The 107,603-nt window shown below is 38.8% G+C and overlaps 11 protein-coding genes and 1 long non-coding RNA gene across 15 annotated transcripts; 7 read left to right on the plus strand and 5 right to left on the minus strand.

Moving 5' to 3' along the window:
- The first annotated feature begins 17,468 nt into the window (after positions 1–17,468).
- On the plus strand, positions 17,469–20,942 carry LOC148907386 (MAM domain-containing glycosylphosphatidylinositol anchor protein 2-like). Of its 2 annotated transcripts, XM_089037033.1 has the most exons (3): positions 17,469–17,675; positions 19,411–19,667; positions 20,486–20,942. In XM_089037033.1, the coding sequence occupies exons 2-3, from the start codon at positions 19,521–19,523 to the stop codon at positions 20,573–20,575; spliced, it is 237 nt and encodes a 78-aa protein (XP_088893159.1). In that variant the 5' UTR covers positions 17,469–17,675; positions 19,411–19,520; the 3' UTR covers positions 20,576–20,942. The 2 variants fall into 2 exon arrangements, with proteins under 2 accessions (XP_088893159.1, XP_088893160.1); XM_089037034.1 differs by lacking the exon at positions 17,469–17,675 and having other exon boundaries at positions 19,140–19,667.
- Positions 20,943–24,810: 3,868 nt separating this feature from the next.
- On the minus strand, positions 24,811–30,857 carry LOC116292261 (nucleotide-binding oligomerization domain-containing protein 2). The gene is made up of 2 exons (XM_089036853.1): positions 28,095–30,857; positions 24,811–25,647 (listed from the first exon to the last, which is right to left on the minus strand). Exons 1-2 carry the CDS (start codon positions 30,803–30,805, stop codon positions 25,551–25,553), a joined length of 2,808 nt encoding a protein of 935 aa, XP_088892979.1. The 5' UTR covers positions 30,806–30,857; the 3' UTR covers positions 24,811–25,550.
- Positions 30,858–37,911: 7,054 nt separating this feature from the next.
- Positions 37,912–43,250, minus strand: LOC148907387 (NACHT, LRR and PYD domains-containing protein 3-like). Its single transcript, XM_089036888.1, has one exon. It carries the CDS (start codon positions 43,153–43,155, stop codon positions 39,577–39,579), a length of 3,579 nt encoding a protein of 1,192 aa, XP_088893014.1. The 5' UTR covers positions 43,156–43,250; the 3' UTR covers positions 37,912–39,576.
- A 650-nt stretch (positions 43,251–43,900) lies between these two features.
- Positions 43,901–46,025, minus strand: LOC116292266 (uncharacterized). Its single transcript, XM_031699548.2, has 3 exons — positions 45,871–46,025; positions 45,546–45,632; positions 43,901–45,416 (listed from the first exon to the last, which is right to left on the minus strand). The coding sequence occupies exons 1-3, from the start codon at positions 45,953–45,955 to the stop codon at positions 44,806–44,808; spliced, it is 783 nt and encodes a 260-aa protein (XP_031555408.1). The 5' UTR covers positions 45,956–46,025; the 3' UTR covers positions 43,901–44,805.
- Positions 46,026–47,416: 1,391 nt separating this feature from the next.
- On the plus strand, positions 47,417–50,196 carry LOC148907388 (uncharacterized). Its single transcript, XM_089036854.1, has 5 exons — positions 47,417–47,459; positions 48,286–48,340; positions 48,744–48,935; positions 49,533–49,783; positions 49,943–50,196. The coding sequence occupies exons 1-5, from the start codon at positions 47,417–47,419 to the stop codon at positions 50,194–50,196; spliced, it is 795 nt and encodes a 264-aa protein (XP_088892980.1).
- Positions 50,197–50,568: 372 nt separating this feature from the next.
- LOC116292259 (uncharacterized) lies at positions 50,569–51,838 on the minus strand. Its single transcript, XM_089036889.1, has 3 exons — positions 51,607–51,838; positions 51,343–51,485; positions 50,569–50,682 (listed from the first exon to the last, which is right to left on the minus strand). The coding sequence occupies exons 1-2, from the start codon at positions 51,792–51,794 to the stop codon at positions 51,344–51,346; spliced, it is 330 nt and encodes a 109-aa protein (XP_088893015.1). The 5' UTR covers positions 51,795–51,838; the 3' UTR covers positions 50,569–50,682; position 51,343.
- A 2,066-nt stretch (positions 51,839–53,904) lies between these two features.
- LOC116292258 (uncharacterized) lies at positions 53,905–56,361 on the plus strand. The gene is made up of 3 exons (XM_031699537.1): positions 53,905–54,120; positions 54,733–54,898; positions 55,529–56,361. The coding sequence occupies exons 1-3, from the start codon at positions 54,010–54,012 to the stop codon at positions 56,269–56,271; spliced, it is 1,020 nt and encodes a 339-aa protein (XP_031555397.1). The 5' UTR covers positions 53,905–54,009; the 3' UTR covers positions 56,272–56,361.
- A 1,293-nt stretch (positions 56,362–57,654) lies between these two features.
- On the plus strand, positions 57,655–61,598 carry LOC116292257 (major facilitator superfamily domain-containing protein 6). The gene is made up of 3 exons (XM_031699536.2): positions 57,655–57,816; positions 59,205–60,626; positions 60,923–61,598. The coding sequence occupies exons 2-3, from the start codon at positions 59,207–59,209 to the stop codon at positions 61,150–61,152; spliced, it is 1,650 nt and encodes a 549-aa protein (XP_031555396.1). The 5' UTR covers positions 57,655–57,816; positions 59,205–59,206; the 3' UTR covers positions 61,153–61,598.
- A 791-nt stretch (positions 61,599–62,389) lies between these two features.
- LOC116292255 (uncharacterized) lies at positions 62,390–67,989 on the minus strand. Its single transcript, XM_031699533.2, is given in 7 exon segments — positions 62,390–62,649; positions 63,042–63,144; positions 63,147–63,392; positions 64,424–64,627; positions 65,314–65,426; positions 66,349–66,651; positions 67,252–67,989. Coding segments are annotated over 7 exon segments (1,722 nt in total). The 5' UTR covers positions 67,883–67,989; the 3' UTR covers positions 62,390–62,527.
- A 516-nt stretch (positions 67,990–68,505) lies between these two features.
- On the plus strand, positions 68,506–78,405 carry LOC116292268 (uncharacterized). 2 transcript variants are annotated; one of them, XM_031699549.2, is made up of 11 exons: positions 68,506–68,835; positions 69,185–70,827; positions 71,062–71,208; positions 71,914–72,044; positions 73,873–73,914; positions 74,721–74,777; positions 75,070–75,287; positions 75,624–75,998; positions 76,087–76,170; positions 77,175–77,377; positions 77,662–78,405. In XM_031699549.2, the coding sequence occupies exons 1-11, from the start codon at positions 68,688–68,690 to the stop codon at positions 77,728–77,730; spliced, it is 3,117 nt and encodes a 1,038-aa protein (XP_031555409.2). In that variant the 5' UTR covers positions 68,506–68,687; the 3' UTR covers positions 77,731–78,405. The 2 variants fall into 2 exon arrangements, with proteins under 2 accessions (XP_031555409.2, XP_031555410.2); XM_031699550.2 differs by having other exon boundaries at positions 68,507–68,835; positions 75,070–75,272.
- A 604-nt stretch (positions 78,406–79,009) lies between these two features.
- On the plus strand, positions 79,010–93,517 carry LOC116292256 (phenylalanine-4-hydroxylase). 2 transcript variants are annotated; one of them, XM_031699534.2, is made up of 15 exons: positions 79,010–79,102; positions 79,311–79,406; positions 82,263–82,437; positions 83,028–83,051; positions 84,963–85,051; positions 85,826–85,893; positions 87,312–87,362; positions 88,260–88,358; positions 88,710–88,756; positions 89,550–89,685; positions 90,070–90,139; positions 90,603–90,659; positions 90,759–90,854; positions 91,633–91,766; positions 92,471–93,517. In XM_031699534.2, the coding sequence occupies exons 1-15, from the start codon at positions 79,043–79,045 to the stop codon at positions 92,628–92,630; spliced, it is 1,362 nt and encodes a 453-aa protein (XP_031555394.1). In that variant the 5' UTR covers positions 79,010–79,042; the 3' UTR covers positions 92,631–93,517. The 2 variants fall into 2 exon arrangements, with proteins under 2 accessions (XP_031555394.1, XP_031555395.1); XM_031699535.2 differs by lacking the exon at positions 83,028–83,051.
- A 781-nt stretch (positions 93,518–94,298) lies between these two features.
- LOC116292267 (uncharacterized) lies at positions 94,299–100,857 on the plus strand. Its single transcript, XR_016121177.1, has 4 exons — positions 94,299–94,363; positions 96,595–96,641; positions 97,301–97,496; positions 100,746–100,857. It is a non-coding gene; the product is annotated as an uncharacterized LOC116292267 (long non-coding RNA).
- Positions 100,858–107,603: the final 6,746 nt, after the last annotated feature.

The following is a 107,603-nucleotide window of genomic DNA, read 5'->3' on the forward strand; positions in this document are numbered from 1 at the left end:
CACAGCTTGGACCTAACGCGGAACATCGGATGTCTACAAGCCATTCTTGTTCCGTTAAGGTGCGGTATCTTCAAAGACGTACCGTCCCATTCTTCAACGCACCGGGAATCTCATGATGGTTCGCGGTCCTAACATGCGTTATGGCCGTCCAGCACTAACTTTTGCATTTGGTGTGCCACTCGCGGCTGTGGTTGTAAGCGCAAGCTGATGGAATTCATATTTAATTTTCATTTCACTTCCGTTAGGAAGAAATACTGCATGAGATGGGCGTTTACTGCATTACCGGGGAGGATGGCCACGTTTTATCCACGAGATAAGAATAGCAGGCTTCTCCGCCTTATTACAGACTTGTACGGATTTGACGTTGTCTGGAAGGATTTTCTCGATGCACTGCTCTGCCGGCGCAAAACAATGGTCTGGGCATATTTGGGCTTATTGGGGGATGGGGGGGACACGAGCGAGAGTTAGAAGGCCGTTCATGCGTTTAATCTACGATGAACCTGGGTATCACAGAAACTCACGACGTAGCACCTTCTTGAACCAACGCTAATACCCTAAGGAATTAGAGACGTACCTTTTTCAAGACGATGGCGGTCAGTCTGCAGGTGCTCTCCCCTGTTTCAAAATTAACCAAGACGAGCACACAAAGCATCTCGTAATTCATACCCCCAGAAGGTGTGACTACCCAAAGCCGGCCTTGCCCGTTTAATTAAACCGCAGCATTGAAGCTTACGGTATTCTTCCTTGAGCTATGTCACCACCCGATCCAGCATAATTGAAATACTGGCGCCGCAAAGAAACGTCGAGCCGAAGCTTTGATCGATGAAACGTTCGACGATCATTGGAGGGCCGACATTAGCAGTGCGGTACAGCGTTACCAACACATACAAAATCTAATGCCTGGGTTGGACGATCATTATCCCCGGGTTGTTTCGGTTACTGCCGTAGTAATTTACTAAATCACTGTTCTGTATAGGATACAATAAACTGCATCGAGCTACTAAGGATATGAAGTTTGGGGTGAATGACGTGAACTCTGACACTCTTAGGAACATTCCTCACTTCGTAGAGAAGCCAAAAAAGTCACACGAAACGAAGCTACCCACAGTTAAGAAACCATCAAAGAAGGTCCTACCTGCGATACCTGAGGAATATGACCATAACTTACTAAAAGCCGGTCTAGCAGCTGCAAGCATTGGTCTGAGTTATTATATATGGCGATGAACAACCCCTACATGGCTGGAGTAGATTGTGTTTATACGACTTACACAGGCGAGAAAAAATACACCCAAGCGTCTTGGGTTGATGTCACGGGCATGTCCGTGAATTTGAATTACTCAGGAAAGAAATTGATATTATGCAGCATTTCTTTGGGGGCCGTTAGCAGTGCGAATGTAGGATTTCGTTTCTGTGACGACAATGGAGTATTACAGCCCATGCGCGCGAAGACAAACAACAGGGAGCCTACGCATTTCTCAGTAGAGCCGCCAACGAATAGCTCTGAGAATCTTTCCGTTTGGACTTTCCACATGGTTGCTGATTGCCACGGGAAGGTAAAGCTGCAGATAAGAGTAGATGACACCGGGAGTGTTTGCATAAATAGCATAGAAAATCAAAGGAATACTGTCTATAACCACATGACCATCAGCACTTTGACGGTAATGAGCCTTTAAATATATGAATCCATACGTGAGGGAAACGCGTTGTACCCACCGCTTAGATGAAGAGGGATATGACAACGGCGCCTGGCATGACGTTGGACTGTGGGTTGAGGTTGGGGGCACTGCATTGGTCATTTGCACTATTAGCATTAATGCAAATACGCATGCGAATGTGGGGTTTAGGCTTATCGATGAGAATAATAAGCCCCTGCTTCCTTATCGAACTTCAACGAACACCAGGAAAGTTACCCATTTTTCGATGGAGCCCTACACTAGGTCCTCTGAAGACCTAACGCCAGTAACTTTTCATATGCTAGCCAATTGTAAATATGCTAAGTTGCAAGTCACTTCTGATGACGGCAAGTTTGGGATAAATCGCATAGGTCGCAGGCCCGCTAATGCAGCCTGGAGTCATAAGCCCATTTCTACCATGAGTGTGTTGCCGTTGGTTCCAAATTACCAGGGCGGTGCTAATACCGTCTTTCATTATCCTCAAAGCAGGGCACCGCCCGATGAGAAGGATAAGATCAAGCCTTCATCTTCTTCAGGAGGACCACCCCAATAGCGACGACCAAGATCCAGATGTTATTCCCTACAAACTTCAACAGTTCGCCGCCGGCCCTAAGTGCCAAGGAAACAACTGAACCCAGCAGCCCAGGAAGACCGGCTGCCATCTTTTTTCCCAAGTCCGTTAGTCCATTGCCTAATTTCTTTACGCCCGCGCCTGTAGCCCTAAGCGCGGATAGGATAACTCCTACTACGCTTGAAATAGCGACCGCAAACGCCAGCGGAACGCCATACTTCAAAAGGGCTCTTTTTACCTTTTCCTTGGTGGTAAGCCCCAGCTCCTTTTCCAGGTTTTCCTTTTGAGCCCGCAATTCCGCAAGGCGTATTTCGAGGGCCTCCACTTCCCTTTGAGCTGCTTCCCTTTCTTCCTCGGTACGAGTTTGGTCCTCGATTACTTCTTGCTGCCGCTCTATTTGCCCCTCCAGGTCTTCGATGGCCTGATCTCTTTGCCGGATTTGCTCCTCTTTAGTGTTGATTTCGGCAACCAACTGCCGCCGTTCCTCCAAAGAGCCGGTTATGGTGATTCGTAAGTTCTTAGCTTCCTCATTACTAGTATCCAGGTCTTGCAGGGCAAGCCGGAAGGCCCTTTGAGCGCCGTCTTTTTCGCGAAGAGAAATGTTTCTTTGTTCTCTAAGTTCTAATATGCGTTGATCCTTGTCGTCGAGTTCTCTTTTTTGAGTATCGAGGAGTAGTTGATTTTGTCTCATGTATTCTGCCTCCCTTTCCTCCATTGTTTCCTTTAGTCTTTCGACTTCCCTTATCGCTTCAACGCCTTTTTGTTGCTGCTGCATTATGGTTGCAAACTTTTCGAAGGCTTTGCCGGCGTTTTCGCTGTTTTCTCTTAGTCTTTCCACTAGATTAGGTTTTCCTAATGCGTCTTTGATTTCTTTTGGGAGATTACTGGTGAGCCTGTCGGAGTCTCTCCTTTGGTAGAGATTATACCACTTATCCCTTCCTTGATACTGGATTTGAATTTGCCCCTTATCTCCGGTTTGGAAATTAAGGCGGGTCAAGTCCACATTTGGAAATTTCTCCCTTACGTCGTCTAAAAGCCCCCTTAGCATTTCAGTTCTTAGGTCCGTGGAATCCAAGTTTTGCAATTCTAAATATTCTGGAATAGATCTCCCTGGGTTCCTTGATTGCCACTTATCCTCTAAGGAACGCCAGGCCTCGCGGGCCCTACTTCCGAACCTATTTCGAAGCCTATCCCAAATATACTCGCGGGACACGTTGTCATTTGGGATTAACGTATCGTATTCTTCGTCGTTAATATCGACTTGGCCTTCTTCGGTGGTGGGGTCAAAATCCGTTCCTTCTACTTCCATTATATATGATAAGCTCAAAGTTAAACCCCAACATATTACCTAAGCAGGTTGGCGGACTGAAAGCAGAACGCACCTTTCACCGGGTCACCTTTACCCCCAGCAGCGCTAAGCCAGGGGAAACCCTGTACGTAGGCGTGCCCCGCCTAACGGATAACCTAGTGTTGGTTCCTGGCACCCTGGCGCTAAGGTTTGACCTAGCAATACAACCAAACACTGCGGACGTGCGTTACGTCGTCAATAACGTGGGTAGAAACCTCGTTTCCAAAATACGCGTAAAGTTCGCCGGGGAATCCTTGCTGGACTTGAACAGGTATGATTTGTATACCACGTACAAAGACTTATGGTTGACTGCATTTGACCGCGCGCAAAGGATAGAGCAGGGAATCGCCAGTGATGCCATACGCAAGGTAAGAAGCGCAACCTCTGGCGCCTCAGGAGAAGACGAAATAAAGACGGCTTATGGTACTAAATATGTCGTTCCATTAGATTTCGAAATTATCACGAACCACGGTGCATACTACCCAAGGCAGCTAAGCGAACTACAGTTCGAAGTAACCCTAGCAGACACTACGAACATCCTACAGGGAAAGGACGTAAGTTCCTCAGCCGTCCACCCATACTCCGTTACTAACTTAGAGCTGCAGTATGAAACGGTATACAGCGAAGACTTAGCACGTAGCGCCGGTATGGAATACAGCTCCGGGAAGGCTTTCCTTTACGATCACGTCGTGATGTACAAGACGTTCAGCTTTACAAATAACGTCGAAGAGGTCATCAACCAAAGCATTAACCTACCCAGACGCAGCCTTACAGGGATAATGTTGCTGTTCGCAAAGACATACACGGCAGGATTGCGTGACTCCGAGGCGTTCTTTAATCCTAACATTACCAACGTAGGTGTTAGCATCAACGGAGTGCCTAATAAGGTTTACTCACAAGGGATAAAGCCCGCGGATATGTACCGGGAAGTCGCACGTAAGTTTGGCGACCAAATTAGCCCCGAGGAATTCTTTAAGGATAAGTACGCGCTGTGGATCGACATGCGCACGACGAACGACGAAGACCTACATGGACAGGGATTGCGGCTGGTAAATACCCAGGACGGTATTACGTTGGAGATCAAGCGCACCAAAGACGCCAGCGACGCTACTAAGATCAACGCATATATCTTCGTAGTCTCAGACGCGCAACTGAGTGTAGAAATGAATCAGCTAAAAAGCGTTGCGTATTGATTCGCGTTCCTTGAGCCAAGCGAAAGGATAAAAAATATTCCTTAGGTATAATATGCTTCGCGTATTCGAAAACAACGAAACCAAACTGCAATGCATAGTGCAAGGCGATAAACTTTACTTCAAAGCGAAGGAGGTGGCGGCGGCGTTGGGTTACGTAAATTCCAGAAAAGCGGCGTCTGATCACGTATCAGAGGAAAACAGGGTAACTTTGAAGTCTTTAAAGGGTGTAACTCAGCGTGACACCCTTAACGCACAACCCAATGCCGTGTATTTGACGGAGGAAGGTCTTTACGAATTGATATTCGGATCTGAAAAGGCTGAAGCAAAAAAGTTCAGGAAATGGGTGTTGGGTGACGTTCTACCCACGCTAAGGAAGACAGGTAAATACGATATGGAGAAGCGATTCAATGGTTCAAATCCAATGGCATTTAAGATAGAAACGGAGGCAGACATACACGATAGAACCGTACACAGGGTGCGTAGGTTCTACTCGCACGTAATCATAGTTCCAGGTCTTGGAGAACTGCAGGACACCGCAAGTAAGCGCATTAAAAGCTGGCGGAAAGGCTACCAGGCAGGCCAACCCGATCTGCTGATCCTTAACAACCATAATAAATACAATGGATTATGCATAGAATTGAAGACACCCAAAGGCACCGGCGTATTGTCCGAGAAACAAAGGGTAATGTTGGAACGATATGAAGAAAATGGATATTTAACCATCGTAAGCAATGATTATGATCTACTTTGCAGGGAAATAGACGAATATGTTGCCGGTATTCGCATTCCTTGCCCTTGGTGCATTAAGGCATTCAAAGGTCAAGACACTTTAAGCACGCACCTTAAAATATTTCATAGGTATAATGATTCTTAAACAAACATACTGGCGAGATCTGCTGCAAGGCGTTTCATACCGAATAAAAAACTACGTCGCATTCGAAGACATCGACCGTTTGAGGTTGGTCTTAGAACGCGACGGTCAGGAATACAGCCTTTGGGCGCCTGACTGTGTGAGATACATACTGCAGGGTGAAGAATATACACACCTACGCAGTCATGGTAAGGTAAACGGCCGATGGAAGTTTGACATCGAACGTCGAGCGGAGGATAATCCGTTGTGCGACTAATCCTCTTCATGGGCGGATAAGTAGTCATCTGCTGTGTCTGCCCTCATTTTTTCCGCCATTTCATACGCTGATAAGGTAATAGTCACACCTCCTAGGAACGCTGCGATGTAAGGTAACATTATACCTTAAGTAGATTCCACTCTTTTCTTACCAACAGATAATGATCTAAGGGCTTAGGGCCATCGTAAAGGCAGCACCAAATATGTTGGCCGCTACGTATACAGCCACATCGGTCGCAGATGCCATCCCAGTGTTCCCTATTCTCCCACCTTACACCCTCATAGTCGTCGAAGCATACGAAGTCTTCGTCGATCTCCTTCTTACGTCGCGTGAGCACCCGGCCGGTTTCAAGGGGGCAACATCGCTCTGCTAAATCGCCGTGGGTCTCGCAGACCACATCTGTGAGGTCATAGCGACGGCAGCGGTACTTATGCCAGTTTTCTTCGAAGAGGGGTTCATCGCATCGGCGGCAATGACCTTTAAGGCAGACTCTATGCTCGCGGTGATATCGTAGGGTCTGTACAGTGGAGAGTTCCTTACCGCAGTCACCGCAAACAGTGCTGATGGTCTTCTGACAGACTTTCTTGGAAAGATGGTATTGCAGTCGCTGCTTGCTACTAAAAGCTCTATCACATTGCACGCACTTCATTATATATACCTTATTTTTTATTGTTAAATTGTTAAACCCTGTAAGAGGGTTTTAGGATAGGGTCTATTATTTCTTGTTATTTTGTTAAGCCCCCATTAAAAGATGAGGTATCATTCTTTCTCATCGTTGAAACCAGCAAAAAGATAATCATGTTAACCATTCTTCGATTACGATGATTTAACAAAATAACAATAAAAAATAGGTCCTTACTTGAGACCTCTTTGCAGCATTTAACAAAATAACAATAAAAAAGAAAGACCTATGCTAATTCCTCTTGCCGGGGCTTAGTAAGATCTTCTTTGCGACCTCTTACTCTTCTCGAGCGTCGTCTAAAGTCCTTTGTGCTTTAGTATCCGCGGGACACCAATGTCCAACGAAGTCTTCTTCAGAGAATACCTTATTACAGTGACGGCAGGTGTATTTTTTACACGGTTTGGGTATCGGTGTTTTGGGAGGGATTATGCAGTCAGCAGGTAGTTCGCACGTAATGCAGTCCATATATCTATGGGGGATATCGAATGAAGTCCTTAATGGACTCCTTAGCCCAGCCCGCCATTGTCAAAAGCGCGCCAAACCGTTCCGCGCGCTTCAGACCACACATTTCATCGTACAATTCCTGTACGCGCTCTTTTAACCGGTCTATCTCTTCCCTTTGCATTTCTATGGTGTCTCTTTTATCCTTTGCGTCGGCGGCAATCCTTCTTACTGCTTCCACTGGTTCCATCTATATATGAACCCAGATCACATGCCTTGTAACGCTCTGATAGTAGGACCCACCGGCTGCGGAAAGACCCAGTTCATCGTGGAGCAGCTATTAGGGCCCTTTAGATACCGCTTCGACTACATAGTGCTGCTTTGTCCCACCTACGTGAATAACCGCACCTGGGAAGGCATAGGAGTGAAAGATGACGACTTCTTCGTAGATATTTTAGACCCTAACGAGTTATCCAACCATTTGAAGTTTTGGCACAAACAATTCCCTAAAGATACACAGACTTTACTCATACTGGATGACATTGCCTGCGGGGACGACGTAAAAAAGCGTACCTCCGAATTAGTGAAGCTCGCTTTCAGCGGCAGACATGACAATATTAGCGTTTGGTTACTCTCGCAGCAGCTTACCAGTGTCTCTAAACCCTTCAGGGAAAACATAGGCTCCCTGGTTGTATTTTATACACCCAGTAAGTCTGACCTGGAAACCATCTTAAGCGACTACGGCGGTGAGATATCCAAGGAACAGTTGCATGAATACATGCGGCAATTAAAGACGCATCAACATTCCAAGATGATCTTCTCTTTGAGGTTTCCGTATTCGATAAAGACCTTTAACTCCTAATGTATATGGAGATTGAGCAGCTCTTAGATGAAGTCCCCACACAGTTAGACGAAAGTAACCTCAAGGAACAACTCAACATCCTTGTGTCTTCGGGGAAGTGTAAAGAAATGATAGGCAAGGAACTTACCCATGAGCAAGTTAATAAGTTGTCGGAAGAGGAGGTTAAGAAGTTCCATAAGAGGTACGAGGCCGCCCTTGCAAGTAAGACCACAGACGCCGTCGCAGACTCCGCTATCCGACTTGCAACTAAATTGCTTGGACTTGCACTGCCTATAGACGACGTGGAGCAACTGCGGAAGGACATAAGAGATGACTATGTCATATCCCAAGAACTTAAGATAACCTGCGGCTGGTTGTCTTTGAAGTGCGGTAAGTTAATGGCAGTTGCCTCTGCGGCACTTCACGTAGCTCAGCACGTCGACTTGAAGGAGGTACTAGGTTCCTTAGGAACATCTTGGAAGGACTTCAAGAAGAACAGAGACGTTGAAAAGGTCTTCCAGGCAGCACTTACTGAGGTACCTGATCAAGTCGCCTCAAGTACCTAGTCAAGTCGTTGTCAAGTCACCTCAAGTACTTAGTCAAGTCGTCCTTAAGTCATTCTCAAGTACTTAGTCAAGTCGTCCTTAAGTACTTAGTCAAGTCATCTTAAGTACTTAGTCAAGTCATCTTAAGTACTTAATTAAGTCATCCTTAAGTACTTAGTCAAGTCATCTTAAGTACTTAATTAAGTCATTGTCAAGTCATTGTCAAGTCGCCGTCAAGTTATTATCAAGTCCTTCAAGTCCTTAGATATAAGATGAGTGGCACCGAAGAACAACCTCAGGAGGAGCAGAAGATTACCAAGCCTAAATCTGCAGGCAGAGTTGCCGCGGGAAAGAAGCTCGCGGAGATGAACAGAAAGAATAAAGCCAAAAAAGAAGAAAAGGTGGAGGACGAAAGCGAATCCTTTTGGAATCCCGGCTACGTCATCGGCGCGTTAGGAATTGCTATAGCAGCAGGCAGCTTTTACTTACAATGGCGGAATATGAAGCCAGAAGTAAAGTGGGAGGCCCCAACATATCACGCACCTGTGGAGGTTAGAAAAAGCAAAATCCCTGAAATGGAATAATAACCTTCTCGCTTTGTAATATAATGTCGACCGCGTTGTTGAAAACTGTTGAAGAAGCAGCTATCATTACTTCTATTGTTGCGGGCATTGGTTGGGTAGGTAAGAAAGTGCTCAAAGAAGACTTTACTGAAGACCCAAGCAAGAGCTTCGCTAATTTTGCTAAGATGACCGCTGCCGTTGGCGGGGCTATCATGGTAAAGGATTACCTACGGAAGGAAAAGTACCTACCTAATGTATAATGGTTAGCTTAGTCGCAGGTGGAGTCATTGCAGCTTTAGCATTCACTGGAGCTAATTATGGTGGTCAATATTTGGATAGATTAGTTAGAGGTGATCGCAGCGGAAATTTGGCCGCCGAAAGAAAGAGACACGACTTAGCGCTGGAGAAATATCAGCGAGACGTTGCAGCTTGGAATGAAAAAAGACAAGCTTACAGGGATTGGTTGGATAAGAACTACCAAGACAAAATGCAGGCAGACAAGAACTTCGAAAACACAGACTACGCCTTCAAACTTTATGCGCAAGCACACCCCGACTTTAGAATGAAAAAGCCTCAGTTCAAGAATTACTACCAGCCTTCTAAGAAACAAAAAGACAATGAATTGGTCTTTGTAGGAGTCGCAGGGCTGGCGGGAGGCGTGGCCTTGGCGTATCTAATATAATGATCGTCTTTTTGGAAAGCGACAAGAATGACTTTACTACTTATCTGAATCCTCCCATCAAAGCCTGTAAGGTTCGGTTGGTTAGTTGCTCTTTGTACAATTCTTGGTATAATTTAATTAATGGCTTTGTCATCGGAACTTCCGGCACCAAACCAAAAATACCAGATTCCCATTACACCCCCATAACACTGGCTAAGGAGCTAGCAAAGCATGGATACACTCTTACCACAGGATTACCCCATGAAATGAAATTCAAGAAAAATAGTGGAAGCGCTAATTTAAAGGACAGTTCATTGGTAGAACTCCTGGGTCTTACTAGTACCACAATAAATAGCGGCAATACATATGATGTGAAATGGAAAGTCGCATCCTCTTACGAAGTCTATTGCGACTTGGTTCATAGTTACAACAATGGAGAAAAGTCTTCTCTTATGTCCAAGTTTCTGCCCCAAGGTAATCCATTTGACCCAGTAGAATACACCCCCATTTCTTTGAGCTATGACTTATCTAATTTGGTAGAAAGCATAAACATCACCATTAAAGTGGACGGAAAGACGGTGGATTTTAACGGACGTAAGATCAATCTTGTTTTGGAATTCATATAATGGGCCGCGTAGAGGACAAACTCAAAAGGATTTACTATGGGCCTGAAGGCTATTGGAAAGGAGCGTCAGCTATCAAGAAACTCGCGACCGCGGCCAGGGTATCAGAAGAAACGGCTAAGAACTGGTTGAAAAAACAAACCCTCTGGCAGGTTTATCTTCCCGTGCCCAAGTACATTCCCAGGCCCAGCTTTACCGTAAATACCCCTAATGAAGTTCATCAGGCGGATTTGCTCTTCTTACCACATGACAAGGTGAGAAGAAAGACCTATAGGTACGCTTTGACCGTAGTTGATATCGCAAGCAGATACAAGGACGCCGAACCCATAATCAGCAAGGATTCTGGGGAAGTCGCAGAAGCCCTAGGTAGGATTTATAAGCGCGTCTTGAAATGGCCTAAGCTGCTGCAAGTGGATGCGGGAACGGAGTTCATGGGCGTGGTTACTAAGACCCTGAAAGACCACGACACTAAAATTAGAAGAGCTAAAGCAGAGTACCACAGGGGTCAAAGCATTGTCGAAAGATTCAATAAGACCCTGGCCGAGCGTCTCTTTGGATACCAGTATTGGAAAGAGCTGGAAGATCCCTCCAAACGCAATAGGGAATGGACTCAGAGGCTCCCCCAGGTCGTCGCGGCTTTAAATAACGAGGCGGCCAGGGTTACGGGAATGAAACCCAAGGATGCCATAAAAAAGAAACACGTGGAACACAAGTCCTTCATCAGAAGTTCGAGGGCGGTCTTCCCCCATGAAAAGAAATTAGGTAATGTCACGGTTCGATATCTCTATGAGCCGGGTGAATTAGAAGGAGGATCCAAAAGAGCTACGGATCCTAATTGGTCTTTGGAAACTTACCAGATCCGAAGTGCGATAGCTAAGAAGGGTCAGCCCATCTTGTATTATCTTCATGATGGTCCCACGCGTGGGTTCGTCAAAGAAGAACTGCTTATCGTGTGATGTCCGAATGCTATCGTATGCACTCCGTCATCACACATCCATCGCTTACCGTCAAATGCAGACAGCGACACCTTCTCCTGCGTGACGTTATGTATCTGATGACCATAGCTGCGCAGGCTGTTCATCTTATGCCGCTGTTCCTTGCGTGTTCGTAATACGTTGAGGTAGGACTCGTGCGTAATGTCCTTCTTAACCACGTATTTTTTTACGCCTTTAGCTTTCTTTTCTACGCCGTCTAACTTTAGCACGCTGTACATCTTTGGTTTCAGACCCACGTATTCCACGATGGGTTTTCCTTTCATCTCATCCTTCATTTTCCCGATTACTTTCTTGTTTTTAGGGGAGTAAAGGAAGTGGTCGCGTGGGTAATCGCTGGTGTCGTATTCATCGATGTCGGGGAGGCAGTCTTTGTAAACGTCTTCCGTTTGCACTTCTAGAATTAGGGAGTCGGTGTCTGTGTACAGGAGGCGACAGCGGTCTCCGTACTTTGGCTTAAGCTTATCGTAGTAGAACTCGTACATAAGCAGCTTCGATAGATCCAGCACCGTAAAGCCTGTGTAAACGGGCTTGTTTAGTAAGAGGTTTGCCTTTTTCATGTGAATCACGTAGAAGTTCAGCATTTCTACGTATCTAACGAAGCCTGGCTGTGACACGTATGCTTCTGCTTCCTCTTTGGTGCTGACTATTTTTACGCTTACGCGCTTGCGGATGTTCTCCATTGTCTTTCCGAACACGCTGTTGTTCATCAGTTTGAAGAGATTTTTCTCGAAGTCATTTTTCGCTGCGGTACGCTTTTGCGTGTTAAAGTCAATGTAGGGGCGCATCCAGGGTTCCTGCGTGAATTTTAGGACTCTGTGGATCTTCTCTACGCGCATTCCGTGTCGCACGTAGAACTGCAGGTTGCGGTAATGTACCACATACTTCTTCTTATCCATCAGGTTCATAGTTAGTTTCCTGTACGGTTTGTAACCAGGGCACATTTGCTTTTGCAGCGGACTTAGCTGCTTAAATGGTATCTCTATCGCTTCTGGTGCTAAGGGGAACTCATTGTGTTCGTCGTGCAGGCGCTCTGGGTACTCCAGATCCACTTCTAAGACGTAACCCTTGTCTTCCTCCTTTCCTACCTGCATGTAGAAGTCTATCGGCTTCACTGGATCCCATTCGAAGTCTCTCACAGGTAGGTACTGTGACATTGCCCAACCATAAAGGTTATTCGCATCCAGGTAGTAAATGTATGTGGTTGGTTTCTCTGGGTCGTGCTCTACTAAGGGGTTGTTTGCGCGGGCGTAACGTCGGCTGGGTCCGCATACGCCGCCACGAATACCGTCTTCCATAAACCGATACATGTCGTACTCCGTTAGGAGATCCAACTGCGCATTTGTCTTCTTTAACAAAGCACTCCAGCTGAGCCCAGGAGCCGTGTAGAAATTAGCGGGATCCAATCCGTAATATTCCATAGCCATCTTTCTGAAGCTTTGGAAAACATCTGCGAGCAGCACTACGTCAGACCTTAGGTAGATGTCGTGGTAGTCCCCCATGTTCTCACAGGAGTACTTTTCCCACACGTCTAACGCATGCTGGTACTCCTCATCCTTTATGCCGGACTCGTTTAGGGTGCTGTAGAAGCGATCTTTGGGTGGTAGGGACTCTTTGAATCGATCCCAGGAATCCATGTATTCGTATGGGTAGACTCCTTTCCTTTCCGCGCCATATTGACTGGAAATGGGAAAGTTGGTGTTATACTTTACGAGGTTTGCTAAGGAGTCCGCCATAAACTGCTGCGAATCTAAGAACTTTAGCTTACCCACAGTTACGGACATGTAGCGCTCTTTGTTGTTGGGTATGCATTTGACGTCGGAGCCGTCTGTTCCTTGTAGTAGCAAATGGGAGTCGTAACCGCGGAGGTTGTGAAAGAACACCGGAATCTCCATGTCTGGATTTACTTTGAAGTTTATATTGCATTTCCAATGAGCCGCTCCTCTGTATTTACCAGTGATGTGGCAGTGATCCCTAACCTTATCCACATAGAAATCCTCAACAAATGCTTTGTGGCAGTGAATGCAGTGCGTGGAGGGCTTTCCCGGCTTCTCACCTTTCTTAGCATACTTCCCGCATTTAAAATGAGCTTCTCCTAGATACTTTCCATCTTCATCCCACGCTTTCTTGGCTCGTCTTCCAAACTGAAGAAGCGTATGTTGACAAATGTGGCATTTTTTTGCCTTGTTAAAAGCCTCCTGGTTCTCTTTGGTAAATTCCATCTTCTTTGGACATCTTAATTGTTCTCTAATCTCTCCCTCCTCTTCTCGCAATGCTTCTAGAAACTCATTAGCTGCGTTCTTACCTCGGTAAATCACAGGAGGGTTTGCTTTACCGTCTGATCTGACTACTATGTAACCAAAGGAGCAGATCTCGTGTAATCCTACCTTATTCGTGGCGCCACGTTTCTGCTCTTCCTTAGTTATCAACGCTTCGAAGTCTGCATATATCACGTAAGGCACTTGCATCTGCTTTTGATGGTCTGCGTATGAAAGCTCTTTGTTGGTGGGCATCTGGATCCGTTGCGCCACTTCTTCGACTCCGCGGCAGATCTCATCGTGTTTCTTTAGGGCATTTAAGGATGTAAATGACAGCAAGCAGCAGTCGCAGAAGTACTTTTTGCCTTTGTGCTTAGTATGTCTGTAGAATAGTCTGCTAATGTGTTTAACCCATGAGTAGTGTCCGCCGTGGTAGAATAAATGTACGCGCTCTCCTTTACTTTTTGACAGAACTAACGGTACTATCGTCTGCTCTCTGACTCCGTAAACGTTAATTGCTAGATCGTTTATTTCCTCAAATATGGGGATGTCTATCAACTGCATGGGAAATTCCACACCATCCCACTCTAAATCATCTGTGGGATACTTACTTGTCCTACAGGGATCCTTCTCTGCTGGATACAGTGCAGACCTGATTGCCCACATAAAGCATCGATTGTCTTCATTCTTCACGTTTACAATAGCCTTCTTCCTTTCTACCCACGTTGGTAGCGGTACGTAACTCCCCCCTCGTATGGGTACGTACCTGGCTATACTTATCTCTATTCCTTCAACCTCCTCTACTGTCCAACCCGATCCTTCTTTCGTGTAGTTAGACAGCGACTCCATTATTGCTTCTAAGGCTTCACTGAGTGACCTATCCAGATTCGTGGATTCTAATATCACTAACGACTTTGATCGCAACATTGCTGTCGTCATTACCTCGTCTTTTGACAAACTTACTTCTACCATTATGCTCGCTTTCAGGGCTCCTAATTCTTCTATACCTTTTCGGAGAGTCCTTTTAACCTTCCTTTCTGACTGACGCCAAAACTGTCTAACGTCAATCTCACCGTTACCGGGTATTGACACCGTGCTGAAGTTGCTTTGGGATTCCATCTATATAATAGGAAATATTTTATACCTAATACCAAGCACTTTTTAAGTCGTCGTAGTCGTACTCACAGTCCTGACAATGCCAAAACAATTTAACCTTAGTCTCAAACTTCTTACCACATCCACAATCATAACTGCTCATACACTTCGTCTTCATTTTCAAATGCTTTTTCAAATCCGCTTCTTTCTTAAAAGTTCTCTTACAATCTTCGCACTCCATATATAGACTAACATATTTGCGCTGTTGCCCCCAACCACACTTGGAGTGGGTTGTTTCCGTAGGTGGATTTTTGACGCGGGTCTTACCCCGTGTTGAGATTGCGCTGGAACCCCCATTCCCTATACTACTTCCTGGAAAAACTTTGCACAATATTCTTTCACTTTTTCAGTAGAAAACCCCAATATTTCTACTGTTCTGTCAAATTTCAGACCGCCAACACTATTTATTGCAAAAGGTCTTGCAGTTGTGAGCACTGTAGCTCCACGGAGGATTTTGCCTTTTACTAGTTTCACATAAAGAGCAGCAAAAGAAAGAATATCTGCGACATCATTCCTAGGATGTCTATTCTCCTCATCCATGCACTTCTTGTGGTCTTTGAATTCATCCAAGCCATCAAACACCAGAAGCATCTTGTCAGGGTGTTCAATTAGGAACTGAAATATTTCTGCATCTAGTTTTCCCTCTGAATAAATTCCATGACTTAGTAATGTTTGAAGGGATATGCTTTTCATTTCTTCAGAATTGAAATTTCTAAAATGAAATAAAAACAAATGACGAATTTTTTTAGGTTCTTCTTGTTTCTCCTCTCTCTTACTCAATTCTCTTAAGAGTTTCTTGCACAACAAAGTTTTTCCAATCCCAGGGCAGCCAACAATAAGAATCTTACGAGGATCATTGCTGTCTTCATTGGGAACGAACAACTCCTCCAGTTTGTTAATTCTAATGGAATTTTTTGGAGATTTGACATATTCTTCCATTATTCTAGGCTTGTCCATTCTTTCCATGTCAAAATCAGGTCTTGATCTTCCAGTGTGAATGATAAGGTTCACATACATGTCATCTAGGTTATTGCAGCCTTCATTTTCACCTGGTGATGGAGGAATTAATGTTTCTAATATACTTGTGTATCTTCAATAATTGGTCTGCGTTGGCTCATTGTGTATTCATTCATTCTGCTTGGAGTTGTTCTTCTATTAAACAAATGCCTTTGACAAAATTCACCGTCATTCATAAAGGTCTTCTTCAAAAGTGCCTTTTTTATTAGATATGCTATTTCTCCAGCAACAAGACATGCAAATATCATATTAACAATCCACACTATCATTGCCCAGACATCTTTGTCTGACCCCACGGAATTCGTACAGTCAATAAAAGATGAATTGTTAAACGTCATATTGATCTCGGTAACTTTTGATTGCTTTAACTTCATCTCACAAACGAAACTAGTAGGAAAACCAGAAGTATAAAACACAAAGTTCTGTAATACAATGAACAGAATGCCCAAAATGAGTCGTCCAAGTAGCTGAGTAAGATAACAGTTGAAGACTCTTCGAGTTGTGATTATTTGTCTTGGGTGAGGATTCTCCTCATCTGTCTTGCTGGCTTCTTCTACTTCATCTACTCGAGATTTAACACAGCACCAGCAATAAACGATGCTAATCGATGTCAGAATGAAGAAGGATAAGGGTACAAATCCATACAAAGGTAAAGGCATGTTGTACTGTTGGTCGTACTGATCGAAACAAGAAGCTTGCAGGAAGTTATTGTCGAAAGGACTACTTGACCCAACATTACAGTGAAAATTTCGTCTTTCACTCGATCTCAAGATTCCTATACTTGTAGAGAATATTGCTCCGCCAATAGCACACAATACAGCTACAATATAGCCGTAAAGACTGAATGTAGTAGGAGTTAAAAAGTCCTTCAAACTCTCCATTTGAACTGATGCAAGAGATCATACGCTGAGAGTGAAAGCTTGCTTACCTGTTTGTTACTGAGGGAACACCCTGTCTACAGGGGGCCCAATACACCAAAAAATAAAATATTCTATTCACATTTTGTTACCAGAAAGCTAACACATATCGAGCGATGAACGAGTGTATTAGAAAAACAAGTCGAATATGGGAGAACTTTACTGCTGATTTTAACAACTTTTTTGTGGTTTATTAAAGGGAATAGCTGATGGTTTCAAACTTGATTAGTTTTCTAACATCGGATGCAGTTTTAGATGAAAAAAATAGCTTTTTCGACGAGCGTTCGCTGTAGCGTTGCTACGTGTTATGGAAATTTTCTCTCTGCCGCCATGGTAACAAAACAATGATAATTCATGGAAAACTTGCTACCATTTAAAACCGGTGATTGTGTGCGCCCGCGAGCCCACCGTGGCATCTTGCAAAGCAGCTTTGTTTGTCATCGAGGGAACACCCTGTCTACAGGGGGCCCAATACACCCCAAAAAAATAAAATATTCTATTCACATTTTGTCATCAGAAAGTTAAAATCTAAACTACAGCATCACCCAAAACTGCTTGTTGGATATTTTGTTTGTATCACCAAGAAAAGTCTTCATGAAATATTTTGAGAATTTTCGCAGCTTAGATTTTTTTCAATCAAAAAAATTAGAATTAATCGTGAGTCGATTTTTCTCACGCAACAGGTTCACGTATTTTGTAAAGCCACATAATAATAATAATAATAATAATAATAGAAATAATAGAAAAGCTTGTAAAGCGCTTATACAAGTCTGTTCTAAGCGCGAAATTAAATTACAAAGAAAAAGCTATCTTGAATAAATGAGTTTTAAGATTAGATGATGTGGCAAGTACGTTTTCAACGTCGTAAAATAATTTTGATTTGATGGGTATTTCTATTGCGAAAACGAAGTTATATTAGTTAACCAAACTTTGCCAGGTGGTAGCATATATTCAGCCTTTGGACTACCGACCCACTAAACACCTACAGGTGGAGACGTATAAATGGATCCACACCAAGCGTCAATACTGGTCCTGCTGGTAATATAACAAAAGATTTGAGCAAAACAGGTTAGAACTGTTTGATTTTACTCACCAACTCGCTTCTTATTGGCCGAGAGCCGAGAGTCCTCAGCCAATTCAAGATATCGTGTTAACTGGACATGATAAATGTAATAGCTGTAGGTTTTGCTTCAGATATCAGTTACATTTATCATGTCAAGTTCATTCACATTCACATCGGAAGTACGTTAAAATTCGTTTGCTATTTCTTTAAAAGCAAAATTGCCCTGTAACACTATGACGTCACATCAAAACAATCTATTGTTTTAACGCTAAGGATCATGGTCGCCAGAGAGGGCAAAACAGCAGCAAAACGAATTAAATCACAATAAAAAATGGTTAATTAGACTGGGAAAGGTGATAACAGATAAATGTTGTACTAAATATCCAGAACGAAAGAAAATTTCTTCTTAATTCCTATCATTGTTGCCCATGTAAACAAGCTGTGCCGTCATGTTATAGGTCAAGTAAACATTTATTCTTAGTTTACGAAATGTATGGATAAAACCCTGATTTTTGAATATAGTTTTCGCATGACATGACGGCTTTGGAAGATAGCACGGCCTTATTGTCTTTACGATATCACACTCGACCTCACACCCAATAATTGTTAAATACTGAAGCTTCCATATCTCTTTAAAGAATCCTAGTTAACCAAAATGCACTACGCACCGGAAACAATTCAATGTTATGCAATGCGCCATTTTCTCATCTCGAACGATGTAAAAAACAATAAAGGAGTTTGGCTAACTACGAGAATTTAAATGTAACAGAGGGTAAAATGTTTTCCTCCAAAGTTCAAAGAGTTTAAATAACTATTTTGTACGTATTCCAGTAACGGCCCTCATTTAAGTTACTGAAGGCGAATTTGATGAACTACATTACAACGCACTGAAACGGCCGTTTCTGAAATAAGTAACGTGCAATGACCTTTTGACCATTGGAGGGAAAAAACATTTTAGCAGCAAAGGAACAATAACGCGGAACAAGCTTAACGACCGTTTCTTTGATTCACCGTCCTCAAACAATGTAAAACCAAGTTCAATTGTCTCGTTAATGAAATGCTCTTCATAAAAGAATTTAGAACTTCTTTAAATGTCCAATTAGACTCACTTAAAGCGAAGGTATTCATTTAGTTGAACATGTACGAGGACTCCCATGAGGATTTACAGAATTTTATGTATTCAACTTAATACTTTGCTTTACTCTCACTCTTGAAAATGACGCCGTAGGGCGTCGAAACGTCGAGTATACTAGTCTTCAATTTTATTTTAAAAACTTCAAATAATAATGGGGGGGGGGGGGGGGGGGATAGAATGATCTAGCCACTTTAGGTGTCCTGGTACCTAAGACCGTGAGACTGAGTGAAAGAGCAGAAATATTGATGACATCATCATTATGTATTTCAAACAATGTGGCCGCTAAACAAACCAACAAACCAGTACGTTTTCAACTTTTATTAGATCCAAGTTTTCCGGTTCTTGGCGATAGAAGACACGCTCCTTAGGGTGTAATGTTTTCCCATTTCAGACCATTGTAGAATAAGATTTCTTTGCTTGAGTATCCATATTCATGTCTCTTCTCATGTACAACCGATGAAAAAAATTAGAAATGCATAATACACTAAAGAATGTCCGGCGCTTGGTCTTAAATGAGAGCTTTAGTCCCAATCCGAAAAGGTCTATAAAGCTGCACAACACAGCCAACACAGTTCATGAAAGGCAAAAATTTATTATTGTTTAAGGTTTTTACGTCTACGCTGAGGCTTCAGGTCCAGCGCCAAGAAAGGCAACAGAGCTTCGAAGTCCGGTATTTACCGCTAATTCTGGACGATGTCTTCAGTTTGCATACCACATGTATGGATCAACCATGGGGTCATTGAAAGTCTATGTAATAGATATCCACACAGGAACAAAGAATATGATTTTTACGAAGAGCGGTAACCAGGGACAGCAGTGGTATAGGAAAAGTGTAACTGTTACAAGCCCTAATGATTATAAGGTATCATATATGTGAATTGTATATTTAACAAATGAAACAGCATTTTCCGTGCTCCGTTCAGTGATAAAGCACGCAGGAAGTAACGTAAGCACAAAAGAAGTATAAGGAGAGGCACGAGTCGAAGGGAAATGCTTCTCGAACTTCTTGAGTGCTTGCGGCGCTTCCTAAGCACTTTATTACTGAACGGAGCACGGAAAAAGCCGTTTTATTCGTTTTATTAAATACATACTGAATTTGTTTTGGTATTGAATTTTTTTGCGCAAAAAGAAAGACGATCGCAGGATCTAGCAGCACTTCGCGCGCGCGGATGGCGTCAGCACTGTGCTCCGTTCACTAATAAAGCACAGTATTCGACCAATCGGCGCGCACGTACTATCCTAACTATATAATAATACTTCAACAAGCAAATACTAGGGAAAAAATCCAGGCTGGATTCAAACCCGTGACATTTTCAGTGTTTGCTAGTTAGTCGCTCGAAGCAACTGTGCTAACGTATAATTATCGGAATAGATTCTTTAATCAAAAAAAATATAGATCGTTAGCAGAGTACGTAGTTTTCCATGTACCTTCTCACGGTCCACATGTACCTTTATGTATGCTAATGATTTATTTGATTGACGGCAGTGTATTACCGAATTTTCACGTCACGACAGTTGTCTCGATCAGGGCGTTTAATAAAGAGGATGTCTGCTTCAAGCATTGCGCTTCCCTTCATCTGTACTCATCTACTGCTGCGCCCCACCCGTATTTAATAGATCCTGCTTGTCAAAACCACTAACCAGATTCAACATCATGTATTCTTAACATCTTACAAACAGGTCGTGTTCGAAGTCATCAAGGGAAGCGACTATGCTAGTGACGTAGCATTGGATGATATATTCCTTGAAGATGGTGGGTGCACTGCTTAAGGCCCAACGAGTACTACCGCATGCACATTCTTGAACGGCTGGCCCTACAACTTTACTTCATAAACCGTATTACACGTGATCTTACTCACATCAGGGCCCGGTTGTACGAAGCCTGGATAGCGCTATCCGATAGATAAATCTTATTCAGTGGATAAATTTATTGCATAACAGCATCGACTTGTACACTGGATAAGGATTTATACGCCGGATAGCGCTACCAAGGCTTCGTACAACTGGGCCAAGGTGATTATCATCATTAAACCTACTAATGGTATATCAAGAATCCTGTGCTCTGATTGGCTGAGGAACTAGTAGTCTATTAGTGAAAATAAAATGAATATCTATATATTGATATATCGGGTGCATTATGGGTAATTTTCAAATCAAAAATTGTTTTAATAAAGGTTAAATACAAGGTTTTTGTTAAAATGTAATCATAGCGTACAGTGTGAGCACTAATATTATGTATTTGGCAGACTTTTGGTTGCGCGCAGTATGCGCGTGCAAAAAACAACAACGTCAACAAAACCGATGAAATGAAGGATTCTAAAAATAGAATGTTTTGTCTTAAACTTTATCATTAGCCTTTTCTTACTTTTTTATTCCTATTCTTAACGATTGTACCTACACCTAATTGCAAGAACCTTTGTACTTTAGTGGGAAAGGAATTAACTAAAAGACAAAAGGAAGAGTTCAGCTTTAGTGATTTTCTTTGCCTTTTGATTACTTCCTTTCCCACTAAAATACAAATGTTGGTATTTTCGTATAACAACGTTCTTGCTGTTAGGTGTATATAGATCAATGCTATTAATCAGTGTTGCTGACGACGAGAGTTGAATGGACCTATCCCAAATTCGCTTGACTGACCACGAAACAATGGTTTGAAGTATAGACTGAACTTGATTATTTTGTTCATCAAGTTCAACCTCGACTTGAAACCATTGTTTCGTGGCCAGTCAAGCGAATTCGGGATAGGTCTATTGCAGTCTTGGAACATGTTTAAATAAAGCGGTAGGAAGTATCGGTTGAATAGCGTTGTCTTGTCTATTAAACTTATAGCAAGTTTGCTATTAATGAGACCTTTTGGAAAAATAGAATCATTAATATTCAGATTCTAAAAATAGCATAAAAGAGTGCTCAGATCAATTCCTCTTTCCAACATTCAGTACTTCTGTTAAATGTCAAATTTCTGGATGCCTTAGTTTTGAACACCATCAATGAACCCTCAATTTCATCGGTACTTTGAAAGAGTCTCTTGGCTGATCAGAGGGGATGACAAAAGGACGATAACACGGAGTAATTTTCTCTGCAACTTGTCTGGCACAGAAACGCGTGAAGAGCGAAGCCAATGTCCAACTTACCGCTATTTTCCTTGATTACCGTCTACACGGGCGACTTTTGAGCTGCGAGTTTTAATGTGTGCGGCAATTTGCGGTGCGATGATTACGTTGATCTGAGGTGCTACTAATAATTTTGCGGCGATTTTTGGAAATACTATACATTTTTTCTACCGGTTGAAACCATTGTGAGGCACTAGTCAAAGTAACCCTCCCCCCCCCCCCCAACCGGGGACAGGGTGGGTGCAATGTGGGGGATTGGACACTAATATTCGTAACAGTAGCCCCACCAGGTGACTGGTTTTGTTCTGACTGCTTTGTTCGACTAGTATTAATAAAATGTTAAGGATATCAAAATTGTATAGATTTTTTTAAATTATAGAACTTGCACGCAGTAAGTATATTTCTGGTATAAAGCATAGCTTATAGAACATAGATTTAAAAATGTATACTTAATATACGAGAAATATTAGGCCTTATTGGGTGTAGAATTTGGTGTTAATCATGCTCCTCTAGGTGGGGCATGTTTCAACATTTGCTTAGCTCATTTTTCAAATGACCCACCAATCCCCACCCTGACCCCGGTATTAGTGCACAAAGAAAACATAAGCACGCAAAGGCCCTTGGGATAGCCGTGGATCCTTCTTTGCATGCTTTCCATGCTAATAGAAAGAATATTTTAGCAGAGTTCTACATGTAAAGGCACAATGAAAACCAGTCAGATTGCCGCAGTTACTAAAACGAGGAATGAGATATGAAAAATGACCTACAATGACCTGCAATGAGCTAAAATGACCTACAATGAGCTACAATGACCTACAATGACCTACAGTGACCCACAATGACCTACAATGAGCTGAAATGACCTACAATGACCTACAATGACCCACAATAATCTACAATGAGCTACAATGACCTACAATGACCTACAATGGCCTACAATGAACTATTACAAATAAGAATAAACGTCAATAAAAAGAATATATTCCATAATAAAAAGAGAAAATATATCTTGCTCACTTCTACACGTCTACGATTCGTCTTGTTGGGTTTCCTGTGTTAGAAATGAAAACCTCGTTCTCAGCTCATTCTCTTCCCGTTTCTAAGATGGCATCAGATAGAAGAGATTATGAAGTACTGTATCTTACTTAATATTCTCTTGTATGGATCCAGCATTTACTATAAGACACGAAAACATTCTGGAATATAATCTTTTAACTGATGAACGAATAATTTCTTGGCAAGAGAAAGATATTTACAGAAATGCAGCTGCATGCAGAGGTGAGTAAACTTTGTTATATATAGTGTGATAGTTTGACAAGCGTTTTGGATTTGTAAAAGTAAAAACAACTCATATTATGTGTTTATTGACGTTTATCCTTATTTATCATAGCTCATTGTGGGTCACTGTGGGTCATTGTGGGTCATTGTAGGTCATTATTGTAGCTCATTGTAGCTCATTGTAGGTCATTGTAGGTCATTGTGTGTTCATTGTAGGTCATTGTGGGTCATTGTGGGTCATTGTAGGTCATTGTAGGTCATTATTGTAGGTCATTGTAGCTCATTGTGGGTCATTGTAGGTCATTCTTAGTTTTAGTAACTACGGTCAGATAGCTGAGATAACAACCTTCAATGAATAAAGCTTTATTGTCATTATTATTACTATTATTGTTTTTATGCAAATCTTTTCTTTCTCTCTTAAAAACACCTGTAAATACATAGCAAGAAACACTTTGGGGACCCGTACTTACTAAAAGGTGCAATGAGCTACAATGAGCTACAATGACCTACAATCTTCTAATCCCCCAGTGTAGTGTTGGTGGATTTACCCACCCCACCCCTGTTAGGTTTGCAGCGTGCGAGTGCGCATGTGTGTAATAAAGAGACGAGCATCAAAGCACATGGTTTAGTGTAGTTGATTATTATTTAGAAAATACACCACATTTGGCGACGAGGATCACCACAAAGATAATCTTAGATATAGATTGATCGTTTTAAGACAACATGGCCAGATTTTTATCTGAATTAGGTGGCTTGGAGCCATTTGATTGCACGGACTCGGCTGGTCTTGATGCCTGATGGCAAAGATGGCTACGTGCATTTGAGCTGTTTGCTACGGGCAAGGGAGTCGCTGACCCGGAACAGAAGAAAGCACTACACCCAGGCTATAGTAATGATTGGTGAATGAATGAATGAAACCTTTATTTAAAAATAAATAAAGAAGGGAAGTCCTATCAGAACTAATAAAAGGTCTGCTATCTATGGAAGCCCTGAATGGTCTCTAGCTTATTTGCACAGAGTAAGGGACAGGAAGGTACATTTTTACTGAGGTGCTTCAGAGAGTTAAGGGTCATCAGTGAAAGTTTGACCTTCAGTAAAAAGATCAATATTTTTAATGTCCATTCATGAATATTAACTGCCCCACCCCCTCCCCCCCCATTCCCCATAAAGAACTATTTTTTAACCCTCCTTCATTATTAGGGGTTGCAATTATTTTTGTGTTATTACCACCATGTGACATCTCCCCTCCAGTTGCCTAAAAACATTGCCCCCTCCCCCGGCCCCTAAATCTTCTAATCACCCAGGCTATAATAATGATTGGTCCATAGCTTATTTGCATAGAGTAAGGGACAGGAAGGCACATTTTTGCTGAGGTGCTTTAGAGAGTAGGGTCATCAGTGAAACTTTGACCTTCAGTGGAGGATCAATCCTGTGTTTTTGAATGTCCATTCATGTTTTCAGCTATTTTCTGAAAAATGTTTAATTAAAATGTTTTCATCCCCCCCCCCCCCCCCCCCCCCCCCCCCCCACCCTCCCTCTTCACCTACATAAAACATACCTTGCTAATACCTACTTCGATTATATTACTTCAAATGACATGAAAATAGAGACTGCAAATTACATTTATCTTATATTTTATTGAACTTGACAAGTGCTACAATTACATGTACAAACTTAAAAGTTATGTTGGTTTTCTGATTCTATTGAAAATAAAACTATCTTTTTATTTTTATTTTAATTGAGGGTTTATCAGGTACATGTACTATACTTGAAAGTGATATTTCCTCCATTATTATTGAGTATGCAGCAAGCAAATTTAACAAAATCTAATCTTTAGTGCAGTTTATAGTTGTCATGCAGGATAACATTTTGCAAATTTTCAATACCTTGAATATCAATATCTTGATAAGGCTTTTAGGTTAAGGAATTACTACGCTTAATCTAGTAAGTTCAGGCCAGCCGCTAGGGGTAGTTCGGTGTTTCGAATGAACAAACCCCCACCCTCTCCCTCTCCACCTTTGTAGGAGTATGAAATAATGTTTAGTGCTATCTTAGTTATTCAAGAAATGGCATAACTAAGATAGGTAGAAAAACGAACCTCCCGTTTCAAGATCCTAGCGACGGGCCTGCAGTTTACAATCCTTGTTTTTCAGTACATCACAGAAGTATGATATACCTAGATCAGTAAGCTTAAAGTTTTCATCATTTTCATACAATTGAAGTATAAATATTGCATTTGTATTTTAAGTTTTATCTGATGACTTAAAGAATTTAATTGTTAAGACATGGGAATAACGAGTTATTCCGTTAATTTGCAGTTCACATGCTTCAATACCTTACAAACACATAATATTTCTTTATCTGCTATATCTTGTATGAACGTCGAGCTTCATAAGTTTGCAATTTTTATTTTTAAGTGCAATGTGGTAATATCGCATGGTAAGTGGTAATCGACTTTACAAGTGCTCAAATGAACCCAATGCACCTAGGCATAATATTTTTCCATTTCAGATCATATTCATGTGTCTTCTCATGCATAACCAGTAAACAAAGAGATGATACTCTAGGGAATGACATGTGCTTTGAAATGGGAAAACAGTGGATTAGGTCTATTATGTTTTACGTGACCTTAAGGCGAGAAAAATAGAAATTTCAAAATGGGCTGGCGGTTTTTATGTGACTTGAAAACTTTTCAATGTGAAATTGTTAAGTAAGAAAATCTTAACAACAACCTGTCCGGAATAGTTGAAAATCATTCTTAAGTTAAGGCAAAAAATAAGAATATTCAATATTTTGACTTGGTCATGTGACCTGTTTTGTCAATTATCCCTTTAGCCTAAAACGAAGGACACCTATATTCCAGACAGATTCTTGTTAAGGTCAATGTACTTAACAACTATAAATAAAAATATTTTTGATTCATATAAAAACCGCCAGCCCATTTTGAAATTTCTGTTTTGCTCTCCTTAAGGTCACGTGACCACCGGAAGTCGAAAAGACCATGTTTAAAATTTTAAGAAACCGAAATATATCACTTTAGGTACAAAACTCCATATCAGAAGCTTAAGCTTAAACTAAATGTGATTTTTCAACAAAGCGGTAAAATACCAAGCCTTAACATGCTTGAGTAGGAAGTAAAGAATCCTGGACAGGATCCTGCATAGGAAGTTAAGAATCCAGGACAGGAACCTGCATAGGAAGTTAAGAATACTAGACAGGATCCTGCATAGGAAGTTAAGAATCTTGGACAGGATCCTACATAGGAACTTAATAACCCTAGACAGGATCTTTCACAGGATCCTGGAATTTAATAGGATCCTACGTAGGAACAGAATCCTGGACAGAATCCTGTTTAGGAACTTAATCCTAGATAGGATCCTATAAAGGATCCTGACACATAGTAGGATCCTAATAGTATATAGGAATAAAATCCTGGATCCTATACACAGGATCCTGTAGGGTCCTGTAAGATCCTACAGGATCCTGTCCAGGATTTTCACCAGGGTTACTTCAAATTTGAAATGACATGTCATGAATAGACACTGAAAATTGCTTTTTATTTGTTTGTATTTTCAAAACTTGACAAGTACTACAATTACGAGCTTTTAAAACTTAGGTCGAATTTCTGATTCTTAGAAATATAACTCCTATAATCTATAATCTTTCTAGGGAGAATAAGAGAAAAATATCAATTGCCCTTGGCGGGAATCGAAACCAGGTCTTTGGTATTCTAGTCCGATGTGTTAACCACTATACTACATGGACCAACCACGCTGGTAACGCAGCCGGAATATGAAATGTAGGGTACTCGTGAGCATCCCGAGCGATATTTTTTCTCTATAGGTAAGTTGAACACCGTAAATATGTATGCAAAGGATAGACATAGTAGTATAGAAGTAATAAATTATGCATCCAAACGCATAATTTATTACTTCTATAATCTTTCTATTTTGATTTTGTAAGGTTTTCCATCAAACACCAAACTTGAAAGTGCTATTTCCTCATACTAACCCTTTAAAGCTAAGACTTGGTGGCCCTTAACACTAATTATACTGCATGTAACTTTGTGAAATGCATTGGAAAAATCAATACATTGCTATGTAATTATTGGAAGAGTGGTACATAGCTGCGTAATCGTAAGCTGGGGCCACCTCCACAGTACAGAGTCAGCTCTTTAATTTTACAGTTTTAAGTAAGGGCACTTTGCAACTCCTCAATACCCTGCTTTGTTAGGGAATTAGAGGCTGAACCAACCAGACTTAACCTTTTTTTTATTTAGATAATTTTGCCATAAGGCAGGTGCTACATGAAAGAACAATTGTCCCCTATGAGGCGCAACACCACAAACTTGGTAAGTTTACAGCCCTTGTGTCTAAGTGCATCACAGAGGTGTGATACACCTGCATCTGTGATCATCCGTGATGAGAAGACCATCACCCAAAACAGATATAAGTATCTGGCAATTCATATTTTTAGGCAATCAATATTATATTTCATAATTATTAACTATGCTTAAATAACAAATATCATAAATATTACCAATCATATGTGATTCTGCAAATTTGCAACTCACACTTTCCAATGTCTCACAAAGACATGATATGTCTCTATCTCTCAGAATAGAATGTATCAATGTTAAATTTAAGTTTACAATTTTTATGTTTAAGTGCTTTATATACATGTGATATATAGCTTAAGGTGGATGAAGTGAGCTAAATTTCAGGTCTGTCAGCTTACAGTTGTCATCCACAAGAGCATCAATAAAGTTTTGACATATGCTCTCATCTAGATTAATTTTCTATTGTGTTCATAACCAAAGTGGAGCTTAGTAAGATTGCAATTTTTGTGTTTCAATGCATTGCTAAGTTTAATTAAAAATAAACATATCATTAATTGATAACCCAGTAAGTTTACATTTTTCATCCAAAAGATCATCACATAGGTATAAGCACTCTTTTTTGGATATGTTAGGATTCCCATTGAGATGTAATTGAGATAGGTTACATGTCTCAGCTGTTTTCATCGCATCAACTATTTTAATCAGGCCTTGACCGCTAATACCACAATCTTTAAGAATTAATTTTTGCGGTCCCCCTGCCTCAATTAACTTTGAGAGTTCTGAGCACCCACCATCTCCCAATGGATTCCCACTAACATTAAGATATTCTAAATTATCAATGTGTTTGACAAAATACACTATTGCAGTGCAATCAACTGGAGAAAGACTGAGATTTTCAAATTCAATTTGGTTGGTGAACTTACTGTTTGACTTGAGCTCAGCAGCTGCTCTCTCTACAGAACTGATATCATTTGCTTCATAGAAACATTTCATCATGAGTAAAGCCATATTTCTATTGTCTCTGTCATGACTATTGAATAACAATGCATCTTGAAGATTCTTTACAAACACTTCATTTACAACGGCTTCATTACCTCTAAGTAGTCCTGCCACAAACTGGATTACCAGATGCCATTTTTCATCTTTAGCTTTTGAAGATATAAACTGCTGGATATCTTGAGGATCCATTTTTGCAATTCCTCTTGCAGCAACGAATTCTTGCATTGTCAAATGGATAAAGCAAAATTGAGGCTTGTAAGTAAATGGGGCATTTTCTACATCTTGCAAGCGGTTCAGTAATCCACAGTTTTCCATTCCCTGCACTTCTTCTAATTCAAATACCAGTCGTTTCTCATCAATTCCTTTCTTGGCCAATTTCTCAAGTTTTGACAGCATTTCTTCGACTGAACTAGGAAATGTCCCATTAGATGTAAGGTCATTCCGTTTCAAAGTTTTGCCCTGATATTCAGGGTGATGTTGGAAAATGAACAACCTTAATGCTCCTTCATAGATATCTGTAAGTGTGGTTGGCAAGACAACACCTTGTAAAGAGTTAGTTGTAAGTTCCATAATCTTTTTCAAAAACGAACAAACTATGAAACAGTTAACAGGAATGTAGCATAAATATAACAGGTTTAAATTGCTTTGAACATGCTTCCAGATTCTTTCCATTGAACTTCTGTCATCGTGGAAAAGCTTTGTACAATATGCTTTAACTTTTTCAGTAGAAAACCCCAATATTTCTACTTCTCTGTCAAATGCTAGGCCCCCAACACTGTCTGATGCATAAGGTCTTGTAGTCGTGAGCACTGTAGCTCCATTGAGGAAATTGCCTTTTACTAAATTCACATAAAGAGCGGCAAAAGGCATAACATCTGCAACACCATTCCCAGGATGGTTCTCCTCCTCATCCATGCACTTCTCGTGGTCTTTGAATTCATCCAAGCCATCAAACACCAGCAGTATCTTGTCAGGGTGTTCAAGTATGAACTGAAATGTTTTTGCATCTAGTTTTCCCTCTGAATAAATTCCATGACTTAGTAATGTTTGAAGGGATATGCTTTTCATTTCTTCAGAATTGAAATTTCTAAAATGAAATAAAAACAAATGGAGAAATTTTCTAGCATCTTCTTCTTCTAGTACCTCTCCCTTACTCAACTCTCTCAAGAGGTTCTTGCACAACAAAGTTTTTCCAATCCCAGGGCAGCCAACAATAAGAATCTTACGAGGATCATTGCAGTCATCATTGGGAACGAACAACTCCTTCAGTTTGTTAATTCTAATGGAATTTTCTGAAGATTTGACATATTCTTCCATTATTCTAAGCTTATCAATTCTTTCCATGTCTAAATCAGGTTTCCACCTTCCAGTGTGAATGATAAGGTTCACATACATGTCATCTAGGTTCTTGCAGCCTTCATTTTCACCTGGTGATGGAGGAATTAATGGTTCGAACACTTGTGTATCTTTAATAATTCGTCTGCGTTGGCTCATTGTGTATTCAATCATTCTGCTTGGAGTTTTTCTTCTATTAAACAAATGCCTGTGACAAAATTCACCGTCATTCTTAAAGTTCTCATTCAAACGTGCCTTTCTTATTAGATATATTATTTCTCCAGCAACAAGAGAAGCTAGTATCAGATTAAAAAAACCCACTATCATTGCCCAGGCACCTTTGTCTGACCCCACGGAATTTGTACAGTCAATAAAAGATGAATTGGTAAAAGTCATGTTGGTCTCGGTAACTTTTGATTCCGTTAACTTCATCTCACAAACGAAACTAGTAGGAAAACCAGAAGTATAAAACACAAAGTTCTGTAAAAAAATGAACAGAATGCCCAAAATGAGTCGTACAAGTAGCTGAGTAAAATAACAGTTGAAGACTCTTCGAGTTGTTATTCTTTGTCTTGGGCAAGGATTCTCCGTATCTATCTTGCTGGCTTGTTCTACTTCTTCTACTCGAGATTTAACACAGCACCAGCAATAAACGATGCTAATCGATGTCAGAATGATGAAGGATAAGGGTACAAATCCACACAAAGGTAAAGCCATGTTGTACTGTTGGTCGTACTGATCGAAACAAGAAGCTTGCAGGAAGTTCTTGTCGAAAGGACTACTTGACCCAACATTACAGTGAAAATTTCGTCTTTCTATGTCTCTTATTCTTCCTCCAATCGCAGATAATATTGTTCCTCCGATAGGACACAATACAGCTACAATATAGCCGTAAAGACTGAATGTAGTAGGAGTTAAAAAGTCCTTCAAACTCTCCATTTGAACTGATGCAAGAGATCATACGCTGAGAGTGAAAGCTTGCTTACCTGTTTGTTACTGAGGGAACACCCTGTCTACAGGGGGCCCAATACACCAAAAAATAAAATATTCTATTCACATTTTAATACCAGAAAGCTAACATATGTCGAGCGATGAACGAGTGTATTAGAAAAACAAGTCGAATATGGGAGAACTTTACTGCTGATTTTAACAACTTTTTTGTGGTTTATTAAAGGGAATAGCTGATGGTTTCAAACTTGATTAGTTTTCTAACATCGGATGCAGTTTTAGATGAAAAAAATAGCTTTTTCGACGAGCGTTCGCTGTAGCGTTGCTACGTGTTATGGAAATTTTCTCTCTGCCGCCATGGTAACAAAACAATGATAATTCATGGAAAACTTGCTACCATTTAAAACCGGTGATTGTGTGCGCCCGCGAGCCCACCGTGGCATCTTGCAAAGCAGCTTTGTTTGTCATCGAGGGAACACCCTGTCCACAGGGGGCCCAATACACCCCAAAAAAATAAAATATTCTATTCACATTTTGTCATCAGAAAGCTAAAATCTAAGCTACAGCATCACCCAAAACTGTTTGTTGGATATTTTGTTTGTATCACCAAGAAAAGTCTTCATGAAATATTTTGAGAATTTTCGCAGCTTAGATTTTTTTCAATCAAAAAAATTAGAATTAATCGTGAGTCGATTTTCCTCACGCAACAGGTTCACGTATTTTGTAAAGCCAGATAATAATAATAATAATAATAGAAATAATAGAAAAGTTTGTAAAGCGCTTATACAAGTCTGCCGCGAAATTAAATTACAAAGAAAAAGCTATCTTGAATAAATGAGTTTTAAGATTAGATGATGTGGCAAGTACGTTTTCAACGTCGTAAAATGATTTTGATTTGATGGGTATTTCTATTGCGAAAACGAAGTTATATTAGTTAACCAAACTTTGCCAGGTGGTAGCATATATTCAGCCTTTGGACTACCGACCCACTAAACACCTACAGGTGGAGACGTATAAATGGATCCACACCAAGCGTCAATACTGGTCCTGCTGGTAATATAACAAAAGATTTGAGCAAAACAGGTTAGAACTGTTTGATTTTACTCACCAACTCGCTTCTTATTGGCCGAGAGCCGAGAGTCCTCAGCCAATTCAAGATATCGTGTTAACTGGACATGATAAATGTAATATCTGTAGGTTTTGCTTCAGATATCAGTTACATTTATCATGTCAAGTTCATTCACATTCACATCGGAAGTACGTTAAAATTCGTTTGCTATTTCTTTAAAAGCAAAATTGCCCTGTAACACTATGACGTCACATCAAAACAATCTATTGTTTTAACGCTAAGGATCATGGTCGCCAGAGGGGGCAAAACAGCAGCAAAACGAATTAAATCACAATAAAAAATGGTTAATTAGACGGGGAAAGGTGATAACAGATAAATGTTGTACTAAATATCCCGAACGAAAGAAAATTTCTCCTTAATTCCTATCATTGTTGCCCATGTAAACAAGCTGTGCCGTCATGTTATAGGTCAAGTAAACATTTATTCTTAGTTTACGAAATGTATGGATAAAACCCTGATTTTTGAATATGGTTTTCGCATGACATGACGGCTTTGGAAGATAGCACGGCCTTATTGTCTTTACGATATCACACTCGACCTCACACCCAATAATTGTTAAATACTGAAGCTTCCATATCTCTTTAAAGAATCCTAGTTAACCAAAATGCACTACGCACCGGAAACAATTCAATGTTATGCAATGCGCCATTTTCTCATCTCGAACGATGTAAAAAATAATAAAGGATTTTGGCTAACTACGAGAATTTAAATGAAACAGAGGGTAAAATGTTTTCCTCCAAAGTTCAAAGAGTTTAAATAACTATTTTGTACGTATTCCAGTAACGGCCCTCATTTAAGTTACTGAAGGCGAATTTGATGAACTACATTACAACGCACCGAAACGGCCGTTTCTGAAATAAGTACGTGCAATGACCTTTTGACCACTGGAGGGAAAAAACATTTTAGCAGCAAAGGAACAATAACGCGGAACAAGCTTAACGACCGTTTCTTTGATTCACCGTCCTCAAACAATGTAAAACCAAGTTCAATTGTCTCGTTAATGAAATGCTCTTCATATAAGAAATAAGACCTTCTTTAAATGTCCAATTAGACTCACTTAAAGCGAAGGTATTCATTTAGTTGAACACGTACGAAGACTCCCATGAGGATTTACAGAATTTTATGTATTCAACTTAATACTTTGCTTTACTTTTACTCTTGAAAATGACGCCGGAGGGCGTCGAAACGTTGAGTATACTAGTCTTCAATTTTATTTTTAAAATTTCAAATAGTAAGAGGGGGGATAGAATGATCCAGCCACTTTAGGTGTCCTGGTACCTAAGACTGTGAGACTGAGTGAAAGAGCGGAAATATTGATGACATCATCATTATGTATTTCAAACAATGTGGCCGCTAAACAAACCAACAAACCAGTACGTTTTCAACTTTTATTAGATCCAAGTTTTCCGGTTCTTGGCGATAGAAGACACGCTCCTTAGGGCGTAATGTTTTCCCATTTCAGACCATTGTAGAATAAGATTTCTTTGCTTGAGTATCCATATTCATGTCTCTTCTCATGTACAACCGATGAAAAAAATTAGAAATGCATAATACACTAAAGAATGTCCGGCGCTTGGTCTTAAATGAGAGCTTTAGTCCCAATCCGAAAAGGTCTATAAAGCTGCACAACACAGCCAACACAGTTCATGAAAGGCAAAAATTTATTATTGTTTAAGGTTTTTACGTCTACGCTGAGGCTTCAGGTCCAGCGCCAAGAAAGGCAACAGAGCTTCGAAGTCCGGTATTTACCGCTAATTCTGGACGATGTCTTCAGTTTGCATACCACATGTATGGATCAACCATGGGGTCATTGAAAGTCTATGTAATAGATATCCACACAGGAACAAAGAATATGATTTTTACGAAGAGCGGTAACCAGGTACAGCAGTGGTATAGGAAAAGTGTAACTGTTACAAGCCCTAATGATTATAAGGTATCATATATGTGAATTGTATATTTAACAAATGAAACAGCATTTTCCGTGCTCCGTTCAGTGATAAAGCACGCAGGAAGTAACGTAAGCACAAAAGAAGTATAAGGAGAGGCACGAGTCGAAGGGAAATGCTTCTCGAACTTCTTGAGTGCTTGCGGCGCTTCCTAAGCACTTTATTACTGAACGGAGCACGGAAAAAGCCGTTTTATTCGTTTTATTAAATACATACTGAATTTGTTTTGGTATTGAATTTTTTTGCGCAAAAAGAAAGACGATCGCAGGATCTAGCAGCACTTCGCGCGCGCGGATGGCGTCAGCACTGTGCTCCGTTCACTAATAAAGCACAGTATTCGACCAATCGGCGCGCACGTACTATCCTAACTATATAATAATACTTCAACAAGCAAATACTAGGGAAAAAATCCAGGCTGGATTCAAACCCGTGACATTTTCAGTGTTTGCTAGTTAGTCGCTCGAAGCAACTGTGCTAACGTATAATTATCGGAATAGATTCTTTAATCAAAAAAATATAGATCGTTAGCAGAGTACGTAGTTTTCCATGTACCTTCTCACGGTCCACATGTACCTTTATGTATGCTAATGATTTATTTGATTGACGGCAGTGTATTACCGAATTTTCACGTCACGACAGTTGTCTCGATCAGGGCGTTTAATAAAGAGGATGTCTGCTTCAAGCATTGCGCTTCCCTTCATCTGTACTCATCTACTGCTGCGCCCCACCCGTATTTAATAGATCCTGCTTGTCAAAACCACTAACCAGATTCAACATCGTGTATTCTTAACATCTTACAAACAGGTCGTGTTCGAAGTCATCAAGGGAAGCGACTATGCTAGTGACGTAGCATTGGACGATATATTCCTTGAAGATGGTGGGTGCACTGCTTAAGGCCCAACGAGTACTACCGCATGCACATTCTTGAACGGCTGGCCCTACAACTTTACTTCATAAACCGTATTACACGTGATCTTACTCACATCAGGGCCCGGTTGTACGAAGCCTGGATAGCGCTATCCGATAGATAAATCTTATTCAGTGGATAAATTTATTGCATAACAGCATCGACTTGTACACTGGATAAGGATTTATACGCCGGATAGCGCTACCAAGGCTTCGTACAACTGGGCCAAGGTGATTATCATCATTAAACCTACTAATGGTATATCAAGAATCCTGTGCTCTGATTGGCTGAGGAACTAGTAGTCTATTAGTGAAAATAAAATGAATATCTATATATTGATATATCGGGTGCATTATGGGTAATTTTCAAATCAAAAATTGTTTTAATAAAGGTTAAATACAAGGTTTTTGTTAAAATGTAATCATAGCGTACAGTGTGAGCACTAATATTATGTATTTGGCAGACTTTTGGTTGCGCGCAGTATGCGCGTGCAAAAAACAACAACGTCAACAAAACCGATGAAATGAAGGATTCTAAAAATAGAATGTTTTGTCTTAAACTTTATCATTAGCCTTTTCTTACTTTTTTATTCCTATTCTTAACGATTGTACCTACACCTAATTGCAAGAACCTTTGTACTTTAGTGGGAAAGGAATTAACTAAAAGACAAAAGGAAGAGTTCAGCTTTAGTGATTTTCTTTGCCTTTTGATTACTTCCTTTCCCACTAAAATACAAATGTTGGTATTTTCGTATAACAACGTTCTTGCTGTTAGGTGTATATAGATCAATGCTTGTAATCAGTGTTGCTGACGACGAGAGTTGAATGGACCTATCCCAAATTCGCTTGACTGACCACGAAACAATGGTTTGAAGTATAGACTGAACTTGATTATTTTGTTCATCAAGTTCAACCTCGACTTGAAACCATTGTTTCGTGGCCAGTCAAGCGAATTCGGGATAGGTCTATTGCAGTCTTGGAACATGTTTAAATAAAGCGGTAGGAAGTATCGGTTGAATAGCGTTGTCTTGTCTATTAAACTTATAGCAAGTTTGCTATTAATGAGACCTTTTGGAAAAATAGAATCATTAATATTCAGATTCTAAAAATAGCATAAAAGAGTGCTCAGATCAATTCCTCTTTCCAACATTCAGTACTTCTGTTAAATGTCAAATTTCTGGATGCCTTAGTTTTGAACACCATCAATGAACCTTCAAATTCATCGGTACTTTGAAAGAGTCTCTTGGCTGATCAGAGGGTTCATTGTAGGTCATTGTAGGTCATTGTGGGTCATTGTGGGTCATTGTAGGTCATTGTAGGTCATTATTGTAGGTCATTGTAGCTCATTGTGGGTCATTGTAGGTCATTCTTAGTTTTAGTAACTACGGTCAGATAGCTGAGATAACGACCTTCAATAAATAAAGCTTAATTATTGTCATTATTATTACTATTATTGTTTTTATGCAAATCTTATCTTTCTCTCTTAAAAACACATGTAAATAAATAGCCAGAAACACTTTGGGAACCCGTACTTACTAAAAGGCGCAATGAGCTACAATGACCTACAATGACCTACAATCTTCTAATCCCCCAGGCTATAATAATGATTGGTCCCTAGCTTATTTGCATAGAGTAAGGGACAGGAAGGTACATTTTTACTGAGGTGCTTTAGAGACGAGTGGGTCATCAGTGAAAGTTTGACCTTCAGTAAAAGATCAATATTTTTAATGTCCATTCATGAATATTAACTGCCCCACCCCCCCCCCCCCCCCATTCCCCATAAAGAACTATTTTTTGACCCTCCTTAATTATTAGGGGTTGCAATTATTTTTGCGTTATTACCACCATGTGACATCTCCCCTAGCCTCCAGTTGCCTAAAAACATTGCCCCCGCCCCCTAAATCTTCTAATCACCCAGGCTATAAGGGCAAATTTTATGGAGTAATCTCCACAATGATGAAAGGAAAGACGACAGACATAAAAATAAACTCAGAGTCTTTCGTCAGTTCAAAACGGATTATAACTTTGAAGAATATTTAAGTCAAGTCACCAATATTAAGCACAGAGTGGCGCTTACAAAATTAAGAATTAGTAACCATAAGCTTGAAGTAGAAACGGGGAGGTATAAGAGGCCTTATCTCATTTACGATGAAAGGATTTGCCCAGTGTGTAAGTCGGGAGTAGAAAACGAAAAACACTTTCTAGTTTGGTGTCCACTATATAACTCTCATAGAAACGACTTAAGAGAGTTCATAGAAAAAAACACCAGCATTAATTTCAACAATATGAGCGCTGACAGTCGTTTTATGTTCTTAATCAATTCAAAATCAGCGTCTCTACAAAGAGCCATATCAGCATACATTCATCAATGTATGCTGATACGTGAAAATGAATTAAGAAAATTATCTAATACATAGTATATATATATATACCTATAATATATTTGGAATCAAACACTCATGTACTATTAGTATAAGGTGCCAAATAAAATTGTATTGTATTGTATATTGTAATAATGATTGGTCCCTAGCTTATTTGCATAGAGTGAGGGACAGGAAGGCACATTTTTACTGAGGTGCTTTAGAGACGAGTGGGTCATCAGTGAAAGTTTGACCTTCAGTAAAAGATCAATATTTTTAATGTTCATTCATGAATATTAACTGCCCCATTCCCCATAAGGAACTATTTTTTGACCCTCCTTCATTATTAGGGGTTGCAATTATTTTTGTGTTATTACCACCATGTTACATCTCCCCTCCAGTTGCCTAAAAACATTGCCCCCTCCCCCGGCCCCTAAATCTTCTAATCCCCCAGGCTATGATAATGATTGGTCCCTAGCTTATTTGCATAGAGTGAGGGACAGGAAGGTACATTTTTACTGAGGTGCTTTAGAGAGTAGGGTCATCAGTGAAACTTTGACCTTCAGTGGAGGATCAATCCTGTGTTTTTGAATGTCCATTCATGTTTTCAGCTATTTTCTGAAAAATGTTTAATTAAAATGTTTTCATCCCCCCCCCCCCCCCCCCCACCCTCCCTCTTCACCTACATAAAACATACCTTGCTAATACCTACTTCGATTATATTACTTCAAATGACATGAAAATAGAGACTGCAAATTACATTTATCTTATATTTTATTGAACTTGACAAGTGCTACAATTACATGTACAAACTTAAAAGTTATGTTGGTTTTCTGATTCTATTGAAAATAAAACTATCTTTTTATTTTTATTTTAATTGAGGATTTATCAGGTACATGTACTATACTTGAAAGTGATATTTCCTCCATTATTATTGAGTATGCAGCAAGCAAATTTAACAAAATCTAATTTTTTGTTCAGTTTACAGTTGTCATGCAGGATAACATTTTGCAAATTTTCAATACCTTTCTTGATAAGGCTTTTAGGTTAAGGAATTACTACGCTTAATCTAGTAAGTTCAGGCCAGCCGCTAGGGGTAGTTCGGTGTTTCGAATGAACAAACCCCCACCCTCTCCCTCTCCACCTTTGTAGGAGTATGAAATAATGTTTAGCGCTATCTTAGTTATTCAAGAAATGGCATAACTAAGATAGGTAGAAAAACGAACCTCCCGTTTCAAGATCCTAGCGACGGGCCTGCAGTTTACAATCCTTGTTTTTCAGTACATCACAGAAGTATGATATACCTAGATCAGTAAGCTTAAAGTTTTCATCATTTTCATACAATTGAAGTATAAATATTGCATTTGTATTTTAAGTTTTATCTGATGACTTAAAGAATTTAATTGTTAAGACATGGGAATAACAAGTTATTCTGTTAATTTGCAGTTCACATGCTTCAATACCTTACAAACACATAATATTTCTTTATCTGCTATATCTTGTATGAACGTCGAGCTTCATAAGTTTGCAATTTTTATTTTTAAGTGCAATGTGGTAATATCGCATGGTAAGTGGTAATCGACTTTACAAGTGCTCAAATGAACCCAATGCACCTAGGCATAATATTTTTCCATTTCAAATCATATGCATGTGTTTTCTCATGCATAACCAGTAAACAAAGAGATGATACTCTAGGGAATGACATGTGGTTTGAAATGGGAAAACAGTGGATTAGGTCTATTACAAGCTTTTAAAAGTTATGTTGATTTTCTTATCCCTAGAAACAAAGCTATCGTTCTATTTTGATTATTGAAGGCTGTCTAAAAAGTAACATACTTGAAAGTCTTATTTCCTCAACCTGGCCAGATTCATCCTTAATAGCCAAGACCCTGTTGTTATCATGATTCAAAATACTGCACGTTTTCAGCAAATGTTAATTTTGTGTTGTTTGGAGGTTCCAGAGTAAGCTCTTCAATTTTACAGTTTTCATGCAGGATAGCCTTTTCCAAGTCCTTAAGGATACTTGTTGTTCCCTTATCTCTTTGTAAGAGTGTCAGTTTGGTAAGTTTACAATTTTTATGTTTGAGTGCTTTACAAATTTGTGAACATGCATGTGATATGCTAAATTCATGTCTCAACAACAGGTGTGTCAGCTTACAGTTTTCATCCACAAGAGCATCATATAACTTGTAATATATTCTTTAGAAATTGCCTACAACCTGTGAAATTTTTAAGTGTTTCAATTGTTCGTTGATGTGTAAATTCCTTTCATTACTGCGGACTGTAGTCAAATTCTAAAGAATAATTACACGCTGACGAGGCTGAGGTTGAGTAACGGGATCCGTGAAATGGCCTATTACAAGCTTTAAAAAGTTAGGTTGGATTTCTGATTCTTAGAAATATAACTTCTATAATCTATAATTATCTTTCTATTTTGATTTTGTATGGGTTTCCATCAAACGCCATACTTGAAAGTGCTATTTCCTCATACTGACTGTCAGAGTCACCCTTTTTAGCTAAGACTTGGTGGCCATTAACACTAATTATACTGCATGTAACTTCGTGAACCTCACTCGAAAAATCAATACATTCGAATGTTATTGGAAGAGTGGTATAGCTGTGTAATCGTAAGCAGGGGCCATCTCCGCAGTACAGAGTCAGCTCTCTGATTTTACAGTTTATATGAGTAAGGGCACTTTGCAAATTCTCAATACCCTGCTTTGTTAGGGAATTAGAGGCTGGACAAACAAGACTTAACTTGGTAAGTTTACAGTCTTTGTGTATAAGTGCATCACAAAGGTGTGATACATCTGCATATGTGATGCAAAGACCTTCATTGAAGACAGATATAAATATCTGACTATTCGTATTTTTAGGTAATCCATATATAATTTCATGATCATTAACTATGCTTAAATAATATATATCACAAACATTACCAACCATATGTAATTCTTCAAATTTGCAACTCACACTTTTCAATGCCTCACAAAGACATAATATGTCTTCATCTCTCAGAATAGAATGTATCAATGTTAAATTAGTAAGTTTACAATTTTTATGTTTAACTGCTTCACATAAATGTGATATAGATGAAGATGAATAAGAGAAGCTTAATTTCAGGTCTGTCAGCTTACAGTTGTCATCCACAAGAGCGTTATATAAGTTTTGACTTATACTTTCATCTTGATTTCCATTGCTTCCTTTATCTAAGTGGAGCTTAGTAAGATTACAATTTTTGTGTTTCAATGCATTGATAAGTTTCATTAATTCACCTTCAGGTATATCATCAATTGATAACCCTGTAAGTTTACATTTTTCATCCATGAGAGCATCACAAAGGTATGAATAACCTTTTTGAGATATGTCAGGATTTCCATCGAGATGTAACTGGGACAGATTACATGTCTCAGCTGTTTTCATTGCATCAAGTATCGTAATCAGGCCTTGATCACTAATGTCACAACATGTGAGATATAATGCTTGTGGTCCCCCTGCCTTAATCAACTTTGAGAGTTCTGAGCACCCACCATCTCCCAATGGATTCCCACTAACATTAAGATATTCTAAATTATCAATGTGTTTGACAAAATACACTATTGCAGTGCAATCAACTGGAGAAAGACTGAGATTTTCAAATTCAATTTGATTGGTGAACTCACTGTTTGACTTGAGCTCAGCAGCTGCTCTCTCTGCAGAACTGATATCATTTGCTTCATAGAAACATTTCATCATGAGTAAAGCCATATTTCTATTGTCTCTGTCATGACTATTGACTAACAAGCCATCTTGAAGATTCTTTACAAACACTTCATTTACAACGGCTTCATTACCTCTAAGTAGTCCTGCCACAAACTGGATTACCAGATGCCATTTTTCATCTTTAGCTGTTGAAGATATAAACTGCTGGATATCTTGAGGATCCATTTTTGCAATTCCTCTTGCAGCAACGAATTCTTGCATTGTCAAATGGATAAAGCAAAATTGAGGCTTGTAAGTAAATGGGGCATTTTCTACATCTTGCAAGCGGTTCAGCAATCCACAGTTTTCCATTCCCTGCACTTCTTCTAATTCAAATACCAGTCGTTTCTCATCAATTCCTTTCTTGGCCAATTTCTCAAGTTTTGACAGCATTTGTTCTACTGAACTAGAAAATGTCCCATTAGATGTAAGGTCACTCCGTTTCAAAGTTTTGCCCTGATATTCAGGGTGATGTTTGAAAATGAACAATCTTAATGCTCCTTCATAGATATCTGTAAGTGTGGTTGGCAAGACAGCACCTTGTGAATAGCTGGTTGTAAGTTCCATAATCTTTTTCAAAAGAGAACAAACTATGAAACAGTTAACAGGAATGTAGCATAAATTTAACAGGTTTAAATTGCTTTGAACATGCTGCCAGACTCTTTCTATTACACTTTCGTCATCCTGGAAAAACTTTGCACAATATTCTTTCACTTTTTCAGTAGAAAACCCCAATATTTCTACTTCTCTGTCGAATGTTAGGCCTTCAACACTTCCTATTGCATAAGATCTTGTAGTCGTGAGCACTGTAGCTCCACAGAGGATTTTGCCTTTAACTAGTTTCACATAAAGAGCAGCAAAAGGCATAACATCTGTAACACCATTCCCAGGATGTCTATTCTCCTCATCCATGCACTTCTCATGGTCTTTGAATTCATCCAAGCCATCAAACACCAGAAGTATCTCGTCAGGGTGTTCAATTATCCACTGAAATATTTCTGCATCTAGCTCTCCCTCTGAATAAACACTATGACTTAGTAATGTTCGAAGGGACATGCTTTTCATTTCTTCAGAATTGAAATTTCTAAAATGAAATAAAAACAAAAGACGAAATTTTTTAGGTTCTTCTTCTTTCTCCTCTCTCTTACTCAATTCTCTTAAGAGTTTCTTGCACAACAAAGTTTTTCCAATCCCAGGACAGCCAACAACAAGAATCTTACGAGGGTCATTGCTGTCTTTGTTGGGAAGGAACAACTCCTCCAGTTTGTTAAGTCTAATTGAATTTTTTGGAGATTTGACATATTCTTTCATTATTCTAAGCTTGTCCATTCTTTCCATGTCTAAATCAGGAGTTGCTCTTCCAGTGTGAATGATAAGGTTCACATACACGTCATCTAGGTTCTTGCAGCCTTCATTTTCACCTGGTGATGGAGGAACTATTGGGTCTAATACTTGTGTATCTTTAATACTTCGTCTGCGTTGGCTCATTGTGTATTCATTCATTCTGCTTGGAGTTATTCTTCTATTAAACAAATGCCTTTGACAAAATTCACCGTCATTCATAAAGTTCTTATCCAAACATGCCTTTCTTATTAGATATGCTATTTCTCCAGCAACAAGACATGCAAATATCGTATTAACAATGCACGCTGTCATTGCATAGACATCTTTGTCTGACCCCACGGAATTCGTACAGTCGATAGTAAAAGATGAATTGTTAAACGTCATGTTGGCCTCGGGAACTTTTGATTCCGTTAACTTCATCTCACAAACGAAACTAGTAGGAAAACCAGAAGGATAAAGCACAACTTTCTGTAATACAATGAACAGAATGCCCAAAATGAGTCGTACAAGTAGCTGAGTAAGATAACAGTTGAAGACTCTTCGAGTTGTGATTATTTGTCTTGGGTGAGGATTCTCCGTATCTATCTTGCTGGCTTGTTCTACTTCTTCTACTCGAGATTTAACACAGCACCAGCAATAAACGATGCTAATCAATGTCAGAATTAAGAAGGATGAGGGTACAAATCCACACAAAGGTAAAGGCATGTTGTACTGTTGGTCGTACTGATCGAAACAAGTAGCTCGAAGGACAGGATTCCTTGACCCAACATTACAGTGAAAATTTCGTCTTTCACTCGATCTAAAGATTCCTATACTTAAAGAGAATGCTGCTACGCCAATAGCACAAAATACAGCTACAATATAGCCGTAAAAACTGAATGTGGTAGGAGATAAAAAGTCCTTCAAACTCTCCATTTGAACTGATGCAAGAGACCTTTACGGTCTGCTTGCAAAGCAGCTGCTGTTTGTTATTGAGGGAACACCCTCTCCACAGGGGGCCCAATACACCAAAAAAAAAAAAAAAAAATCTATTCACATTTTGTCATCAGAAAGCTAAAATCTAAATTGCAGCATCACACAAAACTGTTTGTTGGATATTTTGTTTGTATCACCAAGAAAAGTCTTCATGAAATGTTTTAAGTATTTTCGAAGCTTAGATTTTTTTCAATCAAAAAAATTAAAATTAATCGTGAGTCGATTTTCCTCACGCAACAGTGTCACGTTTTTTGTAAAGCCAGATAATAATAATAATAATGATAATTAAAAAAAGTCTGTTTTAAGCGCGAAATTAAATTACGAAGAAAAAGCTATCTTAAATGAATGAGTTTTAAGATTAGATGATGTGGCAAGTACGTTTTCAACGTCGTAAAATAATTTTGAATTGATGGGTATTTCTATTGCGAAAACGAAGTTATATTAGTTAACCAAACTTTTCCAGGTGGGTAGCATATTCAGCTGTCGGAACTCTTTGAAGAACGACGCATATATAGCAATAGTAAGTCATGGTCATTAGTATGTGCATATGATTTGCGGGATATTCTACAAATCAGTTGGGTAGAAAGACTCTGGATTATTTTTTTAATCTAACATTAAAATGCATACAGATACTTTGTATATCAACATGCAAACAGACACTTATAGTAAAATAGTCTACAAGTCCTTGGTGAAAAATAAGTTTTACTTTTCTTCTCTGCATAGCAACAACATGGCAGAAACCAGGCCGTAGGGTAATGTGTACTGGCTCGTGCCAAGGTTTTTACAACAGTACATTCATTTGTACTATAGTTTCTGATATATTTGAAGACAAAATCCGTATGATTTCACCATAAAATAACCAAGGGCGCTAGGATAGACGGATTGGGTTATATATCGGTGTGTTTGTTTCACTTATTCGTAGATACTAAAAATAATTCACTGATCAGTATGTTTGTTTCTGAATAGATACTAATTACGGCTCACTTATTTTAGAAGTAAACCTTCTTTCCAACCAACGGTCTTTCTGGTTTGAATCAGCTGTACGCTCTGAGTATTTACCGCTGCACTATCTCTGTACTAGTAAAATATTTTACTGTATTTTTCTGCACTGAAGGTAAATTTGATTAACTTATTAAAGAAAGTAATCGCTAACGAAACGACGCCGGCGCTCCTTTGCACGGATAGTGCAGCGGTAAATATTCGTCTCGTACGGTTAGTATCTATTTAGAAACAAACATACTGATCAGTGAATTATTTTTAATATCTATGAATATGTGAAACAAACATACCGATATATAAGCCAATCCGTCTGTCCTAGCGCCCTTGAAACAACAATAGAATTTTCTAACTCTTTACCTTGGGCATGTTTACCCGTTCCGGACCACGTGTCATTCCCAAAAATAACATTTCTTTGTTTAACGGTTGCACATGAAAAGACATATGAATATGGATACAATTCAAACAAAGAACTTAAACTAAAGAGAATGACACATGGTCTGAAATAGAAACATTAGGTCCAAGCTAATCGGGTCTGCTGTTTTGACCTTATTTATCTCTAGAGAATGAATCAAGTTATTGAGATTGCGTTGTTCACTTGCCACCCTGGGGTCCTGGTCTAATGGCTCCCTGAGCACCTGACTTCTTGCAGCAACAGTGATCGCAACAGTGATCACAGCAGTGATGACAACAGTGATGACAATCACAACAACAGCAACACGGCTCACAACAGCAGCAACAGCATGGACAACAGCAACATTCGTGGCAACAGCAGCAAGGCTCGCAACAACAGCAACAACAATCGTGGCAGCAGCACTTCTTCGAAGCTGTACCTTTCTTTCCCTGTACTTCTTTCTCTGGTGTATTGTAGCCTTTGATTGGTGCAATCATAATGGCAGGGAAACTAAACACGCGTTGCATGACGGGAGAAGAAGCTTTCTTGGAGCATGTGCAGTTGCCTTCCTTCTTACCTCCAGTAGCATGGAAATGACTTGCACATTTCTTGCACCTCGTCTTGTCGTCACACTTCGTCTTTTCGTCACACTCTTTTCGTCGTTTCTCTGGGTCCTCGTTCTTACACATCTGCCTACTGCATTCACAAGTCTTGTCATTGTGAGTGCTTCGCTTTTCGACTGCCTTCGATTTCTTGCAAAGAATGTTACATTTCTTTAGTTTTTCCTCGTCACAATCAACGGTGTCCTCTTCTGGAAAATAAGATTTTGAACAAGCATTTATTTTCTCAATTTGGTTAAGCAAGTTACTTTGGAACCACTCATGCTATATATATTTTTATTTCAAACTTTAAGGATAGCTATAATAAAACTATTGTGTACCTTCCTTTCCTGCTCCAGAACCCTGAAGCTCTTCAGATACCGTCTTCACAACTGACTGTTCCTGCTTCTCTTCTTGGTCTTGCACATCTATGGTCCAAAGAATAAGGGTGAATCGATTTGTCGGTTTTATATTATTGCGGAATTAGATGAAGGAAAAGAAGTGAAAGGGAGAGAGAAAGGAAGAGAGAAAGGGAGAGGAATAGAAACTGAGAGAGAGAGAGGGAAGAAGAAAGCGAAAGGGGTAGAGACAGGCAGAGTAAAGGGGGAGAGAGACAGATTTTTAAAATATTTCAAAGGCAGTTTTGTATACATTAGCATAACCTACCTTGTTTAGTAACGGATTTCAAATCTACAGGTGTGAAAAAGAATAGAATAACGGCCAAACAAGTGACAACCACTTTCAGCTTCATTATATGAAATTAAAATAGCAGCAAAGAAGGATGCGTTAGCTGACTGACTGACCTATATCTTAACAACAACAAAATTAAATCACATCGTCTGGTTTTCAAAAATTCATAGCTGTCAATCAGAGTGATTGTGTAAACAAGAGATCAAAGAAAAGGTTGTTTTTGGTAAACATTTAGTTTGATTAAAGTCAGTAGTTCACTATTTAGAGCCTTAAAGGTCAAGACTTTACCAGCTTAGAAAGGGTGACTTTTGATCTTTGTATTTATCGAGAATTAACTCAGCCGCTCAATATATCTACCACATCAATTATAAAAGAAAAATATTTTAAACGACCCGAATATCCTTTAGTATTTTTTTAATATATAGGAAATAGGGGAAGCCAGAATTATTTTCTTTCATAATTCTGTGCCCAGAGGGGAAAGCATTGGGCATTAAATCTGAAAAGATGTCTAATCCAGTAATGTCACTGAATCTCGTACCCAGAGCCTGCGGCGAAGAACGAAGTATCTGACAAGCCATATAAACGATCAAAATAAGCAAAGTAAAAATTATATCGAAGTCAAAATCAAAGTAAAAATCATAGTAAAATAGAAAAATCGGGAAAAAATATTTTTAATTTTTGGCAAGTTTTTGTACGCGTGCGCTCTTATACCGGAAGTCCAAGAAATCCTGGCCTCAAAAAATGGATTATGCTAGAGCCCTCGTTCTTCACCGCAGGCCAGACGAAACGCAGGCTCTGGGTACGAGATTAGTAATGTCAAAGATGTACTTCTCAAGCGCATGCGCATAGGAGTATTCATGCTTGAATGACTTGGTTTTGATGTTTTTCGATAGACGGTTTTCTCAAGGTTGCGTGCGCATCCAACTTGACGGGCCACAAAACTGAAAAACGCAAATTCATTAAAATTGAGAAGCCAGTTTTATATTTAAAGAGGAGAATAATCGATTTTATGAATTCGATTTTATGAATTCTTATCGGTATCGTGGCCCGTCAAGTTCCTTAAATTTGGGTGCGCACGCAACCTTGAGAATGAATACCCTTAAAATCTTAAGCACAGAGAGACAAGGCAGTTATAGACGTTTCTCACGCGGTAGCCATGTTGCATGGAACAATAACTTTTTGACCAGCTATCCTTGCATTTAAGCACTTCGGGATTAGTTAGAAAAGGACAGAAACAAAAGCTTTAATTCTGATCGATCTGGAGGGAATAAACATGACTGCAGTCTATATAAAATAATGTCTTTATTACATGAATGTCTTAAAGTACTATGATGGACACCAAATACCGATAGAAATATCTGTGTTCAGTATTTCATCGTACGATTCATTTGAAGTCTGAAGTCAATCTTTTGCCCAAAGCCCTTAAATTATTTTCTCTTAAAAAGCAGCCATGTTTGTTTTCTTGTTGGCGCATGCGCATACATTTTTAGCCCTGTCTACTTCTACTCAGTTTGTCTTACGCATGCTGCACGGGAAGCCCAAGGCCCATCACATCACTGACAAAGGTAACCCAGTAGCTAACACATTTATTTATTCATGTTTTTTTGTTGTTCCAGTACGCATGTACCACAGGTAGTCCAAGGCCCACCACATCACCTACACAGGTAACCCACTAGCTATCTCACGTTTTTCACATTTGTTCCATTGTGTCCCAGTACGCATGATCCACAGGCAGCCCAAGAACCACCACATGCTATATTGCTGGTCTGTCAAGTTCTAACAGCACATCACCAGCAGTGTTTTAAACAGAGTTTTACATGCGCGTTGCAGAGGGCTAATGTATTTAGAAGACTCTAGGCCTGACCTAAAAATTTGATTGATTTCAAAAGCTATTTAAAATATGAGTTATGTGTATAGATTGCCTTCTTTATTTACTGTTTTTCTTCCAGTAAGGTTTTTCAAATAAATAATACTTAAGTCTCAGCGAATGTGGACGCCATTGAAATGCTTCGGAAACCTTGCTCAAATCGGTGGGAAAACTCAGTAGTTTGAAAGCTATTTGCAGGCGCTTTACACGCTTTGAAAAATATCTATATCTATCTCATTAAAATGTTTGATTTCGATAGCAATAGGGCGTGGCCGTATTTCCCTGTGATTTCACATGAATGCAATTTAAAATATAAAACCACCGAATATAATTTGTATCCTAAATAAAACTCATTGATTTGACTACTTCTGATTAGCAGCCAGTTACCTGCAAATTTTTCTAAGCGTTAAACATTTTCACGCGCAAGAAGTCTTTCTAGACATTTCTTTTTACCGGTATCCACTTTAAATCTATTTTATAATATCTTTTATGTATTCTTATGTAACATTTTTTAACTAAAATAGGAAAACGTTTCATGTACTTATTTACAGAGAGCACAAATCTGTCTCTTTGCAGCAGGTACGAGTACTTTTACACCAAAGGGGAATAATGAAAGTTTATGTATTCTAAATACAACTTCGACTCTACTCTTTCAATTTCATATGTATAATGCTAAAATATCATAGCTTTGAGCACGGTAAATGCACAAAATCTGAGCTTAAAGCAAAGAAGCATTTAATTAGAGTAAGAAAATCCACTTGATTATAAACGGGTGACCGTTCAATTGGTTTCAAGGTTTAGTAAGTTCAACTAATATGAAATTAATTATAGATGCTTAGACGTTAAGGAATTCCACTTGAGATTGAGTTTTTTGAAGATATATTTATTATAAGACTGTTAGGATAGTTGGTATTTTAATAGAGAGATGTGAGATTTTCAAGAAGATGAACTTCGTCGGAGCACAGGCATATTTCTACTGAAGACTTAAATGCCTTGAAAGGGCTGATGAATTCGACAAGAAATGCTTTTCCAAGTCAAATCTTTTATGTTTTGTTTTAGCTTTTCGTATCCAGGTGCAAGCATATTTTTTTGATGAAACTATACAATTTAGAGACAAGAAAGCTAATTTAAATGAATTCGAAAGAGGAATTAAGACAAGAAGTGTTGAAAAGAGGTAAGACTTTTTTTTGAATAACGAGTCACATATATTAATCCTTTGCTTGATAATATTAATATTTAAGAAAGCTTTAGTTTAACGAATGTCGCTATAGCTAAGTTAGGATCAGGGTTCAAGTTCTGCCTCATTTATAGGTACTTTTTGTTAGCTGAGATTGCTTAGGACCGGGCCTTGCAGGTTTTCCAAGCAAAGCATCAGTTTTATCGAACCTTCTGCAACAACGTCTGGGCACTTATTTTAGTCAAGGAAGGGCAAAACAGATAGAAGTTTGACTTTAAGTAGTGTTTTAAATTTATGATAAAACAGAATAGACTATTTTCAATGTCACCGTTGTGTTACTTGATTATTACGCACAGACTAATTTGCTCAGGGTTATAACCTGGGGAAGTACGTAAAGAATGCACCACTTCAACAATACAAACACTTTGAAATTCCACAAACCTTCATTAGAACACATGAATATTCTACACAAAGTGGAGGCTAGTTTAGAGCAACAAAGAACTTGAGAGTGCATAACAAAAGAAACAAATTAACAAACAAACGAACGAAGAAAGACAGAAACTAACAGAAATGTTTTTTTTTACCCCAATTCAGGTCAACAGAAGTAGACGCCGTTGATGTCAAAGATTTCAAGCGAGGCAAATATGTCCACTTGAAACTGGTCCACAAACCAGTTATAGATTCCAATATTAATGCTGCTAATAGTGGCCCAAAAGAAATCACAAGTCATCCAGGGGCCGCGGTACCACAGCAAGTAATAAACAGTGGTCCATTAAGTGCTGGGGATGCTCCTTTACACGCGAATAAAGTACCAATTTATGTGTACCGACAAAGACAGAAGCCAGGTATGTCATTGTCATCGTTATTGTCATTGGTCTGAAATGTTTGTGAACTTTTGGTTGACTGATACGTTGACCAATAATCCTTCCTGTGGTTTGATATGCGTCGATCGACTAAAGGGATTAAAGCCAGGGCTTAAGGAAATATGTCTTTTTCTTTTACAGATGCACGAATTAAAGATGGGGGTGGTTGCTGTGGCGAGGAACCGCCCCCTCCCCCTCCGCCACCACCTCCGCCACCACCTCCTCCTCCTCCTCCCCCACCGCCGCCCCCGCCCCCGCCCCCTCCCCCCGATGAAATTCCATGTTGTAGTGGACCAATGATTCAAATGCCCTGGTGGCCACCTTGGATGGATATGTCACCCCAGAATAAGCGTCAACACGAAACTGAGGAACCGGATATGACGCTTGGATCTTGAAACAAATATGACGTAATGGAATACAGTGTAGCATATGTTAATGAACCGGATATGACATAATGGATTTGTGTTACATCCGCTGTCATTGCCCGTCATTTTTATTGGGCAGCGTATAAAGATGGAAAGACTCGTAGTGACTGGGGTTCTCGTAGTGACAAGGACTCCTGGTATAGCGTAATGATTATTTGAAAACTATCTATGCATATAAAATCCTTTGCGTTGTTTTGTTTCGTTTTGTTTAACACCAACTGTCTTAATTGCATTATTGATTTGAAGAAGAAAAGCCGAATACAACGTTTGTCGACCTGAGCCAAAGAGAGAGCATATTGCAAAGCATTGTGGTATTGGTAGTAAAATGACGTAATCGTAAGTCTTTGATCGCCGTAATACAGTGAGGAACTTCATATGGTATTGATGGTAGTGTTTCCACTAAGAACAGTCCATTATAATTTACTGGAGACCGCGTGAAGTATCATCCTCGACAAGCTGAAATAAACAAAGTAGATGTTCAAAAGAATGAATGAATTGATGGATGGATGGATGGATGGATGGACGGAGGGATGGATGGAGGGAGGGAGGGATGGATGGATGGATGGATGGATGGATAAATGGATGGACGGGACGGGATGGGACGGAATCATTGCATAAGATGCAAGTTAGGTGTATGGGATGGGATAGCATGGCATGTGATGGGTTGGGATGGGATGGGATGGGATGAAAGCATAGATTGATAGCATAACCAAAATTATCATATAACCAGTATCTGCCAGGGAACGCGCTCTTAAAAAACCTTCGGGAAAATGGCGTGAGCAGGGCCGTACGGCTTTGAGCGAGCAGGGCCGTACGAATGAATGCGTACGGCCCTACTCGAATCCACGCGCTTTCACTTTTTTAGCTCTTATTTACTATTTCTTTCTTTCTTTTATTATATTATTCTTTTTTTTCGAGAGGGTCATATGAAAAATGCTTATTGACTGAGTTAGGTCGAGCCGCACTGGAAAATATTTGGCTCTCAGTCATTTGTACGGCGTCACCTCGAGCCAAATATTTTCCCGTACGGCCCTCCCACTCAGTCAATAAGTACATAATACTACGAATAGTCTTTTATGAGGAAATGTGTAAACATTGAAATCAATCCTAACGTACCTCAATGCTCACTTGTTTTACTAGACTTGCTGTTTTTCTTATTATCATCTCCAGGGTAGGGGGGACCCCAAGGGTCAGGTGGAAAAGGCCATTGAGGAGATCTTTTGTTTCCTAATTTCAATTTAGTTTTTCTTATCGTTGCCCTAAAAAAGGAATTTATTAAAACAAATTTATTTTTTCATCAAACCATTTAAAAACATAAATACAAAAAATACGATAAAAAATACGGTGGATCTGTGTGGGATAGTTGAACAAAAGACAAACCTTTGTAATTCACTTTCATCTTGAAAGTCGAGTGAGTCGTTCATAATATCATCCATTTTATCTGCTCTTATAACTTCATCTCTTGATTCCTTCGTATTTACTGGCGAGCAGCGAATTTCCTTGAAAAACAACACTTGAACAGCGAAAACTAGCACAAGAATACGAATGCTTGCCATTTTGTTATTCATGAGAAGCACCAGGACACTCGGCAGATAGAGTACAATAAATATAGCATTCATTGATTGTATTGTTTCTATATTTCGTGTTACTTACTTAATGTTTGGAAATTACATCAATTTGCAAAAGTTCATAACCTGTTTTTTGAGCTAAAATGTTTTTGAAAATATGACTTGAAATAGTACAGAAACCTGTTTGTTTTGATCTCGAGTTAAAAAAAATGGAAGTAAACTATATGCGTTAGCTTATATTTATATTTTTAATGTCTTTGCCTTTTAAATAAAAATGTACCAATTGCTAAGTATTTTAATTCGTTCTTACAAATGAAATATTAAAATTTAGACCCAAATGTTGAATTTGTCCTAATAATTTTCCTTTTATTCTGTTTATGAAAACCAGGACTTTGTTTGTACTTAAGAATCACAACTACGAAAAAGTAATTCAAATTTTAGTATTTAAACTATGCATATTCGTTACATAGCTAATACATTCCTCCTATTGGCTAGTAAATATTACTACAAATGATGCGTTGATGTGAAAAACAGTCCCGTGCTTTCTCTCTCCATATTAGGAAATTCCATAGCGAACCCGTCTTTTGGACTCGGGTATTAGGAATACGCTTGCGTTTCTCTCTAGGAAATATCAAAAAGATTTAAATCCTGCTTTCCGCAGGCTCTGATCAGAATTTTTGTCTTCAGTAGCGCATGCGTCAATTTCTGATTTTCGTAAAATCTCGTACCGAGGGCCTGCGTTTCTTCTGGCCTGCTCTGGCATAACCAATTTTTTGAGACCAGTATTTCTTGGACTTCCGGTATAAGAGCGTATGCGTTCAAAGATGTGCCAAAAATATAAATAAATATATGTTTCCAATTTCTAATTTTTATTTGATCGGAAGTCTGAACACTGAACTCTGTTTGAAAGCATGGTTTTCATTGATTACATTTCACTTCCGGAAAATGGATCATGACAGAGCCCTCGTTCTTCGCCGCAGACCAAAAGCTACGCAGGCTCTGGGTACGAGATAAGCTTTATTATAACCAATGTAAGATAAATTATTAGCCGCTTCAATGTTGAGGAGAAAACTGGGTCGATTTCGCATTGCAGAGCATTGTGGGGCTGTTCTAGGGGACATATTTCCAAGATGGCGTCTATTTTGTCCATAAAACAAGCTCAAAATACAATGCACTGCCAACAACGAAAACCCAGTTTTTTTCTCGACCTTTGAATGGCTTAATAGAACTTAGTCTAGTCTGTCTTTAGCAGGATAGCGTTAAGTATTGATTGAATCTTTTAGAGCGCTACACTAAAGAAAAATACTAGATTTCAGGTGGCCATTTTTTCCCAAGCCTGCATTTTCAAATGCTATAACCAAGGATGACTTATGTAATCAAGTACCGCATTCTTTACAACAGTTACTTTTTTATTTCCCTAAGCGCAAAAATATCAAAAGACAAACCCCAGTAAGGCTCAGGTCAAACGACGAACTTCATATGAGCCGAACCTAATTATCACAATGGATGACAAGGCGGTCTTCTTTGTTGTTATTAAGTTCGGTTCGTGAAGTTCGACGTTTGACCTGAGACACCGTGAGGTACTCGATCATATTTTTTTTAGTTTTCTAATAATTTTTAAGTATTAAATCAACTGTTCATTGTGAAGGTAAACATTGCCATTGATAAAGCCATGAATATTGAATGACAACGGAAGATAAAGACCCCTTAATTTTTTAAGATTATTTAAGTAAAAATATAGTTGCATTTTTATTAAACATAAATCGAAAACAATAAAAAAAAACCCAGACCCTTTTCAAAGGTATCTTGGTTGGGAGGCTAACATGAAAATACAAAAGAAATCAACTTTTTGTCGATGGAATTTATGGCATTCTTAGCCTCTTAGACAATTTTTAAAAGAGTGCAATATTTCATATCGATGTTTTCACAGACGATTAAAGTTATAATCTCTAATATCTTTACTGGCCAAGCGTGGATATGGCCTTTAAAAGATTCGTTTATCCATTGTGCTCATTTAGCAGGCGTTGTATTCATCGACTGACAGATACGATCCGGTAGATATATTCTTAGCTAATCGTCGCTACAGCCCTATAACCAGCAAGAAATTTGGCCCACCAGTCGAAATACTCTGACCACTTTGCACTCCATCAGAAATCCAATTTTTGACTTCATTCGTATTGCCTTTTCTGATAAGAAAAAAAAATTGGTGACAAACATGAAAGCTTGTTTGACAATATTGTGGCTATGCTCGGCTGTTTTCGTTACTTCGTCGGCAGTACCATTGAAAGTCACGAAGACACTACGACGTTACAATAAACCGAATCAGGTGAGAAGGACAAATATTTAGATTTAATGTTAGCTGGAAGGTGTGATTTTCTAAAAGCTTGTAAACACACAGAGGAGTTTCTTTATTTAAAAGAAAAGATAGAAAGAAAAGATAAACAAAGGAAGAAAAAAAAAGGTAAAAAAGAGGTGTAAGTAAGAGATGGACATAAAAATCGAGATTGGAATATTTGAATGTCAAAATCGGTAGTTTTACTTACAAAGAAATAAGGAAAACGTACATAATTTCTATTCGTGTGGAAATGCTTTGCGAGAAATTTTGGAAAAAGAATTTGTTATCCCTGATTATAAGCGTTTATATTAAATATTTAAATGAGTCAAGTATTGTTCCTGCATACGATGGTTAGTACTGACACAAGCCAATAAACACTACTCCTATAGAATCGACACTACACCTCTTTCTTTCTTTCTTCTTTCCTTCCTTCCTTCCTTCCTTCCTTCCTTCCTTCCTTTCTTTTATTTATCTTTTTTTCTTTAGATTGAGTAATAAGAAAACTATTACCATGCAATTACGAACTCGAAGTTTTTCAATAACACTTGCCTATTTGTATACAAATAAGTAAAATGCCAATTTCTGTTCTCTTTTACACGACAGACAATACGAAAGAGAAGCATCATGGGAGTAGGACCCAGGCCTTTCGCTTCATTAGGAGCTCCTTTATTTGCGATGCCTCAACTTCCAGGAATAGTTAACTATGGATGGATACCAGGGGATGGTGGGCTATGCAATGGAGCGTTTAATTGTCCTCATTGGATGCCATGTAAGTCAGTTACAACCTTACTGCGCACGCCCGACGAAATAGGACTGTATCGTGCATGCGCAGTAAGAACGATAAAGTCTTTCAGCTAAGGTCGAGTGTACTTTTTTTAAACTTCGGCTAACGAGATGCATTCTGGTCTAAAATGGGTATAAACATCACCAAATAAGGCATGAGGGAAAACATTTGGTACCAAAGGTGGACCACTTAGCGCCAATAGAATGCATTTGTTCAAAAATAGAATAAGCTTCATTGAAAACTTCTAAGATGGATTTCTGCCACAAAATACGTGATAGAGACTTGAGATTTGAAACGGAAGAGTAAGTAATTTCTTTTTGGGGTTCTGTTCATTGGAGATTTCATTCAAGCATTGTTAGTAATGTGATCAACTCATCCACAGGGAAGACAGACTATGAAAGTTCCGCGAAGAGAAGATGTTTACATTTACTATACCCTTAACGTCACAGATTTTGCAAACATTAGAGTCCCCTAATGCCCAATTTAGGCCGGTAACTTAGCTACGTGGTTAGTTATATATAAGATGGAAATTGTAGCTATGATTGAGAAGAAACGACAAAATAAAAATAGAAGAAAAAGAGGCATATTATTATGAATGATGTTCGTACTTTTCAGGCTGTTGCCCTCCTGACGAATCGGAAGGAAAAGAAGGAGGAGAGGAGAAACCACCAGGAGGAGAGAAGCCACCAGCGGCTGGAGGAGAAAAAAAGCCCCCTGGTGGAGAGGCCCCACCGCCACCTCCCGGGGGTGAAGGAAAAAAGCCCCCTAATGGAGGAGAAAAGCCCCCTGGTGGAGAAGAAAAGCCCCCTGGTGGAGAGGGCCCACCGCCACCTCCCGCGGGTGGAGGAGAAAAGCCCCCTAGTGGAGGAGGCTCACCAGCTCCTGATGGTGGAGGAGGAGAAGGAGGAGCTCCACCGGCATCACCACCTGCAGGTGGGGAAGGGGCTAATAAACCAGCTGCTGGAGGAGAGGCACAGCCATCGGCAGCAGCAGCAGGTCCTGAAAGTGACGCACCTCAACGTCCAAATGCTGTTCCTGCTGCTCCAGCTACAGTCGCAGCTCCTGCTGTTGTATACGCTCCAGCACCAGCAGTAGCTGCTCCTTTGCCAGCAGCAGCACCGCAGTCAGACCCAGCCGTAGTTTCAAGAGTGGAAGCTCCTGCTAATACTCCTGCTGCAGCAGCTCCTTTGGTAGCCGCAACTGAACCTGCACCTGCTGCTGCTCTACCTGTAGCTGCTCCCGCTCCGGCTTTAGCTGCTTCCATCCCTGCAGCTGCTGTCCCTGGTACTGCACCTGTTGCTGCTGCTGCAGCTCCTGCTTTTGTTGCTGCTGCCCCTGTTCCTGCAGCAACAGGCTAAAATGATATCATGTCTACATCGTATTTCATCCACCGTGATCAAAGATCATTGCTTAGCTTATATCGTTGAATAAAGTTCATTCATTTTGTACCCAGTTTCTTGAACTTGTATTTTTACAGCCACATTCGTAGACCTAGCATAATGCAGTATAGCATTAAATGCATATCACCCCGGCAGCAATGTAAATAACAGAATCAAGGGTTGGGCTTTGATATCTGGTAGGACAGGGCTACTAAAAAATGCCAATGGTTTCAAAAAATTATTAGTTTAGTTTTCTCTTCAGGCTGCAGTTTCTCTCATGCGCTCGGGAACCTTATGTGTTGTTTAATCTATTCAGGTTACTGTACCCACCACAGGCAGCCCGTCAAATGGAAATCAATAATTCCCAAGAGGTGTCTAGGACCTCAAAATGGGGCTGAGCACATAATGCTAAAGTCTTGAATTGGGCTACCTATGCTCCACACGTAATACGTTAGAAAGTTGTGAGGGTGGAAGATCGATGGCGTGTTGTCCTCGTGAATTCGCCCTTCGTTGCTAATAGGTATTAATGTACACTCAAAATCATTGTCGGATTCAAAGCATAGAATATAGAAGCTGAGACCAAAAGGTGTTTTCGTGAAATTAAACAGTCGAAATATGAAACGTTTTAAAAGCCTCCACGTTTTCTGTCAGCAACAATTTATGAACACTTCCACTCGTAGTATCGCCAGATTTTCCATGTACCATTTTGGTCTCAGTTTCTAAAGCCCTATGTTCTTGAACCCCAAAATTATTTAAATCTAGTGACTTGCGTATTGAATTCGTATTTTTGCCAGACTACTCTATAAAAGCAGACATCTCTACCTTGGGCGTTATATTTTGCAATTACGAACCACTTGTTATTCTCTTAACAATAAGATTCTTTGTTTGGGTTGTATCCAATGTCACGTGTCTTTTTATGCCCAAAACCGTTAAACAAAGGAACGATACTACTAGGGAATGAGTGTAGTCTAGTTTAAAAATACTATAGAAACAAAGATAGGAGGTCTTTTACAGCTGATTTGCAGTATGATTGAAACTTTTTCCATGTCAGTAACTTCGATCTCCCCCAACCAACACCCCAAACAATCATCTCTGCCCATCATTCCCCCACCCCTCCCCCCCTACCCCACCAACCCACCCTTCTTATCTTCACAAAGCATAGTCACTAATAAACCCCCAAAGAGAAGAGCGGTATTAATTAGGCTCTCAAAGTTTTTAGCGCAACACACTATGCACTGCAATGTTTTTACGCGGTAAAATTAGCTGGAAGACCGGTGACGTCACACTACATATATCAACCGACATCAGGCAGTATATTGTTCAATGTGTATTTCAAATGATTATTTACTCCAAGACGTTGACTTTGATATCTAGCTATCAAAAAATCCCAGAATTTACTAAAAAAGGTTTAGTATCAAAAGCAAGATTCACTTACTTGAACTAGTAGCACTTTGTCACCGTGGACAGACAGACAAACTTCATAGGGCAGCTGGTTGGAAAAGTCGAGGGAAGAACAATTAAAAGGTAACGGCTAATGTCGTATTTTGTGATGCTATAATTTTATACAATATTATCTTATCTTTTTTATTTATCTCTCTATCTGTGTCTTATATGTAATGCGGCAATTGAAATTATTTTCAATCTTCAAACATTGGGATTTTTTTATCATTTATTATTATTTTTTATAAATTTTTAAAAATTTTTTTATCAAGTATCGATAATCAGATCAGTGTACAAGGTCTATATCGATGAGCTATTCTTTATTCGTCTAGCTAAGGTTTATCACCGTATTAGAGTGATCGATTTTACTTCGCTCTTGAACTGAGAATTAAGTCAACTTGAAAAAGCTAACTTAAAAAAACTGAACAAATTTATGCAAATTTATGTAGGTCTACGATCTACTGAGGTCTACTAAACTTACTAATTTGCCCAAATCTGTGCAAATTCGTACAAAGTTTTTTAAGGGCATATGTTATGCACGTGCACTCTAGTACACACTAATTCCATTGTTTTACTTTGACTGCTGCAAACTAATTGTACAACTTCGTTAAACGGGTCAAGTAAAATCACTTTACTCTAATTCATTGCCTAGATCGAAGTAACAGACGGTATTTGAATTAATTACATTTAGATAATCGTACTCTAGGGTTTTCTTTTACAAACACGAGCCCTAGAACTTAAAAAAAAAAAATTAAATGAGATATCATTCTAGAACGACGTACATGTCAATCATCACTCGATCTATGTTCAGCTGTTAATCATTTCGCGCCAGCGGGAAAATTATGGCCGCGCGCGTCTGTTGACCTTACTTCATCCTGGTGTAGCGTAAATGGTTTTTGATTCTTTATATTACTGCAGTTTTCAAAAAAACATGCGATCTCTGAGTCTGCGAGCTGGACGCTGAAATTTGGTTTTTCGCTGCCGTCAATCAAATCTAATCAGTTGGTACTTTTCATATTTTTTCATATTAAATAAAAGATGTAGTTATCATTATAATTTTCAATCTTTTTAACCGCTTCGAGATTGAGGAAAAAAACTGGGTGGCATGACTGTACACTGAGGGGCGGTCTCCCTGTCTTGAATTTACTTTTTCCCCAAGAACAGTGACATAATGCTCTGGGCCGGGTTGTTCAAAGCTGGATTAGCGCTAATCCAGGATTAACTCTATAGGTCTTATTAAGAGTTAACCCAGGATTAGCACTGATCGGGCTTTGAGCAACTGGGCCCTGTAATGCAGACTCTTCCCGGTTTTCTCTTCAACCTCGGGATGGCTAATACATGATAATATTTACTATCGAGTAGACATATGTCAATATCCGGGATTGGGTAGCCTTTGGTTTTTCAACTAACTGCCTTCGGTAAGTACTTCATTTTAGAGGTTTCAAAAACTGTTTTTGATTTGTTTTTTCAAGAAATGGAGAAATTCCTTCATTCTTTCTTTCAAAGAAAGATTATGCCTTCAGAAGCCGGAGAAGAAGACGATGACAAGAACAAGGAATGGAGCAATGAAAAAGCAGAAAGCAGTTGTCTGAACAAGATATCAATGGTTTGGTACAAAGCTTTTTATATGTTCTTCATTGGCGCATTCTGGATGAAGATTGTCTATCTACCGCTGTACTTCAAACAGATTGGCTTGCCGGCTCACTATGCAGGGGTGCTGGCTGGAATCTCCCCATTCCTCCGCGGAGCTGGTTCGTTTTTCTTAGGTCTTTTGGCCGAGAAACCAGAAACTCGTAAAGTTGTGTTGCTTATGAGTCTAGTTGCACAGATTGTTACACCATTACTTTGCTTGATTCCTCATCCAGCCGATCCCATTCCTCAGGGTCCTTATATGAAAAATGGCACATGGGTCGTTAATATAACGTCAATTGCTCCCATGGGGGACCCCCCTGCGGAAGATTTTCTGGATACTCTTCAAAACTGCTTCAAAGGGAATTGTCTTGGGTACCAGCTCATGACAGATGATTCGCCAGAGATACCAAGGTTGAATCAAAGTGATCATGCCAGAAACTCCACCCTTTCAAAGCCTTCCCTTCTCAACATCAAACTTGACGTCATATCGACATTTTGGATCATACTGGCAATTATTACCGTGGGGGAGTTCCTTGGTGGTCCAGCGCGCAGTCTCGCGGATGCAGCTACGCTACAAGCTCTTGGAGAAGACAAGAAAAACTTTGGTTATGTTCGCCTGTGGGGTAACGTGGGGCAGCTAATGTTAACGATTATCATTTACGCGTTGTTAAGATACGAGCACGTGACTCTAAATGGTATCGAACAAGGGAACTATCTATTTGCAGTTATTGTGATCGTGTTTTGGATGGCACTAGCATTCCCTACAGCTCTGGGCTTCGCGTGTGACCATAAGAAAGACATGTCAGCCGACATGGAAAGCAACGGGAAGGAAGATTCAAATGGCATTAACAACCTTTCAGATGTTTTAATGAACTTTTCGTCTCTTTCTCTTTTGGCAATCACTTTTTGCATTGGTATGCTCAATGGTACCTTCAACACCTTCATGTTCTGGTTCGTAATCGATATTGCAGGTAGCAGGGGCAACCTTATCATAACCGTAGCCTTAGCTCTCAGAATCACCTACATAATTCTGGCCTTCAGGGTGTCAGGGCCTATCATTGGCTTCCTTGGCGTGATGAATGTGACACATGTGTCATTGCTTCTGTACTCGGGTATATTCGTCATGTATGGCTTAGTGAAGAACCCTTGGTTGGCAATCATACCCGAAGTGTTTCAGAACATTATCAAAGCGCTGACTGAAGTGGCTGTGATCTTGTTCTTTGGAGAAATTACGCCGTTTAGGTGGGCAGCCACTGTACAAGGTTGGTACTGAAGCAGAGAAAATTACATTAGAAACCGTTCAATATTTATCGAGAGGGGGGGGGGGGGGTAGAAGTGACAAAATAGCAAAGTGCATTTTTTTCCTTCCCTTATACCTATTTTAAACATTTTGAAAGCTATTCTATATATTATTCATCAATTATTTCAAGCCCCCTTTTTTCATGCAGGGTTTCAAAAATTCCAACCTCCCCCTCTGTCACGTGTCACTCTTTCTAGAAAAAGACGATTATTATTATTATTACTATGATCCATTATAGTTCCCCATTGTTCCTTTCAGGGATCGTACAGTCTTTACTAGAGGGATTTGGATTCGGTGTTGGTCCAATTATTGGTGGATTCCTCGTGATGTCGCTAGGCATACGATATACTTTCATGTTATTTGGCGCGTTTGCTACTGGCATTTGTATCTTCTCCTTGTGTACACACGGTATCAACTGGGCTGTCATGCGTGCTACAGAAGATCAAGAAAAGAGATTTTCCGCACCCATGCCTATCTCAATGAAATAAGACCTGTCCTTGCTTTATACCAACCCACCAAAAGGGGTCTAATTTTTTCTACATATTTTTATATGATATATACACGTTGAGTGGCAATGCATCGCCCTACAGTTACCAATGCTCCTAAGTGAGCATGAATAACATCTTTGTGGTTGCTCCATTTATTTTCTCAATTGCTGGGTTTTATTTGACGTCATTTCCTGTCTCGTGCGGAATGTTCATCGGCTGAATCAATAGTTTTCAATAAAATTATTTTGGTTGTACAGTATGGTGGTGTCAGTGTTTGACAATCATTTGGAGCAGATAATGAGATGAAAAGACTTATCAGCTGATTGAAACTCAGCAATTGGCCCTTTTTTTTAAAGAAAAGAAACTGGGTGGGGTTTTGAATTTCAAACTAATTAGTAAAAAGCGTGATTTGAGAAAGCATCTCAACATTGGTAAGACTAGCAAATTTGAACATGCTTCAATCAAATGAACCAGAATTACAAGCTTTCAAAAGCGTCGAACATTTACAAATAATGTATTGTTATCAAAAGGAGGCAAGCGTCCCGGTTAACCATACATTCTTTGTAAATTTTGACACTTTTGAAAGCTTGTAATTCTGGTTCCTTTCGTGCATCACACGCATGCGCAAACGTTTTTGTCTAGCATTTTTACTAAAAGCGTACAGTCTCGTACCCACAGCTCCTCGGTCTCGTTCCTCCCCCGAAGAGGAGAGGGAGAGGAACGAGATCGAGGAGCTGTGGGTACGAGACTGGTATCAGTATTTTTTTTCAACTTAAACAGATGTATTTTGCAATTAGGTGTTTGGAATACATGTTTGGAATAGAGAGGCTTATACCTACTGACTTGATATTCATTATGCTGCACGTAGGAAGTGATGAACTACTCTTTCTTCCGTCCCGTCCCCTCTCGATATACTCCGTACATTCAAATAATTTCAACATTGATTAGGTTAAATATTTCCTTTATTGAATGTTTACGATAAATGTTAGATGATTTTAGCAATTCTTCATCAAGTATTTGTACTAAAACTTTCTAATTAATAAAAATAGGCTTGTAATAATTTATCAACAATTGATTGGATTTTGATAATCTATCGAATTGTTTCATGAGATTTTGCATGCATTAATACGAATAATTGATTTTCTAAGAATTTTTATATTGCAACGTAGTAAGTGAACGTCTTCTTGATATCGAAATATTGCAATTATTGGTATGACCTGCTTGACAGCCGGTTTAAACAGGTTTAGGATTGGCTGCAGGAGTAGTGTTGACTTGCGGAGCTGGATTCACTTGTTTGATCTGGTCAGAGACTTGACCTGCGGATTTGCCTTTGACGGCCGTCGGCTTATCTTGTGTGGTGGCACCTTCCCCCTCGCTACCACCTCCAGTATCTCCTCCTTGTCCTCCTCCTCCTCCTTCTCCCCCTCCTCCTCCTTCTCCTCCCCCTTCTCCTTCCCTCTCCTCCTTCTCCTTTTCCATCGCCTTCATCTTTACCACCTGAAAAGAAAAGAAAATCATATATCATTTACAAGGGCAGATCCAGAAATATGAGAAAGCTGTAAAAATCCGGCGTAATTGGACAAATCTCAATGCCATTCTGGAGATATTTTTGGAAAAAATTTAAAACAATACATCCCACACTAAATCAGCCCCTGGTTATACCATATGGAATAGTACATTTACATCCGTTTGTAAATTAGACATCAATAGGACATACAGTAGTTATATGTTATCCTATAGTATCCGTGAAGTAAGCGTATCATTACCGTAAAAAACGTATCCGTGAAGAGAGTGTAAAATGATCGTCCCGTACTTGTGATTTGAGTGTGCCATTATAGTACCCGAAATAATAGCAAAGAGAGTGAGTATTTATTGTGTTTATTACTTACAGCAGCACCAATGAGGACATCCGAATCCCCCGCAGCAGTTACCACCACAACAACCACAACCACCACAACCACCACAACCACCACAACCACCACAACCACCACACCACCACATCCACAACCACCTCCACAACCACCCCCAAAACCACCACCAAAACCACCACCAAAACCACCCCATCCACCAGGCCAACCACCCCATCCACCACCAAATCCAGGATAACCGAATCCAAACCAGTCCCCGGGCATCATATCATAGCCCCCTGGAAATCCATAGCCATATCCACCGAATCCACCTGGGTATCCATACCCAAAGCCACCAACGCAGCGCTTCTCGGCACGATGACGCTTTTCACCCTGAAATTAAACGTAAAATAGCGTTTATTAATTGGGGATTGATGCTTGTGTTTTGTCTTACAGGATTTTCTATCCCCAACGACATCTTTAGATTTAAAACACTATTTCTGCGACCAACGACCCTTTAGATTTAAAACACTATTTCTGCGACCAACGACCCTTTAGATTTAAAACACTTTTTCTGCGATCAACGACCCTTTAGATTTAAAACACTTTTTCTGCACTTTTTCTGCGACCTAGATAGGTCGTGTTATGGCTTCAATAAATTAATTTTTTATGACAATCAGAGCTAGTAAACTTTTAATCTGGCTAGCCAAAATTCCTAAATCTGGAATCTCTGGAAGTGGAAGAAAAACCGAAAGCGTTCTAATAAACGCAACAAAGCTAAAGGCGTCTTGTGAAAGAGGAAGCTAGATCTCGTAGGTGTAAACAGCCTAACAGGTGACAAAATATTTCGAATTGATTCCAGAAATTACATTTCAATTGAAAGTTAAATTCTAAAAATACTGGTACACTAAAAGACTGAAAACTAGAAATAAACTTGCAGATCTAGAAAGATAGGTAAGAATTGAAGTAAAGCAAAAGTAATTTGAGTAATGTAAACTTACTAAAATAGAAAAGTGATGAAAATATTTAGTTCATATTTTAGAGACGGTTTTATTTATATTGGAAAAAAAATTAATAGAGCTGACATAAATATCATGAAATGTTAAATATTAATTGCTGGAATTAGTCAGTTATTTTTTTTAGATTTAAATTCGATTTAAATTTCGTTCAGTTTTTGCTTTAATCTGTAAGACATTTTCCAAATAAAAATGATAAATAATTATTTTTGTATTAACATGAATTAAAATCTATTCTTTGTTAAAAATCTTACGATTTAAAAAAAAATTTTTTGCAAGACCTAATTTAAAAATATATATATCAAATTCTCTTATTTATGGCCGTGTACATCGTAAATTTATTTTTGAAAACGTTATAAATATTTCCGGGTTTTGTTTAAATTCAGACCCCATTGATTATTTGAGTACCTTGCTCATCATCATTCCAATGCATCGATCTTTTTGCTTCTCAAAAAACTGCTTGAAGTCCTTTCGCATTTTGAAAGCATTTTGTACTTTTGGGTTTTTCCTTGGGGAAGCACTTGCAACAGTCACCAAGTATAAAACTAAAGCACAAAGTACTAAAGTGCCTTGATACCTCATGGCTTTCTTTGTTGAGAGTTCTGCGAGGTATTAACACTGTTCAAACTACTTCTTTATGGATTCTTATCACATAGTCACACGTCATAGGGAAAAACTTCCCATTTTTGACATACCAGTTGGTCATGACAACAGCCACCGACAGTCTAAGTAGAGTAAGATTTCTCACCTCAAGCTACTATTTCAAGGTTTACGTCTCCAGTTCACTCACCCTAACCCCTTCATGACCAGTTGGTCATGACAACAGCCACCGACAGTCTGACTAAGTAGAGTAAGATTTCTCACCTCAAGCTACTATTTCAAGGTTTACGTCTCCAGTTCACTCACCCTAACCCCTTCAGCATTTGAAATTACTACAGTTTTTAGTTTTCAGTTGGTTTGAGCTAACTTCGTTTTGTGAAGAAATTTCACGTGTTCCTGTGAATCTCCCTGGAGTTTCCAAAGTCTTTGTCAGATGTATTGTTAATCTTGTGCATTCTTTACTATACCAAGGGTATTCGTAGAATACTTGTACAATGAAATGAGGCTTACAATGAGTCTGTACGTAATCGAGGGACATTACGCCATATATTAGCAATTTCAAAATGGTCCCGATTGTCTTTGTATGAAAGTATGAAAGGTAAAACGTTACCCCTTTATTGCGAGTAAAAGTACACGTTGAAACTTTGGGCTGGAACTTTAACTTCTTATGTGCAACAGCTTTGCGAAACAAGTTTTACGGGGGCGTTACACTGCGCGGTTTCGTTCTGAGACTTGTTCGCGACACAAGTTTCAGAACGAAATTCCACCGTTTCAACGTGTGACACTTTGTCAGCTAACTGAAGTACAAAATCTAGAAAAGTACCATTTGACAGTTAAGTGAGGTAACTAAAAGTTTCGTGCAACTGTACAACTTGTTATGGTTGAGATTTTCTGTGTGGGAAGATGATGGGCACAGGTGTTACATCTTTAGGTAAATTCACAGTCATATGAGTTTTTATTAATCTTGGTTATGAGTAAACGACCTATGCATCTAGCATTAAATAAGGGCTCGAAGTAGACCAATGTGAGAAAATAAACCAAATTCTGAAACCAAATTTTGAATGGCTTGTCTTGTTCCTTTTCATAACTTGTCGTAAGACGTTCTGCAACGTAGCATCACGTGACGGCAGCCATGTTTGATGGAAGGAACACTACCATCGTTTTACATTAGAAAGACTTCAATTCTCAAGAGAAAAGAGAAAACCCTACCGTGACTTACATATAACTCCGGAGCCGGGAATGGCAATCTCAGTTGCACGGTTAATAGGAGGGCTCTCTCACCGGAACGCAACCAGTGCTTCCTGATACTTGGTTAGTTTAATCATAGGTTTCCAAAAACTTTTTTATTATTATTTTATTTCTATTCAAAAATATTGACAATTTTTTTTTCTTTTTGTAACACACATGCATGAATTATGAATAATTGAATGAATCTCAACTTGCCATGCACCGGGGCGATTATAAACCACGTGACTATTTCGGACCATAACTACTGCCACATGAGGAATGTCATGACTAATTCCAATATAATCTTTTTCATATAAGCCATTTAGTATTTATCCTATTCAAAATTTTCTTTTATAAAAGGAATTTAAAGCCTCTTGACGATATCAAAGACTTACCATATTAGAGAATTTGGATAATACCATATAAGGAAATAAGCTGATTTTTTGTATCAAGACTAAATAAGGTTACATATATCGGTGTTTTTTAATTTAATGTCTTTGTAAATCATTCTTCATCCTGTGGTTTTGTCTTGCTGGGCTTGTCACTTAGCTTTTCTGCTGTCTGAAGATTTTTCATTGGTTCATTTGAAGCCACCTTATTTGGAGCTTGATTTGGGGGCTGATCCATTACCTTATTTGGAGATGGAGCAGCTGCCTTATTTGGAGATGGAGCAGCTGCCTTATTTGGAGCTTGGTCCATTACCTTATTTGGAGTTAAAGCTGCTCCCTTAATTGGAGATTGCTGCATTGGCTTGTCGCGTACCTTGGAAGAAGCTTTGCTGGGTTCTTCCTCTTCATTTATTCCTTCGACTTTAAATTGTTTAAAAGATAAGATAAATACCTATTTAAACGTGAGGGTATTTGAAGCTAAAGGTGATAGGCAATAGGGGATAAGCGATAGGAGATTCCAAGGTCATTCCAATATCCAATTAAGAATATCAAATTACTTACTAGTAGTATATAATATAGGCCCGGGGGGGGGGGGGGGGGGGGGGGAGGGGTACTCGCATATATGAACTATACGGGGATGATCCGCTGAACAGGGTATGGTTTTTCGAGCTTCTTGTCATAAACAGGGTATGCAATTTCACTCAAGGTCCAAATTCTTCTTGAGTTTCTTGTCATATTCAGGATTTCTACTTTCGTATTGACTGAAACTGGTTACCATGGTCGTAAAAAAATGATACGTGAGATGACATGATAATTGAAACAGGAACTCAGTGCAATTAATTTTATCTTTTGTCATAAACAGGGTCTACAAATACGATTTTTTTGGTCATAAACAGGGTACCCCTTTCAAAATCCCAGCGGAACACCCCTACCCAAATTCTGGCGGAGTACCCCCCCCCCCCCCCCTCCCCGGGAATATAGGTAATAAAACACATCTGGAATAAGAAGATAGATACTTACATATCATGGGACCTTGGTTTGAACTTCCACCACCACAAGGGCCCCCACAGCATGGTCCCCCACAGCAAGGTCCTCCACAGCAGGGTCCACCATCACCAAAGCCCCCCATAGCAGGGAACCCCGGTCCTGGTTCAGGAAATCCCATACCGGGATAAGGCCCCATTCCAAACCCATCCATAGGACCAAAACCATTCATCAAATACGGTCCGCCAGGTGGTGTCACTTCAACCCGTCCCAAGCGTCCTCGAGGGAAGCAAAAGAAACAACGCCTTCGAAATGGTTTTTGCCTGTTTACCATAGGTTCCATCGGAGTAATCTTGACGGGACCACGCATGCCAAAATATCTGAATTTCATTGGTTTTGGTGCTGGCATCTGAGTTTGGATTTCGTCTTCTACATCGCCACTTTCTGCAGAGCCGAATTCCCCAGAACCTTCGTTATTTTCTAACTCAGCTGATGAACCTGACTCGCTCGTGTCTTCCTGGACTTTATGATCATCATCGTTCTCTTCTTTAGTCTCCTCATTGTTGTTTTTTGTACTTTTATCACTCAGTTTTTCTTGTTCCGCTGTCACCAAAGCGCAAAGAAGCAACACCAAGCCAACAGTGATAATTTTCATGATTTCTGTCATCTTAAAACAACATAAACAATAGGGAATTTAGAGGATAAAATGAAATATCTGTGGTGTGAGATTAACAAGTGATGAAGTCATTTCAAACAACGCTTCATTGGAGTGGGAAACTTTGAACTGCGCTAAAGTGGACGTGGAATAGCTTGAACCAGCAGGTTATAAACCCTGTAGATAAAGGTAGAAAGTCAGTTCACTATAATAAAACATTTATAACTGCTTTAAAATTGGCTATTTTTTTATATCGCTGCTTTATTGAGTTAAAAACATTTTTGCCAAGTATTCAAGGTTTTCACTTTTTCTTAAATTAATATGTTTGAAGCCAGAATTCTAGAGTAAAGAGGCACTTTGGATAAACAATTTTGTATCAATTACCTTTCAAAATCAATTATTCTTTATTAATGCGCTTTTTTTTTCTCGCTCTCATAAGACCATGGTCTTTCCTAAGAAGTTGCCTTTTATAGAGTAAACTAGATGTAAACTAGATTTTTATCTCAAAAGTCTTGGTGTCCCCACAACAGGATCGCCATATAACCTTGTTTTTTCTTAACAAGACAAAACATCCCATATCGTAAATATTTAATACCACCTTCTGAAGTGTATACTCTGAGATAATCGGTCAGTGTTTTGTGACCCGTTTTACCAGCCACCTTCAATAGTTTTGTGCCCTTTACATGTGGAACACTTACTACTCAGCCTTGTGTCCTCTCAAAGCCACGTCGAATTTGCTAGCAAAGGTTTACGTACGAGGAATCAACATTCTTTAGAGAATTAGGAAGAGAGTTTAGATCGTAAGAGAGACAAGGAGATGGCAAGATTGTCATTTTTTGTGTCTGTGTTTGCGTTTGTTTTGGTTATTGCCACACAAGCCAGACCAAACAAAAGGTTTGAAGATGAAGACTACGTTAGTGACATCGTAAAGAAAGGCGATATAACAAAAGGATCAAGTAAGACAGGTTAGTTTGAACGAAAGAGTATAACTCCCTAAAGCACCTAAATCACATTGCATTCTATAGATTACTTATTCCCAGATATCTAAACTTAAACGTTTTCTGCAATTTAAATCATTGCATGGATCTATAATGCTTAAAAAGTAAATTTTATTTGAATTTTGAAGACTTTAGAACATTTGATTTGTATGCATAAGTTTTCTTTATCATTAAAAACAAATTAAATTTTTGTCTGTTTTTTTTTTTTCTTTTTTTTTTTTTGATTTGAAAAAATTGAAGTGGATGTGAATATTTTCTAAGCTATGATAGTAATACAATATCTTATGAACACGTTATAAATCATTTATCGCAACAGCATCAGATTCAAAGAAAGCAAACAAGAAACAGTTTGTGATCGATGCCATTCACCACGGTCCATACCATGGTGGTCACTCCTGGGGAACCACTTCTCTGTGGCCTGGACACGGTATTTTTCCTGGCCATGGTTTCGCTGCTTCGCTCGGGGGAGGTTGGTCAGGCTATCCCAGCTTTAGTCACTACAAATCCAAAGTACCAAAAGGCAAAAAATCTGAGGTCAAGTCTTCTGCAGCCTTGAGTAAACGATGGTGGCCTGGGTACAGTGGTGGTTGGGGAGGTTGGGGCTTGGGTAATGCTGGATATCCCGGATGGGGAACGGGATTTGGGTATGGAGGGCCAGGAATTGGCTATGGTGGCTTCGGTGGATATGGATATGGTGGCTTTAGTCCTGCGTTCATTCGGTCTGCAATCCCCGCACCAGGAGCTGAGATTGTAGGCAGTAAGAGATGGTGGCCAGGATATTCAGGTGGTTGGGGTGGATGGGGAGTTGGTAATTCGGGATATCCTGGGTGGGGATCAGGATGGGCTCACGGATGGGCTAACCCGGGCCCTATTGGATGGGGTGCAGGACATGTAGGTGCAGGTCATGGATTCTATAGATCAAATATCCCGGAGGGTCCAGGAGGTGCATCTCCAGTGACGAGGAACTTTGTCGATGGGTATCATCCTGGAGTATATGGATGGGGAGGTGCAGCCTACGGAGGTTATGGACCGGGACTTTATGGTGGTCTATACGGCGGTCCAGATCCATATCCTGGGTCTTATGCAGGATCATACGCACATGGGCCATTTGGACCCTGGGGATTTGGTGGATTCTACCCTACTTCATTCCCTAACACCTTTATGGGCCCTGCTGAATTTGGTCCCTTTGGGAACCCTTCAGTATTTGGTCCCTTCCGTCGAACAAACGTGTCGCCAAACAAACAAAGCAAGAAGGACGAAAACCCCCAAAGTAGGCAGGTGATTGGCTATCATCCTGGGTGCTATGGATGGGGAGGGGTGGTATATCCAGGCTGTGGTTGTGGGTTTGGATATGGTGGTGTAGGGTATGGTGGTTGCGGTGGTTGTGGTGGTTGCGGTGGTTGTGGGGAATGTGGAGACTGTGGCTGCCGTTCAAAGACACCTAAGAAACAAACCGATAAAGATGTTCCGGCAAAAGCTCGCCAAGAGATCGAAAGCCCAGGGAATGAAGCTGGTGGACAAAGCTCGCTATTTGGGAACACATTCGTCGGTGCTGGTATGACAAGCCTTGGAGGAAATGACGCAACCACCGCCATTCCTGGAATACAAAACGACCTGACACAGCAGATAGAGAACTCTAAATCACAGTTCCCCGAATATTCGGCACAATATTCAACAGAGGACACCAACAACCCCGGAGAACTGATCCAGAATTTCCATCTTAATCCTGAAGGGGAAGGTCAAAATCTAGGCGACGCAGGAAACCCGCCAGCAGATGAAGGAAACGGCTTTACGACAATGGGTGAAATGCAATCCAGAAGAACAAACATACCAAATCAGGAGGGTGCCAGAGCGACCAAGAAACAGTCAGTAGCTTATCCTATCCCATTGGGACAGAATATAATGCCCTTGTATAATACGCTGGCACATCCAATCGTACCTCTTCAGCATTTTGCTGCAGTAAGTCTTTGTTTTCTTTATACAACCCTTAACACTTATTTCAATAAATATGACATCAGTACGGTATGATGGCATCCTATGTTGCTATGTTATAAACGTAGTATGTAGCTGTGACACAATTTGACGTGTACACCGCAGCTTTGATCCCACAGTAACATCCATCTTATTATAATCAAATGTTATGCCAAGATACTTTGTATAACATTATCAACTTTGCATTTGTTATTATCTTAGGTCCCTCACTATCCCCTGGGTTACGCCGCAGCTTTGATCCCACAGTACCATCCAGCCCACAACATCCATGTTGGATCACCGAGCGTTAATGTTGATGTGCAGACAACTCGAGAACATGTGGCCAAAAATCCTGAAAATGAAGAAAAGGTAGGTGCAGATTCTACGGATTGTAGCGTGTATCTGGGAGTAGATGCTTTATTACCGTTTTCGTATCGCTTAACTGACCTTACTTTATATAAATAAGATGTCGCCTGTGAATCAACCATCAACTCAAGCACCAAACATGAGCTGAATATATTTTAATCCAAGTTTTTTCTTTGCCACGAGGGCTTTCCCCTGATTTTGTTTGTTTTACCCCTCCCTAGAATCGACATGTGAGTTGAGTGTAGTTAGTGTAGTTTGCAGGAGGATCCAGAATGATTTCAAGGGGACTGGCTATTGCCTACTAAGGCATATGATAGTGCCCTTTTTAGATATTGCTATGGGTTGCTATGGGTAGCGTTCTGTTGATATTATTAATTATTGATACAATGATTAGTATAAGTGTCATATAATAAGCCAGTTGTTAGTGTCATATAATAAGCCAAATGAAGTAACATCTCATGTGGCACTTCCCCGCCCTATTAATTAAGCGAAGCAGTTGTGTAAGCTCTTGCTTTCCAAGCGGATTTTCAATACATCAAAATACATTCATAATATCAAGCTCTGCATTTTGGGCTTTACTTTTACACAACAGCTTCGCTTAAGGAGGTCAAGCTCACGTGGCCTGTTAGTACCAGCTAGTAGCCATTTCAGGCCATTTCAAGCAAAAGCGCCTTCTCTCATTAATCAGCTATGTTTGTTCAAATTAAGTCTAAAGGAAAGCTTCGTCGACTGGTGAGAGATTTGACTGAAATACTTGAAAAGAAAAGTGAAACAAAGGCCAAGCGACAACTCCCACCGAACCTGTACAGAACCCAGCGCTTCGTAGCACCATCAACTAGGTTGAATAACTAAGCTTATGTTTCACGTTTGCTAAAGGTTTTGCAGGCAAATGATAGATTCTATCTTACAAAAAATTCTCTTTTACGACCTGCTTGTGTCATCAAATTTTGACTAGACCAAAATGGTGCCCACTTATTTGATTGTAAGTATGATAAAAATTCATCACATTTGCTGTTTTTATTTGCAAATGTTTTTTTACCCCTTTGTTTCCTCCATCCGCCGTTGACCAAACTGTTCATTTGCCTGGATATCTTTGGCTGAACGTAAATAACAAGGATACGCGGCTCTGTTGCACAGTGACATCTTTATGGAGCCGTAAGTTGTTTGCGAAGCCGGCGTTAAGTGCAAAACAAGTATCACGAGAAATGTCAAACGGTAAATCAAGTTCCTCGTGAAACTCGTTTTGCAGCAAAAGTTTTAACCTTTTAGAGAGAAGCTTTCTCTACATTAAAGCTTCATAGAGGCAAGACGGAAAACGTTACACCTTGCAACTCAACTTAAAAACTGCGTGACTATTGCATGCTAGTTCCAGCAAAGTTTTACTGTGTAACAGGGCTTGAGCCACATTGATATTAACGTTGATTTTCTTTTAAAAACTTTAAATACCAAACTTTTCATATGCCCTATATTTATCACTTTTCCATTTATATTCGTGTACTCATATTTTTCATTCATGTACATTCCTTTCATATTCATCCTTCAAATATTTTTACATATGTTTAGCCAAGTACATTATTTTCAAACAAACGTTAGTAATATCATTTGACAACATATCCTATTAATGACGTTTTTCTCATGGTTACCAACACGGTTTTAATGTTTTCGAAATGACAACTGATAGACCCTTGTCACGGTAGCCGCGTGACATAAGATATTTGATGTATTGATGGTTTTCAACCATTCCCAAGAGAATTAAATAACAAAAGACTTGGCGGCCATGTTGGAGGATATAACAGAAGAACTAATTGACAATTCTTTTGTTAAGTTCCTCCAACATGGCCGCCGTGAAAACCATCAATTAGAAAAGAAGTTTGCGATTAAATCGGTCATATTAATAATGGAAAAATTTCAAAGTTTCGTAGACATTGCACATAAACTGAGGAATCCAAGCATTTATCGTTTTCATGTTTACATTTCTTTACAAAAATTTCACAAAAATACATGAATTCAAAAATTCAAATCTTCGTCAGTTTAAGTGCAATGTCTACAAAACTTTGCAATTATACTATTATCAATGTGACAAATGTAATCTTAAACTCGTCACGCTACCGGGACAAGTGTGCATGACAGATAGCGTTTATTCACAGATTTTTCAATCTTCATTTTGGGTAAATTACTTTCTAAAAGTAAGAAGGAATGTTTTTAACGAGGAAAAGAAAGAAACTTGCCATTTCGAAAACATTGTGACAAAAAATTGAGGCATAAATGTCATGACTATAAACAAGTAGTTATTGCTATGGAAACATTAAAGTGAAATAAATCAATGTACGAGTCTTTTGTATTGATTTTTTTTTTTTCTCGTACAACATTCCTTCTTTCAAATAGAACAGGCTTACTTTATCCTTGAAGTCGTCTAAAACACGTACTAAAACTGACAGAAAAACGCTTGTCCAGACAAAATTTAGGAGTCAAAACTAGGCATTTGATTGGTTACACGCCGTGTCCCTGCGAACACATTGATTGGATAAACCCTGAATTTGTTTTTTTTGGGGGGGAGGGGGGGGGGGAGATTGAAAAGTAACAAGTTTTCAAAGTACCAAAGGCTCGCTTTTCAAGGAGGTTCGGGCCGAGGCATGCTCTAACGATTTTACTTTGTATCATGCATAGATATTATGTACCAAACTCTGGAGGAAGACCATATGATGCAAGGTAAGATGGTAATTACTAAACATTGGCATCACGTTCAAAGTAAAAGGGGTTACTTGCCCAGAGTCATTCTTTTAAATTAGAGGGACACAGCGGAGTCGCTTACGAATCTGGAGTTTTTCCACAGAACCTTAATGTATCGTCAACTTTGCACTGACGTACCCTAACAAAAACAATACCATCACAGACATAAACAGCAACAGCAACAGCAACAGCAACAGCAACAGCAACAGCAACAGCAACAGCAACAGCAACAGCAACAGCAACAGCAACAGCAACAGCAACAGCAACAGCAACAGCAACAGCAACAGCAACAGCAACAGCAACAGCAACAGCAACAGCAACAGCAACAGCAACAGCAACAGCAACAGCAACAGCAACAGCAACAGCAACAGCAACAGCAACAGCAACAGCAACAGCAACAGCAACAGCAACAGCAACAGCAACAGCAACAGCAACAGCAACAGCAACAGCAACAGCAACAGCAACAGCAACAGCAACAGCAACAGCAACAGCAACAGCAACAGCAACAGCAACAGCAACAGCAACAGCAACAGCAACAGCAACAGCAACAGCAACAGCAACAGCAACAGCAACAGCAACAGCAACAGCAACAGCAACAGCAACAGCAACAGCAACAGCAACAGCAACAGCAACAGCAACAGCAACAAGCTAAGAGAAGCAAAGCAGTAACAACAACAACGCAATACAATCAGCAACAACATATATCATTAAAATACTCTTATAGTAGTCAATTCAAAAAGGGGCTGCAAGTTTCAAGAGATAACCTGTTTCTTTTTGTCTTCTAGACCGCGATATTACATTCCAAGTGTAGCCAACAACGTCGTGGGCCAACCACGCGGCAGGTTAGGAAATCAAAGATACTTTACACTCTTACATAGCTACTTTAATGTTGCGAAACATCAATAGTACATTAACAAATAATAAGGGCTAAATCCTCATTTTAGGCCAAAAGCCTTGTATCTTTGGAATACTCTTTACGTCTTGACAAATGAGATTCGAGTTATCGAGGGACAAATTATAAAAAAAGGACGTCAAGAGAACTGAAAAAAAAAAACCCACTTCGAGTTACCTAGGGTTTGAGTTATCGGGATTCTACTTTATATCTTTTAGTAATTTTTTGTTTTTGTTTTACAGGTTTTCAATGCCAAACCAAGCATTGTGGCGTAGCATGCCAAGTCAAGCATTCCAGAGTCGTGCACCATATACAATGCAGCAGCAAAGTGCAATGCAAGCCATGCAGCGATCTGCCATGAATCAGTTCAGAGATCCCCCTCCACTTACCACCAGCCAGATTGCCAAGATGGCGGGAATAAGTGTTCCAATTGCCATACAGCCAGGTACAGGGCTTATCGGTACGAACTCGATTTGACTTGTTTTCATTGTTACGCGCTGATTGAGACAACAGTCGTGACAGAGAAATCGGGGAAATAGACTAAGACTGTCAATCAAATAGATTGTTCTGTATCTTTACATACTCTGACTGATTGTCGGTAGTGTATTGCTCAATTTTCCTGTCGTGACTGTGACCTCGATCAGCGCGTAACAATGAAAACAGTGGTAAAATATACGAGTAGATGTTGCTGGATGACCACGGATGACCACGGTCACGTCTCAATCAGATATGTGTATTCTAATGGTGTAGGACCTAGCGTATCTCCATTAATCACTCGTTTTTATCTATTCCCAAGGGTTAAACAAGAGAGGAAAACGTACAACGAAGAAGAAGACCAAATCCACCAAAAGCCAAAAGCGGTTTTTCCTTGCATCTCCATTTGGTGGGCAAATGCTTTCAGGAATGCAATTGGCGCCCGCGATTCCTATGGCCAGTTATGCACCACAACAACCTGTTTCCCATAGCCCATTCCTTATTCCGTCACCAGCTGGTGTAAGCCCAATTTTCCATCAACCTCTCACTGCCTATCCTGCTGCAGCATTATCAGAATCCCGTGCGCCAATGGGAGTTCCATATTTTTCGGGCGTTAGATTACCACCTCCTCAAAACCCGGTTCCTCTCTCTACTTCTGGTATACTGTCTCAATCAATGCCTGCCGTATCAAGACAAGGTAAGATATTAACTGTTTTCCAAACGGAAAGCTGCTTATACGTGATAGAATAAGTGATTGCTTAGTTACTTATTGTTTAATATTTAAGGTGTGCCCAATCAAAACCCTTCAGATATAATGCGAAACTGGTTTTCCTCGCCCATGCAAGAGAGCCAAGCATTCACGAGTCAAGGTAATAATGATCATTGTAATGATTCTTACCAAACCTTCAATTTCTTATCCATGCCCTGAAACAACCTCTGGGCTGATCTAAGTCAGGGCATGGCTAACTCACAGATCCGACCCTGAAACAACCTCTGAGCTGATCTAAGTCAGGGCATGGCTAACTCACAGATCAAACCCTGAAACAACCTCCGGGCTGATCTAAGTCAGGGCATGGCTAACTCACAGATCCGACCCTGAAACAACCTCTGGGCTGATCTAAGTCAGGGCATGGCTAACTCACAGATCTAACCCTGAAACAACCTCTGGGCTGATCTAAGTCAGGGCATGGATAACTCACAGATCCAACCCTGAAACAACCTCTGGGCTGATCTAAGTCAGGGTGTGGCTAACTCACAGATAGAACCCTGAAACAACCTCTGGGCTGATCTAAGTCAGGGCATGGCTAACTCACAGATAGAACCCTGAAACAACCTCTGGGCTGATCTAAGTCAGGGCATGGATAACTCACAGATCCAACCCTGAAACAACCTCTGGGCTGATCTAAGTCAGGGCATGGCTAACTCACAGATCCAACCCTGAAACAACCTCCGGGCTGATCTAAGTCAGGGCATGGCTAACTCACAGATCCAACCCTGAAACAACCTCTGGGCTGATCTAAGTCAGGGCATGGCTAACTCACAGATCCAACCCTGAAACAACCTCTGGGCTGATCTAAGTCAGGGCATGACTAACTCACAGATCAAACCCTGAAACAACCTATGTGTTGATCTTAGTCAGGGCCAAGTAAGCTTACGATATGAAAAAGACAAGCACAGGATAGGGGGGGGGGGGGGGGGGTGAGAAAAGGATTGTTGGGTCAAGGGTTGGGTCAAATGTTGGGTCAAATGATACTGGGATCGTTTGTCATGTATTAATGCTATAACCATTGCGATGCTTGTGATGCTTGTGCAGCTACCTGATTTGCATGCACATTCTATGTACTGAAATATCTTGGTTCAAATCTCTTAACAGGATCCCCAGAGTCTAATGTTCAGAGTTCAGACAATGGTTTATCGTCTGTGCTTGGGGGTCAAATGTCGCCTGAACAAAACTTCATCATGCAGCCTGAACAACCTATGCAAGCCAACCCACAAATGCGTTCTAGTCTGCAAATGCAATCCAGTCCACAAGTGCAAGGAACGCCCCAAATGCCTTTACTACAACAAAGATTTGCGGTGAGCAGATTTTCATTCTATTTCTGACAATGCTTCCCATTCACTCGTGCGAAATAGAATAATTCGTCGCAACGAAGAACGAAAGTAGGCTTTCGAACGTCAATCAAAGCGTTTCCATGACATTCCATATGAATGGGTTTTCTGTTTTCCTGCACCATGGAAACGCTTTCATTGACGTCTACAAAACCTATATTGTCTGCATCTCCTATAGTCTAACATGCAATGCTGGTATTTTAAAAAAAAAGGGGAAAAATTTAAAACTTACTCTTTTTTTTCATTTCTAGTCCGTTTTGCGACAGGGTTTTGGAAGCAAGAAGTCTGCAGTTCCAAGTAAAAAGACAAAGCACCAATAATGAAAAAAATAGCGTAAATTAATATATATAACAAATACATATACAAAAAATATCACAAAAATATCACTCATCTCTTCTAGTTGGAGGGAGAAAGCTAGTTGACACATTTCGTCATGAAATACGAATGAATTTGTATTGGTTAATAATGATTTATTATTTATTAGTAAATGTATATCTTTAAGAGTAGATAAAACATAGAGTTGTTTTCGTATGAGAGGGAAACATATGTTACTGACATACAGAAAGTGGATGTTACGACATGCCGTAACATTAAAATGGCTTCTCATTGTCTTCCCGTACTTCATCCAATCAGAACACGTAGTTACGGTTACGGTAATTTTGCCCTATAGTTTCCCACTCATACGATAACCGCTCTACAAGAGAAAATGAACCAAGAGAAGAAATATCTGGAATTGATGCTTTTAACCCTCATATAGGCACTGTTTGATCTTATTTCTAGGATCACATTTGTAGCCATCGTTTGCTTTTCTGCACGCGCGTCGCGTGGTGCACTTAGAGTGATAGAGCACGGGGATTCTAAGTCTTTTCTATTGCTCTATTAATATCTTTGGCCAGTTTATATCTTATGTACACGATGTAGCTTGAATGAATTCAACATGGTAGATCGATGTTCCTATTGCAAAGTTAAACAATAAAATAAACTTGTTTGGTATATATCATGTTACTCCCGCACAATACAACGACGCTTCATGTTTCGATACCCAATAACCAAGATAAGGATACAAGGGAACCATGGTTATATGTGGCTTCATTTTTCGATACCCAATAACCAAGATAAGGATACAAGGGAACCCATGGTTATGTACAGGTTCGTGTCGAGAGATGTTCCTTTTTGTGATAGATATATCCCAAATTTGTACACAAAAATATGATCACGGAGGGAGGGGGGGGGGGGGGGGGGGGTACTCTCCTATATTTGCTATACGGTACCTGCCGCCAAACAGGGTATGGTTTTCAGTGATCATTGATTTGTAGCACCAGTGATTTGTATATCGCTTGTTTGTTTGCCTTTAAAAGTTTATTCGTCCGTCTGTTTATGTCTCTTTTATTTTTTGTTCTTTCTGCCTGTCTGCTCCTAACTTCGCACGCTTATCATAAGTTTTATATTGTGGCGAAATAATGAAATAAAGAAAGAAGAAAAGAGAAAGAAACTGAAACAGTTCCCGTAAGGTCCTGCCAAGTCCCATATTTGAATGGGATCTTTGAGTAGAGCCCAGCCCCCATCTTGCCCCCAGGGTGCCCATTGTACCACGTCACATGTTATTGTCCCTGGTGAGCACAAGGTTCTAATATGGACGCTGGAATCAAGCGAAAACACTTCCAAATTGAGGATGAATTCGGTAAAACTAAGGTAAAAATATTAAACAATTCGACATTTTAGCTGTTTATCTATAATCCTTGTAATTTTCAACAAAATATATAAAAAACTTTAGGTAAAATTTGCCATTCTTGGTTTGCGGGTGATCTAGTGTTTACAAGAAAAGCAGAAAACCTGTTCATGAATTTAAGTTGAAAAAACTCAAAAATGCCATGATATATTTTCATTTTTTCGTTCATAGAAGCATGCAGCAGATGCAGAACCTCCAAAGACCACTATCGTATTTACACTTGACGAAAAAGTGGGAGCTTTAGTTAGAGCTCTGAAACTATTTGAGGTGAGTTTGTGAAAATTATATATTATATTAACTTACATATAATAAAATCTTTTCGCAATTAATAGTAATTCCCCCCAAAAAATCTTAGAAATGATAAATAAATGTCGCAAAATATAGATGAAATATCGAATTACCAATTGATTATTTATTGCTAACAGGTTGTTTAATAAAATTATTATTTATTTGTACTATTTTTTACAATGAATATATGTATTAAGCTTATACGTGTTGTTCTTTAGATGTCTCAGAGCCAGGATTGACACGTAGTTCATTTGTAATTCAAAATCTGTTCAGTTTGGAACTAATTAAGGTGGCTGGACCCCCCACGCTTGACCGCTACCTTCCACGTTTGGAAAACGCTGTTGCATAAACGTGTTTTATCCGATTGCAAATCTTTTTTGCACATAAGTCACATAAAGATCGAAGTAATGTTTGATGCAGTTTTTAATGAGATTGGACGTCATAACACATGATAATGATGAAATATTTGTTTTTGTTTAGAGAACGATTTTAGCCTTGCAGAGCGTTCAACACTAAAATGCTTCATACCACATAATTATACACTAGATGCCTCCATTTGTGGGGATTTTTGAAAAAATCTATCTACCTAATCCTGAGATATTTGAGATTCTTTAAATTTGTTTGGTAATGATCATAACATCAAATTCTTTCGCACCATGTACAGTCTCATCTCGCTTGGCTGCTTTCCGATTTACTCCCGAAGTATGGTGATAAACAGTTTTTTTTATTAAAACGTTTGTCATGCTGTACTTTGTCAGTGTGAGTGAATAGAATCGGCGAACATGCCTCAAATAAAAATTGTGTGACTTATCTCGAGCATATTTTATCTCCTTCAATGTTTATTGCTATACTTTGGTAGCAAATTGGAAAGCAGCCAAGTGAGATGAGATTGTGCATGGTGTGAAAGAATTTGATGTTATGATCATTAGCAAACAATGGAATTCCCAGAGCATCAAATCGTTGGGAAACGAACAATGTTTTTTGTATTTCTCGTACGCTTTAGATCGCTTTAAATGAGTTCAATAGTCTTGCAATTTTGTGTAATATTAGTTTAAGTTTTAATTTGTGTCCTGACGTAGTTTTGAGAGAAATTATCAACGAATTTTAGAATAATGGAAGATCTAGTAAGATTGCCTAGAACACTGCGATGAAAAATGCGCATGAAATGTTTACCCTGTCTTATGCATTATGCGTTTTCACAAAATCGCATAAGTCGATTACCTTCAAAATGTTTCTTTTAAGACTAGATAGAGAGTAAAACTAAATGAGCAATGACTTTTGTGAATATATAGCTCTGAAATATTAATTTCGGCCGTATCAAATCCATTGTTTAGTTTTGAAGTAGATTATGCACTATATTTAAAGAATCTCAAATATCTCATAAATGGCTAGATAGATTTTTTCAAAAATCCCTACAAATGGAGGCATCTAGTATATAATTATGTGGTATGAAGCATTTTAGTATTGAACGCTCTGCAAGGCTAAAATTGTTCTCTAAACAAAAACAAATATTTCATCATAATCATGTGTTATGACGTCCGATCTCATTAAAAACTGCATCAAACATTACTTCGATCTTTATGTGACTTATGTGCAAAAAAGATTTGCAATCGGACAAAACACGTTTATGCACCAGCGTTCCAAATGTGGAAGGTAGCGGTCAAGCGTCAAGTCAAGCCACCTTAAATATCTTTTACCAAACGTTTATAAATTTGCATATAGCTATCCGTTAAAAAACAACACAATAACGTAACGAAATCATTAATAAGAACACACAACACTATAATGCTACACAATATTAATAACACTTGCTGTTTATTAACATGTTATGCAATGAAAGAATAGAAAACTTGATTGCTGTGTGCGGTCATAATTGGTAAAATTTGAAAGTAGTTTTGATAATCAAACTGCCCTTTGGCGAACTCGTGGATACTAATTGCACTTTCCAGTGATTGGGCTCTCTTTGTCCTTATGCTTGTTGACATTTGAAGGTTTCAAAGTATTTCACTCAATTTCATTTCATTGGGATTTTAGTTTAGGCGTCAATCGTATTATTTTACTGCAACTTGCATCTTTCCTTGATTATTTTGATATAAATATAAGACTCTGAATATAACTCTGAATATAAGACTAAGTACGAGTGTGCACATGCACAATAGGTCCACACAGTGCTAGAAATATCCTACATGAATCATCAGCTGTTCATTTTGTTATATAAATAGCGAAAGTAGTCTATACTGAATAAGAGCTGTGTGCTTGTTAGTGTCGTGTAACGTTCGTAATCAGATGACGTAAGACGATTGATAAACATTTAATTATCGATTTGCTAGTTAACATCTTAGTGAACGAGTGTGAGCGAGTGAAACATTTGCATATTCAGACCCCTCACAATAACTCGTTTCTACTCTTCGCGTATCCACTAGTTAAAAAGCACCAAAGTTACGGGAGACCAAAGTTGGCTTATTTTACATTGTATGTTGATCCAGGCATGCTGTTACTTGTTGTTTCTAAGTTCTCTCTGGGAACTCGAGGCTTTTTCTCTGAGTTCTCTGATTTTTCCCCCTCATAAAAATCAACTATTAATTCCAATTTAGATGTTGGGTCAAAAGATTACTAAGCATAAGACTCAGAAGACTATCAAACAATTTGGCTCCCTGCAAATGACAAACAATAATTTCCCATTTTTTAGTGATATTTTTATGGGATAAGGTTGCAACTGGGACGTAAGTTCTGTTCCTTTCTCCAGTCACATCCCATTTTATTTTGACTTATTGTGCTAATGCATCTAAAATTAATCTAAACTAAACTTAAACATTGTTGTGGTACCTTCCACAGGAGCATCAAGTCAACATGTCCCACATCGAATCCCGTCCATCCAAATCCTCCAAAACGAGGTACGATTTTTTTGTTGACTGTGAAGGTCTGAATGGGAACAAGCTTAGCCAGTTTGTTGAATCACTGAAAGAAAAAGCAGCGAGCATCACTATCCTTTCTGATGATGAAGGCTCAGGTAATGAATAATGAACATTCTGTTAGTACATGTAGATGAGTGAAAAACATTTGATATAGTATGTCTGGGACAAAGACACCTGAAAGCAACATTGTTGCAATAACTTTTATATTTCAATTCTAAACTTATTAAAACCTTGGCAAGAAACACATAACCATGGTATTCAAAATCCTATGCTTTTACTTTTTCTGATTGTTATAATTTTGGCAAGCGAATGACATCACGAATTTGGTGAAAAAATTCAAATTTTCTCTATGAGCAAAATGACCAAAAGAACTTAACAGGATGACATAACAATCTCGGAAAACTTTTTTGTACAATAATTTCAATAGATTTCATTTTTGATGATCATATATTTTTCATTTGATGTTTTTTTAAAACTTACAGTATTTATTAAGCCATTTTGTTTGGTATTTAGTAACAGTTATTGAGAGCCTTGAGAGCATCTTGCATTGTCCATAGTAATATTCCTAACAGTGTTAATAGTATTTAACCAATAATCCCATGATATAGTGTGTAATATTGATACAGTTATTAATTTTTGGATAATTTTTTTTGTCTGTGTCTTGTGGTGTTGGGTCTTCATTAAGGCTCACAGTCAAAGTATGACGATGGTAAGTTTTGCAAGAAATTTATATTTCCTGCTTAAACATCACTGTAACCTGCAACTCTGTCTCTAATGTACGGTACATCTGTTAGTGCAGTTCTTTCAGTAATGTTAATCACACTAATTATAATACTTATAAAGCTTAAATGTAGCTAATCTCTTGATATAAGATGGTGCTAAATTAGGTAATGTTCCTTGCAACTTGTCTCACAATTTTGTTCTGCTATTAATAAAAAAGTGCAGTGCAATTGTTACAACCGACAGCAAATGTTACACAAAGTTATTCTTCATGTCAGCTTTTTTCTTTTATTCAACTGTAATGGACTAAGGTGATCAATTATGCACAATGAACTTTTATTGGTTGCCAATGATTGCTTACTATATATCAATGATGTAACTTTTAGGAAGTGACAGGGGAGTATTATTCATATGCAACTACCAACTGATAAGTCAAAACATGACAAACTTTGTCCTCAAAGTATCTGACCTTCTTACCACCTGAAACCAGAATTCAAGACACAGACACACATACAACCTCCTAGATCCTTTAAGCTTACAAAATAATGCTAGTTGCCCGGCCCCCAGTGAAAACACAGATATTAGGCAGATTAAGATTCCAGTTTTTTCTTCCCGCAAACGGCAAACATGACCACGTTTTCATCGTTTCCCTACATTTCACTTTACCTTTTGCAAACCTTCTCGACAACGACACATCTTCTTATTTTTATCTTCTTCTTGGAGATTTTTATGATTCCTTTCACTAATTTTAAGGAATTATTTAATGGTCAACTGATGTTTCACGTTTGCCATTAACGAAATTCTTAAACTCTCTATTATTACCCGAAGTGGCATCTATTTATATATGTAACCAATTTCTGGTGCAGCTGATTGTCTTGCAGCAAATTTGCAAAGCCAGTTTCAAGGAACATTTCCTTGTGTACCACAGACTAACCACTTTTACTAAAGGACAACACATGTATACTCTTTCAATAAAAACACTCTGTCCCATCTTGTCATGCTCACTTTTGTCACTTTGGACATTGAAAAAAAAAATCAGTAAAGAATATTATATAAAATATCAATATAAACAACAGCTTTCTTATGAGTGGAAAATGAAATGGAATGTTCGTAGCCACGCTGATTAGCTGTAGCATATCTTACAGTTAGCCGTAAGGGTGAATATTATTGGAAGTCAATGGGAAGGCACTGAAAATCAATGTTGTGGTATGACGTCATACCTCGTATATGAGTTACATGTCTGTTTTGTGTGTTTCCCACTGATATTAAAACCACTCCAACAGCCACCAGTACAATGTTAGTATTTAAAAAAGCGCTTTCAATGCGTTGCAGAGACAAGTAAGCACTTAGGGACAGACCATTGGATTTTTGAGGGGGGTGGGAAGGGGGGTTGGGCAAAATCCCAAAACAAATTTGAGCACAGCTTTGAAGAGTGAAAAAAAAATCATGCATAAGACAAGTGCCAGAAAAAATTCCAAATTCTGTCCAAAAAAAAGTCCTTCACAGCCATGAGACGTAAAAAAATTCCTGCACAAAATAAATTGCCCAACCCCCCCCCCCCCAAATCTAATGGTCCGTCCCTTAGATTGCCATTCAAGCAACCAAAATAAAGTTGCAATCATTTTGCAAGAGCTTGGAAATGTGGCCTTTGGTACTTTTGTAATTATTGAACCTGTGCATGTATACATGTATAGAGTGTGTTCATGGCAGCCATGTTAGTTGGTTAAACAAAAGGAATTTTTTCCCTTGGGAAATAAGTTTTCTTGTCATGCAAAAATATTGCATTGTTTCTGGCACCAACGTGGCTGCCGTGAACACACTCTATTGAATATGTTTTTCTAGTCATTTGGGTATTTATCAATACTGTTGTTAAATGAAGCATTTGGGTATTGTTTCCTAGTGCCATGGTTTCCACAGAAGATCTCAGATATTGACAAGTTTGCCAACAGGGTTCTCAGCTATGGTGCAGAACTAGATTCAGATCACCCTGTAAGTACAAGCTCATAATTTTATTAACTACAGCAATTTTTAAATGACAAAAAAAAAAAGTGGTGCCATATGCTTTGAGTACATTAGTACAGGCCAGAAGTTTTTTAGGGTCAACTGCGTGTGTCGCACATGAACCCCTCGCACGAGATCCGTTCATATGCATGGGATCCAACCGTACGTGTTTATCCCGTCCGTACGAAGGGGAAAAGTTACTATGGATAGCTTATAATGATTTAACCCCCAGTGTTGTATATGATCATACAGTCTCGTATTGCAAAAATCGTAAAATCGTAAAATCGTAAACAAGTGTTTTCGCATGTATGAGAGGCTAGTCAGTCCAGAACAATAGTTATTCAAATTGCCCACTTTAGAAACGAATGAGGAATGGAAATGAGTTTTTAGAATTATCCTAGTAAAAAAACAAACACCATAACAAGAAAGAGTATGTTGAAATTAGCAAATTTCTGGAGTTTCAAGATTTTGGGTTTCATACTTTTTGTTTAGCAACCTCCCAAAAATCTTAAAAATTACAAAGAAATGTATGGTTACTGGGGACTTTTGTCCTCTGGGATGCTGTAGGTCAAGGCATAGATAACTCACTGAAATTGAATTGAAAGTTAATGTGAATATTTTGTGGAGGGAGGTCAAAACCAGATAATTTCCAGAAATCAAACCTGAAATCCCAGAGGAAAAAAAAAGAAAACTGCACTAGTTACTGCTAAGCCACCCTTGATTCCTTCTTAAAGTAATGAATCACTTTGTATTTCAATGTAGGGATTTACTGATCCTGTGTACAGAGCCAGAAGGAAAGAATTTGCAGACATTGCATTTAACTACAGACAGTGAGTATACAGCTGTACCAGGGGATCCCAGAACATCCATTAGATTAACATCATAATACCATGTGTGCTGATGTTGACAGTATAATTTTTACATTTAACTATAATTAATAGTTAAAAGCAGATATTCACAGATATTTTTTTACTACAAATGGTCTTCATACAGCCCTGTAGTATCATCTAGTGTTAAAAAAATACTAATACCTTACCAACCACTTGACAATACCTTACCAATCACTTATCAATACCTTACCAACCACTTACCAATACCTTACCAACCACTTACCAATACCTTACCAATACCTTACCAATACCTTACCAACACCTTACCAACCAATTACCAATACCTTACCAATCACTTGCCAATACCTTACCAATCACTTACCAACACCTTACCAACCACTTACCAATACCTGACCAACCACTTACCAATACCTTACCAACCACTTACCAATACCTTACCAATCACTTACCAATACCTTACCAACCACTTACCAACACCTGACCAACCAATTACCAATACCTTACCAACCACTTGCCAATACCTTACCAACCACTTACCAATACCTTACCAACCACTTGCCAATACCTTACCAATCACTTACCAATACCTTACCAACCACTTACCAGTACCTTACCAACCACTTGCCAATACCTTACCAATCACTTACCAATACCTTACCAAACACTTACCAATACCTTACCAACCACTTACCAACACCTGACCAACCACTTACCAATACCTTACCAACCACTTGCCAATACCTTACCAATCACTTACCAATACCTTACCAACCACTTGCCAATACCTTACCAATCACTTACCAATACCTTACCAACCACTTACCAATACCTTATCAATCACTTACCAATACCTTACCAACCACTTACCAACACCTTACCAACCACGTACCAATACCTTACCAACCACTTACCAATACCTTACCAATACCTTACCAATACCTTACCAACCACTTACCAATACCTTACCAATACCTTACCAACACCTTACCAAACACCTTACAAACGTCTTTAATACCAACCAATTAAGGAAACCTTACAAACCAATCAAATCACTTACTGACACCTTACAAACCATTTACGAACCAGTTACTGACACCTATAAATCACTTACAAACCTTTTACTGAGTCCTTAAAATATCACTTACAAACCTTTTACTGACACCTTACAAATTACTTACAAATCACTTACTGATACCTTACCAACCACTTACTGACACCTTACAAACCTGACTTACCATGCACTTACATTACCAACCACAGTGTCGATTGATCTCTAGCCATGCAACATGCTGCATAATAATGGTATTTTTTGTACACAATGGCAAAATAGATCAGAATGCATCTTGCTTATCAAACTCAGAAACTATAAAATAATATATAATCTTATGTGCTTTTAGTGGCCAGCCAATCCCAAGAGTGACGTACACAGAGGAGGAAATCCGTACCTGGTAATAAAGGAATGATGTATTTCAAATAGCATAACACAGATTCCAAAGTATTGTGCATCAAACTCGAGGCTCAGTGGATAACAATTTGATGTCAGTTCCTTTTTATAATTCATTTGAACCATATACAGAAACCATCAATTTTATCAATACCCTAAAGCCATCACACCAACCAGTTGGCTCTGTTGGTTAAGCATTGGATTTCTGTGAAGGAGGTGTTAGTTCGAGTCCCAGTCGGCCCTCTGGGCTGACCTAAGTCAGGATATGGTGTACTCACAGATAGAACCCTGAAAAAACCACTGGGGGATGATCTAAGTTAGGGCACAGCTTACTCACAGATCAAACCCTGGAACAACCTCTGGGCTGATCAAAGTCAGGGCACAGCTAACTCACATTTCAAACTCTGAAACAAACTCTGGGCTGATTTAAGTCAGGCCCAGCTTACTCACAGATCGAAGCCTGAAACAACCTCTGGGCTGATCTAAGTCAGGGCATGGCTAACTCACAGATCGAACCCTGAAACAACCTCTGGGCTGATCAAAGTCAGGGCACAGCTAACTCACATTTCAAACCCTGAAACAAACTCTGGGCTGATCTAAGTCAGGGCACGGCTAACTCACAGATCAAACAACTGAAATAACCTCTGGGCTGATCTAAGTCTAGGCACAGCTAGCTAAAAATGCACTTGTAACCGAGATTAGATTAACCTGCATGGTGGCTCTGGGGGAGGGGGATTGGGGAGGAGGGGAGGAGGGAGAAGGAGAGCCTGCCGGCAACCCCTAGGTTTTTTGGTTACTTACACCCAAATACGTGCGCGTAATTCTATTGGCCGAAACAGAATAGAGAGTTGAAAGTCAAACAGGCTAGAGAGTTGAAAGTCAGGGTTTTTTGTACTTGCAGGGATTTGGTGTTTACTGAACTAACCAAACTCTACCCAACCCATGCTTGCCGTGAGCACAATTTTGTGTGGCCACTTCTAGTGCAGAACTGTGGATACAGGTGAGACTAACAAGACCTATCCGGGCCGATCCAAACACGTGTAAATGACGTCAATGTGTTTGATTGACAGCAGTCTATTGCAAAGTGCACGTCACGATTTTTATCTGGGGTGGCCATGTAGCAATGCAAATGGTAGTAAAGTATTGATGTATGATTCTGAATATTTCTACTGCCTGACACCAGAAATCAAGATATAGTTATTACGTGTATATGACCTCCTAGATCCTACTGAGCTTCTGAATGTTAATTGACCGCAGCCCACCAGAAGTGATGTCTATTGACAGTACTGTAAACTATTGACTTTATGTTGACAACTTGACTGTTGATTTCTTGACTTCTTACTTGTTTTAGAATTGGTAACATACCACAACAGCAAGATGTGTCTGACTTCCTAAAGAGTAAGTCCAAGAATTATTATTATACAGGGCTATTTCAAAAACAATGTTGGTCAAGGTGTTAGTTGCAACTTGCCTCTCACAATGCATGATTCTTACTAAGCTTGAAATGTATTATGTTCATAAATATTGCCTTTGTCAGCACAAAAGCTAATTTAGGCTGGTAAAACATACAGAAAAAAATTTAGGAAAAATTCATATAGGTTGTGTCCTTTGGATGGCAGTGTTAACATGTTCCATGGTTCAGTCAGGTCTTATTTTGCAACATGACAAAACTTTCTCATACTCATTATTAATTCATGAGGAAACCAGCCAATCGATGGACTTTTTTTGGGTCACATGATGTTACTTGAAACCTGGTAAAGTCCTCTGAAAGGACTGAATTCAGTCTGTAGTAACTGGAATAAAATTAATTCAGTCCTAGGACTGAATTAATTTTGTTCCAGCTACTCCAAGTCGAATAACTAATGAGCATGAGAAGTTATTTCAAAGCCACCAATATCAGACTGGACAGGATTTCAAGTCCAAGCAATTAGTTCCAACTAATTAGTTTAATTGTAATTGCTTGGACTTGAAATCCTGTCCAGTCCTCATTTTCGGCTTTGAAATATTACTTCACCAACCTGTTTCGAAGTAGCTGTATAATATCAGTAACAAAGAGAAGCGTCTTTCACATAATGCATAAAACGGTTGATAAGAACTGGTCCCCAGGAAGCCTATCTTTATAGTCACACCTTGCTTGGACAAGAATATTAGTAGATCAGGTGGTTATAATACTGAAATGGTTGTCTTGTAGAGTGTACAGGATTCACTTTGCGCCCAGTGGCTGGTTTATTGTCCTCTCGTGATTTCCTTGCGGGACTTGCTTTCCGTGTCTTTCACAGCACACAGTATATTCGTCATCCATCAAAACCAATGTACACACCTGAACCGTAAGTAAGATTATATATAATATGCATGCTTCAGAGATTTAAGTTGTATATTTATGATAAAAATGCACTTGACATGTATGCGCACAGGAGAGTTGCTAAGTAGCAAAGTGTGCCAAGTGACTAAGTGCGCACCAACAACATTCACCGGCACACTTTCTAATTAACCAATCAGACTATTACCTTTATACTTTAGCTATTTTATCACTGATTTTTTCTTGCTCCATTTATAGTAATAAAGTGTTTAGTAAAGTGAAGTACATGTAAGCACGAAAGAAGAGTGAAGAGAAGCACGAGGAGATGGAGAGTGCTTCTCACTTCTTATAATGCATGGGTGTCTGCAATCTTATATCAGTATTTTGTTCATGTTATATTTTTTTGTTGTAGTGATATTGTCCATGAGCTAATTGGCCATGTACCATTGTTTGCTGATCCTGACTTTGCACAGTTTTCACAGGTATTGTACAACTATTCCACTAGTCACTTGTATTTCCTAGTATATGAACCAGCCTTCCAGCAAGTGTTCTTACTAAGGGTGCTTTCCATTAAGTCTAACCGACCAGTCCGAGCAGCCAGTTCTCAAATGGTACATGTCAGTTCTCATTAGTTTTTATAACTTGGTCAACCAGTTCAAGAGAACTGACGCGTACCATTTGAGAACTGACCCCTCGGACTGGTTGGTTCGACTTAATGGAAAGTGCCCTAAGAGAATACCAGACCGTTTCAAGTGCGACAGTTCAGTCCCCCCCCCCCCCCTCTTAGTTGGTAAATCTGTCGTGTTGTCAAGTCTTAAAAACCCATATTTGTAACATGCCAATGGTGACACAAGCTCACTAGCTCCAATAGACAATCCATGTTGTCATCAATGTCTTCTGCATTGCATGCTAGTAATATGACCGACAGTGGTTTTGTATCTTTAGGAGATTGGATTAGCTTCTCTTGGTGCCCCCGATGAATGGGTTGAAAAGCTTGCCACTGTAAGTATGTAGGCCAACCTTTCTTCTTGGTTTGCTTTTAAAAATTCCATAAATTTTTTGAGAAAAAAGTTAACAAAAGATTTCTTTATTTGGTGACAGCTGTACTGGTTTACAGTAGAGTTTGGTCTTTGTAAACAAGATGGAGAGATCAAAGCATATGGTGCTGGCTTGCTGTCTTCCTTTGGAGAATTGCAAGTAAGAAAAAATGTTTTTACTTTATTAATATTTCCCACAAATCGTGTTAGGGAATGACACTTCAGGGGAGGGGAGGGATGGTTTCATCATCACCTCACCCCACCCCACTACTTTATTCAGTCATTTTATGTAAAGGATCTAATGCATTAGTAGACTGATAGGAGTGGAGAGGAAACTTCTGACAATGTTAGATAATAAGAATAAGGATGATAGTGTAGGTGTGGTTGATGATGATGATGACGTCCACAAAGATTCAACAGGTTTTTCATACCAAAAAATAAAATGCAGAAAAGCCAAGCACTTAAATAAATAAATATTACTGCTTTACCACCGTTTTCATTTCTATGTACTTTTCTGACATGGAAATCAAGCAATATATGTACATGTGCGTCAATCAAATAAATCATTAGTCTACGTAAAGGTACATGGGAACAATGAGAAGGTACATGGGAAACTAGTCTAACCATTTATTTGACTGTTGTCTTGCTCAGCACATAGCCTTCTGTAACAATACAATTGTTTTCAGTATGGCTTTCTTTTATGAACTTCAATGGAACCTTCTGTAAAAGAACTTGGTGGCAATTCTTTTTTGTATTTCCATGTTAGCCTAGCATTTAAGAGAGTTATAAGAAGGGTTAATTTCTGATTTTCTCAAATGGCTGCAGTATCTATCAAAAGTCTTGGGCTACCTGTGCATATTTCGTCACACAATAAGAAAATAAGAGGCTATCAGTATGAGACTTGTATTCTGAACCTATCGTACTCTCTTTGTGCTCAGTATGCATTGTCTGACAAGCCAGACAAACGTCCACTGGAGTTAGACAAGACAACTGTACAGAAATATCCCATCACTTCCTATCAGCCAATTTACTTTGTGGCTGAGAGTTTCAAGTCTGCTCGTGATAAAATCAGGTAAGAGAATTTAGCTGATTGGTTAAATCACATCCTGTTTAACATTAGTTTTATTTATCCCACAAGACCTATCAGTTCAGCGAAATCATTAATTTTCTAGTTTTCCAAAGTGTTAACCACTTTTTTGACTTCTCTCATCCACCCATTTATTCACTAAATCTTACTCTAAAACCACCTAAGAATTTATTCCATCCATTTAACCACCCATCCATCCTTCCATTTCAACATACATTTACCATCGTTTCAGCCATTTACCCATCCTTCAGCCATTTATCCATCCCTCCATCCATTTACCCATCCTTCCATCCATTTACCCATCCCTCCATCCATTTACTCATCCTTCCATCCTTTACCCATTCTTCCATCCATCCATTTACCCATCTATCTATCCATCCGTTAACTCATTCCTCCATCCATTTACCCATCCTTCAATCCATTTACCCATCCATTCCATCCATCCATTTACCCATCCGTCCATCCATCCATCCTTCCATCTATCTACCCATTCCTACCTCCATCCATTCTACCACTCCTCCCTCCCTCCATCCACCCACCCACCCATTCTTTCATCCATTCAACCATCCCTTTGTCCATCCATCGAACTATCGATTCCTTCACCATTCTATCCACTTACCAATCCATCCTTCGATCCATTCAGCCATCCATCTACTTACCTTTTCCCCCATCCTTTTTACTGTTACCAGGGAGTTCTCTGCTCAGATTCCAAGACCATTCAATGTTCGCTACAACCCCTACACACAAACCGTGGAAGTGATTGACTCCAAGGACCAGCTGGTCAAACTGACCAGCGACATCAGATCAGATGTCAGTACATTACTGAATGCATTAGAAAAGTTACAATAAGAATATGGTTTGTCTTTCTATGGCATTTATGGTATTTATAGTTTGATACACTAGACATAATGTCTGTGAAGTGAGTAATGTAAAATTCATTAGATAAGTTACAATAAGATTAAGGTTGGTCTTTCTGTACCATGGTATAATAAAATAATAACACGTATTTATAGTTTGATACACTAGACATAATATATGTGGAATGAGTAATGTAAAACGGATTAGACAAGTTACAATAAGATTAAGGTTTGTGTTTCTATGGCATGGTATAATGAAATAATAATACGTATTTATAGTTTGATACACTAAACATAATATTTGTGAAGTGAGTAATGTAAAATGAATTAGATAAGTTACAATAAGATTAAGGTTTGTCTTTCTCTGCCATGGTATAATGAAATAATAACACGTATTTATAGTTTGATACAAAAAACTTGTTTTCAAAACGGTTTCTTTTTACTGTAAGAAAAAATATATTGCAGGATATTTGTACTCACTCTAAGCTTTTTCCTGCAATATTTGTACTCTACTGAGATAGTTGCATAGCAATAATACGTATTTATATTTTCTCACGCAATGTGATTTGGTTTGACAGTTCCATGACCTTGACGTGACCATGTTCGCGCCGTGTTGCGGGTATTTGATTGGATGGAGATTTTATTCTTCTGCAATATGATTGGTCTGACAGTGCCGAGAGCTTGGCGTGACCGTGTCTGCGCGGTGTTCGTGGCATGTTTCAGGCATTTGATTTATTGAGTAAATTTGAGTAATGTAATCCTTTATATGACACATCTTGGTATGCTTGATATGCAGTGGGATGCAAACTTCTGAAAGGAAAATAAGTTCCCATTCTTTGTTATTTTTATAGTTGTCACAATAAACTACTATCAGCTGTATAGCTTGTTACTTTGCTTCATCAGAGGTTTAGATGAGTTTGAGTTTAAATTGAGTTTCCACTGAAATAAGGCTGCGTTCATAATGTATGGCAGATTCCCGATCCTCCCTCAATTTCACCTGCCCCCTCCCCTCTGCCATACATTATGAGCACAGCTTAACGGCGCTTAGTCAAATCCAACTATCATCAAAGCTGCGTTCTGATTGGAAGAGCTTCTAGTAGGCTATAAGTTATAGCCTACTAGTAGCGAAAACTGTAGGCTTCAAAAGCCAAAAAAATAAATTTAACTTTAATTCAAGACTTGTTTGCATCTAAATATTTGATCGACCAGTTGTATTTGACTAAAACAAATAGTCCTATCGCCCTCTTCTTATCTTGGTTATTGGGGAACGAAAAATGAAGCTATATAACCATTGTTCCCTCGTATTCTTATATTGGTCTTGCTTTTGCATGTTTTCGTAGAAGAGAATTCCTCTACATTAACCGGTTTTTGGAAAAACTATTGAAATCCCTGGTATATGAAAAACTATTGAAATCCCTTGCCGCGAATCGAGGAAGCTGACTAGATATCTATTCTGAAATGCTTAAAGATAGAAGAAAATAGTTAAAAAATCAAAACCATTTCAAAAACTATGAATCCATAATATTCAATCTTGTCACTGGAAAAGAATTGGACCGCCGTGAAGGCATTTAGAAATCTTGCGCTTTGATTGGTTGCGGTATTTAAATAGTTGCGCATGGTATGCACTTGTCCCATCAGCCCCTTCGGTCGTCACCAAGCAAAAAAAAAAAACACATGGAGGTAAGATTGGCTCGAAAAGGGGACGAAAAACATCGCTATTATACGGTAAGAAACGTTCAGAAGCTAAAACATAACTCTCGTGTTATTTAATTTAAATGTTTTCACTTCTTTGTTGGCCTTTTTCCCTGGTATTTGCTGTCTTTTCGTTGAATTAGCGAGTGTTTCTTGTGGCACGTGCGAAGTTGTCGTGGACGTAAAGACATGTTTTTAAACATGCATTTTTTGTTCATAGGATGGTTTTCTTAGCTTTGAACAATTGAAATATGTGTATTGATATTTTTTCGAACATCTTTGCCCAATTTTCCATTTCTTTAAAAGAATTTCTAGAACCAATTTTCTTCGTACTTTGAAGACAAATACCTCTCCTCACCTACTCCTCCCTGAAAACAAAAAACCAACAATGGAATGTTTTGTGTAGGCATATCATGCTTTGTGAAAATAAATGTTTTCTTTGAATAATTAAGCTTATGGAAAACATTTTACATAAAATAGTACAAGATATTTTTTCAAAATATTGATTAGAGAGATTCCATAAAGATGCTGACACACGGTGCAACTTTGCTTGCAACATTGCACGCAGCAGGACTGTTGCAGCGTGTCCACACGCAATGTTGCATGCAACAAATCTGAAGTTGAATTGCGCTCTACTCTTGCAACATTGCACGCAACATATATCATCATGTGAACATAGCTGCAACATTACCTCCAACATTTTGAAATTTCCAGCCAATCAGCTTGCACCAAATTTATAACTGCTGACCAAATATCTTAACATGGCAGGCTGACACAAGCTATGTTGAGTGATTTTGTTGCAATGTGTGTCACTCCAATTTAAATTTGTTGCTTGCAATGTTGTGTGCAATGTTTCACTGTGTGCCAGCACCTTAAGTCATAGTTCTCTCTCCTTTGTTCTTGGTGGTCACTTAACTAACGACTTGTCGCAGTTATAATAAGCGATTATTGGATGAGGTTGAGCATGATATTTTATGCAATAACCGAGTTCAATAATTGCTCAGGACTCTCCATTTTTCTTTTCATATTTGGAATCAGCATTTCACTCTAGTAAATTGTACTCTATATCCCAAAAAAAAGTTTTAAATGTTCTCCAAAAGTAGCCAGTCACCTTAAGGCTGTGTTCAAAATGTATGGTAGAGGGGGGGGGGGGGGGGGGGGCAGGTGAAAATTTGAAATGTCCAGAATAATTCTTAACACCCCCCTTAATGCCATGCAAAAAAATACAATCCCTCTAAGCAAGGCTTGTAGCTTCTTCCAAAAATTGTGCATCCCCCCATTTTTCTGATAAAAATTTGCCCATCCCCCCTTTTTCCTACCAAAATTTTCCCGATGCCCCTTAATTTCACCTGCCCCCCCCCCTGCCATACATTATGAACGCAGCCTAAGTTGCGTATATTTAATAAAGCCTGGGAAGACGTCATAGTCATAGATATAATGGAAGTATAAGCCTTCATATCTTAAACATGCAGCATTCAAATGAAGAAATATTTCAAGATTCAACTATTCACTTTATGTAGAATCAATTCTGAAAGTATTGTGTTAGGGGTCGAGTGCACTTTAAATAACCATTTTATTCCCATAATGCACCAGTTTCACATTCAATTGATACCACTGCTTTTGAAGACCATAAACTCATTTGTACAAGCTTAGCCTTGTTTATGAGTCAGCTATTAACAGATAACATTACAATTCTGTGGGATTTCGACACAATAGTATGGTTCAAGTTGTACATTCTTTACATTAACAATCAACTTCTGAAAATCGTTTGCTTTTAAATGAAGCTAAGCCTGTACAAATGAGTCTTTAGTCATAAGACGCAGCAATATTTTTAGTGAAAAAGAAAAGGCAGTATTGGAATTTCATTAGGGAAACACATATTATATTCCATTGGGTTTTTCTGTAGGAATAAATTTCCATTCCATCCAATAACTGGGAAAACGTATTTAATTCCCAATTGTGGATGTTTATTGCAAAATAATTGTTGTCCATAAAATTGATCCCAATAATAATTTACTGAATCTGGGTTTATTATTATTATTTTCTTAATTTCCCTTCAATATTTTTGAATTAGGAATTGAAAATGTTTTCCCGTGATGACTGAGCTACACTGGTAAATCTAATTTGGCTGGTCATAATAAGCAGCAACTTAAACACAGGACTTGTTAGCAGTAAAATTCAACCTAGACTGACTTATGGAATCAGTCTTACTATTAATCAATTTAATGATTTTCCTAAATTTGAATTTTCTCTTTTCATTTCAGGTGACAGTGAAGGGTTGTGACAGAGAATGGAACATACAGTCATAGGGGTAATAAGTTTAATGTTTTATGAAATTCACATTGTGTTTAATGGTCTTGCTCTTAGTCTTTTAAGTTTCTGTTTTACTTTTTGCCTAACTTTGGCAAAGAATCGCTTAAGTGTTTTCTTTAGACTGGCTGGCTCATTTCCCTCCATTCATGTCATAGTTTGTTTTCTTCTCACTATTTCTCCCATATATTCAGCCATAATGATGTACATGTTTTCTTTTTGGAACTGTTCTTAAGCTGTTTGATAGTAAAATCTTTAAAGGGGCACTTGGATGAAAACGCCCCAATTTTTGAAAGTCCAGATAACTGAAGTATTTGAGGATAATATAACTCAATTATGACTATGTAAACATGATTAGTGAAAATTTTAGCCTAGGAGCCACTTGCAGTTGAGAAATTTTGGTTCAAAACCAGAAAGTAATTCCTCCAATGGGGATATGGATTGGCAAGCAAATGGGTCACATGCAAACAGCTATTCCTCCAGCTCCCTCCCCCTCCCCCTCTAAAAAACAAATGCTCCATAAAGAGGTTCTATTGTGGGAAAAAATAAATTTGAAACAGTCTTTCTTATGAAATGTTTATTTCATCTTTGCTAATAATGTTAATTACTGTAACGTTAATTATCTTGTTTAGATGCATGGTAACCTCCATTTTTTTACAGATCCAGAGGCATTTTGGGAGCTTGAAAAGACTGACGCTGTTTACTGTGTGACACTACTGTAACTGCGGTCACTTAAACCAGTTAGACAGTGAACCAATCAAAATGTGGTATGAAAATGATGCATTACAACTATGAGTGCCGGAGCAGGGGCAAAAACCTATAATTCCTCTCAGTATGGTGTTTCAGCACAAATAAGGCAAGTAAATATTATAGTTGTTCAGATATAACCTGAGTTTTAGGCCCATGCAAGGGAGGGGGGGTTGGAGGGGAGGAGATCAGAGGGAAGAAAGTGGACCTGTCTACAATGATTTTCAGAACTTGTGTTGAGTTTCCATATTCTGATATTCTGGACGCACATCTGATTGGACAAAGACCAACAGGGATTTACCAGAAGTATATTATGAATCTACCACTTCATCACTATACGAATATATCTCAGAGATATATTTATTACCAGATTACCTGTGGTAACAGCGGTCATAGAATACCTTTTTAAGGATGGTGCCTACTATTGATAATCAATTATTATTTTTAAAAGAATATGTGAATTGTTTTTACCTATCAAAGGGTTGTTAAATTCTTGTTAGAAAAGTAGGGGTCACCTTGCATTTAAAAGAAATAATAAGGCTTAAAAATTGTTAAAAAATGATGATGTCACTATTTTACTAACACAGAAAAAAAACTTTTTTTGGAAAATATTTTGATAAGTTTCCATTTTAAATCGTCCTATATGACTGACACTTTGTTTATTGGCTAAAATTACCCCTACTATCATGATTATAATAGTCTCTTATTTAAAAAAAAAGAATTTAGCTTCATGCACCCTATTTTTCGATCATTAGGTACGTAGAGATTGTGTCCATATTCTTTTAAAAAACCATTATTTGTTATAATTTTCATTTCACAAGGCTACTTTGTCATTTACTTTATGATTTAAGCGAAGAAAAAATACTTCTATCCAGGCATTTTTTAGAGAGATGAATTTTTAAAGAATATTATTAGGGATAAATCTTATGCCGACTGAGTGACAAGCTTTACACAGCATACAAAACGGCGTGACAAATTCTGTTTTCGGCACGTTTGCACAAGCTAAAGGATGCTGTATCCCGGCCATGCAAACCAAAATCACAGGGAAAAACTTGACATTTTCAAGCTTTATAGTTCCAGGAAGAATATTGACTTTGAAGTAGTTATTATATACTTTTTACTTCACAGCAGAAAGGAATTTCTCAAAATATTTCTTACGTAATAAGATGATTTTTTTAGTTTGAAAACTCTGAAGTAATAGACTTTCATGATAAAAGTGTTTAGTGATTAAAAAAAGATTTTCAAAACTATAATTACACACCACAGTCAATGTCATTAACGTTGTCCACTGAAAAAAAGAAATTTATAAATTTAGACATTTAGACTAAAAGAAATATCACGTATTTCCTCGAAGGTTATAGCATAAAACAAACGCTGAAATGTACCATTCTCCATCTTAAATCCTCGTTGGGGCATTCTGGATTTTCGATTCACGAGTTGAATTTTACATTTAAAGTTCAGGCTGACGCACACGAGGCAAAGAATACATAATGAAACACGTGATATTTCTTTTAGTCTAAATGTGTAAATGTCTTTTTTCGGTGGACAACGTTAATGACATTGACTGTATATATTAATAAATGGTAAATTTTCTATTTCATATGTATTTCTTGTTTGTTTTTAATCAAGTTTTATAGAGTTAAATCTAGAGAAACGGTACGGCTAAGCTTTATTAATGAAAGGATTTGGTTTCTTAGGAGTATGAGTCTTCGGTTTTTTCAAAACATGCCCAAAAAACTTTCCGATTCTTTGTCATTATTGCTTGAACCTAAGCAGATCATCTCTAGCCTAGGTTACTTAAGATACTTTTCTGATTTAACTTTTATTGAAAATGCGTTTTTTTGTGCAATTCCAGTAATAAATTTTGAAATTCCTCGAATGTAGATGTACAGTACATTTGGGCGTGGACAATAGTAGGCACCATCCTTAACATGCAGATATGTAAAGCACAGAAATGAGTGTGGGGACTGAATATGCAAGTGTGTAACTCAATCACATACTCGCCAAGATGTTAGCAATTCGATAGTTAAACGTTTAATAGGGTGAGGTGGGGATGAATTTCAATAGGGTGAGGTGGGGATAAACCTCAATAGGGAGAGGTGGCGATAAACCTCTATAGGGTGAGGTGGCGATAAACCTTAATAGGGTGAGGTGCGAATAAACCTCAATAGGGTGAGGTGGGGATAAACCTCAATAGGGTGAGGTGGCGATAAACCTTAATAGGGTGAGGTGGGGATAAACCTCAATAGGGTGAGGTGGGGATAAACTTCAATAGGGTGAGGTGGGGATAAACCTCAATAGGGTGAGGTGGGAACAAACCTCTATAGGGTGAGGTGCGAATAAACCTCAATAGGGTGAGGTGGGGATAAACTTCAATAGGGTGAGGTGGGGATAAACCTCAATAGGGTGAGGTGGGGATAAACCTCTAGGGCGAGGTGGGGATAAACCTCAATAGGGTGAGGTGGGAATAAACCTCTATAGGGTGAGGTGCGAATAAACCTCAATAGGGTGAGGTGGGGATAAACTTCAATAGGGTGAGGTGGGTATAAACCTCAATAGGGTGAGGTGGGGATAAACCTCTAGGGTGAGGGGGGGATAAACCTCAATAGGGTGAGGTGGGAACAAACCTCTATAGGGTGAGGTGGGAACAAACCTCTATAGGGTGAGGTGCGAATAACCTCAATAGGGTGAGGTGGGGATAAACTTCAATAGGGTGAGGTGGGGATTCAATAGGGTGAGGTGGGAACAAACCTCTATAGGGTGAGGTAAATTTTCAATAGGGTGAGGTGTAACCTTTTCTACAATAAACCTCAATAGGGTGAGGTTGAGGTGCGAATAAACCTCAATAGGGTGAGGTGGGGATAAACCTCAATAGGGTGAGGTGTGAATAAACCTTAATAGGGTGAGGTGGGGATAAACCTCTATAGGGTGAGGTGGGGATAAACCTCAATAGGGTGAGGTGCGAATAAACCTCAATAGGGTGAGGTGGGGATAAACCTCAATAGGGTGAGGTGGGGATAAACCTCAATAGGGTGAGGTGCGAATAAACCTCAATAGGGTGAGGTGGGGATAAACCTCAATAAGGTGAGGTGCGAATAAACCTCAATAGGGTGAGGTGGGGATAAACCTCAATAGGGTGAGGTGGGGATAAACCTCTATAGGGTGAGGTGGAGATAAACCTCTATAGGGTGAGGTGCGAATAAACCTCAATAGGGTGAGGTGCGAATAAACCTCAATAGGGTGAGGTGCGAATAAACCTCAATAGGGTAAGGTGCGAATAAACCTCAATAGGGTGAGGTGGGGATAAACCTCAATACTTGTATAGGGTACTTATGAATTTTTTGTATATTGTTTTCAGAAAAAGACAAGCGATGGACTTGGTATTTTTTCCTTAAATAGTTCTTTTGACTTGTACAAATTGTCTTGTAATGCATATTGTGTTTGAAAAATAAACTTTAACTTTGGACTTAGTATGTTTCTATGATTTTTAATTAATTCCATCTTTACCCTCTCCACGCCCTTTTTTAACAAATGCCCCCTAAGATCCAACCCGAGGTCCCACCAGCACAGATTGTTGCTACCCCCCCCTTACCAGGACCACAGCAGTAAATTACTGTCCCGACAACAGCCAGCTTATGAAACCATACCAAATAACTCCTCTAATGGTGAACACTGGTGATAAGAATATCAGACTCTGAACTCCCTACAGACCCATGAGAGTACCTTGGTGACAAGGCAGCCTTTGTACTGTGAGGATTATTGCAAGTAGGAGAATTACTAAATAACCACACCCCACTACCCATAGGTTTTACTGCACAACAGTGATTTATATATCAGAGTGATGTTATCTATAACCTATTCAATTAATGCATTCAGAGTCTGCTGAGGGACTGACTCATTTATTCCATTGAGTATTGATATATTCATCACATGGGTAAATGCGAGGCTGCTGAGGGAATGGACCAGTAATGTATTCAATTAAGTATTAATGTATTTAGAGTCTGCTAAGGGACTGGGTCTAATTTATTCAATTAAGTATTGATATATTCAGAGTCTGCTGAGGGACTGGGTCTAATTTATTCAATCAAGTATTGATATATTCAGAGTCTGCTGAGGGACTGGGTTTAATTTATTCAATTAAGTATTGATATATTCAGAGTCTGCTGAGGGACTGGGTCTATAATGTATTCAGTTAAGTATTAATATATTCAGAGTGCTGAGGGACTGGGTCTATAATGTATTCAGTTAAGTATTAATATACTCAGAGTGCTGAGGGACTGGGTCTGTAATTCATTGATTAAGTATTAATGTATTCAGAGTCTGCTGAGGGACTGGGTCTATAAAGTATTCAATTAAGTATTAATGTATTCAGAGTCTGCTAAGGGACTGGGTCTAGTTTTTTCAATTAGATATTAATATATTCATCACACGGGTGAATGCGAAGCGATGTGTGGAGGAATCTATCGCTCCAGATGACATGGCTGCCGTATGAGTAAGGCTCATTAAATAATAATGTCATCATGAAGTATAACAATGTTTATAGCAGAACCCTTTAAGTAAGATATTTTTGATTTTACAATATGATTTTAAGGTTTATTTTCAGGTTGTGGTAACTGTTAATTTTGGGTAATGGCATTTTTACATATCTGTGGCATTTTAGAATATTTAGTTGTTTTATGGGCTCGAACAAAATGGACTTTGGAATTTGGGTCCCCTTAGGAAAATTTTGGCTATGCCCCCCCTTCCCCCCCCCCCCCCTCCCCCCCCCCATCCCCCAATGCTGAACTCTTGGAATTAAACGTTTTCCATTTGTTTATTCTTTAGTCGATAAACCGTAAACCTATCACTGTCGTACACACCCATGAATGTTAAGGTATGATCATTTATACTGCTACTCACACTAACCTTCACAGTGACTGTCATTTACATCATCAGCGCACTCCCATTAAATCTGCAAAGAGCCATCACCCGGTAAACTTACACACAACCTTCAGCAAGAGAACAGCCATCTGATAAATGGCAACAAGTTTAGACTCTGTCAGGTTAATCGGCAATTTTTGGCACTGTCTGACGATGATTCCCAGCCTGGTAGGGCAACTTCGGTTAGCACTGATAGGGCCTTGTGGGATCACTCTTAGTCTGGCCCCTACCCTTCGACCTGTCCGGCATGGGTGACCCTAACAGGAGTACATGACTCTGGCCGGCATAGCTCTAGGGGTCATTGGGACACGCAAACCGCCTCACCACGATAAGGTGGTGATCCCATCGAGACGGGTTAGGACCTTGTGCAAGGTATCAATTGTATAGAGTGTGTGCAACTATGTGACTCAAAATTCATTGAGATATGAATAACAATGAAACAGTCCCCATCTTGGTTGATCTAACAAGAGAAGCTAATAAGGAATGTTTTGTTATTGTCAACCAAATGGCTGCTATGATGTAACATGCACCTGCTCTATTTCATTTTTCTGGTGTACAAAAAATAAATAGTAACGTTAGATATACGAGAGTGTTTTAAACTAGTGAAGAGTTCTTAGCAGATTTTGGGGAAAAAAAATTTAAACTAGCGGCCAATATCATAATTAATTTCTTTAAAATCAAAATAATTGAAACTGGAATAAATGCAGAATTTAAAAAAAATTATCTTTCATATGTGATATTTTTTCTGAATTCTGAATTATTATAATTTTATAGTCTTAGGTTTTGAATAAAACAAACTTACACTTTTTTAACCTTTCTGTGACATCACAGTGTACTGAAAATAGTTTTGAATAAGATGTTTCCAATAAAATTATATCGTAAACCATAAAGAAAACATTCCTACAAAAACATTAAATATTTTGTGAAATAAATGGAACAAATTCTGTAAAATAATTGTCACCTATGATGTTGAGAATATGTCAACAGAAAAATCCACTTGTTAAGAAACACTTGTCTAACACATGTGTTATTTTAAGCCCTGCATGTTACCAGTTCTATAGCCAAACACTGAACTTTTCCTATTCCTTCTACAGTGGTACTGTACCTCTATTAATCAGCCACCTTTGGGATCGAGCCAAGGTGTTGCTTAATAGAGGTTGGCTGCTTAATGGAGGTACTACAAGTCATGAAACTCACCAGATAACCCAATAATGGCTAGATAATGCTATTATGATTATGACAACATTAGAATTAAATCATTTTGTAACTCGCTCTAGAAACTCTTTGAGAACTTTCACTGTTGCACTATGCATGTATAATTTCTGCTGAAACTTATAACTTTATTTAAGAAGGCTTAAAAAGTATTTATAAAATACACCAGGTTTAGCGAATAGCTAATCTTACCCTGGGCCTTCTGGAAATGAAACTACAAAATTTTATAGTACATTTAATGTGAGAATAAAATAAAAGAAAGAAAAAATAATTAAATGAGTAATAATAACTATTTGTCTATTTAAATATATTAATAGTGATGATTATTTGCTTATTTGTCATTCCCTTTTAAAGGAGGCTAAAGATTTAATATTTCTGATATCAATTGGTAAAGATGTTGTATAAATGTAAAAATGCTTCTCAAAGAACCGCCACCGGATGTTTGAGTCGAATTAGCAGCTTGTAAGCTTGTCACAACAAAGATTAAAGAAGAATTTGCTGTTGTCATCAATTGTCACAACATTGTTTGTCACCAAAATGGTATTGAGAATCATTAATATGATTTTGTGGCCACATAATAGAGGTATTAATAGCATTTGGGACCGCAAAATAGTGGCCACGGCTGCTTAATAGAGGTATTAAATACAGTACTTGAGAGACAAATATTTTGGGACTTTGAAAAGTGGCCACTAAATAGAGGTGGCAGCGTAATACGTGGCTGCTTAATAGAGGTACCACTGTAGTTCTCTTTTTCCTCAAATCTTAATTAAAGCCAGTTTGTTTACTCCTAGACCTAGGTAAAGTCCTAAAATTCTTAGAGTGCAAACAATATATCCATGAAACACTTATTACTAAATTGTTCAAAATAGTGCTAGTTAAACAAAAGAAAACAATGAAATTAGCATAAAATAGTGTAAGTTAGTATTACTAATATTTCACAGATATATTGTTTGCACTATACAAATTCATCTTAGAATTGTTGACATTCAACGAAATTCTTCTTTTAACATTTTTGTTTATACTATGGAATCCACTGTAGTGTGGAAATGCAAGAAAAAAACATATCATTGATGTTTGTGGGTGGGATCATGACAAGCTTTTTTCCAGAATTTCCACACTCTGGTAGATTCTGTAGAGTACAAGGTATGCTTTTCTCATAGCCTAGGTATTGTAGTAACTATATTTTTTAAATTCTTTTTTTAATACTTTGTAACTTCTAAAAAATGCTAGACTAATTCTTCTTCTTTTAATTGCTGGATGATTCTAGATTTCAATCTCTAAACCATATTTATATTGATATACTTATCGTTGGTCGATGATTCCTGTCATCAGTACTGATTGACTTGATGCTGATGGTGCTGCATCATCTCATAAAGGCTTTGCAGTACAACAGCTTGGTATGACTGAATACAACAGATTTGGTGAAGCTAGAAAGTAAAAACAAAAGTAAATTGTCAAAATCTTGCTACCTTTTTTAGTAACACACATCAAATAGGATCAAATGGTAGAGGTATATCTTTGAAAACTACAGTAAGCATGGGTAGCACAGCAGTAAGAGCACTCTCCTCTCATGATCACCAAGGCAAGGTTTGTTACTGGACTTGGTGTCATATGTGAGTAGAGTTGCTCAAGGTTTCCCTCCTGTACTTCAAGGGTTTTTCTCTTGGGTCCCAGTTTTCCTCTCTACACAAAATCAACTTCTGAATTCCAATTGTCAGGGCTCATTGGAAGAGGAGCCACTCTGTGGAATTGCCAAAGTTCAATTCAATGTACTGGTATTTATTGAGTGCAAGTCTTAAGGTTCTGCTAAGCTGTGCAATTTTTTCAGCAACTTGTCTCACAACGCTTGTAGCATTGCAAGTTTCAAGGCGAAGTGTTACATTGCAACGCAATTTCAGCAATGATAATGATTTATGATTTACTGTACATGTATATAATGCCCTTTCTATGTGGATATAATCAAAGGCGCTTTACATTGAGTTGTGAATGACAGATTGCTTTTATGCAATTTACAAGCATGAGAGATGGTTAGTATGAAGTGTAGGCACTGAGGGTGGTCACTGACAAGGTATCTTTTTGTCCTAAGTGGTTCTTTTACGTCCCTCCGATGTTGGTTAGTAATGATGAAGTGTGGAGAGACGGGACCACCATTTAAAGTGGTCATCCCAGCCATTTGAAAGTCTAACCATTTGCAGATGTAATTACAAAGGCAGCACTTTCTCCTTAGTTATTTTAAGACCCTGAGTGTCGTTCTGGCCGAGACTCAAACCATGACCTCCCACACAAAAGTCTGATGCTCAACCAACTGAGCCAACCGGTTGGCAGTTCAGCAACTTACAACATATTTTGGCTTCTCAGGAAAAAATGAGAAATGTGGGCCTATATTCTTGAATAATATGCCTTAAAATTGTGTGAAAAATTGTTGGAGATGGCTGGGGGGGGTTTACTCCCATATATGGATTATACGGGGATGATCCGCAGAACAGGGCCGGGTATGGTTTTTCAAGCTTCTTGTCATAAACAGTGTATGCAATTTCATTCAAGTTCCAAGTTCTTCCTGAGTTTCCTGTCATATTCAGGGATCGATTCTCCTTTCATATTGACCAAAACTGGTTATTATGGTTGTAAAAAAACGATACGTGAGATGACATGATAATTGAAACAGGAACTCTGTGCAATAAATTATAATTATTATCATATGACCCATATCTGCACAGGCGCGCGCTTTTGGGAAAATGGCATGAGCATGGCTGTACGGCTTTGATGAATCCGTACGGCCCTGCTCAAATCTGTCCGCTTTCTCTTTTTTAGCTTTTATTTACTATTTTTTTCTTTCTTTTCTTTTATTATTTTTCTTTTTGTTAAGGTCATATGATAAAATGCTTATTGACTGAGTTAGGTTGGGCTATACAGGAAAATATTTGGTTCTCGGTCATTTGTACGGACCTCGCTGCGTCGGCCCGTATGGCATCACCTTGAGCCAAATACTTTGTTGTCATAAACAGGGTCCACAAGTTTGAGTTTTTTTGTCATAAAAAGAGTACCCCTTTCAAAATCCCAGCAGAACACCCCTACCCAAATTCTGGTGAAGTACCCCCTCCTCTCCCCCCCAGATGGAGAGGTGATACATTGTGCAATTGTTGGTGTCTCTAGAATTAGTATTTCTGCAAAAACAGAGCAAGCAAAAGAGATTATTCAGGTTGTCAGTGATTGTATACGACACTGACCCTTATGAGGATTTAAGTTTTCATATAAACTTGGATGTAGCTTTATTTCTGATAAAGTCATCCTCATTAGCATTCTTTATGTATAAAGACACTAGTCATTATATAAAACTTCATTGAATACTAAAATGAAGAGGACTTTATTACTATGTACAGTAAATATATTGGTTCGGGCATATAGTTTTTTTTTATATAAGTAAATACAAGAAGCCATTTTCTGTGCATGATTTCTTTGTTTGATATTTTGATCACTCTCCCGTGATCATCATCAGACTGAATTATGATACAAATTATAATATGTTATAGTTTAATATGACAGAGTATCCCGTTGGGACTTCCGAACTAATAATAATAACTTGTACTTTGTAATATCAAACAAAAAAATCATGCACAGAAAATGGCTTCTCGTATTTACTTTTTTTTACTTTTATATACTAAGGGAAAGAATGGTCAGCAAAAAATAATTGGGACTCCTTTTCCTCTACAGCTGAATTGATAGCTCTGTATATGTCTGGTTTTCAAATATTTTACAAACTTGTGTTTATCCTACAATATATACGGTATATGGTTGGTATTATTGCTTTCATAAGTTCTAAAAAGTACTTATTGGGCTTACTGGGCATTTTCGTCTTACTGGGCTATTTCTTCTGGTATATATTGGGCTATACGTCTAATATATATATATATATATATATACACTGATTTCTAAGCGTATGGAACATCAAGATGTGAATTCACAAAACGCAATACTATATTTCCCCCCGATAAAACCTGGTTTTTAAAAGAATATGGAACCGTAATGGTAATCTTATAGCTTATTACATGTAAGTAAGCTTAAGATTCTTAGTTTAAAACTGATT

The sequence above is a fragment of the Actinia tenebrosa genome, unplaced genomic scaffold, assembly GCF_029948245.1.
Source record: "Actinia tenebrosa isolate PJP-AT-01 unplaced genomic scaffold, QUT_ActTen_1.0 PGA_scaffold4__44_contigs__length_22323623, whole genome shotgun sequence".
NCBI classification, from domain to species: Eukaryota; Metazoa; Cnidaria; class Anthozoa; order Actiniaria; family Actiniidae; genus Actinia; species Actinia tenebrosa.

What these genes read in the sequence shown, in the direction of transcription:
- LOC116292257 (XM_031699536.2), top strand. Translation starts at nt 59,207, where the DNA reads ATGGAGAAATTCCTTCATTCTTTCTTTCAAAGAAAGATTATGCCTTCA. An exon ending in GTGGGCAGCCACTGTACAAG is followed by an intron (nt 60,627 to 60,922) that starts GTTGGTACTGAA and finishes TGTTCCTTTCAG; the next exon opens with GGATCGTACAGTCTTTACTA.
- LOC116292259 (XM_089036889.1), bottom strand. Translation starts at nt 51,794, where the DNA reads ATGAATAACAAAATGGCAAGCATTCGTATTCTTGTGCTAGTTTTCGCT. An exon ending in GATGAAAGTGAATTACAAAG is followed by an intron (nt 51,486 to 51,606) that starts GTTTGTCTTTTG and finishes TTCCTTTTTTAG; the next exon opens with GGCAACGATAAGAAAAACTA.
- LOC116292256 (XM_031699534.2), top strand. Translation starts at nt 79,043, where the DNA reads ATGGACGCTGGAATCAAGCGAAAACACTTCCAAATTGAGGATGAATTC. An exon ending in GAGCTCTGAAACTATTTGAG is followed by an intron (nt 79,407 to 82,262) that starts GTGAGTTTGTGA and finishes TACCTTCCACAG; the next exon opens with GAGCATCAAGTCAACATGTC. An exon ending in TTCTGATGATGAAGGCTCAG is followed by an intron (nt 82,438 to 83,027) that starts GTAATGAATAAT and finishes GTCTTCATTAAG; the next exon opens with GCTCACAGTCAAAGTATGAC.
- LOC116292258 (XM_031699537.1), top strand. Translation starts at nt 54,010, where the DNA reads ATGAAAGCTTGTTTGACAATATTGTGGCTATGCTCGGCTGTTTTCGTT. An exon ending in GTTACAATAAACCGAATCAG is followed by an intron (nt 54,121 to 54,732) that starts GTGAGAAGGACA and finishes TTTACACGACAG; the next exon opens with ACAATACGAAAGAGAAGCAT. An exon ending in TTGTCCTCATTGGATGCCAT is followed by an intron (nt 54,899 to 55,528) that starts GTAAGTCAGTTA and finishes CGTACTTTTCAG; the next exon opens with GCTGTTGCCCTCCTGACGAA.
- LOC148907387 (XM_089036888.1), bottom strand. Translation starts at nt 43,155, where the DNA reads ATGGAGAGTTTGAAGGACTTTTTATCTCCTACCACATTCAGTTTTTAC.
- LOC116292266 (XM_031699548.2), bottom strand. Translation starts at nt 45,955, where the DNA reads ATGAAGCTGAAAGTGGTTGTCACTTGTTTGGCCGTTATTCTATTCTTT. An exon ending in GAAATCCGTTACTAAACAAG is followed by an intron (nt 45,633 to 45,870) that starts GTAGGTTATGCT and finishes TTTGGACCATAG; the next exon opens with ATGTGCAAGACCAAGAAGAG. An exon ending in TTCTGGAGCAGGAAAGGAAG is followed by an intron (nt 45,417 to 45,545) that starts GTACACAATAGT and finishes CTTATTTTCCAG; the next exon opens with AAGAGGACACCGTTGATTGT.
- LOC148907388 (XM_089036854.1), top strand. Translation starts at nt 47,417, where the DNA reads ATGCTGCACGGGAAGCCCAAGGCCCATCACATCACTGACAAAG. An exon ending in CCATCACATCACTGACAAAG is followed by an intron (nt 47,460 to 48,285) that starts GTAACCCAGTAG and finishes TAACTAAAATAG; the next exon opens with GAAAACGTTTCATGTACTTA. An exon ending in ACAAGAAGTGTTGAAAAGAG is followed by an intron (nt 48,936 to 49,532) that starts GTAAGACTTTTT and finishes ACCCCAATTCAG; the next exon opens with GTCAACAGAAGTAGACGCCG.
- LOC116292268 (XM_031699549.2), top strand. Translation starts at nt 68,688, where the DNA reads ATGGCAAGATTGTCATTTTTTGTGTCTGTGTTTGCGTTTGTTTTGGTT. An exon ending in AAAAGGATCAAGTAAGACAG is followed by an intron (nt 68,836 to 69,184) that starts GTTAGTTTGAAC and finishes TTATCGCAACAG; the next exon opens with CATCAGATTCAAAGAAAGCA. An exon ending in TACTACAACAAAGATTTGCG is followed by an intron (nt 77,378 to 77,661) that starts GTGAGCAGATTT and finishes TTTCATTTCTAG; the next exon opens with TCCGTTTTGCGACAGGGTTT.
- LOC148907386 (XM_089037033.1), top strand. Translation starts at nt 19,521, where the DNA reads ATGTATGGATCAACCATGGGGTCATTGAAAGTCTATGTAATAGATATC. An exon ending in CAAGCCCTAATGATTATAAG is followed by an intron (nt 19,668 to 20,485) that starts GTATCATATATG and finishes TCTTACAAACAG; the next exon opens with GTCGTGTTCGAAGTCATCAA.
- LOC116292261 (XM_089036853.1), bottom strand. Translation starts at nt 30,805, where the DNA reads ATGGAGAGTTTGAAGGACTTTTTAACTCCTACTACATTCAGTCTTTAC. An exon ending in GAAAAATGTAAACTTACTGG is followed by an intron (nt 25,648 to 28,094) that starts GTTATCAATTAA and finishes GCACTTGTAAAG; the next exon opens with TCGATTACCACTTACCATGC.